Genomic DNA, 144,179 nt, shown 5'->3' with positions numbered 1-144,179 from the left:
AAACGAAAGCTGCGTTCGTTCGATAAAAACTATTTTGATGCAAAAGCCGATTCTAAGAATACTTATGATTAAGTGCAGTTTACGTCTAAACATAGTTTGCGTCTAAGCGCAGTTTACGCAGTTTGCAGTTTGCGTCTAAATGCAGATTGTGTCTATTTGCAGTTTGCGTCTAAGCGCAGTTTGCGTCTAAGATCGGATTGCGTCTAAGCGTAGTGCAGTTTGCATCTAAACGCAGTTTTGCGTCTAAACGCAGTTTTACGTCTAAACACAGTTTTACGTCTAAACGTAGTTTTACGTCTAAACGCAGTTTGCGTCTAAACGTAGTTTTATGTCTAAACGTAGTTTTACGTCTAAAAGTAGTTTATGTCTAAAACACAGTTTTACAGGGATCTGAATTTAGAAATTTCGTTCATAAAAGCGCAGAAGACAGTTTTGCAGAATTAAAACGTAAACGTAAACTGTAATGTATGAAAACACCGATTTACGTCTGAATGCAGATTCAGAAAGATCAGCACTTAGAAACTTGTTCGTAAAGGCGCAGAGAGCAGTAGCAATGTAGGAGGTTTGCAGTAATGATAAAGTGCTCAAAATAAACGCAAACCAGAGATTTAGAGTGGTTCGGTCAGTCTTGACCTACTCCACTTTTGGCTTCCTCCACCGACGAGGTCACCGACGTAAACTAGAAGCCTTCCTTCAATAGGCGAAGGCCAACTACCCTCTTACAGATTCACTCCTTTTGATGGGCTTAGGAGACAACCCTTACAGAAGTTTTCTCTCCTCTCTTTACAACTCAAACTTGAAGAATAGAAAGAGGAGAACTAGCAGTTTTGAGCTCTAAGAAACACAGAAAGATAGCAAGATTTCGAGTGTGTGTTCTGTGCTTTCAGTGCTGAATTGGTGGGGTATTTATAGGCCCCAACCCAGTTCAAATTTGGAGCTCAAAACGATCAAATCCCGGAATTCCGGGATCAGGCGGTTGTACCTCCTGACTGGAGAGGTTGCACCGCCTGGCAGAGCTCGAAGACTGAGCCTAGGCAGTGCCAACTCTTGACTGAGGCAGTTGCACCTCTTTGCCAGAGCTCGAAGACTGAGCTCAGGCGGTGCCACCTCTTTGTCAGGGAGGTTGCACCGCCCAGTCTAGCTCGAAGACTAAGCTCAGGCAGTTGCACCGCCTGACTGGAGAGGTTGCACCGCTTGGCAGAGCTCGAAACTTGAGCTCTGGCGGTGCTACCTCTTGACAGAAGAGGTTGCACCGTCCAGTCTCGCTCGGAGACTGAGCCTGGGCGGTTGCACCTCCTGGCTGGGGCGGTTGCACCTCCCAGCTTCGTTGGGAGAACCTCTCCTGGGCGGTGCCACCTCTGACCCTGGCGGTGCCACCTCTTTCACTATTTCAGCTCACTTGGTTTGGCTCCAAACTTGGCCCAAACCAGTCCGAACTTGGGCCTAATTGGCCCCTACTTGGGTTATAGGATTAACACCTAATCCTAACCCTAATTAACGTGCTAACTATGATTTTAAAGACATTTTCTAAGCTATTACAAAGTCCGCAAGTCAAGACTTCTTCTGGCGAGCTTCCGGCAAACTTCCGGCGGTCTTCCGATGAACTCTCGGAAACCATTCTGCGGACTCCCGACAAGCTCCTAGACTTCACGATTTGATCTTAGCGAGTTCCAACGAGCTTCTTCGGCAAGCTCCGATCTTTCTCGGCGAGCTCCGCGAACTTCCAACGAACCTTCTGGCGAGCTTCCGAAAATCCTTCGGCAAGCTCCCAACTCATTCTCGGCTAGTTCCGGTAGCATTCCCGATGAACCTTCGGACTTCCGTCGAACTCTCGAACTTGCAACAAATCCTTCGCGCTTGACTCCGACACTTTGTTTCGCTTTATGTCTTCATCGTTATCATAGTTAATCCTGCACAATTAAAGCAAAACTTCGATCGAGACAATTAATCCTAAGCAATTAACCAAGTTGTCCGGCATGTCATTGGTCCCTCGACGCTTCGTCTGATTCTTCGGCGCATCGTCCTCTCCTGCGGCCTATTACCCAATCGGCCAGTTGACTCCGCAACTCCGATATCCTTGGCACAATAACCGCTCTTCTTGGCCCGATGCCCGAGTCCACTACCCGAAGCCTTCTGTCGATACGTCGACCGATCTACCGGCCCGACGTCTAATCTTCTGACATGTTCCTCCAGCACAACATGATTTTCCTGCTTTAATTGTCTCATCCTGATCAAAGCATCCTGCGTCACTCAAAACGCAGATTAAATCATAAACATATATCAAGTATTTTCATCATCAAAATACGAGATTCAACAATCTCCCCCTTTTTTATGATGACAACTACTTGATGACGGAGTTAAACTTAACTCCCGGAGTTTAAACAAACTCCCCCTATCAATATGCCATATTGATAGAAACTCTTAGATTCAAAAATCTAAGCAACATGTCATCATAAACGGAGTTAACCTTAACTCCCAGAGTTTAAACAAACTCCCCCTATCAATATGCCATATTGATAGAACCTTGAATTCAAACTGAATTCAAGTCATTGCAATATTCATCATGAATACTTGCAACACGTTATCATGAACATATGCATAAACTTATGCATCACATGTCATGTCATCAACATACTTTCATCAACATACTTCTCCCCCTTTGTCATCAACAAAAAGGAGAAGTATCACAATCAAGTGTTTGTGATATTGGTTCAACTCATTGCATGAAAAACATAATATCAAGTTTTATCATCATGCAATTTTGCTAGAAAATTTAGCAAATGTTACATCATGCTTAGAACATTCAAGCTATCAAGTTTTAGATATGCAAGTTTTACAGCATACAAGATAGCACTTTTATAACATGCAAGCTAGCAATGTTGCAACATTTTAGAACTTGCAAGCTAGCAATTTAGAGATGTTCAAGAAGGCAACTCTTGCTTCTTGAAATATGCAAGTTGCAAGCTAGCAAATTTTTACGATATACAAGTTTTGCTTCTTGAGATAGGCAAGATAGCACTTTTGCAATTTTTGTTTGGCAAGCTTGTGATGTTCAAGATAACAAGCTCTTTCTTCTCTTTTGAGAAGTGTCATTTTTGCTTTCGTTGCAAAGTCCAAGCTAGCAAAATGCCAAACTAGCAAGAGATAATGTTTTACATGAGGCAAGCAAACAATTTGGCAAGTGTTACATTTGCATCTTCTCTTTAGATGTGCAAGAAAATAAACAAGTTTTTGCATTTTCTTGACATTTCAAGCTAGCAATTATCGGTGATGTTCAAGATAGCAATTTCTTCTCTTTTGTAATTTTTGCCTTTTTCTTGAATTGTGCTAGCAATCTATCTCCCCCTTTGTCATTGTCAAAAAGAAGGGAAAAACCCTTTACATCAATTTCTAAATCATGACAAAGGTAAGTAATCATTCTTATTTGTGCATCATTATAGTTTCAATGCATAAATTCATTAACATTACATTTCATTTTTTTTTTATGCACGATACCGAAAAATCAATCATCATCATGAGCATATCAAACATGATATTCAAGCATTCATGATATATCATTTTGGTAACATAATCATAAATATTCAAACGATGGTATCTAAATGTCAGAATTCATTACATCCTATTATGCATGATCATTGACTCCTCATTTGTATTTCATACATTATTTCATTTCATCTCATAAGCAATATCAAGAAGAGTTATTGGATGATGAGATAAATATTTTATGAATACACGGAATATCATAAGTGTTTCATATATTCATATTATCACATGAAGCATATTATCATTTTTAAGATTCACAACATGAATAACGTTATTACTATTTCATCAAAATCAATTTCGAGATTCACACAATATCATGAAATCATTAATCTCGATAAGATGGGAAAAGCATTTTCTTTTTAAGTGATTCTTTTAACACATCATAAAAAAAGACTCATTCATAATTCAAGTGATTTACAAGATATCATAAATGAATTTATCACTTGTATTTCATCAAAATCGAGAACTCTAGAGATAGAAAATTATTGAAGCATTTAACATGATTGAAGCATGATTCATATTTAAAGTGTATCTTATGTCGTAAATACGAATCAAGCATTTGTCAAATCTGAAATCATCCTCAAAATTACATTCAATAAATTCATGTATGACAAGCATAGATTTATTGAAAAATCAATAAGATAGAGGATTACATTTCAAGTGTTCATCAATTGTAGCATTTCATCATATGGTAAGATATCAATGCGTAAAACTGTGAAGCAAGATTTTGTTTGATATCTTGATACAGGGCATGATGTACACATTTCGAATATTTTAGCAAGTGTAGCATTGCATCACATGGTAAGATATCAGCTCGTATGATGCAAATTTTTGTTTGATACAGGGCATATAGCAATGATAGCAATCATATATTTCTTGGTGATGCAAGTATAGCCTTATCATAGCATCAGTGATAGCAATCAGTGATAGCAACCATATCATCATTAGTGATAGCAAACATATCAGCATCAGTGATAGCAACCATATCATCATTAGTAAACATTTCAGCATCAACCATATCAACATTAGTGATAGTAAACATATCAATTCATATATTTCTCCCCCTTTTTTTTTTAAGTGTTTCATCTTAAGTGATCGATTTCATATTAGCATGCCTTTTCATTTATGTCAAATGAAAACATGCATCAACGTTTAGGATCATAAAACCATCAATCACAAAAATCATCATGTATAACTTTAAAATCTCATGCATAAAATCGTCAAATCATAGTATCAAAACTTTAATATTTTCATTGCAACATTAAGCAAGGTTTTATTGAACATCATTTTGAATGATTCTTATAAATGCCTAAAACTTCTTTAGTTTTAATTTATATGATTGACTTTATAATAGCATGCTCAAATCTTTATTCTTATGTCAAAATCATACATCATATTTAACAAACAAAGACAATGAAAAATATCAAGCCTTCCAGACAAAAGCCATGTATCGTCACTGAAAAGCAATATGAAAATCATCAAAATATACATTCTTGCTTCTCAAGCACATAAATAAGATTTAATCTCACTAGGTGTACAATCATTAGATTTCTATCTTGCATTAACATAAGACATGCAATTTTCATTTTCATTTTCAGAATTACAAGCATGATCATTTTTTTGCATTATTAAATTGTTAAAAATGTAATTTTCAAGAAAATTTAAAGAAAAAGAAAAATGCATCATGAAAAACATCATGTAATTTCAAAGTAAATTAAAGGCATTTTGATTACCTCAGCGTCGAAAGGCGTAAAGGCGTAGTTTGCCACCTCGCCTTTGTTGATTTTCTCCTCGTCTTTAGAGGAGCTCGATTCATCCCAATTTTTGTTCTTCTTCTTGCGTTCAAAGCAAGTAGTTCCGTTCTTTTTACTTTTTAATTTTTGTTTCATTTGTAGTTTAAGTTCACCATCACTTGAGCTTATGCTCGAGTGGTCTTCAAATGTTCTATGTCCCAAATCCTTCCTGTTCTTTGGAAGGTGGTTCTCAAGTTCTTTACGTGCATTACACGTCATTTCATATGTGATCAATGAACCAATTAGTTCTTCAAGTGGAAATTGGTTCAAGTTTTTTGATTCTTGAATAGCAGTTACTTTTGAATCCCAAGTTTTAGAAAGTGAGCGCAAAACTTTGTTAACGAGTTCAAAATTCGAAAAGCTTTTACCAAGTGATTTTAAACCATTGACGACATCCGTAAAACGGGTGTACATGTCAACAATGGTTTCGCTTGGTTTCATATGAAAAAGCTCAAAATCATGCAGTAAAATATTAACTTTCGAGTCTTTGACTCTACTAGTTCCCTCGTGCGTGATTTCAAGAGTGTGCCAAATATCGAAAGCCGTTTCGCACAAAGAAACCCGATTGAACTCATTTTTGTCCAAAGCGCAAAATAAGGCATTCATAGCCTTTGCGTTTAAAGAAAAATACTTCTTCTCTAAATCCGACCATTCATTCATCGGTTTAGAGGGAAGTTGAAAACCATTTTCAACGATATTCCATAAATCCAGATTTAGAGAAATCAAGAAAACTCTCATTCGAGTTTTCCAATAAGTGTAGTCCAATCCGTTAAAGGACGGTGGACGAAAGACCGAAAAACCCTCTTGAAGAGCCATTTCTCTCGGGTGTAAATCCGAAATGAGAAATACCCTGCTCTGATACCAATTGTTAGGATCGAGAGCACTAAGAGGGGGGGTGAATTAGTGCAGCGGAAATCTTTCAGCGATTAAAAACGAAAGCTGCGTTCGTTCGATAAAAACTATTTTGATGCAAAAGCCGATTCTAAGAATACTTATGATTAAGTGCAGTTTACGTCTAAACACAGTTTGCATCTAAGTGCAGTTTACGCAGTTTGCAGTTTGCGTCTAAATGCAGATTGTGTCTAAGCGCAGTTTGCGTCTAAGCGCAGTTTGCGTCTAAGATCGGATTGCGTCTAAGCGCAATGCAGTTTGTGTCTAAACGCAGTTTTGCGTCTAAACGTAGTTTTACGTCTAAACGCAGTTTTACATCTAAACACAGTTTTACGTCTAAACGTAGTTTTACGTCTAAACGCAGTTTGCGTCTAAACGCAGTTTTACGTCTAAACGTAGTTTTACGTCTAAAAGTAGTTTACGTCTAAAACACAGTTTTACAGGGATCTGAATTTAGAAATTTCGTTCATAAAAGCGCAGAAGACAGTTTTGCAGAATTAAAACGTAAACGTAAACTGTAATGTATGAAAACACCGATTTACGTCTGAATGCAGATTCAGAAAGATCAGCACTTAGAAACTTGTTCGTAAAGGCGCAGAGAGCAGTAGCAATGTAGGAGGTTTGCAGTAATGATAAAGTGCTCAAAATAACGCAAACCAGAGATTTAGAGTGGTTCGGTCAGTCTTGACCTACTCCACTTTTGGCTTCCTCCACCGACGAGGTCACCGACGTAAACTAGAAGCCTTCCTTCAATAGGCGAAGGCCAACTACCCTCTTACAGATTCACTCCTTTTGACGGGCTTAGGAGACAACCCTTACAGAAGTTTTCTCTCCTCTCTTTACAACTCAAACTTGAAGAATAGAAAGAGGAGAATTAGCAGTTTTGAGCTCTAAGAAACACAGAAAGATAGCAAGATTTCGAGTGTGTGTTCTGTGCTTTCAGTGCTGAATGGGTGGGGTATTTATAGGCCCCAACCCAGTTCAAATTTGGAGCTCAAAACGATCAAATCCCGGAATTCCGGGATCAGGCGGTTGTATCTCCTGACTGGAGAGGTTGCACCGCCTGGCAGAGCTCGAAGACTGAGCCTAGGCGGTGCCACCTCTTGACTGAGGCAGTTGCACCTCTTTGCCAGAGCTCGAAGACTGAGTTCAGGCGGTGCCACCTCTCTGTCAGGGAGGTTGCACCGCCCAGTCTAGCTCGAAGACTGAGCTCAGGCGGTTGCACCGCCTGACTGGAGAGGTTGCACCGCCTGGCAGAGCTCGAAACGTGAGCTCTGGCGGTGCTACCTCTTGACAGAAGAGGTTGCACTGCCCAGTCTCGCTCGGAGACTAAGCCTGGGCGGTTGCACCTCCTGGCTGGGGCGGTTGCACCTCCCAGCTTCGTTGGGAGAACCTCTCCTGGGCGGTGCCACCTCTGACCCTGGCGGTGCCACCTCTTTCACTATTTCAGCTCACTTGGTTTGGCTCCAAACTTGGCCCAAACCAGTCCGAACTTGGGCCTAATTGGCCCCTACTTGGGTTATAGGATTAACACCTAATCCTAACCCTAATTAACGTGCTAACTATGATTTTAAAGACATTTTCTAAGCTATTACAAAGTCCGCAAGTCAAGACTTCTTCTGGCGAGCTTCCGGCAAACTTCTGGCGGTCTTCCGATGAACTCTCGGAAACCATTCTGCGGACTCCCGGCAAGCTCCTAGACTTCACGATTTGATCTTAGCGAGTTCCAACGAGCTTCTTCGGCAAGCTCCGATCTTTCTCGGCGAGCTCCGCGAACTTCCAACGAACCTTCCGGCGAGCTTCCGAAAATCCTTCGGCAAGCTCCCAACTCATTCTCGGCTAGTTCAGGTAGCATTCCCGATGAACCTTCGGACTTCCGTCGAACTCTCGAACTTGCAACAAATCCTTCGCGCTTGACTCCGACACTTTGTTTCGCTTTATGTCTTCATCGTTATCATAGTTAATCCTGCACAATTAAAGCAAAACTTCGATCGAGACAATTAATCCTAAGCAATTAACCAAGTTGTCCGGCATGTCATTGGTCCCTCGACGCTTCGTCTGATTCTTCGGCGCATCGTCCTCTCCTGCGGCCTATTGCCCAATCAGCTAGTTGACTCCGCAACTCCGATATCCTTGGCACAATAACTGCTCTTCTTGGCCCGATGCCCGAGTCCACTGCCCGAAGCCTTCTGTCGATACGTCGACCGATCTACCGGCCCGACGTCCAATCTTCTGACATGTTCCTCCAGCACAACATGATTTTCCTGCTTTAATTGTCTCATCCTGATCAAAGCATCCTGCGTCACTCAAAACGCAGATTAAATCATAAACATATATCAAGTATTTTCATCATCAAAATACGAGATTCAACAAGAACCCATTAGGTGGTTTGCACACCTAGAAGCTCTACCTCTACTACAAATAGATGAACCAATCTATCCACGGTTAGTTAGATTGTGCTAGTCATAGGTGCCCAGCAAGCCAATCACGTGAGTGATGGCACGTGTGACTTGATACAGAATCTTTTTGCTTATTATATTTTGGCGTATATCAATTTATAACTATTGCATAAATGCATATATATATTGTGATGTCCTTGGATTTGTGCAATGGGAATCGGATCATGATGAGATCACGATAATGAGATTGATTCACCTTTAAACACATATCCTAAATAATCCCGGTCATAGGTTACTCGAGAGGGACATCGTGATAACCGGATAGACTGGTGTGCTGTATACCCGTCCATATGATGGATGCAGCTGGTCTCATAGCTGCTCGTGTAGGGACACTAGGGATACAGTACAGGTGCTCATTGGAGAATGAGTTCACTGATTGATCCGCTTACGGAATGCTGGATGGTTGATGATGCCTTATTGTCAGACAGCGATTCCGTAGTCCTAGTGGTGTATCTGCTCCTTAGACTTGAGACACCAAGGATGTCCTGTATGAGTGCTCCACTCTTTGATACCAGACTTATAGGTTTGGCTGTTCCCAGATCTAGTACAGCTGGTCATTGGGAGTGGTAGTCGACCTTACGAGGGCTATTGAGTGTCAATAGAGGATCATCCACTCTCGGCGTCATGAGAGGAATATCCTATGTGTTCTTGCTCAGACAAATCCCTGGCCAGGGTCATTCGGGTTGAGAGAGAAAGAGTTCTCCGGGAGAATCTGATTAGAGCGAGACTCGAGTAGAAACCGTATGGGTCTGACAACACCATGCTCGTTATACGGTCTCTGGGATATTAGATGGATGAGGGACTATAGGTACATGGTAACTGAGGACAGACAGGTCCAATGGATTGGATTCCCCTGTATCGTCTGGGGACTACGGCGTAGTGGCCTAGTACGTCCGTAGTCGATGAGTCGAGTGAATTATTACAGAGATAATATTTCACTGAGTTAGAAGGAGTTCTGACAGGTATGACTCACGGCCAGCTCGATATTGGGCCTAGAGGGTCACACACATATGGTAGGCATTACGATGAGTAGAGGTTCGGATATGAGATATCCGACGGAGCCCTTGTCTTATTGGATGCAGATCCAATACCCACTAGGGAAGGACCCATTAGGGTTTGACACGGGATCTCTATAAATAGGAGGGATTCACAGCCTCATAGGCTAGAGTCTTTGCTTGCCTTTCCTATTCTCCTCTCCCTCTCGACCTCAGAGTAGGCCTGGAGTTTTGAGGAGCGTCGTCGCAACCCTGCTGTGTGGATCACCGCTAGAGAGGAGGACGCTTGACCTCCTTCACCCTCTCCTAAGGATCTGCAAGGAAACAGGGATATACGATCTCCCTAGGTAACACAATCTCTATACGTAGTTTTGTGTTTTGCGGATTTTTTGCGCACCAATCTTCGCACGACGACGAACATCTTTTTGGGAATCGGGGATTTTATTTTCTTGTTCTTCCGCTGCGCATATGATGTCACCCCCCAATGATTTCCCAACAGTGGTATCAGAGCCAGGTTGTTCGTGCGAATGATTGGTTTTGAACTGCGTGTGTTGTGTTTAGGAAGAATATTGACGCAAAAGCGAGAAAGGGCAGCAACAGTTGCTGCCCTCAATCTGCGTGCGTGAAGCGCAGCCGAAGGCGGGCAGCGCAGGGGCTGCGTCTACAGCAGCCGGCCGGCGGCCTGCTTGCAGCAGGCTTGCTGCCGGCGGGGCTGGTAGCCCGCGGGCAGAGGCGTCGTAGGGCAGCGGCGCCTGCCGCCGAAGGGCAGCGGCGTCTGCCGCCGCAGGGCAGCGACGCCTACCGCCGTTGCTCCCGCGGGCGGAACTCCCCCCACAGGGGCGGCCGCCCGGCGGGACAGCACCGCCTGCGGAGGCAGCGACGCCCGAAGGGGGAGCCCACCTGCAGCGGCAGCGCCGCCAGCGGGCGTGCCGCCTGCAGGCGAGGGCAGCGCCCTCGCCCCGCCGCACAGGCCGCCGCCAGCAGGGTGGCGGCGGCGGCAACGGCAGCAGAAAGAGGGCATTAGGGTTTTCTAGGAAAAAGACAGTTTTGCCCCTCGGAATTTGAGAAATTCTAGTTTCTATCTTTTTATCCAAATTACGAAAATACCCTTAGGAATTGAGAAATTCCCTACATGTCCCTGATTTCAGAAAATATTAATTAATTAAAAGATTTATTTGATTATTATTTTTATTATTATCTAGTAGTCCTACATGATGATGATTATTTATACATGTGATGTATGATGTGTGGACGGATGATCATGGACCGTGTGATGTGTGTACTTGTGATTATTATTATTGAGGTCTACGAACCTCCATTATATTTCTCGTTTATTGTCGGGCCTGCGTGCCTATGATTAAGTTGTAATCATATGAGGAGGTGCAGCGGGAGCGTGGATGCGATAGCGGGACCCACGAGACGGACGATCGTGATGCATGGAGATGCATCAAGATGTCGACGGAACTGACGAGGACGAGATGGACGATCACAGGGCATGGAGATGCACCGTTGCACACATAGATCTTGATGTGAGTGATTAGGCCTACTGGCTCGGGCCTAATCATATTAGGTTGTGGTCCATGATCATCTGTTGTGATTGCTTATACACATACTAGATATGTATATATATTTGCATGCGATGTAGATATATATTAAATATATGTGTGACATGTCATATTAAGAGACCAAATCATAGAAACATCTCTCGATAATATTAAGTCGGTAAATGTGAGGTAATTAGATTGACCCACGTGGCCTTCCATCGTTATGAGTAGGAACCGATTCCCGGTGTAGGTTGAGTTGGTCGAGTCCCTCGAGACTCACCTATATCGCGATTCGCTATCTTGCTTACGACATAGAGATGTCACCAGTGACCTGAGGGCATGGTATGCTTGGTCGAGTCCCTCGAGGGTATATCATCAAATCAGACTCATCTTGTAACGAAGGTGTTGACTTAACCGAGCATTATGGTTGGTCGAGTCCCTCGAGGCCATGGTGATTCGGAGGCCGAACAGGACGGGAATCAAAAGGAGTTGTGATCGGCAAGAGTTGCCTACCTTTTAGGCTTAGTGTGATTGGTCAAGTCCCTCGAGGTTACACTAAGATGCTGATTGGATCCTGATCCCCACTAGAAGTCTGCCGGAGACTTCCGTTTCACATGCTGAGGGTGTCGCGTGACTCGTTAGTAAAATAGTGGGAGCATATTAAGATAGAAGTCCATATCTTGATAGTTTATTTCTTGCAAAATCTGCATGTTATACATTTCTGCTACATCTTTATTTTCAGAAAATGTCGCTTTCAAATCCCTTACGTGGCATACTTGATGTCAACCGCCTCACTGGTCCAAATTATACGGATTGGCTCCGTAACTTGAGAATTGTTCTCACAGCGGAGAAAATCATGTACGTCCTTGATACAGTGATGCCTACCCAAAGAAGGGGCAAGCGAGGATGAGATCGCTCGCTACGTGAAGTACATTGATGACTCCACTCTTGCTTAGTGCTATATGTTGGGCTCTATGACTCCAGAGTTACAGAGACAACATGAAAAGATGGATGCCAGATCCATTCTCCTACATGTCCGCAAATTGTTTGAGGAACAGGGAAGGACTCAACGATATGAGATATCCAAGAGCCTTTTCTGTGCTAGGATGACTGAGGGGACACCGGTTCATAACCATGTTCTAAAGATGATTGAGTGGATAGAGAAACTCACAGGTCTTGGAATGGTCCTAGAGGATAACTTGTGTGTGGACATTGTGCTTCAGTCCCTACCAGATTCCTTTTCACAGTTCATAATGAATTTTAATATGAACAAGCTTGAGGTGACTCTCCCAGAGCTCCTCAATATGTTGAGGGAGGCAGAGAGTACTATTAAGAAAGAGAAGCCAGTTCTCTACACTAGTGAGACCAGAAAGAAAAGGAAAGCAGAAAGGTCCCTTAAGAAGGGAAAGGGCAAGGGCAAACAAGGTAAAGCAAAGGTTGCTAAGAAAGACCCAGCAAAGGACAAAGGCCAGTGCTTCCACTGTGGTAAAGATAGGCATTGGAAGAGAAACTACAAAGAGTACCTTGCAGAAAGGGCGAAACAAAAGCTTGATGAAGCTTCAGGTACATTCATGATCAGTCTCCATTTGTCAGACTCTTATGATAACACATGGGTATTGGATACCGGTAGTGTTTATCATATATGCAATTCGTTGCAGGTTCTGGCAAGGCCTAGGAGACTTGAGAGAGGCGAGATGGACCTCAAGATGGGTAATGGAGAAAAAGTTACTGTAGTAGCTGTTGGCGAGGTCGCCTTACATCTGCCTAGTGGAGCTTTTATTGCATTAGATGCATGTTATTTTGTTCCTTCTATTATCAAAAATATTATCTCCATTTCATGTTTAACAGTTAGTGGATATAAATTTGTTTTTGAGAACAATAGTTGTTCGATATTATTAGATGATAAGATCATCACGAAAGGAACATTGCATAATGGTTTATTTATGTTAGACACCACTCCACATATCATGAATGTAAATGTGTCCAAAAGGAAACGAGATGAGTTGAACAGTGCATACCTGTGGCATTGTAGGCTAGGTCACATCCATGAAAGAAGGATTCAAAAGTTGCTAAATGATGGATATCTAGATCCATTCGACTATGTGTCATATGCAACTTGTGAGCCTTGCATTCATGGAAAATTGACCAAATCTCCATTTAGTAGAACTGGAGAGAGAGCCACTGAGTTGTTGGAACTCATACATAGTGATGTATGTGGACCCATGTCAACTCATGCCATTGGAGGTTACTCCTACTTCATTACATTTACTGATGATTTCTCAAGGTATGGATATGTGTACTTAATGAAGTACAAGTCCGAGGCCTTTGAGAAATTCAGAGAGTATAAGAATGAGGTGGAGAACCAGACTGGAAAGAGTATCAAAACTCTTCGATCAGATCGATGAGGTGAGTACTTAAGTACAGAGTTTACTCAGTTCCTCAAGGACCATGGGATATTATCTCAATGGACACCTCCTTACACACCTCAGCTCAATGGTGTCTCTGAAAGGAGAAATCGTACTTTATTAGATATGGTACGGTCCATGATGAGTTTCGCTGACCTACCCATCTCATTCTGGGGATATGCCCTAGAAACCGCAGCTTACCTTCTGAACAGAGTTCCAACTAAATCGGTAGTGTCTACACCATATGAGATATGGAAAGGGAAGAAGCCTGATCTTAAGGTTGTTAAGATTTGGGGCTGCCCTGCCCACGTTAAAAGACACAACCCCGATAAGTTAGAATCACGGACAGAGCGATGCATATTTGTGGGATACCCCAAGGAAACTTATGGGTATTACTTCTATCATCTCGAGGACCAAAAGGTCTTTGTAGCTAAGAGAGCAGTGTTCCTTGAGAAGGAACACATTCTTGGCGGAGACAGTGGGAGAATGATAGAGTTGAGCGAAGTTAGAGAACCAAGCTCAAGCACCACTCTACAGCCCAAGTCTGTTCAGGTACCTAATACACAAGTTTCAACTTTACGTAGGTCTGATAGAGTATCCCATCCTCTTGAGAGATATGTGGGACATATTAGAGGAGAGGATGTAGAGGATATTGATCCTCAGACCTACGAGGAGGCTATTATGAGTATAGACTCCGGGAAGTGGCAAGAAGCCATGAATTCTGAGATGGATTCTATGTACTCCAATAAGGTTTGGAACCTAGTTGATGCGCCCGAAGGTATTGTACCCATCGGTTGCAAGTGGATCTTTAAGAAAAAGATCGGAGTAGATGGAAAGGTAGAGACCTATAAAGCAAGGCTAGTGGCTAAGGGGTGTCGTCAAAGGCAAGGTGTTGACTACGACGAAACCTTCTCACCCGTAGCAATGCTAAAATCCATCAGAATTCTATTGGCTATTGCAGCACACTATAATTATGAGATCTGGCAGATGGATGTGAAAACCGCATTCCTCAATGGGAACCTCGAGGAGGAAGTGTATATGATGCAACCTGAGGGATTCGTGTCCAAGAACTGCCCAGATAAAGTGTGTAGGTTGCTTAGATCCATTTATGGACTAAAGCAAGCTTCCCGAAGTTGGAACATAAGATTTGATGAGTCAATCAGATCTTATGACTTCGTTAAGAACGAAGATGAGCCTTGTGTGTACAGGAAGGTAAGTGGGAGCGCTATCACCTTTTTGGTGTTATATGTGGATGACATCCTCATCATTGGGAATGACGTAGGAATGCTATCCACAGTAAAGACTTGGTTATCTAGACACTTCTCCATAAAGGACTTAGGGGAAGCATCCTATATCTTGGGGATTAGAATCTATAGAGATAGATCCAAGAGGATGCTTGGCTTGTCCCAGTCCAGGTACATAGAAACCATTGTCAAAATGTTTGGCATTGAAAATTCTAAGAAAGGGCGAACATGGATATGATACCTTATGCCTCAGCAATATGGTATATCATGTATGCCATGCTATGTACTAGGCCTGATATAGCGCATGCTCTGAGTGTCACGAGCAGGTATCAAGCGGATCCAGGCTTGGAGCACTGGAAAGCAGTAAAGTGTATCCTTAAGTACTTGAGAAGGACTAAGGATCTTTTACTAGTATATGGAGGTAATAGCCTTAAGGTTGAAGGCTTCACTGACTCAATTTTTCAGTCTGATGTCGATGATAGCAAGTCGAATTCAGGGTATGTGTACACCTTGAATGGAGGAGCAGTGTGCTGGAAGAGTTCCAAGCAAGATATCACTGCTGACTCGACCACAGAGGCGGAGTACATTGCTGCATTAGATGTAGCAAAGGAGGGAGTTTGGGTGAAGAAGTTCATCACAGATTTGGGAGTCGATACAGATAGCGACAAGTCGACTTCCTTATATTGCGACAACTATGGGGTGATTACTCAAATAAGGGAACCCGGGTCTCATCAGAAGTGTTCTGAGGAGGTTCCAGCTTATAAGAAAGATCGTAACCCGAGGAGATATAGTAGTGGAAAGAGTTCCATCCGAAGATAACATTGCAGATCCACTGACAAAGTCGTTGTCTTAGATTGTCTTGAGCGTCACAGGAGTCTGATGGGGATCAGACACATAGGTGATTGGCTTTAGGTCAAGTGGGAGATTGCTAGTCATAGGTGCCCAGCAAGCCAATCACGTGAGTGATGGCACGTGTGACTTGATACAGAATCTTTTTTCTTATTATATTTTGGCGTATATCACTTTATAACTATTGCATAAATGTATATATATATTGTGATGTCCTTGGATTTGTGCAATGGGAATCGGATCGTGATGAGATCACGATAATGAGATCGATTCACCTTTAAACACATATCCTAAATAATCCCGGTCATAGGTTACTCGAGAGGGACATCGTGATAACCGGATAGACTGGTGTGCTGTATACCCATCCATATGATGGATGCAGCTGGTCTCATAGCTGCTCGTGTAGGGACACTAGGGATACAGTACAGGTGCTCATTGGAGAATGAGTTCACTGATTGATCCGCTTACGGAATGCTGGATGGTTGATGATGCCTTATTGTCAGACAGCGATTCCGTAGTCCTAGTGGTGTATCTGGTCCTTAGACTTGAGACACCAAGGATGTCCTGTATGAGTGCTCCACTCTTTGATACCAGACTTATAGGTTTGGCTGTTCCCAGATCTAGTACAGCTGGTCATTGGGAGTGGTAGTCGACCTTACGAGGGCTATTGAGTGTCAATAGAGGATCATCCACTCTCGGCGTCATGAGAGGAATATCCTATGTGTTCTTGCTCAGACAAATCCCTGGCTAGGGTCATTCGGGTTGAGAGAGAAAGAGTTCTTCGGGAGAATCCGATTAGAGCGAGACTCGAGTAGAAACCGTATGGGTCTGACAACACCATGCTCGTTATACGGTCTCTGGGATATTAGATGGATGAGGGACTATAGGTACATGGTAACTGAGGACAGACAGGTCCAATGGATTGGATTCCCCTATATCGTCTGGGGACTACAGCGTAGTGGCCTAGTAGGTCCGTAGTCGATGAGTCGAGTGAATTATTACAGAGATAATATTTCACTGAGTTAGAAGGAGTTCTGACAGGTATGACTCACGGCCAGCTCGATATTGGGCCTAGAGGATCACACACATATGGTAGGCATTGCGATGAGTAGAGGTTCGGATATGAGATATCCGACGGAGCCCTTGTCTTATTGGATGCAGATCCAATACCCACTAGGGAAGGACCCATTAGGGTTTGACACGGGATCTCTATAAATAGGAGGGATTCACAGCCTCATAGGCTAGAGTCTTTGCTTACCTTTCCTATTCTCCTCTCCCTCTCCATCTCAGAGTAGGCATGGAGTTTTGAGGAGCGTCGTCGCAACCCTACTGTGTGGATCACCGCTAGAGAGGAGGACGCTTGACCTCCTTCACCCTCTCCTAAGGATCTGCAAGGAAACAGGGATATACGATCTCCCTAGGTAACACAATCTCTATACGCAGTTTTGTGTTTTGCGGATTTTTTGCGCACCAATCTTCGCACGACGACGAACATCTTTTTGGGAATCGGGGATTTTGTTTTCTTGTTCTTCCGCTGCGCATATGATGTCGCCCCCCAATGATTTCCCAACAGATTGTTCTATGCCAACCTATATGAGGACAACGATAGCCTAAGCACTTACCTTCTATGAACACCCATTAGAATATTTGACAGCACTATTTGTGAGCTAATTGGCATAACTGAAAAAGATAGGGGATGTTATTTTAAAGGTAAATGGGACGTCAACACAATAGGAGCAACCTATACCGAAGCCGTAGAAACAATTTTTGCAAATCCAAACCTTGGCTTCCTACCCAAGAGCTGTGAACACTTACTGCCTTTTAACTCTAAAATTCTTCATCACATTATCACAAGTATCATATTCCCCAAACAATTTCATCTTGACGAAATAAGTCAAATAGAGATAAGTACCATGTATTGGATTATGACCGGTCAGCATAATTATTTTGGGTACTTAATTCGGCAACACATGCAGGATATTATGGCTAAAGATACTATGTTGCCATATGGGAGGTTAATCACTAGATTTCTTCATGCCTATGACATTTGCATCCCACCCGATGAAGAATCTATTCAAAATGATCGATATAACATAATAAATAAAAACCTACTGAAAAGACTGAGGTGCACATTTAGCAATGGCATATGGGTTAGGCAACCTAGAAGGACTGATCCAATTCCTCCACCAATAGAACACCCCGAAACACCAATTCTTATGGGAAATGAATCTCCTCCTCCTAGTCCCTTTGGCGCAGCACCTTTAGCTCCTGTTTCCTCCTCTGAAGATCTCATTATGGCGGAACTATCTCAGATCAAATTCTAGCAAGATCAACTTAAATCACAGCAAGAACAAATTCAAAATCAACAAGTTGAAATTTTGAAGACACTACGACAAATGAATTAAAAAATAGATATCATGTATCAGCACTATGGATTACCTCCTAAGGATTAAATTGATGTATCTTTTTATTCTGTTTTGTTTACTTTTAACAACAAGTTCAAAGTTTGTCATCGCTTGAACGATAACTGATACTTCCTTTTAGATAACTACTGTTTTGATCTGCATAAAATGATTTCTTTTGGATAAACTATTTCTGGCAAATTTGAATGATGAATTTTGTTTACTATTAAATGCGAAACTTTTTTAATGATTCAATGATCATTTTTAGTGAATTCTATGATCATCAATTAGTTGGCTTATCTCTTTTTGTTGATGACAAAGGGGGAGAAGTGATGACTTACACCATATCAATAGCATGACTTATATGAATTACAAAAACTTGTGTGACTTATACGCCTTGCAAAATCCTTGAAAATATCACAAGATTGATTGATCATATTGAAAGCATGCCTTACATCTATATCATGAAATTTATATTGAAAATCTTTATCTTCTGTCATAGTAAAATTCGTCCCTTATCATTTAACTTATGATTTTCATCGAAGTTTCGTACTTACTATTGTTTAATGAGGATTACGATAAGCTCTACGGTTAGAACTTATCGGGTTATGCTTGAATCCAATGTGATGGAATTCAAGTATTTTTATCTTCTCATAATATGGCATATAGATAGGGGGAGTTATGTTTAACTCCGTCATCAATTGATTGTCATCATCAAAAAGGGGGAGATTGTTGAATCTCGGATTTTGATGATATAATCAATTGGTGGGTTAATTGATCTAATCCATATTATTGAGTTAAGTGTGCAGGATTAACTACGATAACCAGAAAACATAAAGCAAGGATACCGGAGTCAAGTTCGATGGACGTTTAAGAGTCCGAAGAATCGTCGGAGATGCTGCCGGAACCAACCGAGAAGAAATCGGGAACCTGTCGGAATTTTTGGAAGTTCGCCGAAGAGATTGTCGGAGGTTCACGGAGATCACCAAGAAGGCTCAGCTACTCGTTAAAGTCATCACAAGTTCGGGAGCTTGATGGGAGTCCGTCGGAAGAAGTTCGTCGGAAAGCTCGCCGGAACAAGACTCGACGTTCGCGATTGAAAACTTGCTTAGGATGTGTTTTGTTATGTAGTTCACTTGTAATTAGGATTAGGATTAAGAGATAATCCTATATCCTGGTTAGGGGCCAACTGGGCCCAAAGTCAGATTTGGTTTAGGCTAAAATTAAGCCAAACCAGTGAACCGGAGAGCCAGGCGGTGGCACCGCCCAGCACCCGAGAGCTAGGCGGTGACACCTCCTGGGCTGGGCGGTTGCACCGTCCAGCACCCGAGCGCTGGGCGGTGGCACCGCTTGACTGGGCGGTGGCACCGCCCAGCACTGTCAATGTCTGACAGTGACAGGCGGTGGCACCGCCAGCATCGGGAACCCAAAGAGAATTCAAATTTTGGAGCCCAAATTTGAATCCTCTTGAGGCCTATAAATACCCCTCAAGTCTCAGCTGAGAATACAACTTTTTGAGTAGCAAGTGATTGAGAGAAAAGTCTTAGAAGAGTCTTTGCTAGTCTTGTTTTCAATTTGCTAGTGTTCACCTCCTTCTTTCTTGCTGAAAATCTATAAGAGAGTGAACCACTTGTAAAAGTTGTAAGAGGGGTATTTACCCTTCCCTTTCAAGAGATTTGCTAGTGGAAGGTGGGAGCCTCATCTAAGAGGGGCCTCGCAAGTGGATGTAGGTCATTTGACCGAACCACTGTAAAATCGGCGTAATCTCTAGTTTGCATTTACTTATTGTCATTTATATTACTGCAAACCATTTACACTTTAATGCTATACTGCTTTGTCTCTGTCTTACTTATCTCTTCAAGTTAAAACGCAATCAAAATGGTTTTAAACGAAAACGATACTTTTATCGTACGAAGTTTCCGAAAAGTGTTTAAATCGTGAAAAGTTTATCGCACTTCACCGCTGCACTAATTCACCCCCCCCCCCCCCCCCCCCTCTTAGTGCCGCTCCGATCCTAACAGTCTACACCATATGAGATATGGAAAGAGAAAAGCTTAATTTTAAGGTTGTTAAGATTTGGGGTTGCCCTACCCACGTTAAAAGACATAATCCTAATAAGTTAGAATCGAGGATGGAGCAGTGCAAGTTTATAAGATACCCCAAGAAAACTTGTGGGTATTATTTCTATCATCCCAATTATCAAAAGGCCTTTGTAGCCAAGAGAGCGGTATTCCTTGAGAAAGAACACATTCTTGGCGGAGATTGCGGGAGCATGATATAGTTGAGCGAGGTTGGAGAACCTTGCTCAAGCACTACTCCACAGCCCGAGTTTGTTCAAGTACCTAGCACATAAGTTCCGACTTTACGTTGGACTGGCAGAGTATCTCATCCTCCCGAGAGATATGTAGGACATATTAGAGGAGAGGATATTGAGGATATTGATCCTCAGACCTATGAGAAGGCTATTATGAGTATAGACTCCCGGAAGTGGTAAGAAGCCATGAATTCTGAGATGGATTTTATGTACTCCAACAAGGTTTAGAACCTAGTTGATGCACCCAAGGGTATTATACTCATTGGTTGCAAGTGGATCTTCAAAAAGAAGATCAGAGTAGATAGAAAGGTAGACACCTATAAAGCAAGGCTAGTGGCTAAGAGGTATCGTCAAAGGCAAGGGGTTGACTATAATGAAACCTTCTCACCCGTAGTCATGCTAAAATTCATTCGAATTCTATTGGCTATTGTAGCACACTTTGATTATGAGATCTGACATATGGATGTAAAAATCGTATTCCTTAATGGCAACCTCGAGGAGGAGGTATAAATGATACAGCCTAAGAGATTCGTGTCCAAGGACTACCCAGATAAGGTGTGTGATTGCTTAGGTCCATTTATGGACTAAAATAAGCTTTCCGAAGTTGGAACATAAGATTTGATGAAGCAATCAGATCTTATGACTTTATTAAGAATGAAGATGAGCCTTATGTGTATAGGAAGGTAAGTGGGAGCGTTATCACCTTCTTGGTGTTATATGTAGATGGCATCCTGATAATTGGGAATAATGTAAGAATGCTATCCACAGTGAAGGCTTGGCTATTTAGACACTTCTTCATGAAGGACTTAGGAGAAGCATCATATATCTTAGGGATTCGGATCTATAGAGATAGATCCAAGAGGATGCTTAGCATGTCCCAATCCAGGTACATAGACACCATTGTTAAAAGGTTTGACATGGAAAATTCTAAGAGAGGTCTCATATCGATAAGACATGGGATATCGCTTTCTGGAAGTATATCCCTAAAGACTCCTAAAGAAAGGGCGAACATGAATAGGATACCCTATGTCTCAGCAATAGGATCTATCATGTATGTCATGCTATGTACCAGGCCTGATATAGTGCATGCTCTGAGTGTCATGAGCAGGTATCAAGCGCATCTAGGCTTGGAGCACTAGAAAGCAATAAAGTATATCCTTAAGTACTTAAGAAGGACTAAGGATCTTTTACTGGTATATGAAGGTAGTGGCATTAGGGTTGAAGGCTACACAGACTCGAGTTTCTAGTTCGATGTCGATGATAGTAATTCAAATTTGGGGTGTGTGTACACCCTGAATAGAGGAGTAGTGTGCTAGAAGAGTTCAAAGAAAGATACTACTACTAACTCGACGACAAAGGCGAAGTACATTACTGCAACAGAGGTAGCAAAGGAGGGAGTTTGGATGAAGAAGTTCAACACAGATCTGGGAGTCATCCTGGGCAGCGAGGAGCTGATTCCCTTATATTGCGACAATAATTGGGTGATTGCTTAAGTAAAGGAACCCAGGTATCATCAGAAGTGTTCTGAGGAGGTTCTAGCTTATTAGAGAGATCATGACCCGAGGAGATGTATTAATGGAAAGAGTTACATCCGAAGATAACATCGCAGATCAACTAACAAAGCTGTTGTCTCAAATTGTCTTTGAGCATCATAGGAGTCTGATGGGGATCAGACACATAAATGATTGGCTATCGATCAAGTAGGAGATTGCTAGTCATAGGTGTCCTGCAAGCCGATTACATTAGTGATGGCACGTGTGACTTGACACATAGTCTTTTTATTTATTATTGTATTTTGATATTTTATCACTTTATATTAACTGTTGCTTGAATATATTATGAAGTTCATGGGTCTGTGCAATAGGAATCGGATCGTGATAAGATCATGATAATGAGATTGATTCGTTTTTAAACACAGATCCTAAATAATCCCGGTCATAGATTACTCGAGGGACACCAAGATAACCAAACAGATTAGTGTGTTGTATACCCGTCCATATGGTGGATGCAGCTAGTCTCATAGCTGCTTGTGTGGGGACACTAGGGATACAGTACAAGTGCTCATTGGGAAATGAGTTCACTGATTAATCCGCTTACGGAATACTGGATGGTTGATGATGCCTTATTATCAGACAACGATTCTGTAGTCCCAATGGTGTATATGATCCTTAGACTTGAGACATCAAGGATGTCCTGTATGAGTGCTCCACTCTTTGACATCGAACTTATAGGTTTGGAGGTTCCAGATATAGCATAATCGGTCATCGGGAGTGGTAGCCAACCTTCCGAGAACTATTCAGTGTCGATAAAGGATCATCTATTCCCGGTGTCATGAGAGGAATATCTCATATATTCTTACTTAGACAAATTCCTGGCTAGGGTCATTAAAATTGAAAGAGAAAGAGTTCCCCAGGTGAATCCGATTAGAGCGAGACTCGAGTAGAAACAATATAAGTCTGATAGCACCATTCCCGACATACGATCTCCCTAGGTAACACAATCTTTCATATATGCAGTTTTAAGTTTCATAGTTTTTGCGCACCAATCTTTGCACGACGACGAACACAACTTTTGAGAAATTGGGGATTTTGTTTTTAATATTCTTTCGATGTGCATGTGATATCGCCCCCTAGATTTCCCAATACTATGGCCCTTTGGTTCCCTCCTATTTATAGATGTCCCCTATCAACTTAACCCAAATAGATCCTATCATATTGGGTATTGGATCTCCTTCCAACTACCCAAGCCTCTTGAATTAATGGATCTCTACCTAATAATCTCTTATTGACTCTTATTGGATCTTATCCACAAGATCCAATAATTCAGGAACTTATTGGATATCCAATAAAATATAAGCTCCAATGGATAACTCATATCTGAATCTCTACTCGTCGCAACACCTATCATATATATGTGACTCTCTAGGCCCAATAATGAGCTAGCCGTGAGTTATACCTATCAAAAGTCCTTCTGGTTTAGTGAATTATTATCTCCATAATAATTCACTTGACTCATTCACTATGGATGTATTAGGCCACTATGTCATAGTCCCTAGATGATATGACCCTCAAATACATGGTAACTTAGGATAGACATGTCCAAATGATTTGATTCCCTTATATCATCTGGAGACTAAGGCATAGTGGCTTAGTATATCCATAGTGGATGAGTCGAATGAATTATTATCTTGAGATAATAATTCACTAAACCAGAAGGAGTTTTGATAAGTATGACTCACAACTAGCTCAATATTGGGCCTAGTGAGTCACACATATATGATAGGTGTTACGACGAGTAGAAGTTTGGATATGAGATATCCGCTGGAGCCCCTATCTTATTGGATATCCAATAAGCCCTTAAATTATTAGATATTATGGATAAGATCTAATAAGAGCCAATAAGAGATTATTTTGTAGAGATCCACTAATTCAAAAGGCTTGGATAGTTATATTGAGATCTAGTACCCAATATTGTAGGATCCATTAGGTATAAGTTTACAATGGACCTCTATAAATAGGAGGGAACCAAAGGGACATAGGCTAGACCTTTTTCAGCTTCCACCTCCAATTCTCCTCTCATGCTCTCCTCCTCAACTAATAGTCCCTATTTGGGGTATGTGGATAGCAAGAAAGTCCAGCCCCTTCTTGATCCCATGGTGCACATGAATACGAGGTTTGTGTAGTGATTTGAAGAGCGTCTTCGCAGCCCCTGCCATGTAGATCATCGCTAGAGAGGAGGACAGTTGACTTTCTTCATTTATTTCCATATATCTATAGGTTTTTAGGGATATATGATATCCCTAGGTAAAATACATCCCTTAACATGTGTGGTTTTTCGATATTGTAGGTTTTTACATACCAATCTTTGCATGATGGTAAGAAACTATTTTATGTGGAAATCTAAAATTTTTATTTTTTGTTCTTCCACTATGTATGTGATGTTGCCCTAGATTTTTTAACACCTCATCCATCTAATATCCTAGAGACCGTATTTTGGGCATGGTGCTATCATGCCCATACGGTTTCTACTTAATCCTCACTATTATTGGATTCTCCCGAAGAACTCTTTCTCTCTCAATCTAAATAACCATGACCATGGATTTATCTAAGCAAGAACACATAGGATATTCCTCTTATGACACCGAGAGTGGATGATCCTCTCTCGATACTCAATAGCCCTCGTAAGTTTGGCTGCTACTCCCGATGACCAACTGTGCTAGATTTGGAACTTCCAAGCCTATAAATTCGGTATCAAATAATAAAGTACTCATATAGAACATCCTTAGTGTCTCAAGTCTAAGGACCAAATAAACCATTGGGACAATGGAATCATTGTTTGATAATGAGTTATCATCAATAATCTAGTATTCCGTGAGTGGATCGATTAGTGAACTCATTCTGCAATGAACACCTGCATTATATTCCGTGTGTCCCCACACAAGCAACTATGAGACCAACCACCTCCATCATATGGATCGGTTATACAGCACACCAGTCTATCCGATTATCCCAATATCCCTCTCGAGTAACCTATGATCGGGATTATTTAGCGTTTGTGTTTAAAAATAAATCGGTCTCATTATTGTGATCTCATTATGATTTGATTCCTATTGCACATATCCATGGACATCATAATATATGCAATAGATAATATAAAGTGAAAAAAATATTAAATAAATAATAAGTAAAAAGAGTGTGTATTATATCACGCATATCATTACTCACGTGATTAGCTTGCAAGACACCTATAACTAGCAAATATTTCCCAATGAATACTATCAAATAGCACCACGAGTTAGACACTATTTGGGAAGGCAATATTCCCTACCATTGAAGGTAGGACACTATCATTAGGTTAAAAGAAAGATGAAAGCCTGCCTCGAGGGCATCACAAGACAAGCAGAAAAACCTTGAGATGGGATTGAAAGGGCATTGATTAGGTCAAACTTGTTAGAATCGTTTCGGCATTAAGATGAGGGGTGAATTAGTGCTTTCGATAAAATCATTTATTTTAAAAAACTTTCGTTTGATGAAAAAATCATATAAAAAATGTGCTTGACTTGGAGTAAGTGAACTAAGTAATTAACTCAGAAAGTAATAGCAAAAAAAAGTAGAATGTAAATGCAAATTGAGTTTATAGTGGTTCGGTTATCGTGACCTACATCCACTCTTGATTCCTCTTCCGTCGAGGCCATCGGTGTTCACTAATGATCTTATTTTAATGGGCGAAGACCAACTACCCTCTTACAACTCTTTTTCCTTTTTTACAGGTTTAGGAGACAACCTTTATAAGTCTTAAACCTCTCTTAAAATGATCATAAAACTTAAGGAAGAGGAGGACACTTAGCACTTTTTCAAGACTTTTACAACTCAAAATCTCAAGACTTTTGTTCACTTTTTGTACTCTTTCATGCAAGGAAAAGTGGGGTATTTATAGACCCCAATGACTTCAAAAATGAAGCCAAAAAAATCTCATTCCTGGTTTTTGGGGTACTGGCGATACCACTATCATTATTGGGCGGTACCATCGTTTGCCAAACTAACAACTAGTGGTACCACTGTTTATCAGTATGACACTGAGCGGTATCACCGCCCAGTCTGACACTAACACTGGGTGGTACCATCGCTTGACACAATCTGGGAGACAATGTTTGGGTGGTATAACTACCCAGACAGCTTGGGAGGCTGAGCCTCAAGTGGTGCCTCCACCAGCCCTAGTGGTGCCATTGCTTAGGCCAACTAAGGGTCACTGAATGGGCCTTCTACTTGGCCCAAAATAACTCTAACTACGGCCAGTTGGCCCCTAATTAAGTTAGTATAGTTACTCCACAAATAACTCAAATTGACACCTAACTATGATAATTAAGGCTAAAACAATTCAATATAAACAATCTCAATTGTTCGACATGTCAATTGTTCATCCGAACTTCCGGTAAACTTCTGACGAACTCCTGGTGAACTTTTGGTGTATCGTCTGAACCTTCGGTGTAATGCCCAATTCATCCATTCTCGTCACATTGTCAGATTTTTTCGGCCCAATGCTTGATCTTTAACTCCGGCCCAACGTCTGATTCTTTAATTATCTTACCTTTTCATGATCGTAGTTAGTTCTGCATCACTTTTCTCAACACATGGATTAAATCGTAAATTAATTGATTTCATTATCAAAATTTGAGATTCAATAAATTTTTTTTTTATAATGATAATTAATTGATGATGGAGTTAATCTTATGTTCTCCTATCTATATATCATATCATATCAAAATAAGGCAAACTTGAATTCAAAAGGAAAAGTAACTTTTGAATTCAAGTAAAACAATTTTGATCATTTGCATCGTATCAAAATTTCATACATTGTGTATTATAGTTTTAAATTATCAAAATGTAAGATGCATAATTTCAAAACATTACAATTTATCATCACTTCATGCATGATACCAAAAATAAGTCAATATCACTTTGGGCATGCATGATATCAAAACATAAAATTATCAAATCATCATTACTTCTCCCCATTTGTCATCAACAAAAAGGAAAAAAGTACAACTAACATATTTTTGAAACATAATGCAAATCATTGCATAATTTCAAGTTTTTGAAGCATCATTGCACGTAACATCACTTTAGAACATGCAAACTAGCAAGTTTTACAGATATGAAAGTTAACAATATTTGCTTCTACTTGAAATGTGCATGCTAGTAATTCTCTTTTGACTTTAGAACATGCAAACTAGCAAGTTTTAGAGATGTGAAAGTTAACAATATTTGCTTCTACTTGAAATGTGCATGCTAGTAATTCTCTTTTGAGTTATGCATGTTTGCAAGTTTTGCTTCTTGAGATGAACAAGTTAGCACTTTGTTTCTCTTGAGTTGTTAGCTAATTTCTTTCTCCCCTTTATCATTAAAGAAAGCAAAGCTCTACTTTTATAAATAGAGCAAGTTGTGCAAAGCTCTACTTTCTCCCCTTTATCATTAAAGAAAGCAAAGCTCTATTTTTATAAATAGGGAAGGATTCAATAGTGCAAATATTTCAACCATCACATGAACGAAAGAAAGATTAAGTCATGAATCCGAGAGTCCATAAATCAAAGCTCTACTTTTATAAATAGAATGAGGAAGAAATCATAGGAAATGATCATCTCATGAAAAATAAAAGATCAAATTGTGACTACCAAAACTCCATGAATCAATTCTCTTCTTTTGTAAATAGTAAGAGGAAGAAATCATAGTAAGCAATCTTAATTCAGAAAGCTTAAGTCAAGAACATTGAGAAATCAAGAGAAGGATCATGATTCGTTTGAAAGAAAATCTTCTCTTTATCAAAGGGAAGAGTATAGGATATGATTTTGATTCAAAAAAAAACTTTAAGACATAAAAACCGAGAATTTAAGATAATGATCCGAAATATATATATAAGAAACATTCATGCATTTGGAAGATTTAACATGCCTATTTCTATTCTAATAAAATCAAATTACTCCTCATTCAATGGTTTTATAAAAATATCAGCTAATTGATGTTTTATATCAATAATTTCTAAAGATATATCATGATTATTAACATGATCTCTAATAAAATGATGCCTAATATCAATATGTTTAGTTCTAAATATTGAATTGTTAGGATCAAGAGCACTAAGAGGGGGGGGTGAATTAGTGCAGCGGAAAAACTTCTACGATTAAAAAAAAACTGCGTTCGTTCGTTAAAAGTGATTTCAGTAAGAAAGCCGATTCGTAAATCACTTTAACTTTTGATTAAGCGAGATGTAGCAAAGATATAAATGCAGCTTGCAGTTATGGTTCAAATCAGATAGTAGGCGCAAACTGAAATATGATACTCGTACGAAAAAACTGATTTACGTCTAAATGCTGATTCGTAAATCACTTGATTAAGTGAGATGCAGTTAAAGCAAGGATATAAAGGCAGTTTGCAGTTATGATAGAAATCAAAAGTAAACGCAAACTGAAATATGATGATCGTACGATAAAACTGATTTACGTCTAAACGCCGATTCGGAAAGTGCAAAGCTTGAAAACCAATCGTATATGTGCAGAAGGCAGTAAGCTTTTAAGGAGGTTTGCAGTAAAGATAAGATGCTCAAAGTAAATGCAAACCGAGATTTAGAGTGGTTCGGTCAATCTTGACCTACTCCACTTTTGGCTTCCTCCACCAACAAGGTCACCGACGTCAACTAGAGGCCTTCCTTCAATAGGTGAAGGCCAACCACCCTTTTACAGTTTCACTCCTTTTGACGGGCTTAGGAGACAACCCTTACAGAATTTCCTTTCCTCTCTTAACAGATTAGGACTTGGAAGAAAAGAGGAAGAAGAACTTTCAACTCATACAACACTTTTGAGCTCTAAAAATCACAAAGTAAAATCAGAATTTCGGTAGTTTCTGGGTGCCCTTTCAGTGCTGAAAAGGTGGGGTATTTATAGGCCCCAACCCAGTTTGAATTTGGAGCTCAAAACTGTCAATTCCAGGAATTCCGGGATCTGGCGGTTGCACCGCCTGATTGAGGCGGTTGCACCGCCTGGCAGAGCTCGAAGACTGAGCCTCTGGGCGGTGCCACCTCCTGTCAAGGGCGGTTGCACCTCCTACCAGAGCTCGAAGACCGAGCTCAAGCGGTGCCACCGCCTGACTGAGGCGGTTGCACCGCTGAGCCAGAGCTCGGAGACTGAGCCCAAGCGATGCCACCTCCTGTCAGGGGCGGTTGCACCGCCCAGTCTCGCTCAAAGACTGAGCCCAGGCGGTGCCATTGCCTGGCTTGGGCGGTTCAACCGCTTGGCAGAAATCAGGGTCTGAATGGGTTGATCCATTCGGCCCAATTTGGGTTTTTCAGGGGCCCAATTGCCCTAAGATTAAATTAATGGGATCACCTCCCATTTCCAACTTAATCATTGTGCTAACTACGATATTTCCTAAGGCATTTACTACAACTTGCTCCGGTGCGTCAATTGCTTCTTCCGGCGAGCTTCCGGCGAACTTCCGTCGATCATCCGATGAACCCTCGGTGATGCTCCTGCGGACTTCCGGCAAACTCCTGGACTTGCTGTTGAATCTCGGATTTTGATGATGAAGTCAATTGTCATTTGTTTTCTAACCTATATGTTGAGATAAGTGTGCAGGATTAACTACGATGAAAGTAAGACATGCAGCAGGAGTTGCGCCGGAGCCATAACAATGATCACGTTGGGAGTTCGATAGCTCGACGGAAGTTCGGACAGTCGTCGGAGGTTCTACGGGAACAAATCCGAGAAGTCCATAAGCTTGCCAAAGAAGCCCGTCGGAACTCGCCAAGTGTATCGTCGCAAGTCCAGGAGTTTGCCGGAAGTCCGCAGGAGCATCACCGAGGGTTCATCGGATGATCGACGGAAGTTCGTCAGAAACTCGCCGGAAGAAGCGATTGACGCACCAGAGCAAGTTGCAGAAATTGTCTTAGGAATTATCATAGTGAGCACAATGATTAAGTTGGAAATGGGAGGTGATCCCATTAACTTAATCTTGGGGCAATTGGGCCCCTAAAAAAACCCAAATTGGGCCGAATGGATCGACCAATTCGGACCCTAATTGCTGTGGGAGGTGCAACCGCCCAAGCCAGGAGGTGGCACCGCCTGGGCTAAGTCTCCCAGTGAGACTGGGCGGTGCAACCGCCCTAGCCAGGAGGTGGCACCGCCTGGGCTCAGTCTCCAAGCGAGACTGGGCGGTGCAACCTCTCCTGACAAGAGGTGGCACCGCTTGAGCTCAGTCTTCGAGCTTTGCCAGGCGGTGCAATCGCCTCAGTCAGGAGGTGCAACCGCCTGAGCTCGGTCTTCGAGCTCTGGCAGAGAGGTGCAACCGCCCCTGACAGAGGTGGCACCGCCCAGAGGCTCAGTCTTCGAGCTCTGCCAGGCGGTGCAACCGCCCCAGTCAGGAGGTGCAACCGCTTGATCCCGGAATTCCGGGAATTGACAGTTTTGAGCTCCAAATTTGAACTGGGTTGGGGCCTATAAATACCCCACCCATTCAGCACTGAAGGGTAGCAACTTACACTCGAAATCTTGATCTTTTTCTGTGATTCTTAGAGCTCAAAATTATTGTAAAGGCCAAAAGTTCTCCTCCCTCTGTTCTTCAAAGTTTTGAGTTGTAAAGAGAGGAGAGAAAATTTCTGTAAGGGTTGTCTCCTAAGCCCGTCAAAAGGAGTGAAACTGTAAAAGGGTGGTTGGCCTTCGCCTATTGAAGGAAGGCCTCTTGTTGACGTCGGTGACCTCGTCGGTGGAGGAAGCCAAAAGTGGAGTAGGTCAAGATTGACCGAACCACTCTAAATCTCGGTTTGCATTTACTTTGAGCATTTTATCTTTACTGCAAACCTCCTAAATAGCTACTGCCTTCTGCACTTTTACGAACGAGTTTCTAAGTTCAGAGCTTTTCGAATCTGCGTTTAGACGTAAATCGGCTTTTTCGTACGATCATTACATTTCAGTTTATGTTTATGTTTTGATTTCAATCATAACTGCAAATTGCCTTCTGTGCATTTATAAAACATATCTCAAAGTTCAGTATCTTCAAAATTGGCATTTAGACGTAAACCGATTTTGTCGTACGAATGTCGCATTTCAGTTTGCGCTTGCATTCTGATTTCCATCATAAACTACAAAATGCCTTCATAGATTTATTTTAACTTCATCTCGCTTAATCTTAAGTTATAGTAATCTTAGAATCGGCTTTAACATCGAAATCGTTTTTATCAAACGAACGCAACTTTCGATTTTAATAGTGAAAGATTTCCGCTGCACTAATTCACCCCCCCCCCCCCCCCCCCCCCCTCTTAGTGCTCTTGATCCTAACAATTGGTATCAGAGCGGGGTTAACTCTCTAACGGATTAAAACCCAAGAGAGATGGCATACGCCGGAAACCAAGAGGGCCATTCTATTACACATCCACCTATGTTCAGTGGGACGGACTACACCTATTGGAAGACCCGAATGAGGATCTTTCTTATTTCTATGGATTTTGAACTTTGGAATCTTGTTGAAAACGGATTTTCGAAGTCTTCTCTTCCAATGATCGATTGGAATGAATTGGAGAAGAAGGCTTTCGCTCTTAATGCAAAGGCTATGAATGCCTTATTTTGTGCACTTGATAAAAATGAGTTTAACCGTGTTTCAACTTGTGAAACCGCATTTGATATTTGGCACACACTCGAAGTGACTCACGAAGGCACAAGTAGAGTGAAAGAGTCAAAAATCAATTTTCTGTTACATTCTTTCAAACTTTTCCGGATGAAACCGAGTGAAACCATTGGTGATATGTTTACCCGTTTCACGGATGTCGTCAATGGTCTAAAAGGACTCGGAAAAAGTTTTTCGGATTTTGAGCTCGTAAATAAGATTCTAAGATCCCTTCCTAAAAGTTGTGATCCTAAAGTCACTGCTATTCAAGAGGCAAAAGATCTGCGCAACTTTCCTCTTGAAGAACTAATCGGGTCATTAATGACCTACGAGATGACTTGTAAAGCTCATGAAGAGCAAGAAGACATCCTTCCAAAGAACAGGAAGGATATGGTACTTAAAACTTCAGAAGGCCACTTGAGAGAAAACTCAAGTGATGAGGACTGTGATGATGACTTGGCACTTCTAACAAGAAATTTTAAAAAATTCTTTAAAAGAAACAAGTTTAAGAATGACGCAAAAAATAAACTTGAACCCAAAAAGGACCAAGTTATTTGCTATAAATGCAAAAAGCCGGGACACTACAAGAATGATTGTCCCCAAGTCAAAAAGAGAATATCAAAGAAGAAGGCGCTCAAAGCAACATGGGATGACTCGAGCGCATCCGAAAAAGAGGAGTCCAACACCAAGCAAGTTGCTCATTACGCCTTAATGGCCATCGGAGATGAGGTAACAAATTTAATAGATCCAGATTTATCATTTGATGAATTATTAAATATCTTCCATGACTGATTTGATGAATGTAAGATTATCAATAGAAAATATAAATTACTAAAAAAGGAGCATGATAGTCTTACTTGTAATTTTGATAAGTTGAAAACTGAATATCATGATAGTTTAAATTCATGCATCAAATACCATGATCTAGAAACTCTCCAAAAAGAAAACTTGCTACTTAAGGACACCTTGAAGAAATTCGAGGTTGGTAGCAAGTCATTGAACATGATCCTTGCAAACAAGGGTCACGTTCCCAAAAGAAGTGGAATTGGATTTGTGAGAAGTTCTCACCAAAATCCAACCACCTTCATAAAAGGCACCATCTTATATGTTCGACACCAAAACAAATGCAACTTTTATTACAAATTTGGACACAAGACGCATTATTGTCCATTCAAGAAAATTAGTCCAAACAAATTGATTTGGGTTCCTAAAGGAACCATGATAAATTCTATGCAACATGATAGACAATGTAGATCTATTTGTGAGGCACCCAAAAGCAAATGGGTACCTAAAAATCATCCCTTCCTGTAAAAACATTAAAAACATAAAAATTTTAGGCTAGAGCAAGAAATAATATTCTGCTCCTTGATTCTCGATATTCATGACCCAAGATCCAAAAAGGAACTCGCAATGCTCTCTAGCCTAAATAACAGATGGAGATTATAAATTTAAAATCACAAATGCGATTTAGATACAACCTTATTTGACTTTTCATAATTAGAAACGTATGATTCCTAAATTCACATATCTGGATTTTCGAACCCATCAATTTCATCCGTTCATAACCTTCGAATCCAACTCTGTATCATAAAGTGACTAAGTCTGTCATGAACTTGCAAGGCTTACCAACTTGAACAAACTATCACAAACATGTATACGACATTGAGAGTATGCACGTTAAAAGATCTATCTTGATCGTGCAAAAGTCCTTGCCTTAAAATGAAAACTCTTACATAATTACGTAAGTAAAGTTGATTGCTCTGAATGAAAATTCTTCTCAAGACAAAAAACTCTCAGATCAGATCACACTGATCAGAACAAGTGCTCACCGCCTGCAGGCGATGGCACCGCCCCAGCTGGAGGTAGCACCTCTAGCTGTCACGTGTTGCAAGCGGTTGCACCGCTCCAGCCAGAGGTGCAACCGCTCGCAACTCTGCCCTTTTTAACCCAAGCTAGGGCCGGCGGTGAAACCAACCCCAACTCACTCCCTTCCCTCCTCTACTCTTCCAAGCCTTCTCCATCCCCATTTCTCCCCTCTTAGCATCCCAAATACCCCTCATTTTGAAGCAAAACATCAACAATCCTTCCCTCTCTTGAAGATCTCACTAAGGTACTCTCTAAGAAGCCCTTAAACTCTGTTTTTTTGATTCATTTACTCTTGCTCATCACTATTCTTCTAAACAGCAGTAGTTATGGGATCTAGAAGATCCTCAAGGGACAAAGGAAAGAGGAGATTAGTAGAAGATTTTGATCTCACCCTTTTCGATTCAAAATACCATGCTGAAAAATTTTCCTCTTTCGAACTTAGGAGTGTCAATAAGGGAAAATACGTAGATTTAAATGAACTAAGAGACTTAGAGACAATCCAGTGGTTTGCAAACTTAGATCTACTTCCAATTTTGCAAATTAACGAACCCATCTATCCAAGACTTGTTAGATTGTTTTACAACAACATACAAATAGATGAAGAAGAAAGAATGTCCACCTATCTTTTAGGACAACACATCTCAATTACGGATAGATTCATTTGCGACATGATAGGCATTCCCATGAAAAGTAGAGGACTTTACTTTAGAGGATCATGGGATGATGCAATTGTTGGAACAATATATATTGAAGCCTTAGGAACAATTTTTGCCAATCCCAACTTAGTATTTGTTCCTAAAAGTTGTAAACATCTACTGCCTCTAAACACCAAGGAACTTCATCATATCCTAACTAGCATCATTCTCCCTAAACAATACCATCATGATGAAGTAAGCCAATTAGAATTAGGAACTATGTATTTGATCATGAAAGGACATGACATCTGTCTTGGTTATCTTATCCAACAAAACATGTTAGAACTATCTAAGAAAGACATGATGCTCCCATATGGTGGTATAATCACTAGAATAATGAAAGCCTACGATATTCTAATACCACCGGAAGAAGAAGTAATAAAAGTAGATAGATTTAGCATAATAAATAAAAATCTACTTTACCGATTAAGATGTTTTTATAGAAACGGTAACTGGGTTAGAATGCCAAGAAGAACTGATCCCCCTCAACCTGAACCAGAATCGGAAACACCAGTATTTAGGAGTACCCAATCTCCTCCGATCTGTCCCTTTGAGGAAACACATCCATTTGAGCAAACTCATACATCATCTGTCGAAGATATTGGGATTCGGATGGACCGATTCGAACAAAGACAAGAACGGCTTGAACAACGACAAGATCAAATCCTATCTAAGCTGCAGCAAATTCATCGTCAATTTGACTCATTGTTTAGGCACTTTAATTTTCCACCTCATGAATAAGCTTGTATGAACACAATCATCTGTTGTTATTGTAAACTCCTTATGTTACTCACCATGATGTGCTTTGCCTTGATCCTTGATATGGTTACATGATATATTTTGAGCATATGTAGAGTTGTAAACATCTATCGTGGTAAATATATGCCTTGTGCCTTGTGGTAAATATAAACTAAATGGTTATCTCGGATTTTACATTGAAACTAAAAGTTTTGAAAACCTTGTGCTTTGATTTCCATGATAAATATAGTTTGAAAAAGTGATATACCAATGCAGTTGATAAGTCATTGCCATTAATACTAAACATCAACTAGCTGACATTTTCTCTAAGTGAAGAACAATTTGATTTCATAAGAAGAGAATTAGGAATGTTGATGTGTCCGAATAGATAAACTAGTCAAAATTATTTTTCGGACTTTATTGAATGATCAAATCACTTGATTGCCATGTGTTGAAATGTTTTGATTTTTGAAAAACTGTAGCATAATCTTGTCTGAATTCATCTCATTTTCGGATTTGCTTAACAGTTGGAATGACAAAAATCAAATACACTCTTATGAAAAATATTTTTTTCCGAAATGGATTTGATAAAATGACTTTCCTCCTTCATGCACAAAAGATTATAACAAAAAAGGAGAAGAAGTATTCAAAGCATTATATGTATCATGCCTTCCTTTATATGCTTGATAACTTGCTTATATTGTCCTCCTGGTATCACAACTACCATGCTTTTTGTTGATGACAAAGGGGGAGAAATATATGAATTGATGCTATAAACACTGATGCTATGATTATGCCATGCTTGCATCATCAAGAGATATATGAACAGATGCCATATATGAACAGAAATGCAACACTTGCTAAAGTATTTGAAATGTGTACATCATGTAATGATATCAAAATCTTACTTCACAGCTTTACATGTTGATATCTTACAATATGATGAATTGCTTCAATTACCATCATTCAAAATTGTTATATAAGAATGAATGTCAAGCCTTGACATCATCTTCAGAGATGTCACTTGAATTCTTAGGTCTTGAATTCAAGAATGACTTATCTCAAGTATGGCATATAGACAGGGGGAGTTAAGGTTAACTCCATTATTAATTGATTGTCATCATCAAAAATGGGGAGATTGTTGAATCTCGGATTTTGATGATGAAGTCAATTGTCATTTGTTGTCTAACCTATATGTTGAGATAAGTGTGCAGGATTAACTACGATGAAAGTAAGACATGCAGCAGGAGTTGCGCCGGAGTCATGACAATGATCACGTTGGGAGTTCGAGAGCTCGACGGAAGTTCGGACAATCGTCGGAGGTTCTGCGGGAACAAATCCGAGAAGTCCATAAGCTTGCCAAAGAAGCTCATCGGAACTCGCCAAGTGTATCGTTGAAAGTCCAGGAGTTTGCCGGAAGTCCGCAGGAGCATCACCGAGGGTTCATCGGATGATCGACGGAAGTTCGCCGGAAACTCGCCGGAAGAAGCGATTGACGCACCGGAGCAAGTTGCAGAAATTGTCTTAGGAATTATCGTAGTTAGCACAATGATTAAGTTGGAAATGGGAGGTGATCCCATTAACTTAATCTTGGGGCAATTTGGCCCCTAAAAAACCCAAATTAGGCCGAATGGATCAACCCATTCGGACCCTGATTGCTGTGGGAGGTGCAACCGCCCAAGCCAGGAGGTGGCACCGCCTAGGCTAAGTCTCCCAGCGAGACTGGGCGGTGCAACTGCCCCAGCCAGGAGGTGGCACCACCTGGGCTCAGTCTCCAAGCGAGACTGGGCGGTGCATCCTCTCCTGATAGGAGGTGGCACCGCCTGAGCTCAGTCTTCGAGCTCTGCTAGGCGGTGCAACCGCCTCAGTCAGGAGGTGCAACCGCCTGAGCTCAGTCTTTGAGCTCTGGCAGAGAGGTGCAACCGCCCCTGACAGAGGTGGCACCGCCTAGAGGCTCAGTCTTCGAGCTCTGCCAGGCATTGCAACTACCCCAATCAGGAGGTGCAACCGCCTGATCCCGGAATTCCAGGAATTGACAGTTTTAAGCTCCAAATTTGAACTGGGTTGGGGCCTATAAATACCCCACCCATTCAGCACTGAAAGGTAGCAACTTACACTCGAAATCTTGATCTTTTTCTGTGATTCTTAGAGCTCAAAATTATTGTAAAGGCCAAAAGTTCTCCTCCCTCTGTTCTTCAAAGTTTTGAGTTGTAAAGAGAGAAGAGAAAATTTCTGTAAGGGTTGTCTCCTAAGCCCGTCAAAAGGAGTGAAACTGTAAAAGGGTGGTTGGCCTTCGCCTATTGAAGGAAGGCCTCTAGTTAACGTCGGTGACCTCGTCGGTGGAGGAAGCCAAAAGTGGAGTAGGTCAAGATTGACTGAACCACTCTAAATCTCGGTTTGCATTTACTTTGAGCATTTTATCTTTACTACAAACCTCCTAAATAGCTATTGCCTTCTGCGCTTTTACGAACGAGTTTCTAAGTTCAGAGTTTTCCGAATCTGCGTTTAGACGTAAACCAGCTTTTTCGTACGATCATTACATTTTAGTTTACGTTTACGTTTTGATTTCAATCATAACTGCAAACTGCCTTCTGCGCATTTATAAAACATATCTCAAAGTTCAGTATCTTCAAAATTGGCATTTAGACGTAAACCGGTTTTGTCGTACGAACGTCGCATTTCAGTTTGCGCTTGCATTCTGATTTCCATCATAAACTACAAACTGCCTTTGTAGATTTACTTTAACGTCATCTCGCTTAATCTTAAGTTAAAGTAATCTTAGAATCGGCTTTAACATCGAAATCGTTTTTATCAAACGAACGCAGCTTTCGATTTTAATAGTGAAAGATTTCCGCTGCACTAATTCACCCCCCCCCCCTAGTGCTCTTGATCCTAACACTTGCGATGATCCACTTGGCGAGTTTCGACGAGCTTCTTTAGCAAGCTCATGGACTTCTCGGATTTGTTTCCGCAGAACCTCCGACGGTTGTCCGAACTTCCATCGAACTCTCGAATTCCCAACGTGATCATTGTCTTGACTCCGACGCAACTCCTGCTGCATATCTTATTTTCATCGTAGTTAATCTTGCACACTTATCTCAACATATAGATTAGATAACAAATGACAATTGACTTCATCATCAAAATCCGAGATTCAACATGAATGTGATTCTTTGTTAAATAGTACTAGTATTATCATACTTTATAGGAATATTTTTCAAGTAAAGTTCATAATCTTCTAAAGTAATTTTAATCCAAATAACTTATGCACAATATGCACTTGCTGCTATATATTCAACTTCAATTATAGATAATGCAACAAAATTTTGTTTCTTAGAAGACCAAGAAATATGTGAATGACCTAAGAATTGACATATTCCAGATGTGCTTTTTCTATCTATTCTACATCCAGCAAAGTCAGCATCGACATAAGCAATTAGTTTATGATTTTTAGTTTTTGCATACAATAATCCTAGATTAAGTATTCTCTTTATGTATCTAAAAATCTTCTTAATAGCTTTTAAGTGAGATTGCTTAGGATTAGATTGAAATCTAGCACATAGTCTAACACTAAACATAATATCAGGTCTAGTTGCTGTGAGGTATAGTAAACTACCTATTATACCCTTATAAGTCTTTTGATCAAAATATTATCCGTTAATGTCCATATCTAATTTTATAAAAATACTTATTGGTATATTAATAGTCATAGCACTATCCATATTAAATCATTTTAATAGATCTAAAGCATACTTAGTTTGACTAACAAAGGTAAACTTAATTTGTAATCCTAAAAAAAAGTTAATTCTCCCATTAAACTCATTTCAAATTCTTGGCTCATGCTTTTGGTAAAAGATTTACATAAAGATTCATTAGAAGAAACAAAAATAATATCATCATTGTAAATTTGAGTAATAAAAAAATTATTTTAAAAATATTTAATAAACAATGTTGTATCGATCTTGCCTTTCAAAAAATCATTCTTCGTTAGAAAAGAACTAAGTCTTTCATACCAAGCCCTTAGGGCTTGTTTCAATCTATAGAGAGCCTTAGATAAATTAAAAATATAATTTAGAAAAATAGTACTCTCAAATCCAAGTGGTTGTTCAACATAAACTTTTTCGGAAATAAAGCCATTAAGAAAAGTACTTTTAACATCCATTTGAAATAACTTAAAATTATTACAACTAGCATAGGTAAGTAGTATCCTTATGACTTCTAATCTTACCACGGGAACGAATGTTTCTTCATAATCGATACCTTCTTCTTGGTTAAAACATTTGGCCACTGATCTAACCTTGTTTCGAACTATGATACCAAGTTTATATTGCTTGTTTCTAAAGACTCATTTAGTGCCAATTATAAGATGATCACTAAGTCTAGGAATAAGCTTTCACACCTTATTTCTCTTAAACTGATTTAACTCCTCATGCATTGCAACAACCCATGATTCATCTTTTAGAGTATCGTTAATACATTTCGATTCAATTTGAGACAAAAAAGTCACATTCGTATAATTTTTTTTAAAAGAAGAACGAGTTTGAATACCTTTTAATGTATCTCTAATGATTAGCTCCTTAGGATGAGCATCTATATACTTTCATTCCTTAGGTAAGGATTCTTTGGAAGAAGATGCATCCAAGTTACTTAGGGAATGAGAGTTTTTATTCAAATTTAAAGCATCAAAATCAAAATCATCATCAAAATTATTTTCTTAATTTTGAAAATCTCATTAAAAACAACATGGATGGATTCCTCAATAACTAAAGTTATTTAAATGAAAACATGAAAATATTTAGAAATAGAGAAATATCCAAGAAAGATACCTTCATCGGATTTTGCATCAAATTTTCCTAAGACATCATTTTCATTTAAAATAAAATATTTACAATCAAAAATTTTAAAATATGAGATATTAGGTCTTTTATTATTTCATAATTCATAGAGAGTTTTGGAAAGTAATGGTCTTATAAGAACCCTATTCGTGACATAGCATGTCGTGTTAACGGCTTCAGCCCAAAAATATTTAGGTAAGCTATGTTCATTTAATATGGTTCTCATCATTTCTTGTAAGCTCTTATTTTTTCTCTCAACTACTCCATTTTGTTGCGAGTTTCTTAGAGTAGAGAAATTATGGTTATACTCATTTAAATCACAAAACTTTGAAAATTATGGTTTTGAAATTCACCTTTATGATCACTTTGAATAGAAGAAATCATAAAACCCTTTTCATTTTGAACTAGTTTACAAAATTTTAAAAATTATTTAAAGCAATCACTTTTATGTGCTAAGAAATATGTCCAAGTACATCTACAATAATTATCAACTATTACAAAAGCGTATTTACTACCTCCTAGACTTGTTATAGCAATTGGTCCGAATAAATCCATATAGATTAATTATAGTGGTCTAGATGTGCTTATTTGATTTTTAGATTTAAAGCTACTTTTTATTTGTTTACCTAGTTGTCATGTATCATAAACTTTTTTATTGACAAATTTGATGCTAGGCATTCCTCTTACAAGTTCTCTAGTTAAAATTTGTGAGATTAGTTTTATGCTAGCATGACCTAGTCTCCTATACTAAAGTCATGCATCATCGTTTAAAACTAAAAAATATGTTTCATTTCAGAAATCATCAATATTAATAATACATATATTATTATTTTTTAAAAAATTTTATAGATATATTTTGTGTGATATTTTTACTATGCAAGCATTAGATTCAAATTTGATAATATATCCTTTATCATATAATTGACTAATGCTTAATAGATTATGTCTTAAACCATCTACTAATAACACATCTTCAATCAAGATATTTGACTTGTTACCTATGATTCCTTTGTCAATAATTTCTCTTGTTGTTGTCTCCGAATGTGACATATCCTTCGTCTTGACTAGTGAGCTTAGAGAAGTATATTAGATCTTCGGTCATGTGTCTTGAGCATCTACTATTAAGGTATCATCTTTTGCTCTAGCTTTTGATTGTAAACATATCTACAAGAAAGGGAGTTTTCTTTTAGGTACCTATTTAACTTTAGATCCCTTATATATAGATCTATCTATCTTGACTATTGATATTTTGTTATTTATGGTTCTTTTAGAAACTCAAACTAATTTGTGTGAGCAATATTTTTTAAATAAACATTTATAAGTAAAATATCCATATTTATAATATATATATATATATATATATATATATATATATATATATATTCACGAGAAACATGTAATGTGAGACTTTTAACAAATAAAGTCAACTTTTGTTGAGTATTACAACTCACAAAACCGATTCCAACTTTTCTATATACATGACCTTTATTAGTAAGGATCATATTTAAAGATTTATTTTTAATTTTAATTTTTTCTAAAGTTTGTTGCAATACTACATTTTCTTTCTTAAGTGAATCTAACTCTTTACGCTTAATGCAAGGAGTTAACATACTATTATCATATTCATTTTTTAATTTTTTAAATTGACTAAAAAGACAAGCATAATCATTTTTAAACAACTTATATTTTCAACTAGCTTACATTCATCATATAAATCATTAAAAGCATTAAGTAAATCATTATATGATAAATGAGATTCGATTGATTTGCTCTTTATCTTCAGATGCACTCGATTCATCCTAAATCGCATTAAATGCTTTCTTATTCTTTTGTAGCTTCTCTTCTTCGGTTAAAGATATTCACTTTTAAAGTACCCCAGCTTCTTGCATTCGTAGCAAATGACTGTATTTTTTTTTAGTTCACTTTTATTTTTGATATCTTGTTTTAGAAGATTTATTTTGTTTCTTCTTATGAATTTTTTAAATTTTCTTATTATGCATGTCAAGTCCTCATCATCACTTGAGCTTTCGCTCGAGTGTTCTTCTTTAGTTCTAAGTGAAATATCCTTCTTGTTCTTTGGAATATTGTTCTCATATTCATTATGTTCATCATATGCCTTGCATGTCATTTCAAAGGTCATTAATGACCCTATGAGTTTCTTAAGTGGAAAACAATTCAAGTCCTTTGCCTTTTGTTTTGCAATTACTTGGATCTTAATTTTTGAAAGATATCTTATAATTTTATTAATAAGTTCAATATTAGAAAAACTTTTACCAAGAGCTTTTAAACCATTGACAATATTCATAAAACGGGTATACATGTCTCTGATGGTTTGGCTTGGTTTCATTTGAAACAATTCAAAACTATATAATAAAAGATTGATTTTAGACTCTTTAACTCTACATGTGCCTTCGTGTGTAACTTCGAGTATGTGCCAAATATCATATGCAGTTTCACATATAGAAACACGATTAAATTTATTTTTGTCTAAAGCCCAAAATAAAGCATTCATAGCTTTCGCATTTAAGGAAAATGGTTTTTTTCTCTAGATCATTCCACTCACTCATTGGCCTAGAGGATTTTTGAAAATCACATTCGACAATGTTCCATAAATCAAAGTCTATAGAAATCAAAATAATCCTCATATGAGTTTTCCGATATATGTAGTTCGTCTCATTAAACATAGGAGGACGAGTGATAGAATGACCCTCTAGATTGTCGATAAAAGTCATCTCTCTTATGTGTTAAACCAAATAAAGAGAAATGAGACTCTGATACCAATTGTTAGGACCGTTTCGGCACTAAGAGAGGGGATGAATTAGTACTTTCAATAAAATCAGCGATTTTAGAAAACTTTCGTTTGATGAAAAAATCATATAGGAAATGTGCTTGAAGTGAACTAAGTTATTAACTTAAAGAGTAATAGCAATGAAACACATAATGTAAATGCAAACTGAGTTTATAGTGGTTCGGTCGTCGTGACCTATGTCCACTCCAAATTTCTCTTCCGTCGAGGCCATCAGCGTTCACTAACGATCTTCTTTCAATGGACAAAAACCAATTACCCTCTTACAACTCTTTCTCCTATTCACAGGTTTAGGAGATAACATTTACAAGTCTCACACCTCTCTTAGAATGATCACAAAACTTAAGGAAGGGGAGGATACTTAGCACTTTTTCAAGACTTTTAGAACTCAAAATCTCAAGACTTTTGTTCACTTTTTGTGCTCTTTTATGCAGGGAAGAGTAGGGTATTTATAGGCCCCGATGACTTTAAAAATGGAGCAAAAAAGTATCTCATCCTTGGTTTTCGGGATACTGGCGGTACCACCGCCATTATTAGGTTGTACCATCATTTGTCGAACTGACAACTAGCGATACCATCGCCTATCAGTCTGACACTGAGCGGTACCACCACCCAGTTTGACACTAACACTAGGCGATACCACCACTCAATTTGGCGGTACCACCGTCTAACATAGTTTAGGAGACTGTGTCTAGGTGGTACTATCGCCAATTTAGATAATACCACTGCCTAGACAGCTTAGGAGGTCGAGCCTCAAGTGGTGCCACCGCTTGTGCTAGCTAAGGGTCACTGAATGGGCCTTCCACTTAGCCTAAAATAGCCCTAACTAAGCCCAATTGGCCCCTAATTGAGTTAGTATGGTTACTCCCTAAACTAATTCAAATTGACACTTAATTACGATAATTAAGGCTAAAGCAATTCAATACAAGCAATCTCAGTTATCCGGTATGTCAATTGTTCCTCCGAACTTCCGATAAACTTCCGACGAACTCTCGGCGAGCTTTCGGTGCATCATTCGAACCTTCAGTGTAATGCTCGATTCATTCGTTCTCGGTGCATTATCCGATTCTTCCAGCCCAATGCCCGATCTTTGACTTCGACCCAACATATGATTCTTTAATTTTTTTATCTTTTCATGATCGTAATTAGTCCTACATCACTTTTCTCAACACATGGATTAGATCGTAAATCATTTGATTTTATCATCAAAATTCGAGATTCAACAAAACTCAACCGAGACAAAATACCTAATTCACAAGCAATCCAATAGAGATGTGCTCATCACTGAATCGTAGTTATGAGAACTCCTCATGGACTCCAAGTCTTGAAGAATCATCGGGTCCATGGGAGAATTTCTAATAAAGAGGACCTGACCTCCTTTACCCTTTGATGGTTCAAAAATGAAGCACAAACCTTAACCCACTGACAGCTAGAGAATCGAGAAGTACTTATACAAGAGAGAAGAGACATCTCGACATAAGACAGAAGAGCAAACTAATGCCAAGACGAAGGACTTGAAGACCGACTCACCTTGCAGAGAACTGAGGTGGGGGGGGGGACTCTCTGAAGGAGACCTTGGGGGCAAGGCTAAGAACTCCTGAGGCTCTAAAGACTTTGGACTCTGGAGTCTCAAATGGAGGAATGAATTTCACCTACGGTGGAAGAAGATTTATAAGGAGGAGATCGATCTCTCTCCTCTTGTGATCAAGACAAGTGTCCCTTCGGGGCCAATTCCTAAAAGGCCTACCGCGACGAGAAGGTCTAAGACCTACCATGATAGAGCAAGAACTCAAAGCCCACCAAGGTGAGAAGATCCAAAGAGGGAACTTGAAATCTACTATGGCAGAAGAAGAATTTGAAGCCCGCAACAATGGGAAGATTCAAAATCTACCACGATAGAGAGGGTAATTCAAATCCGCCATGATAGAGAGAATTTAAAGCCTGTCACAGTGAAAAGATTCAAAATCTACTACAATGGAGAGAGGACTTAAATCCACCACGATAGAAAGACCCAAAATTCGTCATGGCGGAAGCATAAGGCCAGATATGCCCGAGGTGTATAAGTCGGGAAACCCCACCCACGCCTAGGTAAATCCACTATGACAAAGGCATAGAGCTAGATGTACCCAAGACATGTGAGTTGGGAAACCTAACTCATGCCAAGGTACATCCATCACACTAAAGGCATATGACCAAATGTGCCTGAGGCACGTGAGTTAAGAAATCTGACCCACGCCAAGGTATATCCATCATGGCGGAGGTGTGGTGTCAAATATGCTTGAGGCGTGTGAGTCAAGAAGCCCGACCCGTGCCAAGATATATCTTATTACAATGGAGGCATAAGGACAAATCTGACTTGTGCCAAGAGAAATTCGCTATGGCAGAGACACAAGGCGAAATATGCTCAAGACATGTATATTAAGAAATAATACATGTATATCTAGAAATACGACATGCACCAAGAGAAATCTGCTATAACAAACACATAAACCTAATGTGCCCAAGATATGTGAATCAGAAAAATCCAACCCACGTATAATGAAATTCATCATGACTGAGGCATATGCCAAGGTGTGCTCGAGACACCTGAGTTGGAAAAACCCAACCTACAAGATAAGATCTCAAACGCTCCTATGAACTAAACAACGTGCTTCGAACCCTTTGTTGGGTTGGCAGCCCACAAATTCAGCTTATAGTGGGCTTGGGCAGCCCACAGCTCACCCCCTCTTAACCTAACCCTAATTAACATTAGGGAGGGTGTGGTGGCTGCGTTTTGGAGGCAGAAAAAGGCATAAATAGGGCAGCAACGTGGAAGAAGAGAACAACCACGGGATTCCAAAGAAAAGGAGAAAAACAAGGCAGAAAAGGAAGAGAAAGAAAGGAAAGAAGACAAGGACAACGCAGAGAGGCTATTCTCAATCATCTAGCAGTGTTCTCATCTCAGGTTAGATCAAATCTACAGTAGACTCTTGCTGTGATTACTTGGGGAGGTTTTAGATATTGTAGGCAGTGACGTGATCCTTGTATCCCAGTTATTCTCTTGTAATTGTTGCTAGGGTTTAAGGCAAGAGATTGAAATTTGTATATTCATTATTCTCATAGTGGATTATCTCTAGTTTGTCCCGTGGTTTTTACCCTTCACATTAAAGGGGTTTTCCACGTATATCTTGGTGTTCTATTTGATTGTGGTTCCATTTAATTTCGTTGTGTATTATGGTCTTCTAGTATTTGTTCATATACAAAGGTTATTCCTGTTTATATCCCCATCACCCTTCTCATAAAAGACCCAAAGCATGCCTTCAGAGGGGATAATTGATAAGAAATCTACCATTAGCTAACACTTGATCGCCACATGAGTTCTAAGTCATCCTCTACTCATATGTCTATAAGGACGAAGATTCAAAGGAAGCAAACACAAGCTTCCTTATCATTTACTATGATAAGGAAGATAATTACCAACTTCATTTTCATGGTAACGAGAGAATCAATGACAAACTTCATTCTCATCCTTATATAGAAATATATTTTGAACAGAGAGCGGATTCTCTTTTTTGAAACAACAAGAACCCATATTTGGAGACCTCCATTTACTAATTTTGAATCGAATGGATTAAATTGAGAAATCAATCTCGATCTTCGTACAAGTGACATGACGTTTTCACTTTAAAAATATCTTAGACAATCTTATATATATAAATTCAGATTAAAAATAATATTTTTTAATCAAAATTTATCATACAAAAATTGAGGTAAATTAAGGTTGCAGCGATCCCCAAATAATTGATTGTCATATCTTTAATTATATAGTAACCGTATCTTCAAACTCGAGACCTCGGGGCCCCATGGTTATGGCCGCCGCCACCCGAGAAACTTTTCTGGGCGGCCCGACCCATCAACCTGGTGAAGTCATAGTTTCACCAGGACACAACCGTCATTTGTCCAAATGTAGATGTCACGGTTGCGCCACGGTGACGTAACCCCACCCTGAACTCATCAAACTCCGGAGCGGGGAACCAAAACCCATTTCAGATCATTCCTCCGCCATTTTCTCCCTCTTCTTCTCCTCCTCTCTCGTCGAACCCTATCCTTAACCCCTAATCTTCCTCGCCGAAAGTTACCCTCCTTCCTCATTTCTAGTTGAATTCCCCACTAGAATCTGCCATTGGGGACCCCGAATCGTCTTCCCACCGTCTAAAGCAGCGCGCGCCGATGGACCTGAATGGGAGACCTATCACTTCTTGGACAATCGATATGCTTTTCCGGGACTTCCTGGGCAGAAGAGCCGGCTTGATCAAGGCTCTCACCACTGGTCTTTCTTTCCTCTCTGCTTTCTTGGAAGTTTTAGCAGCCCTTGTTGTTCTTGATCCCTTTCCCAGTTCTTGCTGCTTTTATGTTAACGTGTGTTTTGTTCTCGATGGTGGTGTTGCAGATTTTATTAAGTTCTATGAGCAGTGCGATCCAGGTGAGTCAGCCCTCCATCTCTATGTCTGCTTCTCTTTGCTTAGAACGTTTCCTCCTTGTGCATATCCCTCTACTTATCTTCTATTAGTTCTTGGAGTTTTGGCTGTTGATTGACGTTCGTTAGTCACAAACTCGATACTGTTAAGTTGGAATGGGTAACTTTTTAAGTCAACAGTGTAGGCGCTTCGTGGAGGCATCTGAACACCTGAACTTGTTTAATATTAAGAAGAAAATGCTTGGCATTTTGATTTGATTTAAGGATGTTCTAACTTCTTTCTAGTGGATTTGTGTTTCTAACTTTTGCAGTTTTAATTGGATTTGTGTTTCTAAATTTTGCAGTTTTAAATTGTATTGGAATCTGGTGCAACATTGAATTTTCCGGAGGTCTCTGAGAGTTATTTTACTGTAATTTATATGATTACCATGTTTATAAGGGTCAGCTGGTAGTTCTTGTTTGCCAGTATCAAAAACTAAGTGAAGTCCTATGACCTCCAAATAAATCGTCTATTATTTATCATGAACAGTACTGAATATGATTCCTGGTATTATGATTATTTTGCAGAAAAACCCTACATGTGTCTTTATGGGTATCCTAATGAGACTTGGGAAGTAAAGGAAGCTCCTGTTGTTCCCCACGAATTTCCTGAACCATCCTTAGGGGTTAACTTCGCCAAAGATGAGATGAAATTAAAGGACTGGATTGCTCATATTGCAATCCATAGCGATATATGGATTTACTCTTATGCCTTCTATATTGCTGCACGTGCTGGCTTTGATGATAAGACCAGGTAAGGTAAATTTGATTTGATTTATGAGTCACCACCTTGTTGTCCTAGCCTGAAGATTTGTGCATCAATTGATCACTAAGATGTTTTCCTGGATTGGAGAAACACTGGCAGATTCTTTTTATTCTGTTCTAACACATCATTTTATCTATTATGATCATCATTTAGATGCTTTTCTCACCCTTAAACTCAGGGATGCATATGATTTTTTGGTGTTTAATATCTCATGTGGGTTTGATGTGGCTGGTGTCCGTGGTTGCTATGGCTATGGATTGGCTTGTGCTTTGTGTCGATCCATAGCGTTTATGATTACTATGTGGCTGTCTGTGTTAACAAATATTACCATGAATAATTTTTATTTTTATTTTATATAAAGAATTATTTTTATTTTTATTTTATACTAAGAAGTTTATGTCCTGTGCTTAATGTAAAATGAAGTCTGGTTTGCTTTTGTCTAGAGACATTTCCCAAATAATTAATGTCCTTTGTGGTGCACTTTGGACACACAACTTCAACAATTCAGCTTTTGGTTAAATGTATTAGAATTTAAGTCTACATATTGCCCCCATTTATGTCATGATATATGAGTTCTATTGGTATTTTCTATTGTCATATCTTCATGTCATTTTAAGCATTGTTGGTGTTATTTGTGAAGTTTGTTCCTTTTCCAAATAATGGTAAACAAATATTTTACTATTTTGCTAATTATTAAATAATTGTCGACTTCTATGAGATGAAACCAACCATATAGAGTTGCATTTTGACATTTCGATTTTCAACTCTATCGAATGAATATTTTGTTGTGCTGGGAACCTTGGACCTGACTAAGATGAAAGTCATGTTTTGACATGTTGTTAAGTGTGTCGACTTCAGCCATGCTTTTATTATTTATTATCAAATGTCTATTTATTTACAGATAATTTATTATATCTGAAATTCTTTGTATTAATATCTAATGCTTAACTTATTGTTGATATTCTGACTACAAACACACACACACGTGTATATATATATATATATATGTATGTATATATATATATGTATGTATATATAAATATGTATGTATATATAAATATGTATTTGTATAAATATGTGTATATATATATATTTGTATATATATATATATATATATATATATATATATATATATATATATATATATATATATATATATATATATATATATGTGTGTGTGTGTGTGTGTGTGTGGAGTGGAGTGGTAATTCATTAACTAGTGATGATTCTTAATGGATTTCATTAACAAAATTATAAGGCTTAACTATTTAGGATCGATTATATGGATTTTTTATCATCATTGAGATATGTAAAAAGTCTTATATTTAATTAAGTTCAAAGTGCTTAAATCTTTATTTATAATTTCTATTAAAGCCTTTTTATGTCTTCCTCTACCTCTCATCGTACCACTAACATTGATCATTTCACCTTTCTTGATTATCGCATTCAAAGATCTTCTAAGCACATGTTTATATCTTCTTAAATGATTTTCTTTCATCTTATCTTCTATCAAAATGGTACTTAGTTATTCACGAATAAAAGTATTTTTTTTATCTTTCTTAGTAACTCTACATATTCGTTTCAACATTCTCATCTTGATAATATAAACTTTTTGTATATTTTATTTCTTAACTGTCCAACGCTCATATTGATAAAGCATTATTGGTCTCATAATTCTCTTATAAAATTATCCTTTTAATCTCAAAGGTATTCGATGATCACCTAATACTCTTAATGCCCCTCGTTATTTTAATCATCATGGGTTTTTACTTAAAATGATTTTTTGTCCATCCAATTTAACTATATTCTCTTATCTATTTCTAGAATCATTAAAATTATATTTTATATATCTAGTTTTAGTTATACTTAATCTAAAAACTTTAGTTTCTAAGGATTGTTATTATAACTCAAGTTTATAATTAATTTCATTTAGACTCTCATTAAGTAAGATAATATCATCAAAAATAATATACACCAGGGAGGTCTATCATATAAGTGATTAATAAGTTTATTTATTATCAGTGTGAAATAGTAGGGATTTAATGTGCATTCTTGATGTAATCCTATGCTAATAGAAAATTCACTAAACATATTCTCTATAGTTCTATTAGTTGTTACATCATCATACGTATATTTAATAACATTAATATAATTAATGAATATATCTTTTGTTTTTAAAACTCATCATAGTAAATTTTTAGAAATTTTATGATAGGCTTGAGTCAATAAAAATCATATGTAAATCTAGTGACTTTAGTGACAAGACATCATATACCTCATAAATCATAAACTATCTGTACTGCTTTGTAGTGCATACCATTGAATGTGTGTTAATTCATGCATTATGAGTTTGTGGTGCAACTGATGCAGGTCACGGCTTTTCAATATGATAAATAGTAATCCTACTATATATGAGGTTATATTTGGAACTATGAAGATGCCCATAACCCTTAGCAAGAGCAATGAGGGTGAATCGAACTCCAAAAGTGTGAGTACAATTACCATTAGCTAGAACATCCCATGTATCCTTCTTCCTCGTATATCTTGCAATTTTACTCTTTCCTGCTTTACGTTTCTCAGGGTTCAGGACGACAAAATCTGGGGTTGCCCTTGTCTTTGATAGAAAAGGAAGAGAACGATGAGGATGATGTTGAACTATACACAATGGGAGACGACACTAGCAGTATCATCTGTGGTGCATGTGGAAACAGGTTTGCTTTTAGTGAATACTGGATATTATGCAACATGTGTGTGACATGGTATCATGCACGGTGTGTGAGGACTACACCTGAACAGTATGAACAACTCGAGGAGTATAGGTGCCCAAGATGCTGCCGTCAAAAGAGAGCGAGGACCTAAAATTATCTGGTTGTTTCAGATGATAGCTTAAAATGATCTGCTGATGCATTTTGTCTTCCCTTTTTCTTTTATGCTCGTTGTGTCACATTTTATAAGTACATAGTTTCATCAGTCTCTATAGAGTCTACTCGAATTAGTCTTTGTCGTGAGCTATTCATTCTTTCTACTATAGCAGAGTTATCTGAAAATTTTCTCAGCTCCAAGTGCTTTGGGAGGTAGGGAAGGCACCATTATTTCAGCTACACTTTTAGTATCGAGTGGTTTGGAACTATGAAATCATCATGGTCAATTCAACTCCATCTGAATCCGAATTGTTCATCCTTTTTTTGCTGCCTAGTCATGGAATGCTTGGTCCTCTCTTTTCCAAGGATCTTATGTGTTTTTCTTGTCAGGGTTGACAGGCCACAAATATATATATATATATATATATATAGAAACATTTTTAATTATAGATTCTCATACTGAGGTGTGTTTGCAATACTATAATTAAGAGATTTCTAAGGACTCCGTCTTACCAGATGTAATATTAAAACCGAGGGGGGCAAATCTGCAAATTCGATGCACATTAGTGTTGAATTTTCGAGGCCACTGCGACGGACTTCTGTTGCGCTCTTTTAGGTATCTGCCCTTGCCTTCATGATCGCAGTCGATGGCTCGAGGGCTCTTAGATGGGCTTCCTTCACTTCCCTCGATACTTCCACTCGTCTTCCTTTCGTCCCAACTCCCGCGGACCATTAACCCCCGCGCCACAAGCTTAGCCTTCTCCTCCTCCACCACCGCCGCCGCCGCTTCTAACTACATCCATCTCTCCGACGAGCAGCTCATGGCGCAGTGCGACATGGATACCTTCAAGGCCTCCGGCCCCTGCGGCCAGCACCGGAACAAGCATGAGTCCGCCGTTCGCCTCTCCCACCGTCCCACCGGCATCGTCGCCCAGGTCCCGCCCTCCCATTCCAAAGCTCTCACCTTTTGTTTCGATTCCTCTCTCTGAGACACAACGTTGTGGGATGTAAAAGTTTGAATCTTGCAGGCTGTCGAGGAGCCATCGCAGCACAAGAATTGGGCGATGACTCTGACCCGATTGCGGACTTTGTTGGCTACGTTTCGAATCTGTTCCGTTAAACTTGTTTATGCCGAAATTGATGTTGCATCGTTCTACAAATGAATGGATTCGTCTGCCTTTTGGGGTTTAATAGTTTGTGTGTGTATCTGTAATTATGGAGTTGGCTGCTCAAGGAGCATACCAGCCCGTAGTTGGAAACTTCTCATCATTATTAAAAATAGACTGTTTTCATCTTATTAAGACACAATACTATTCTCAAGACTAGCTGTCTCACGAGTTATCCCAGATTCATGTAGCAAAACACTGGTCACCTGTTATTCATTATTCATATACGTAGCATTCTAGGCTGCATTTCATATCTTCATGAGATTCCTTGATTTCATTAGTCACATTAATAATGCAGAAGTTATTGCTTTCTGCGCATTTGATAGAATAGTTTTTCCCCCAAAATTGTTGATGGATATAGATATGTGACTAAGAACATTAGGCCTTCTATTCTTTGATTCACTAACTTCTTTGGCTGTCGGTGCTTTGGTTTTTTGTTTAAACTGCAACTTAAGTTGTTTTTGTCGAAGTTTCTATCAATTATCGCACCCTTGATTTTTTTTTTTGGTACATTGCATGCTGCAATTATTATGCTTCACAGCAGTTTGATTGTTTCCCATTGAAGTGATCTTGTTTCATTTGGACATGTTCCCTTCTTTTTTAAGTACTGCACACATCTGATTTATGAGATACACATACTAGGCAGGACGGTGATAGACCTGGATGGATACACACCTCCTTCAGAGCTTCTTCAGATGCTACCTGCCAAGTCAACAATCAGGGGTAAAGATGTTGGTCCCAACAATCCTAAATTTGCTCTGGTACATGTGAGCCACTTCTTGCAGATGTTATCTGTTACCCATGAGGATATATCTGACATGATTTAATTTGGGATCCTTGTTTTTTTTATAATTCTATTCCTTTGACAGGGAATGCAGGCTTTGTTAGACCTAATATTTGCTGTAGAAGGCTGTGTCAGAAACAGCAAAAATATTGGGGTGCATTGCTTATGGCTCCTTTTTGTATCCATGTATATCTGCCTAAAGAACTTTTAATGCTTTGTGAAACATACCATGGATTATGCTAAGGACCATACTGCAAATGTGAAACCTTAGTACTTCAACTTGATCAAGATTCCTCTTTTCTTCTCTTGTTTCTTGTAGGATTAATGAAATGAATAATTATCTAACTAAAGTATTTTTATTTCTTGGGCCTTCTTTCTTTTCTGAGAGTTCATTAATGAATATCAATGATATGATAGTAAATGCTTGGTGCCATGTGTTTATGTTGATTGTGCAAAAGAATCTGGATATATATAGTTCAGTATGATATTGTTCTGTTTTGTTTTATCTTAATAAAGAGATCTTCATCTCTCTGTTCGTAGGCAAACATTTGCAACTGAAATTTGCTTATTGCACTCAATATTAAGCAATAACCTATTTCCATTTTTAGTTATTTTGGGGGAATGATACATGGATTCCTGAACAAAAACTAGATAAAATAGCTCTTTGATCATATTCTTTCTCCCTTTACACGAGAGATTTGGGGAACTTGATCATTTGTTTACCTATTTCAAATCTCATCGCCATCACCTCAAACAATCATCAGCATGCCAGTGGTGAGTGATGAAACAATCGGATTCTATCACATCATTTCTTCCACCATACTAATTCTTCACTTCCTTTTCTCTGTGACATCCTCCTATTGTGGTACTGAGTGGTCAGAAACCATTTCCTTTGTTAGAATAATTTGAATGCAAATGAGAGATGACCAGTAGGGTAAATTATTTTGAAATCGTTTGCTTGTTTTGCTTCCGCCTAGGTCTGAGTTTGTCCAATGAAATTTCACTCAGAGGAACATTCAGCCATAGCCTGTTTGATCCTTATCATATTTTTTAACTCATGTGGCATTATCATTAGGTTTCTGGGCCAGCTAGCAGGTAGCTCTAGGTGGCACAAATTTGCTTTATCTGAATGATCTAAACATTGATTTGTTCTTTAACATAGCACTAAGAGCATCAAACTTAAACTTGTACACAGCCTCAGTGCCTTCTTAATCATGCAGTACAAGCTAAGCACCGGTGCTTTGTCAAGGTTGATACTATCAGATGATTCTCTTTGAGTGGCAGTAAATGAGCTGAGGACATCCAAGGTAAATTCTTGATACTCCAAATACCATTTTGTGAGTTTAAGTAGACAAGGTTGTTTGGGTAAAACTTTTTTCCATGAAAAGATGTGGCATCTGTGAGATATTAATGAATAAATGTCTTCATAAACATTCTTGTAGGGATGCCTTATTGCAACATGCCTACAATTCATGTGCTTCCACTAACAAGAAAATATTTTTTGAATGCTGGAATTTGATTTTCACAATGATGTTAACCTTTAATATTTCTGCATTACATTGTTGAACATCTCCAGACTATTGACTGAGTTGAAAAATACTTCACAATATAAAATATGATAATATCTAGAGTTGTTTGGTAAGTATTATGTATGTTGAACGATTTCCATTTTTTGCTCCTAATAACAATAATATGTCAATATTTGCCAAGAAACATGTATTTTCTTTCAAGGTTCTATTGAGGACTTTCCATCATGACACTATGCCAGATTACTCTTATGGTTTCTTTAGTTTAAGTATGTAATGAAGGACTCAAAGAGGCTAGCACACATATAAGAGATGGAGCTGGATAACATATGTTACATGAAACAGATTATGGCTGTTATCTATTTGTTGACAGCATTCATTGATTATCCTTCATAATGATATTCATCAATTGCATAGGGGGTTAGTTGTTTTATCTGCAAATTATGAAGTTTCATGAAATGTTATTAGGACTTAGTTATTTTAGAGGGGAAAATATATGAGATTGCATAATGACTAAATTATGTATGTGGATTTTCTATAGAAGCATATCACATATGGATCAAGGTATTTTATCTCATCCATGGCTACTCTTTGGTTCAAACTATCTTCAAAGCCATCTTATTTCCCCAGGGTTCCTAACCTCCTAGGAGAATGTCACCATTTGCATGCTTTACATTTTTAAATTCACCATGCAACATATTATAGTAGTGATTGAAACTTGAAAGATCATAGGATGAGAAGATTAAAGTGGCATATGGAGAAGAATGGTTTTTCTATAGTATACATAAAACAAGTTGCCGAGTCTTCAACAAGAGCAGAATTGTTTAACTGACTAGTATGGAACTCGCAAGGGAGCACCTGATAATGGTTAATTAAGTTAAGTGGATCTAAATTATTAAAGTTATCTTCTGTCTACTGGTTAGGCACAATGTTTGCTTAGTGTGGATACAAGTTGAAACCAAGGAGCATGATATTTGGAGTCCTTGACTGTGGCTTATGTTATATTGCACAGACTTGGACCATAATAAATATAATTTAAATGACATGTATGACTGTGAATCAGCAGAATCCGTCAAGTTGCTCTTGTAAATGTTTTTGTTGCTTATTAAAACTTTAACCCTTGCCAATCCATCCAAAAGCTTAAGAAGATAGACGAGACAAGCCTTTTTCATTTATATCATTAATACCCCCTCACATGTAGGGCAAAATGGTTGATAAAGCCTAGCTTGTTGGTGATGAAGTTAAATTTTGTAGCATTTGTAGATCCAGACAAAGGGACTATTGCTTTATTATCATTTTAAATCTTAAGGTTTTACTAATCCATTCAAAGCATTAAACTTATAATGCTTGCTAGTCCATCTAAAAGCTTAAGGTGTCAGCTGAGATAGGATCAATTAATTGATGTATTCTTAGTGCTGGCTGGCTATACTGCACCATGCAGTCAATTGACATGACATGGGTGTATGACTGTACTGTGCTTATATGTAAAATTAAGGGCATAGGTGAGCACATGGCTGGCAAATTTGTGCAGTCTATGCTGCTAAAATGCTGGCTTCTTGCATGTCACTCGTTGTTTGCAACATCTGATTGACAGTTGAATTTTTCTGGAGTGTATACACGAAGCATTCATCTGAATTTCCTTTTATTAATGAGCCTGGATGATGCATAATAACTTTCCTAACAAGCATGTCTAGGAGAACTTGATGCCAGTGATTTTGAACAGGTAATCTGAATATGCTGGGAATCGTTCAGGCTGTTTGATTCTATCAAGTGTCTTAAGTGAATATTAATGTGCTTTGCAACATAAATGCAAAATTTTATTTGTCATCTTTGAGACTATGTTATATTGTTCTGCCAGTGACATGAAAGTGCTTATTGGATTATAATTACTTGGACCAACTAGTTGGTTGACTCCCCTTAGAATTGTCAATACTGATGTCATTTCTCCTGGACCTGTTGAATGGGGGCCTATGTATGTGCGCCCCATACATCAGACCTGTGATTTACCGCTTCACACCTGAAATGTTTTTGAGTGATTTGGTCCACCTAATCAATGTTTTCATTTATTTTTTGAGGAGTAATTTAGAATACGTAAACACCATTTCCATTTATTATTTAAATAAAAGCTTTAATTCATAAATGGTAGAACTTCAGGGGTTGTAAATTAACCCAAGTGAAGCTTTGGCTTTAGCATTGTGTATGCTGCATTAGATTAGGTCCAATTATTGGATTTTTCTTCTGACGGTGAATTCTATAAACCACCATGTTGGCTCACATATTTCTTCTGTATGTTGAACATTCTACCATGTTTATTTTAACTGCATTAGTTCACTCCAGATTGAGAAATGAGTTCATTCTTAATTGAGAAATCAGTTCAAACTAACTTCATGAAGAAAGTTTGAGGCTGACATGCTGTTTTGCAGTTTCCTGATGAAAGGTTTCTTTATGAAATTGGATCTGCTTATAGAAATACTTGACTGGCTTCCAATGTATGTATGTAGTCGGTTTTCTTTGTGAAGTGTGATTTGCTTATGTATGTATGTATGTATGTATGTAGTCGGTTTTCTTTGTGAAGTGTGATTTGCTTATAAAGATCATTGACTGGCTTCTGTCTTCTGTTTCATTTTAGCCATATATAGTTTGTGACGCAAGTAAAACAGTGAGAGATTGTAACGCTCAAGCATACATAATTAAGATGCTTCCCTGGTGCATTCTGCAGTTTTCTATTCTTGCCCTAGTTGCAACTGATACACATTCCTCTTTTGCAGGGAATGAGGCCCCTCAGGTAATGAAGTCTCTACAGCCTCAAACAACCATCATTTCACCAGGTTCTACATCACCCTCATCTACCTTCTTTCTTGTCTGCTGATCCATGGTCTTTTGGTGGCTGCTCTGCCTCCCCTATCGTGATATCGAACAGAGGGTGGTGCTACAAGACTCCAAATGCCAATTGTCATATTTGTTTGTTGCAGAAGGATTGACATGCCATTTTCTTCTAGGAAGTAATAAACAACAGTATGTTGGATCTCGAAGTTATTCCAGGAGTGAGATGCAGACTCCACATGCGAGGTGGTATTACTTTTGTTACCTTTATTATTAGCTGAACATGTGAACTCAGGAGACGAGGCTATTGTTCTTAACGGGCTCCATGGCTTCGTCTACCTTAATCCTCTCGACCTCAAATCTTAAAGCGCATCGGCATGTACCTGATTTGGTAAACCGGATGGTCGACGATGCAAGATTGATGCGCTACCGCATGCGCGACCGCCCCTCCTCCACTTAACGGTTTACCGTTTCACGACCGTTCCTTATCCTCGTCTCCATCCCTCCCATCTCGTCTCGTTCCCCATCTGACGGCTCTCCGTCCCCCATCAATCCATCAACGTCGCTCAAAAGTGACATTCTTTCCCAGCTATAAATAAATCGATTTCCGTCCCTCGCCATCTATCCCTTTCTCGCCGAGATGTCCGGAATTCTCATACGAGGGAAGCTGAGGGCGGTCGCTGCCTCCGCCGCCCGCCACCACCACCAACGCCTCTGCCGCCAGATCTGCTCCCGGCCTCCCTGCGATCTCCTCGGCGCCGCCTCCCCCTCCCTCCGCCGGCAGGTGCGCCGCAGGTCGGGCGCCGGCGGAGGCACCGATGCGACCCACCTTCGCCGGATCCGGGCCGAGGCTAATTGTCCTCGCTGCTCCAAGCACATGGAGGTCCTCTTCGCCAGTCAGCCTCCTTCGCCGTCGGCTGCCGCAACCGCAGCCGGAGGCGGCGACGTGCGCCGACGCGGCGGCGGGTACCAGGCTCTCAACCTCTGCCCTAGCTGCCGGTCCTCCTTCTACTTCCTGCCGAATCGGCTCGTGCCGCTGCAAGGTAGCTTTGTCGAGATAGGGAGAGTGACGGGGGTGGAGGAGAGCGATCGCGATCGAGATGCTGCTGGCGGAGAGGTGCAGACTGGTGACCTGGTTAAAGCCTCGTTTTGGGATATGCTGCGGTCGATGTACGGTGGGGATCCTCCAGAGAATTGGCCACCAATGCCGGGCCTTCCAGTGCCGCCGTCGCCTCCGGGTGGGAATGAACTAGCGGTCCACAAACCACCAGGACCGCCGTCCCAAGCTCATCTGGAATTAGCACGAGCAAAGAGGCATGGAAGGAGTAGCAGAGGTGCAGGATCTGCTGGTGGTGGTGGAGAAAGTAAGAAGGAGGCATGGGGCGGGTCCAATCTAGGGAAGGATCTGCCGACTCCCAAGGAGATATGTAAGGCACTCGATAAGTTTGTAATTGGGCAGGACCGTGCCAAAAAGGTAGCCCTTTTTCTTGATTTATAGCCTAATCATGAGACTTTACATTTTTTTGTTTTACAAATTATATATTCGATGATTTTTTTTATGGTTATATATTTTAGCTTATTTGATTTTGAAGCCTCTTAAAGTCAAATGCAGGTGCTAGCTGTGGCTGTCTACAACCACTATAAAAGAATCTCTCACTCATCTACAAAGAAAGGGTTAGTCAAAATCTAACCTTAATATTTCACAATGGTGTATGTTCTTTATTTTTCTTCTGTAGGCACTATTCATTGGCATGAAAACTACGTAACACTTTCAGTGGATATCCTGAACTGAATGCATTGTTTCCATGTTTCAGTTCTGGGGTTGATTCAGATAATGTTAAGGCAGAAAAAGATGAATATGATGATGTTGAGCTAGAAAAAAGCAATGTACTGTTGATGGGCCCAACTGGCTCAGGTAAAATAACATCTTTCTGGGTCTTAATAGAGTTTGCATTTGGCAGGGACTATATGAAGTCATCTATCACATCCCAAGTCTGATTTTCATAATGTCTTAATGCAGGGAAAACTTTACTAGCAAAAACATTGGCCCGGTTTGTTAATGTACCATTTGTTATTGCTGATGCAACAACATTAACACAGGTAGGTACATTGCTTTAACTTACTGTTACAGCAGAGTATTTAGCTTTTCCCTCACTTGGTATTCGTTTCTGATTTTTAAATGGGATCTATTTTTTAAGTTCAGTATCTTTGTTCTGTTCTGACAACTTATGAAATTTAATTGACTTGCAAAATGCAACGGTACAAAAAGAAACTGAAATCGAGTTTTCTTACACATTTACTTGCAGTCATTCTTTCTGTACATCATATTGTAAGCAAATTGCAAGTAAATTGATGAAACTATATCCTAAAAATCTTGGATTCAAGTTTCTGCTATGCTGTGTGGTTCACCTATTTCGACTTCTCGGTGGCTTCAGATGAATTAATCCGAATCACACAAGAATAGTGCAATACTGGCTTACCTTTGTGGCCAGTGGCTGTCTTTTTTATCTTTATTTTTTCAACTTTGAAGTTGGGCTATAATTCATATGGACATTAGTTTAATTTCATTTACTAGCTCTAGCAGGCTTTAGTTTTGAGGTTCGTTTTATACTTATAACTTTGTACTTTACTGAATAAAAACATGCATAAATCACCCAGCCCTGTTCACAAGACATGGATATACTCTACTAGAAACTGAAGGTGGTGAAATGTCCTGCAGGCAGGTTATGTTGGAGAAGACGTTGAATCAATATTGTACAAGTTACTAGCGGTATGATTTTGGATTATTTATGCACAAGTATTTTATCAAGTTGCCTGATTTTAACATTTTTGTCATCTGTTCTCTCTAACGGTGTTATATTTATCCATGATGCTTATTGTTTTTCTTTTTGCATTTAACATTCTTGCATGAACAAATTTGTATCACTTAGACAATCATGCAATTGGTAGCTGGTGGTGATAAGAAGAATATGCACAAGTTTTATTAAAAAACCAAATTTAGTATTTTCCTTATCAAGTTTTCAGCAACTCTTTGAATGGTTTGCAGGGTTATTACTGTGCCGCTCTCTAATTTGCACAATGTGAATACTAGTTTCTTTTTTTCATATATTTTGACATTCCTTGTCTGACATTATATGTTTAGGATCATGATTTTACCTGATCGTTTGATGAACATGAGTAGGAAAGACGTCACAATTTGCTAATAAATTCTTTCTTCAATTATACTAGTAGATATTTTGGTAGGGCTTGGAGATGCTAGAAGATCAGGGAAGATTGCCCCTATATATATGGGACACAATGAAAACCTCATGCTAACAAGAGGAGGAAATTAAAATAGAAGAGTTTATATAAATCCTGATTGTGTCAGTCAGTACCAATTAGATGGAAGCATGGTTTGTTAGCCTACTGGTTTTCTGTCTTGCAGTTCCCTCTGAAGCCTTATTTTGTTTGTTTTCCCACTAAAGAGAAACAGTTAATATACATGTCTTTAGTGATATTTGCCTTTCCATGGTACAACTAAAAGCACCAGATTTGTATATCAAGAAAAGTTCCCTCAAAGCACAACATTGCTCTCAGTTCTTTTTTCATTTGCTCATTTCTCTCACCATACATAGATACATATAAGCCTGCCACTGATACTTGTATACTTCTTCCTGAGCTTGCATTTGATAACTAATGCATTGTCCCCTAGAATTGACTGTTCACACTGTCATTATGTAATTTTAAGATTGAAATAATTCTTTAGATGTGGTTTGAGTATTTAACTGCCTTTTTCCTGTCTTATTCTCATTATGATGCTGTGCTCTTCTTTATTACAGCTTATGCTCAAATGTTTATCTTTCCGTTTTTTTTTCTTATGTCTAGGCAGCAGATTTTAATGTGCAAGCAGCTCAACAAGGCATTGTCTACATTGATGAAGTTGATAAAATTGCTAAAAAGGTTTATTGTCATCAAGATTATTAGTTAGTCATAGGTGAATTTTGGTAGGATAGATATTTATCAACAAGATCATATTGCAGGCTGAGAGTCTAAATGTTAGCAGAGATGTATCTGGAGAAGGTGTTCAGCAGGCATTACTGAAAATGCTAGAAGGAACTGTAAGTCACAGTTACTCATTATCTTTTCAGTTCCATCTTTGTATTCTTTCAGTCCAAAGAAGGTGATCTAGACATATTAAAAGAACTATAGATCCCCATCCCCAGATTCCATAGTTGGCAAGGGAAAACCTAAACCTTACAGAGCCCTTCCAGATGCAAATCCAGCTAATATGGCCTCTTACATTATCTTGTGCGGAGCCAGATCTGTACCATTTATTCTTCATAGATTCATACGGAAGTCCAGAGAGAGGGAAAATCCTCATTCATTTATTACAGAAGGACTTTCCCAATCCCAAGGAATCTAGCGCGATGATGACTAGCAGATAGGAACCTATCGAAAGCTCAATGACTAGCAAGTAGGAACCTATCGAAAGCTCTTTAAAGGAAGGGCGTATGCTCTGAGGTATCTTCAAAAGATGAAAAGGCATCCTGTCCTCTAGTCTGCCCAAGAGCCGGCTTTTCCAGAAATAGGAGACTATGACCATTTCACCCACCAGATAAACAGGTGAGTCAATTAGGATCTAGTGCAACGAGAAGCAGAGGAAGACCTAAAAGTACTTTAAAAAAAAATTCCATGGCTCTGACTAGAAATATTATAGAGCTTCATGGTGGGAATAGATCCATGTAGTCAACCCCAAACATTTTGAGAGCAAAATATGAGTGTTCTTGCTTTGTAGACTAATTTTGACAACTAGTGGGTGAGATGACCTTCCTTTCAGGTTGCTAGTATTACTTTATTTTCCCGCCATCAAATGCATTAAGTAGATGGAAGGATTTCTACTTTCATGAGCATAATCTATTCCATTTTTCCATATCATAAATTTTATAATTGCATGAAATTTTCCTATTAGAACATTTTCTTTTTAGTATAGAACTTGGTAGCAGAGATTTAGAACTGTTTTTGTTTATGGCAATTAATATAGCACATGGCAACTGGTTATGCCAGTACACATCAAAGCAGAGAACTATCATTTTCTTATTCAAAATACTAAGTTACAGGATAAATATGATTGACATTTCACTCGTTACTTAAACATGAATTTTCCAGATAAACCTGTTTATAACAAAAAGGAGAATAAAATTTTGGATGTTAACCTTTGAATGGGTGACATCATGTTGTGTATGTTAAGACTTAAGACATCTGATTTTCCATTTTCCAATATGATCTTTTTTCTTTTCCATTTTCCTATATGATTTTTTTTCTTTTCATGAATTCTTTTAAAGCATTGATGTGTGAAGCTGCGAGTTTTGACCAAAATGTATTCCAGAACCAAAACTTTAAAACTCCCATTATTAGTTTGATGGGCTGTACATGGTCTATTCATTTTATCTTTCTATGTGATAAGTTGTTCACGTGTTGAATGAGCCCTTCTCTTCTCAGGATGCTTTGAATTCAATAGAAGTACAATTGCTTTCATGTTATTAGTGATGAAGTTACTTCATACTAAGTGAGAATCTTTTCTTGATTTTTTAATTGAGTGTAATCCACCATTCAGATGGTCAGTGTTCCTGAGAAAGGAGCTCGGAAGCAATCTCGTGGTGAAACCATACAGGTAATTTGATGACATTTTTCTGAAAGAAGCTTGCACTACTTTTTAAGATACTGTCTAATGTTGTGAATTGAAGCCTGCAAATATACTTCTTAGTTGAAGATTCTATTTTTACTGATGAGAAATCCATGATCCATAATGCAATGTTTTCCCTTTTTAAATGCGTGCATTTATTATGAGGACAAAATACAGATTTGTTTGTGTTTCTTCTTTTCATTTTTCAGAGGTGTTAGTGATGCGTGGGTAAGTGAAAAGTTCATCTTTAAGTAAATAAGCTGACAACTAGTTGAACAAATAATTATTTGTTAAGAGTCCATTTTGAGATTAGCTTGTCTCCAAGTAAATAATCTGACAGCTGTTTGAACAAATAACTATTTGTTTAAGAGTCCAATTTCAGATTACTGCTGGAATTTTTTAAAATTTTCAAGTACATTATTATTGAACTGAGATTGGGTGCATGTTCCTGATGCATTATGTGGAGTCCAGATTCAACTCCTTATAGACTGGTTGTTTTCCATGCACAAACATTCTGCTTCTTCCTACGTCCCTCTATTCTCACACTCTTCTATTCTTCTACGCATGCTCTTGTTTCTCAGTAATTTTTGTTATCCACTGCAGTAGAACTTTCTGATCCTTATTTAGTTGGTATTCTATTCTTTTACTGCTCTTTCTTGATTTATATAGACATGTAATTTATGTAACTGCTCTTATCCTTTTCCATTAAATAGTCATGCTCATAGTTCTCACTGATTTTCTTTTGCCAGATAAGAATTATATTTTTCTCCCTACAACATGAGAACTTGCAAGAACAAAGAAATATGCAATCTGATTTAAAAATTTTGAAGCAGCCAAAGAATTGTTTAATTTTGTCAAATACTTTCGAAGAGATTCCTGGCAGCTCTATGAACACTCTACCTCTCTTGGTTGACCAAATTCATCAACTATTGTCTCTGTTTTGCTTCGAAAAACAGGACAAGTAGTTAATTTTCAGATTTGTAAAACAAGAATAAAATATTTTTAAACTAGCTAGAAAGGGAGGGGAATTTAAATGCACCCTTTAGTTGGATTGTTTTAATTTGGGGTTATTCAGATTTTACCTCTTTTGACTGGGTCAATTCAACCCTTCGTGACTTAAGATAAACAGGATAAACCTGTAACCACCATTATACCCATTCTTAACATAAACAAACACAGCCTGAAAGATTAAAGAAAAAAGGGTGTATAAGGGACTCCATCAACTGAGCTTTTATGCACGATAGGTTGATGATTCATTTTTTTTAACATATACTTGGCCTTCTACTGGTTAACATTGCTTTAACCACATGTTTGCAATGACCTGCAGATAAATACTAAAGATATTCTTTTTATATGTGGTGGTGCTTTTGTTGATTTGGAAAAGACTATTTCAGAAAGGTAATGTGATGGATTTCCTGATCTTAAATACTTGCAGCAGTCTTCCCTGAATACTCTTGCTTATCATGGAGTATGAGGATGGCCTGATTTTTCAATATGCAACAGACGACAAGATTCATCAATAGGATTTGGTGCACCTGTACGTGCAAACCTGAGAACTGGTGGGACCACCAATTCTGCTGTAACATCTACCTTGATGGAATCGGTGGGCTCTCAGATAACTTACATCTTGGGAAATCTTTTCATCATTTTCTTAGTAATTGTTAATGCACAAGATGAATTTATATAACTTCTTTCAAAGGTTGAAAGTGGTGATCTTGTAGCATACGGTCTCATCCCAGAATTCATTGGGCGCTTTCCAGTTCTGGTTAGTTTGTCATCTCTAAATGAAGATCAACTTGTTCAGGTAACATAATTCAACTATTTTTCTATCTTATTGTTTTTCTCTTTTATCTGATGTGCTGAACTCATTTTTTAAACATTCATGTTGGTTCAATATCTCATTTACACTGCTCTAGCTGCTGTTTAAGTGACCAATAAAAGATCGTTTGTAGTATACCAAAAATTTATTATGTGATTTGTGTTTGGAGCAGTAGAATCAGCTGACTTGGGTTCTTCTTTCTGGAAATTGATTGAATCGTGTATGTAATCAGTTTTCAGAAACACGTTTTCAATTTTCCCATACTTGTTGACCTCTGAATGTGAAAGCTTTTGGTTGAAGTCCTCTATTTTTGTGTCTCTTGATAATCATTGAGGAAATTAACATATACAGTGCCAACTTCAGGTCCTAACAGAGCCAAAGAATGCCCTTGGAAAACAATACAAGAAAACATTTAGTCTGAACGACGTAAGCTAGCTTTCTTAGTGGCTTATCATACTATATTCTTCCAGACATGGTTGCTTCTTGTATTCTTTCTCATCATATTAACTTCCAGGTAAAGCTGCATTTTACTGACGCTGCTCTTAGGCTGATTGCAAGAAAAGCAATGGTTAAAAATACAGGTGCTCGAGGTTTAAGAGCTATTCTAGAAAGTACTCTTACTGAAGCAATGTATGAGGTAAGATTACAGTTATCTGTTATGTTTGTTACAATAGGATGAAAGCGTTGCCTGCGAAATACACCAAGTGGATCTTCTAGCCGACCAATTACCTCTAATATGCTTCTAAGAGAGAAAAATGTATGTAATATTTAATTATGGAACATAAGTACAATAGGGAAATTGTTGCATTCTGGAATTTTGAATCAAACATGTGCCACCACGGGCTGAAAGAATGTGTAGAGCAGTTCCTATTTTGCAACTGTTTGAAGAACACAGCATCTACATCTGTCAAGACTTGTGGTTGCATTCGTCCGTGTCTTTGAGCCCGATTAACCTAGAGTCAAAAGGGTTCTGAGTGCATCATGACTACATTTATTAAGCTAGCTCAGCTTCAACATAAACCTGGAACCAGTTATTTGATTTACTTTGTTGCTTTTTCTGGATGTTATAGAGTTGTTCGCTAGCTACGTAAGTCCAATTCAGGTACTACCCTGGGTATCACTAAAGAACGGACCATACCCAAGCCTGAAAGGATGTGGAATTTGGACAAATTCAGAGTTCCATAATCAGATTATTAGATTTACTTCTGGATTGAAAATGAGAGTCCAGCATGGCTATATATGATGGCCTGATCTAAACTTTCTCAAATTCATTTTGTTGCTCTGTTATCTTCTCTGTCAATTCTTTTGGAGTGTCAATCTAAATACAGGACCAAGACTAGACCTAGGTCAAGTTTCTAAATCTTCTGTAGACATAATGGTGGGGGATTCTATTCACATGATTCTGGTTTTGCATTCGTTCTCCTGCCCTTAAAAGCAAACCAGAAATCAAGTTGAAAGAAAAAGAGAGAGAGAGATTATCCATATAATCATATTTACGTTATATCTGGTTCCAACATTTAAGCTCGCAGGGCCTCTTTTCCTATTTTTAACTATTTGTTTAATGTGCTTGGTTTCAGATTCCAGATGTGAAGACTGGAAATGATCGAGTAGATGCAATTGTCGTGGATGAAGATGCCATTGGCTCCCTTGACAAATCAGGGTGTGGAGCTAAAATTCTTCGAGGAAATGGTGCGTTGGAGGGCTACCTCGCCAGAAACAAGGTGAATCATACATCACTTTGCAAGTCATTAATGGATAGCTTTAAGCAAGGAAGTTTTAGGCTGGGCCTCACACTAATTAGCTGCAAAACAAAACCACCTTTACCAAGAATTTGTGGTTTATTAAGATGTTCATTTGTCATCAATCTGGTCATAACCTATAGTGGTATGTCTTTCAAAGTGTCAGTGCTCATGATACAGCGAAAAAGTCACTTGCTCTAGCTATGAAGCTTCTTCAGCCAGATGATACCTGTTGGCTGCTAGATGTTAGCGTGAGTCTTATCTAAAAATGTCAGGGTAGGACAGTTGATAAAGCATCCACAGCATCTGGTTACAATGTTAATATTAATACTGACTCGATCACACGTAGATGATATATTATACGGACAGTACACATAGTGGTGGCACCAAATAAACTTGCGAGCCTATTTCATAGGAACACGCTAACATGTGAATTCCATTTGCAGGAAAACAATGGTCAGTCGGAGAATGAAGTGGAAGGAGAATCTGAGCTTTCATCCGTAGTTGTCAGCTTATAGTTTCTTCCTGACCGGCTAATACTAATTGGTTAAAACAAACACACCACTGCAGCTGAAAATATTCTTCTAAAGCAGATTTGCTAAGAAATCGAAATCATAGTTCTTAACCTGCCAAGTCTTTTTTGCTGTCAGCAGGCATAATAGGATAATCACTCATAAAGGCCACGAGATGGAGTCCCAGCTAGCAAACCGATGTGTTAGTATCTCAATTCTTTTTGCTATCTTATCTGTATTGTAATTTATCATTGTTGTAAGCAAGCATGGCTTTTTCCATTGAAAATTGCCTTCTTCTAACCTTACGATGCATGTATTATTTACTACGCCATTTTTATCTGCAAGCAAGCGTTGCATTCTTCCATGAGTTAATATTGCAAGCAATCGTTGCATTCTAACCAAACGATGCATGTAATATTGCTAAGTTGAAGCTCACTGACTATTCGAAAACACCACCACTTCTTCAGGTTTATCCTTGAAAGAAGTATTTTACTTGCCTCCGAAAGTTGGAAGTATGTGAATCTTGCTGAGGTAACAAATGCACCAATATTTGCTTCTATATGCAACAGAGATGTTTCCCCCTCACAGTATCTGAAATATAGATTGCTTCTTTATGCAACAACGATAGATACGTAGTGCCTCGTGACTCATTTAACTCTCGCTTCTATTTTATGGATGCTTTGGAAAAAACATTTAAGATGTGCAGTAAAAGCTCAATCCATATTTCGATGCGTTTGAATCACATCTATCATAAATGTTGCATCGGAAATGATAGCATTATCATTTTAATATTTACGAGATCCTAATATAAATTTTTTTATTTTAAAATATCCTATGAGATTATTTAAAATTATAAGATTATCAAAATTAATTTAATAAAAAATCAACATGAATTGTTTTATATTTATTTATGAGATTAGATTGGATGCATTCATTAATTTGTTTTATTTATTTACTTTTTGATTTAAATTAAATGAATATTTAAAATATTACAAAAATTCATTGAACTTTTGAAAGACAATTTTCATCTTCATCTGTTGCTTACCAAATAAACGTAATCACATTTCCCAAACGCTACCTATGTCATAATAGTATACGATTACCTCTTAGAATAACTATTCTCATAGGAGTTGCACAAGTACAACTTTAACCTGTGTAGGAGTCTCAAACAAAACCATTAAGTGTTTCATATAATTGTTTCATCTTCCCATCCGTAGGAGTCTCAAATCAAACCATGAAGTGTTTCGTTCAGTTGTTTCATCTTCCTCTGTAGGAGTCTCAAACAAAACCATGACAACCAATACTGCTCCTAAGGTAACAATTAAGCACCTAAAAACATGTTTCCCTGCATCAAATTTAATCTTATCATAAGATGCTTCCTTTCCCTGCTAATAAAAGAAACCTGAAACTAATACATCCAGTCTTAAAAGCATTAAAAAGATACATGATCTAAGAATAGATAAAACCCTTAAACCCACAGGCATAGCATATAAAATGAAAATTACTCTCTTTGACAGCTTGGATACACAAGGTGTCAAAGAACACTTTCTGCGAAGACGACGAAAGAAGCCGGACACCTCCAAGATCATGAAACACATTTTGTTCAAACTCAAAATGTCTGTTTAACTGGATTTAATCATCACAGCTGCTATTTTATTCCAAAAGATAAGAAACAAAAGTGGGGATCTTTTCCATTACGAGTTCTGCAGGCAATGCCAAGGACCAGTTGAAACACCTAACCAGATGAAAGTTGCTTTACTTTCCTGTATACAAACATAACAATTTGGAAATAAGAAGAGATAGACAAGTAGAAGACATGGATAAAATCAGAATTAGGCATATAATATTGAAGAGAAGCACACTGATTAGCCAACAAAAGCATATGATAAACTCACAGAGAAAATAAAAAGGCTCTTAGGCTGCTAAACCATTTTTCAATAGAAAAACCAAGAGAGATAAGGTTTTTCTAGTTAAGACAACAGAACATAACAATTATACGTTTAGCCAAAAAGAGATCACCGACCTGAAATTTTGTCCTCCCACCAGTAGAGGAACCTGAGATTTGCCGCCTGCTTATCGATCTTGTAGAGTTGCCCCCAGTGTTCAGCAACTTCTAATCCAAAGATGCCACCACAGAGGGCTCCAAATGCAGTAGCCAAGACAAAACCTACAGTGGTTGACCGTATTAAAGAAATGGATGGTATCCCCTATAATCTAGACATCTACTTGTTATATTAATAGGAAAGAAGTGACTGTTCCCAGGAATATAAGGTCGCCCTGAAAATAAAAAATAAAAAAAGAGTTTGGTTTTACTTTTCTTCTTTTCTTGGCTTTTGAAGAAAATAACTTTGTGAATGCAATCACAGTGTAAAATTGTCCACAAATACTAATGTCCTTAGGTAACACTACTTTAAAAAAAGCACAAGTAACTATTTCCTAGGTTTAGCAACCTTGGTTCAGACATGGGTTTAATCCTCAACTCGTACTTACATTCGACTAACAAAGAATCCCAGTCTTTGCAAATGGTTCTGGAATTTTCTTCCTATATTTTGGATCACTTTTGAATGTACTATCACCATGGAACATGTGAAAAATGAAAATGTATTAATGGGTAATTTTCTCTATTCACCAAAACTTGTTCTTCATAACTCTTCAAAAGCTTCTTCATAGTAGCTCTTTGCATGCTATCAACCTGATTTCAATGCCAATCCACTTATCAGTAGATACTACTATTCACAGTAAAGAGTTCATTCTGTTGGAATATAGCAAGTACTTGGGATAGTAAAATGATGAGTATCATTAGGTCATCTTTAGGGCATATCCAAAAATCCATATAGCATATTTCACACCAAACTTCCAAATTTTTCAGTGAATATGATGTAAAACATAATAGTAACTATAGATGAAATACAAAAATCAGGCATTTATACCATACAAAATAGCAGTGGGACAGACAAATTAGCAATATAAACCATACAAAAAATTGTAAGTTATAGTTCGGCAGGAAAGTTTACTGGCAAACATTTTAGATGCATAAATTGTTGTCACAAGGAATGGCTATGAGAGAGAAGCAATCATATTACCATGTGGACTCTTTGAGTATCCCAAGGAAACACCACCTAAATGAGCCGCACCCAATAGAGCTCCACCAATTGCATACTTCCTCGATTCCCTTATAGCCTTTAACTGAAAAGAGTCGAAAGAAAAAGATCCATACAAACATTCAATCGGCTCATTTGCAACTAAATAAAAAGGGATTCATATTAACATATTTCACATCTGAGTTAAGCAATAACATAGAGAAAAAAGCCGCACAGTGATTAAGCAAAAGAGAGAACTAGGAAAAAAGCACCAAAGAAATACTAATCATCATCTGTGGAGGAAAAAAGAAGACTTCGATCACCATAAAAACATGCAATCTACTCTGGCAATTACTATCAAAGCTGAGATCGTCGATCACCAGCAAAGATTTGCATAAATAACAAAAGAAAAAGAAGAATCAAGACCTAATCGAGAAAAAAAAATCGAATCTTTTCCTGTTTCCATAAGCAAATCATGGCCCGGATCAAAAGGAGACGAGCAAACCCCTAAAGACGAACAGAAAACCAGATCGATCGAGATCCTCCCGGAGAATAAATCGAAGAAAAATGGGGATCGAGATGGCAGTAGCACCTGGGGACCGTAGACGGGGTCGGAAGCGATGAACTCCTCCACGTCGGCGTCGGTCCACTTGGGGAGCGGCTCCTTGCGCCCCAAGGTTTTCTTGTAGTAGTCCAAGAAGGAGAAGTTGCTCCTCCAGTGCTCCTTCACCTCCTCGTAGTGCCTCCACAGAAACCCCATGGGCGAGGAATCCGAGCTGTCCGCCATCGCCGCCGTCCCACGATCGATCGCCTCTCTCGTTTCTGTGGGCCGCTGGTTTTGGAGAACGAGTACAAAAATGAGTCGCCTCGCGAGGACGTCAAGGAACATGTTTGCGTGCTACTTATGATGCTCCACCGGAACATCATAACGAAATGATTTATGTGACGGAACGCTCGCCGATATCGATATGAGAACCATATCGGCCGAGTCGTGCTTATATCGTCGTTTCATTTATGATGCCGATATAATAGGAGAGTGAGAATAATCCAATAGAAAAGGCAATACCCCCCCCTCTATGACTCACGATATAAGCACCTCTCTCTCATTGGAGGTAGACGGGGGATCCGCTGGGTCCCACCTCAAGATGGGTAGGTGAGGGTAGAATGTAATTGAGTTTGAATTTTTGTTTTTATTTTTTAAGAATAAACGAGTATGATCCTATAACTTTGCGATAAATTATTGAAAACCTTTATCAGCTAAGCTAGTCGACGTTTTTATTAAATTAAAAATATATTTTTGAAGAACAAAAGCTATTTATCACCCTTTTCAAGGGTGATTTGATTTTGTGATAATCAATCAATTTTTACTATCACTTATAAAATATGTTTAAAATTTTATAAATTAAAGGTACTAAACTCATATATAATTAAGGTCCATTGTACCGTATCATTCGAAACAATAGTATATATTAATCCGATACGAGACTAATATAGATGGTATATCGACATGCTCGTATGTACCACATGTCATTACACTCATTACGACTTTATAATTTGGTAATTGATGCACTAGTACAGATTGATAAGATGAAAGTATAATTACATTAATTTGTTAGTTAAGTAATAAGTTAACCTCTCTGAAATGCTATAAAATTATAAGAGTATATATAGCTAATTACAATCATAATAGTATTAGTTTTAACAATATCACTATAATTATATTTCAATTGGATAGTGAAATTAAGATAAAATTAGTCTTTTACTCAAGTGGATAAATATAGACTTCTTCCTTTTTTTTTTTTTTTTTTGATAGACTAATAATTTATAAATGTTTAAAATTTCTCCTCTCAAGATCAATGATTTTTTTAATATGTAGCCTATTAATGTTAATTCTTTTATCAGTAGCATTATATATAAAAACTTAAGTCAAGAGACGATTTTTTTTTAAGATCACTCTATTTAAAAAAAAAAAAATTATTATATTATATGATGCTGAGATGTATTACTTATAACAACTGAAACATGTCAACTGAATTCGAATTATATGTCTTTAACATCTTTATAAGAAAGAATCGTAAGACCACAATGCTCGATAATTAGAATCTTCTGTGTCAAATGCCTATTGGAATCGACCAGGAAGAACTAAAACAAAAGAGTGATGAGGGAGAATGGGAAATGCGTAGGAAACAAGGTGGTGTGTGAAGGTGAGAGACGATTCATGGTCGCTATGGAGGACAAAATGGCAGCTCCGTGTTGGCCCTGTGGCTGGGAATGGTGAAATGCCTCAACCGCCCCTCCTCGTGCTTCATGTACCCCTCGCACAGGAAGGCCTTGGAGAACCTGTCCTCCACGGCTCGATCCACATCATGCACGAACACCTCCGTCTTCCCCTCCTTCCTCCACCTCGCCGCCATGCCGGCCGTGTATATCGCCGCCATCCTCCCCGGAGCGCCGGCGTGGTACCCGGTGGGCGCGTCCACCATGATCAGGTCCCACTCCACCTCGTAGAACGCGGGCGGCAGTTGCTTCAGCGCCAACCGGCACCCGGACCGCCTCAAGTCGCCGACGGCCGTGCAGTCCGCCCGCGCGCCCAACTCCAGCAGCTGCTCCGCCTCGCTCACCCTCGTGTCGTACTTGACGTGGTAGGTCTCCGCCACCACCGGGAGCCGCCGACGCCGCCAGGCCTCGATCCACGCCTCGTCTTCCTCGAGGAACACGGTGCGGCCGCCGTGGTTGAGCGCGCTCCACATGAGGCTGTCGTGGCCGAGGCCGAAGACCAGGAAGTTACACGGAGACTTCTCCCGCAGGACTCGAGCTGCGACGGAGATCTCGTCGATGGTTTGCTGGGGAGTGATGTTGAGGGTGGCATAGTGGAGGATGGCGTCCGCCAAGGAGGGCGGAAGCTTGGTGCACGAAGGTGGTGTTGATGGAACGGATAAAGCTTGTTGCTGGAGCCGAAAGGATGAAGGAGACATCACCCAGTAGAGCACGAAGAGGAGGAAGAGAACGGAGACGAGGAGCTTTAGGCTGAAGATCTTCTGCATCTTGGGCCTCATGAATGGTTACGTTAAGCAGTGTTGGGAGAAGAGAAGAGAAAAGATTTAAGGTCGCGAGATGTTGGATTCGGTGACAGTGTATTATCGTCGGTGGTTGTCGGAAGAGAAGGATGCTTTTGCTTTCTGGGGAGTAACGAGCTGGTGATCATTTTATGCTGTGGAAGAGGAAACAAAAGGGCATTATGAGTGGTTGATGACAGGAGAGCAACTACATGCATGCTTAGGCCATTTGGTGGAGAGCACTACTACCTGCTCTTGGGGGGTGTGGTTTCGTTGGATCCAAAGCTTCTTAAAATATTAGGTGACATTTGATCGAGCCACGAGAACAACAAGAGTTGGTCCTCTGATCCATGAATTAGATGGGTTCAATCAATGAATGATGGAAAAGGCCTATTCATTCACATTATATGTCCCATAAGATATGTTCTTTATTTATTTGGATGTTCATGTGGGGTTAGTGGTGGAGCATGTAGCGGGCTGATCTAAGGAACAAAAATATATATCCAATCCAATCGATTCGTCACTCTTTCAGCTCAAATTCTCGGATGATGTGAGTTCTTTTGACTATGAACAAGTACCACTACCAATGCTCATCGATGATAACATGTGTGAAATCCTTTGACTTTGACTTTGGCTACCGACTGTAAAGTATGTAATCCCTTGAGCTGAGATATGGTCTGTGTTTGCTACTCCATGTCGATTGATTGGCCTCTTGCATGGATTCCTCTCATACTTTCAAGCCGTTCAACTCTTCTCTTCGCCATACATACTCACCTGTGTTCAGAATGATGCAGCCTCCACCGAAAGATTCTCTTCCAATTTGCGTGAACATATCGATGGCGCTGGTGAAAGAGGGGAATCAAAGTTGGGCGATCTAAAATGATTTGTAATTGATTCAGATGATGGAATCCCTGGTTTTTATTGCATCAAACCTTGTTCCTGACATGTATACTGCAGAGTCAGTGGAGTTCTTGTTTAAGCTACAAAAACGATGGCAAGGAGGATGGGAAACAAGATAAACTATCGGAACCACATATTTCAGCAAACGATTGGCTGACTTGGGAGTAGTTCTATTATTACAGAAAGACTGTACGGTCTTGTTTCTAAGTGTCTAAATGAGAATCTAGAGCATGTTGACATGAACAAAGTTCCTCGTTAGATGCTGCTATGTCGGGAGTACTCTTCCAGCTTATGCGTACCTGGAACTGCTTAGTGTAACTGGCCACTCATGTCATAAGATTCTTGCCACAGGATACAATGCAATTAACTGATGCCAAGCACCAAGCACAGAAATAGCAACACTTTTGTATGCCAGAATCTTGTTTGGATTGCAGCAGTTAATGACTACTAAGTTCGATTGTATCTTATCATTCTTTACCTGTGATGATTGCACTAATGAATCAATTCATACCAAAAAAGACACAGTATGTATCCTTCAACATGGTCGCCAATATAATACCTTTTTGCAACAACACTAATTAAAAGCTTTTCTATGTTCCACTCAGGCACGTTTCCCTCTCACTAACACTCGGAACATGTAAACCCTGTTTCTTATGTGAGATTATTTCCTCCTCGAATCCTGAGAGTAGAAGCATCTCAGTCCCTCAATATCTGTAGTCATTCTGAGCTGGGATATGCATCTCCAAGGCATCAAAGCAGATGTCTCCAACGAGCTCTTCCTCTCCCCTGTACAAGCCATGTTCTCCTCCCTCTTCCCAAGTTCTTGTGTTGTCTACGAGCACAACCTCCGGCCTCGGTTGTGCCTCCGGTGCGTGAACGGCTAACCGAGCATCAACGTCCATGCCCGACTCGGACGCCACCCTCTGTACCGACGGCGGCGACAAGTTGGCCCAGGCGAAGGTGGCGATGCGGTCGGGAAAGTTGAAGCCGCCGCGGGAACCGTCGGGGCCGCGGAGGAAGAACACGGCGGTGTCGTGGGCGACGGCGGCAGCCTCCGGGGTGGAGAAGGAACCCAGCCACAGGCGCTCCCTGGACCCCGGCACGCGAATCTCCGACACCCATTTGCCCCATCGCCGGCGGCGCACCCCCTTGTACCTTCTCTCCTCGCTCGGCTCCGCTCCGGCTCTGCTCATCTCGCCGACCAACTGGTGAACGGTGTGGTGCTCCAGTCGTGGAACGAACGCGGCTATTTATGCTCGACGACAACTCTCGAAGGTCAACCATACGGAGTAAGGGTTGACTTTCTTGAGCGTGGGGGGGTTTGACCGCAGATTAAAATTGTATATGGACGCGAAGTCAAAACGTTAAGACCAAACGGGTAGAGGAGAGCGAGGGGGAGAGAAACGGAATGGGTCTACGTGGAGGAGCATTTTGGATCGTAGATAGTGGCATCCGAGGTGGCACAGTCCTTGCAGTCAGAATTGACTTATTTTTGACCGGTTTTCGTGGGTCTTCTCATGTTTAACATGGACACGGGAAGAAGAGCTGTAACTTTTGTTGTGCTTGTTAGGCCTCAATCCACTTCCGGGAACCAAATGATGCTGCTACCTTTACCTTGCAACAGAGAGATGGGACTTCGGGTTCCTATGACAGATTTTGACCACAATAATGTAGAGTCTTCGGTCCTCTCGGATTTCCCACGGTTGGCCGCGTATCATAGATTCCTCCGTTTAATGGTTTTTGACTGTGTTAGAAGCTGGTGGACGGCCACGTAAAAGGTTTTGGGGGTTGACCGTTGACAAAGGCCACTCCGACAATAATTTACCGACCAATCATTCCTCACGTGTTATTTTGACCACGTGGGAACCAAATCGAATCTACCAGAAGCACTAATGTACGTACGATAAACGACAATGGCGTAAGAATCTCGCTGACCAGAAGATGATGGATCGATTGGATTCCGGACGCACAGTGCTGCAATTCGAGCTTGGCTTGATCGAAATCAACAGGTTATTGTTCTGAGAAAAACAACAATTAAAACATTTTGTTTCTTTCTTTAAAGAATAGAGTACGGTGAGAAGTCATATTCATCTGAGGAATCAGACACTGTACATCTTTGTGTGGATAAATCGAAGTCAAAAGTACCTGAAACAAACCAAAAATTTGCACCAGTTCTTGAAACCGCAGCTGAAAACATAGGAGACTAAATTAGAAAACCATGTACAAGTTGATGGGAATGACAGCAATTGTATTCCTTACCTCCATGTCCGCTTGTGAAGCATCATCATATGCACCTGCAAAACAAATTGCTCGATCAACAGTAGGAAGCTGCTTTAAATTGCAGAAGTTGCTATAGAAGAGAGAGACGGTGGATGACATTTTTTGGGCAACAAATTTGGGAGATGAATTCAAGCTCCTTAAAATTGAGGTCACACATCCACGCAAGCAGTAAACCAGCGCTTGGTAATTAGAGGCTAGAACTATTTATTACAACTATATACTCGAGAGATTCCCACAGCATTAGTTTTGAATCTGGAACTTCCACATCTTAAATATACAAATTTATGGCTCATGCAGAAGAAATGGAAAAAGAACAAAAGGCAGGAAAATAACACCGTGCCTCCTACAAAATCCCCATCATGTGTGACCTTCAAGCTGAGTCGATAGCATTGCAATATTAAAGGTCATGAATTAAGACCGATGTGGCAATCCCCAAGGCTCGTGTAAAAGAATTCTGGTGCGATCCAAAATGGAGTCGAGCCTTCAATTCAGTTCCTACTAAGATTTTTGAATAGGAAAAAGCTGATGCCACCCACCAGGAGTATGAGAACTGGATTCCCAATAAGATCCAAGTCAAGCAATCTACTTCTGTTATCCCTTCTGTCTTGCTGAGTCAATACAGCCAATTGCTCATGAACTAAATTAGAGAGGTTATCTAACTGATGCATCACTTGACGCTGTCCTCGAGTGATGAGCATGAGCTGCCAATGATTAGAAATATCAACATCATGTTGTCAAATAATCATAGCATACACAACTGAAAATTTTACAGGATCGATAATTGCCTCAGTTCTATCTCCGATTCAATCCAGATTATTGTGGCAGCATTTTCAGTAATGTGATTGTACAATGAGGATAAAATGAGAAATTAGAGCTGGAAACAGAACGAAATGATACTAAAGGCAAAGAAAGTAGGTAATGCCCCCATTCAAGAGGAAGTATAACAAAATCTTGGATATATTTATTGTTGTTATGATAAAGCAGTTCACATTTAACTATGGATAATCAAAATGGGTTCACTGACACTGTGTAGTGGAAAGAGAAGTTTAACTGCAGAAAGACTTGAAACAAACTTGAAGCTGTGTAAAACTTGAAATATTCTTAGAATTATAGAAAATATGCCGAGTTTCATAAAACATGAGCTTTCATAGCATCAAACAATCCTGCCGCTAAAACAGTTTATTTCTAAAAGTAAAGCTTATCAAATCGGGCATACCTCTTCCATCAGGGGAGAATCCTTATTCAGTTGGGTGGAAGAAGATGAACTGGGCAAAATGGTACCGTTGCCCAAGTTAGACACAAAAACCGAAGTTGGGACAGAGCCATTACAAGCTTCATTTTGGAGGGCCAAGTTTTGTTGGCTCACGGAAGTTTTCCGTGAACTAAACTTTGAACTAAGTTCTTTGATTCGCGAACTAAACTCATCAATCCTTTCATTCAGAGTTGATATCTGTTCTGATAGTTGGTTAACCACCTCCTACATAGGATAGATAAGCATACAAGGAACAAAATACATCATTAGTTCGTGTTAATAGTCAGCAAGTGCAGTACAAAGTACAGACAACACTAAAAAAAAACCAAATTATGAACATTTATCATTTGCAATCTCTACTAGATGAGCGTCATGAAAGCAGACAAACTCACCCGATTAACTGCAGGTGATTCAGGTGTTCGTGCATCAAACCTGCTGCTGTTGACTTCAAGTCTGGTGAGCTTAGCAATATTTTTGTCCCTTTGTGTTGAATATGAGTGGGACATTCCACTGAAGAAATACACAAGATATATTTTTAAAGAAGTCGTTACCTTAAATTTGTGATCCACGTTATCTGACAACAAAACCTAGACTTCTCCATGGAAATCAACATGGCTATTGTCACCAAATATAGATAATCATCTACATGAATTTTGATTGCCAGATCCTTACAACAATAGATCACCTATAGATGCATTAGTTAAATGTGACGATGCAATTAGGATTAGCACCGAAAAAAGGTAGAAGAAGACCTGCAACAAAATCTTTTGGACTTTTTGTGCTCGCTTATATATTACTTATTAATTATCAAAAAACAACATTGGTGTTTTCACATTGTTTAGACTTTCTGTGCCATGCAAGTGCCTGGTAGTGTCATTCAATCAGTAAATTGCCTTGTATTATGTCCATTGCAACCAAAGCCATATAGACTTGAGAAAGAATGAAGGCAGATTTAAGAGGGTTGTTCTCATGATAAAAAATAATAGGCAACCACCAAAATGCAGAACTAGTTTCGTGGAATGAGTTATGCATACAACTAAAAAAACTTCCTTTAATCTGGTACCAAATCTTAATCAAAATGTTACTTCACTGATATATAAAGCTATGTGAGTCTTATGAATAGTATCGACTACAAAATTTTGTGTTAACAAGTCTATCTCATGATAATTGGTATCAGAACAATTCTGACCTTCCTCGAGTGAACTAACAAGACAAGATGGGGGATTACATTGCACACATCGAGATGAGTTTTCTCAAGATAGACTAGCACTAGGACTCCACGAATAGATTCAAGACAATCTATTGAGCCTTTATGGGAATGTCAAGCCTATAGATAGGGAAGATTGTAATATCTCAATTAATCCCACATCAAACTTAGATCATAAATTGTGCTGGTGTATAAGGCTAAGAGTAAAACTTGCCACACCCTTTTGTCAAGCAACAGATCAAAAGAATTTACATGAAGATGTTATATTCTTTCTAGCAATTATTAGTAAGTGTATTGGTAATTTAACTACAAGTCTACAACAACAGAGATTATTGTTGGAAAGGAAATTTAACCTCATTAATAAACTGAGTGTTTAACACCGCCAATGTCGGTCCCAAGCCCAAATGAAAAAGATGAAGGGTTGCATTACGTCGCTGACAACCAACGTAAAATTATGTCAGATCTCATGAACATGGATATTAACCGATTTCAATTTAGAGTTAGATCATTATCCGAAAGTGACGCTAAATACCTTCACCACCTATGTGTCCCGAATTACAAACGGTGGGCTAAGAAGTCGCTCGGAAGCGGCCCATCACATCAGCACCTGGATGTAGTGCCAAGTAGGCAAGAGTTTTCTCATTGTTTTGAACCAATGGGAGTAAAAATGTTAGTCTAAGAATCGAGGGTTAGGTTAACAACTTAGAATATAAAAGCACTTTCAAGGAAGGGATTAGAATTAGTAGATACTATGATCAAAAGAAGAATAAATATTATTTCCTACCAAGAGACTAAGTGGATAGAAAAAAAACCTAGAGAGATTGATAGTACTAGGTTTAAAATTTGATATGTTGGAAAAGATAAACACAGAAATGATGTAGGAATTGTTATTAATAAGGATCTTAGGAACAATATTGTAGATGTAAAAGGATTTGGAGAAAGAATTATAGTCCTAAAATTTATGAAAGGACAAGATGTTTTGAATGTTATTAGTGCTTATGCCCCTCAACTCAGATTGGATAATCAAACCAAAAGAGACTTTTGAGAAAACTTAAATGATATCATTTAAGGAGTGTCTATAATCAATTGAAGGAGATTTAAATGATTATAAAGGGAAAACATATGGTGAATATAAAAGGGTGCAGCTTTGCTTATGGGGAGAAAATGAATATAGTGGTATGATTTTCGATTTTGTAACTTCGTATAATCTTATAATTGTAAATACTCACTTTAAGAAGAGAGATAAATATTTAATTACTTATAAGGGTGGTCACAACTGTAGTCAAATAGACTTTTTTCTCACTAGAAAGATGAATAAAGTTATTTGTAAGAATTGTAAAGTTATACCTAGCGAAAGTTTGGCGAATCAACATAGGTTGATGGCATTAGATATTCACTGTAGAAAATAGAAGACAAAGATAATAAAAAAATTACTATGACTAAATGGTGAAATTTTAAAGATGATAATGTAAATTCTTATAAGAATAAGATGGAAAAGAAGATGACTTGAAACTTAGATGAGAATAATATTAATATTATTTGGACTGTGATGGCTAATAAGATTAGGAGTTTAATAAAAGAGATTCTTGGTGAAATAAAAGATAGAGGTGTAACCTTAAAAGAGAGTTGACGGTGGCATGAGAAGTTCAAAAAACAATTTAACTAAAGATCATTTTTTAAAGATTGGAAAAATTATAAAAATGAAAAAAAATAAAATATATAAAAAAAATTCTAAAACAAGGCTAAAAAAGCGGTTAATATGGAAAGATATAAAACTTATAATAATTTAATAATAAATTAGATATTGAAGATGGTGACAATGATATATATTGAATTACCAGAGCTAGGGAAAGAAAGTATAAGAATTTAGGTAATATTATATGCATTAAAGACGAAGATCAAAGAATATTTGTTACTGATAATGAGATTAAGAAAAGATGAAAATTTATTTTATAAATTATTTAATGATATTCCATATAGGACTTAGATTTAACAATAAATAATACCAATATTTTAATAATCATAGATTTAATCGTAAAATTAAAGCTAATGAAGTAAAAGATGTAATAAAAAATATAAAAATACCTAAGAGTGTGGAACCTGATGGTACCCCTATTGAAGTCTGAAAAAGTTTAGGGGACAAGAGTAGCTTGGTTAACTAACTTATTTAATAAAATTATGAGATTTAGAATGATGCCTGATGAATATACAAAGAGTATTTTAGTACCAATTTACAAAAATAAGGATGACATACAAAATTATTCAAATTATAGAGGAATTAAAATCATGAGTCATATTTTAAAACTTTAGGATAAGGCTTAAAACAAATATCTTTGAAAATCAATTTAGCTTTATGCTTGAAAGATCAACTATAAAAACTATTTATTTATTAAGACATTTAATGAAAAAGTATAGGGAGAAAAAAAAAGATATGCATAAGATTTTTCACTTAGAGAAATCTTATAGTAGGGTTTTTAGGGATTTATTATAGTGGGTGTCAGAAAAGAAATATGTATCCACTAATTATACTAATATTATTAAAGATGTATATGATTATGTAGGTAAGATTTTAATTTCGAATAATACCGTCCGTACCGGGCAGTACGTACCACTCCGCCAACAGACCGGTACATGGACCGCTTGCTATTGGGCGGTACCATCGATTGGGGTTGTTGCCCCCCATAACCGTCCTAAATCGAGCGATGATTGAGGGAGAAGAAAGAGTGATGACCGAGGGAGAAGAAAGAAGAGGGAGAACAGTGGTATTAATCGAGGGAAGAAAGAAAAGGCAGAAGAAGAGGAGAATCTCGAAGATCGACACCGCTCTCCCTCGTCGTCTGTCAACGACTTCTCCTCATCCTCGACGTCAAGGGGAGAAGAGAGGCGACATCGCCTCATTTTTCTGCCCGCGTTGTCACGAACGGTCGTCGCGCACCCGCAACAACTCCGTTCAACGAACCGTTCGTCGCTCACACCTGCATGTACAGCTGCTTGACAGCATGTTTTCTCTTGGTTTTGGGTCATTTTGCTTGTAAATATGTAAGTTCGAACAAGCTGCAGCGTTGCAAAGCGACCGCTCACCGAACCGAGCAAAACAGCCCAAAACAGCTCCGTTTTCGCGTGCCGCGGGAGGTGAGCGGAGAGCTGCCTCCGCTCACCAAAATGTCAGCCATCTCAGACCCCAGGAACCCCCCGGGTGGCACAGGGCTGGATGGGGCTTCGGTTATATACCGGGCGTTGAGATCTCTTTCGCAAGTTCGCACGTGACCTTTACGGGAACTTGTCTTTGCGCCCGGGACCAGGTGAGCGGCTGTTTGTGGGCTTGCAGCTGTTCGTTCATCCTTGAAAGCCTTGTTTTTCTCCCTCTCCCTCTTTTCTCTTGTGCACACAGGGTGTTCGTCGAATTGCTTGTAAAGCTTCCCTTTTCGCGAGACTTCGGGACTTGTCCGTTGCTCGTTCTTTCGAACTAACTTCTTTCTCTTTTACAGGTCCTTCGGGACCTGCGATAGGTTACAAAGTGGGCTGATCCTTGCGGAGCAAGATCGCAAGGGCGAAGCGCGACTTAGGCAACGCAAGCTAAGTTCGCGTCTTTGCCACAAGGGTGACCCGCGACTTAGGCGACGCAAGCTAAGTTCGCGTCTTTGGCCGCAAGGGTGCCTCACGCCTTAGGCAATTCCAGCTAAGGCCGTGACATTGTGGTATCAGAGCGGGCAAGCTCTTCGATCGAACAGCGAACGAACTTCGCAACTTCGCCATGGCAAAGCATCGTGACGAATCAAGCAAGACGGGGCAAGCCGGACCCTTGCCCCAAGCAGCCGCAGGTGGGCTGCATGTGCACACTCGCTCTCAAGCTGTTGGAGCCGCTCACGAGGAGCGCGGCAGCGAACAGGATGAGCGAGAAGTTGGCTACTCTCCGCGAGCGGAGGAAGCGCAATCTGGTGCGCTAACTGGGAAAAAGAGTCATAAGGAGAGACTCACGACGGCGGAAACCCGCCTGGATGTTCTGGAAGCGAGCATGGAGGAACTCTACCATGGCCAGCAAAGACTTGTTGGGGTAGAGAGCTCGCAAGAGGAAGCGGAGTCCAGGATCGACAAGGTCGAGGCCCTAGTCGACCGACTGTCTGATGACACCAAAGACTCCGTGCAACACTTACAGGATGTTGTGACGGAACTCACTGCAAAGGTGGCCATGCTCACAAGAACACTAAATGCGGGAGGAGGCAACACCCGCGTTGCACCGCCACAAAATTTGAGGGCACCTGAGCCTCATGGATATGGAGGGGACAGAGATGCCAAGGAGCTCGAGAACTTTCTGTTCGACATGGAGCAATACTTCCGAGCTACGAGGCCCGATTCGAAAGATACCAAAGTTTCTATAGCGACGATGTATCTGAACGGAGATGCGAAACTTTGGTGGCGAACTCGTTGGGAAGAGATCCAACAAGGTCGGTGTCGAGTCGACACATGGGAGGACTTGAAGCGGGAGTTGAGAACTCAGTTCCTTCCGGAGAACACAGAGTTCGTCGCAAGAAGGAAGTTGAGACAACTCCGCCAAAGCACCACCATCCGAGACTATGTGAAACAGTTTTCTGCACTAATGCTGGACATACAGGACATGTCCGAGAAGGACAAGTTATTCAGCTTCCTCGATGGTTTGAAACCATGGGCTCAGCAGGAGCTAAATCGAAGGAATGTTACCGATGTAGTCGGGGCAATTGCTGCTGCAGAAAGGCTCACCGACTTTGTTTCCTCTGAAGACCCAGCGAGAAGGAAACAATCTTCAAGCAATCGCCCTCCAAAACATTCTCGAGGGAAGGAGCTCGGGGGCGAACAAAAGAAGAAGAGCTCCCACAAAGGGCCGAACCCAAAAGGCAAGGCCTCAAAACCTGAAGGATGCTTCTTGTGCGGAGGACCGCACATGGTAAGGGAGTGCCCACAGAAACAGGCACTCAATGCTTTGACGGCTTCCATCCACCCTCCCCGATCGAACAAGGGCAAAGCTGTTGCTCTTAGTTCGAGCAGTTCAGAATCCAGCAGCGACGATGAGGAGTCGCAAGGACCCCGAATGGGAACAATGCGTCTGTTGAACGCTATGCGGGGTCAAGTGGGGGAGAACATAAAGACGAAGGCACAAAAAGCAGGAAGTAGCGAGCTGATGTATGTGGACATCAAGCTAAATGGCCAAACGACCCGTGCAATGGTGGATACGGGCGCTACCCACAACTTCATAGCCGATCGCGAAGCACAACGACTTGGGTTGACCTTGGAGAAGAGCCCAAGCCGAATGAAGGCGGTGAACTCAGAGGCCAGGCGAATCTCCGGGTTGGCGAAGGGTGTTCCTATCAAAATCGGGACTTGGAGCGGAAACACCAACATGATGGCCGTGCCACTGGACGACTTCCAAGTGATCCTTGGAATGGAGTTTGTGCACGCAGCGAAGTTGGTGCCGATGCCGTTCTTGAACTCCCTATGTATGATGGGAGGCGATGACCCCTGCGTGGTTCCCGTCTCTCGGAGAGGAACTAAGGAACCCCAACACATTTCGGCATTACAATTGAAGAAAGGGGTGCGAAAAGGCGAGTTGACATTCGTGGCTGCTATGAAGCTAGAGCCACTCAACGAGGAGGCCATTCAAGAACCTGCTGTGGTGGCAAACGTCCTGAAGGAGTTCAAAGACGTTATGCCACCCGAGTTGCCGAAGACTCTTCCACCACGCAGAGGCGTGGATCACAGTATCGAGCTGGAGCCAGGAGTGAAGCCTCCAGTGAGACCACCCTACCGCATGCCCCCGCCAGAGTTGGCAGAACTCAGGAAGCAGTTAGGTGAACTGCTAAGCGGTGGTCTCATCCGCAGCTCTAAAGCACCTTTCGGAGCTCCAGTTCTCTTCCAGAAGAAACAAGATGGGAGCCTCCGATTATGCGTCGACTACCGAGCCCTCAACAAAGTGACAGTGAAGAACAAGCATCCCATCCCGCTCATTGCGGACTTGTTCGATCAATTGGGCAAGGCAAAGTATTTCTCAAAACTCGACCTTCGATCGGGGTATTAGCAGGTGCGCATTGCTGAAGGCGACGAAGCAAAGACTACCTGTGTGACCAGGTATGAAGCGTTTGAGTTCTTGGTTATGCCTTTCGGCTTAACCAACGCTCCGGCCACATTCTGTACTCTCATGAACCAGCTATTCAAGGAGTATTTGGATAAGTTCGTGGTCGTCTATTTGGACGATATCGTCGTCTACAGCCAAACGCTCGAGGAGCACGTCAAGCACCTGCGGACGATTTTCAAGGTTCTCAGGGAGAACACTTTGTTCGTAAAAAGGGAGAAATGCTACTTTGCTCAAACTGGGATTTTATTCTTGGGGCATCGAATCGGTGATGGCTCCATTCGGATGGATAAGTCGAAGGTGCAAGCAGTTGCGGAATGGCGAACTCCAAAGAAGGTGCCAGAGTTGAGATCCTTCCTTGGTTTCGTCAACTACTATCGACGCTTCATTGCGGGATATTCGAAGCGGGCAACTCCACTGACGGAGTTGCTGAAGAAGGAGCAGCCTTGGAAGTGGTCTGACAAATGTGAGATAGCATTCCAAGATCTAAAGGCTGCTGTTCTAGAAGAACCAGTGCTCAGATTGCCAAACTATGGAGAGCCCTTTGAAGTCCATACAGATGCTTCGGACTTCGCTATTGGAGGAGTACTCATGCAGGAAGGTCATCCGGTGGCCTACGAGAGCCGCAAACTCAACGAGACCGAGAGGCGGTATCCAGTGCATGAGAAGGAGATGACAGCAGTGATCCACTGTCTACGAGTTTGGCGACACTACCTCCTTGGGTCGCGATTTGTGCTGAGAACAGACAACATCGACCTGAGCTATTTCCAAACTCAGAAGAAGCTCTCCCCAAAGCAGGCACGGTGGCAGGACTTCCTGGCTAAATTTGATATGGCAATGGAGTACAAGCCTAGGAAAGCGAATGTTGTGGCCGATGCGCTGAGTCGGAAGGTGGAATGCGTGAATGCTGCACAACTGGAGGGCAGAGGCCAAGCAAGTCAGTTGCACTCCAACTTCCTTTCCCGAATCAAGGATGGACTGTATAGTGATCCCCAGGCAGTTATCCTGATGCAGCTCATCAAAGAAGGCAAGGCACGACGATTTTGGGTCCATGAGGGACTTGTTTACACAAAAGGGAATAGGGCCTATGTTCCCCGAGTGGACAATTTAAGGCGTGAACTCTTAAAAGAGTGTCACGATTCCCTTTGGGCTGGACACCCAGGCATTCACAGAACGTTGGCTCTCGTGGAGAGGGCCTTCTACTGGCCAAAGATGGGGATTGATGTGGAGGAATATGTTCGAACATGCCTTACTTGCCAACAAGACAAGGTGGAGCAACGGAAGCCGGTGGGACTTTTGGAGCCGTTGCCCGTACCAGAAAGGCCGTGGGAGAGCATTTCCTTAGACTTCATATCAAGCTTGCCACCTGTAGGGGGACTTGGATCGATACTCGTGGTGGTCGATCGGTTTTCAAAGTATGCAACTTTCATTGCTGCTCCCCTACACTGTTCAGCTGAAGAGGCGGCCAGACTGATGATGAAGGATGTAGTGAAGTATTGGGGAGTCCCACACAATATCATTAGTGATCGAGACGCTCGGTTCCTGGGACGATTCTGGACCGAGCTATTCAAATTGTTGGGGTCAAAGTTATACTTCTCTACAAGCCTCCACCCCCAGACGGATGGTCAGACTGAAAGAATAAATTCGCTCTTGGAGCAGTATCTCCGGCACTACGTGAGTGCCAATCAACGAGATTGGGTGAAGCTGTTGGACATCGCCCAATTCTCCTACAACTTGCAGCGGAGCTCTGCATCCAACAAGAGCCACTTCGAAATTATCACAGGACAACAACCGTCGACTCCGCACACTATGGCAATTGGGTATACTGGGAGTAGTCCATCAGCCTATCATTTCGCAAAGGAGTGGCATCGAAATGCAGATATTGCGCGGGCTTACTTGGAGAAGGCGGCAAAACGGATGAAGAAGTGGGCAGACTTGGGAAGGCGACCACAAGAGTTCAAAGTTGGCGATTTGGTGTTGGTAAAGCTCCAACCAGCATCACTCCAATTCTTCAGGAACAGAGTCCACAAAGGATTGGTGCGTAAGTATGAAGGGCCCTTCCCAATTATCAGCAGGGTAGGCAATGTCTCTTACAAGTTGCAGCTGCCGGCGTGGTTCAAAATTCACAACGTTCTTCACGCCAGCAACCTAAAAGCCTACCATGCGGATCCGCAAGATGCTTCTCGAAGTGTTCCAACTCAGCTACCTCCCATCACAGCCTCCTACGAGAAGCGAGTGGAAACCATTCTGGCGGATCGCAACATAAAGCTACCCAACGGAGCGGAGCAGACAGAGTACTTGGTGAAGTGGCGAAAGCTTCCCCGAACTGAAGCCAGTTGGGAGCCTGAAGACGCCCTGCGACATGAAGAAGTCATCAAAAACTACCAACAAGAGCCACTTCGAAATTATCACAGGACAACAACCGTCGACTCCGCACACTATGGCAATTGGGTATACTGGGAGTAGTCCATCAGCCTATCATTTCGCAAAGGAGTGGCATCGAAATGCAGATATTGCGCGGGCTTACTTGGAGAAGGCGGCAAAACGGATGAAGAAGTGGGCAGACTTGGGAAGGCGACCACAAGAGTTCAAAGTTGGCGATTTGGTGTTGGTAAAGCTCCAACCAGCATCACTCCAATTCTTCAGGAACAGAGTCCACAAAGGATTGGTGCGTAAGTATGAAGGGCCCTTCCCAATTATCAGCAGGGTAGGCAATGTCTCTTACAAGTTGCAGCTGCCGGCGTGGTTCAAAATTCACAACGTTCTTCACGCCAGCAACCTAAAAGCCTACCATGCGGATCCGCAAGATGCTTCTCGAAGTGTTCCAACTCGGCTACCTCCCATCACAGCCTCCTACGAGAAGCGAGTGGAAACCATTCTGGCGGATCGCAACATAAAGCTACCCAACGGAGCGGAGCAGACAGAGTACTTGGTGAAGTGGCGAAAGCTTCCCCGAACTGAAGCCAGTTGGGAGCCTGAAGACGCCCTGCGACATGAAGAAGTCATCAAAAACTACCAACAAGCGTCGACGAGGGCGTCGACAGTTTAAGTGGGGGAGAATGTCACGAACGGTCGTCGCGCACCCGCAACAACTCCGTTCAACGAACCGTTCGTCGCTCACACCTGCATGTACAACTGCTTGACAGCATGTTTTCTCTTGGTTTTGGATCATTTTGCTTGTAAATATGTAAGTTCGAACAAGCTGCAGCGTTGCAAAGCGACCGCTCACCGAACCGAGCAAAACAGCCCCAAAACAACCTAAAACAGCTCTGTTTTCGCGTGCCGCGGGAGGTGAGCGGAGAGCTGCCTCCGCTCACCAAAATGTCAGCCATCTCAGACCCCAGGAACCCCCCGGGTGGCACAGGGCTGGATGGGGCTTCGGTTATATACCGGGCGTTGAGATCTCTTTCGCAAGTTCGCACGTGACCTTTACGGGAACTTGTCTTTGCGCCCGGGACCAGGTGAGCGGCTGTTTGTGGGCTTGCAGCTGTTCGTTCATCCTTGAAAGCCTTGTTTTTCTCCCTCTCCCTCTTTTCTCTTGTGCACACAGGGTGTTCGTCGAATTGCTTGTAAAGCTTCCCTTTTCGCGAGACTTCGAGACTTGTCCGTTGCTCGTTCTTTCGAACTAACTTCTTTCTCTTTTACAGGTCCTTCGGGACCTGCGAGAGGTTACAAAGTGGGCTGATCCTTGCGGAGCAAGATCGCAAGGGCGAAGCGCGACTTAGGCAACGCAAGCTAAGTTCGCGTCTTTGCCACAAGGGTGACCCGCGACTTAGGCGACGCAAGCTAAGTTCGCGTCTTTGGCCGCAAGGGTGCCTCACGCCTTAGGCAATTCCAGCTAAGGTCGTGACAGCGTGGTGAGAAGAAACCGAAGTTTCTTCTCCCTACGCACCAAAAAGGGTGACGAGGCAATTGCCCTTTATATATATAACGAGGCGATGTTGTCTTGGTTTCTTCTCCCCACGCGCCAAAATAGGCAACGAAGCAATCGGCTTTTTTTTTTACTTATATATATGTATATATGTATATATATATGTATATATGTATATATATATGTATATATGTATATATATATGTATATATGTATATATATATGTATATATGTATATATATATGTATATATGTATATATATATGTATATATGTATATATATATGTATATATGTATATATATATGTATATATGTATATATATATGTATATATGTATATATATATGTATATATGTATATATGTATATATATATATGTATATATGTATATATACACACACACACCCTGAGAGGTATATCGAAATATATCGCTCAGTATACAATACCATAGCGTATCGAACAAATCTCGAAACTCCGGTACGATATGAAATTTCAATCCTTGAATATAGCTACTAGTGTTAGAAATATAAGAAGTATGTCTAGTGAGTTTCCTATTAGCATAAGATTACACCAAGGATTCGCATTACGTCCCCACCTTTTACATTGATAATGGATAGATTTACTAGTCACTTACATGATAGACCTCCTTAGTGTATGTTATTTGGTGATGCTATTATCTTAGTTGATGAGAGACTAGGTGGAATTAATTATAAACTTAAGTTATGGAGGCAAGTCTTAGAAACTATAGGTTTTAGATTAAGTAGGACTAAAACTAAATACATAAAACATAATTTTAATAATTTCAGAAATAGACAAGAGAATATAGTTAAATTGGATGGACAAGAAGTCTCTTTAAGTAAAAGCTTTGAGCATCTTAGATCAATTATTCAACAAGATGGAGAGATCGATGAAGATATTATTCACAGAGTAAAAACAGAATGGTTAAAATGACGATTGTGTAATCATCGAATACCTTTGAGATTAAAAAAAAATATATAAGACAATTATGAGACCAACAATGTTTTATGGATCTGGGTGTTGGGCAGTTAAGAAAAAAAATATATATATATATAATCTTTATATTGTCGAGATGAGAATATTAAGTTAATAGAAAATATAGAAAAGAAATATTTTTATTCATGAACAATTAGGTATCGTTTTGACAGAGGATAAGATGAGAGAAAATCATTTAAGATGGTATGAGCATGTGCTAAGATGACCTCCAGATACGGTAATCAGAAGAGGTTAAATAATTAATATTAGTAGTCCGAGGAGAGGTAAAAGAAGACCTAAAAAGACTTTCAATAGAAATTATAAATAAAAATTGAAGTACTCTAAACTTGACTAAGCATACGACTTTTTACAAATCTCAATAGCGACAAAAGATCAAGTACTCTAAATAGTTAAGGCTTATGGCTTTGTTATTATTGTTGTTGTAATAAGCTAGGTGTTTGACCAAGAGCTTAGCAAAGTGGTGTTTCTTAAGCATTTTAAAGGTAAAACGGTCCAATTCTAATAATTTAAACTTAAGAATTTATATCTAAGTTAACAGGTTAGTAGATAACTCAAGTAACAATAGTTGGAACGTTACATCCTAACTAGGGAGATGATATATGTAATTGGCGTTCAAAGTTAATAGAACTCATAACTATTTTTGATTATGCATGTCTAAATTTAAGCAGTTTTCTGATCAATTTTTTAATATTGACTGCATCTGGCATACTACTTCTCATTATGCAAAACAAACTAGAATTATTTTGGTCATGAATTCATAAATTCATAATACACTACCAGCAAAAACTGAAATGAACCTTTTAAGATGTTTATTTCTCATAGCGACCCTATCGGCAGATGCTCGTGAAAGCGCTTCTCTAGGGCTCGAAACCAGATCATCATCTATACTGAGCTTTGTCCTCAAATCATCAGGCAATGCCTGTACATTGAAAAAACAATATGTGCACAAAAATTATATAGAAAAAGAAATGAATCCAGAATGGATGTTATAAAGAAACAATACCATGACTTCATTCACAAGCTTTTCTAGTTGAATCTGTTCGATGTAGGTACGAGGAATGAAAGAACCTTCCAAGCCCAATTGCTCTGCTATATACCTAACAAACAGCCGCTCTTTTCCTTGCACCTTTCTCATTACAAAATGGTTGTTGCAATAAAAACATGAGTGGATAGGATATGTAAACTGACAGTCTAAATAAAATTAATAACAAGATATAAAAAACATAGGTCAAGCTTTCTCAAAACAATGCTCGTGACAACAGAAAAAGTACACAAGTATACTGAGTTAATAACTGAAAATTATATAGCCATTAAATACTTGCCTGAGGCAATGCAGGCGCTGTAGAATTCCATTGTCATAGTGCGACAGAGAATGACAAGCCGAGTGGCAAACAACTATTATAAGATCTATTGCCAGTTCAGCTGGTCTAAATTTATTGGAATGTAGCAATGTTCCACATTTGATGAGCTTTGAGGTCTAAATCATGTTCCATATTGCATGAAATAAGTCAAGCCCAAACATGGCAATACTGCAAGATATCATTTACTTTATTTCTAGGTGACTGTCTTTAAGGTTTAAATTGGTAAACAGACCAAAGAATAAAAGAAATCCTTCCTTGCTGATCCTGAATATCTCGCTTATGCCTTGGTCTTTTCAAGTGATGCCTCAAAGAGTTTATCAACAAAACGAATATACAGGATACTTTTAAGAAAGAATTGTTTAACAGATATGAGATTGGTTATAAAGACTCGGAGACCTACAGTGTAATATTGTAGCACTGTAGCACGTTCCGTCCGATAGCGGGCAGTCCATGTACCGGTACACCATTGGACCGATACGTACCACCCGTACCGGATGGTACTATTCGAAATTGCATACAATGTACCCAGCTATACTCCATTATGACTAAGTCATAATGGAAGAGTATCGATGTTATTTATGTTCTTCAATCAATAATTTCTATCATTTTTTTGCTAACTATTGATATTTTTTTGTTAAAAAAAGACATAGAAGCATTGAGAAATATTAAGGAGTCAAATAAATAATGCCCACATGGCATTCATGTAACTCATAATGCTCATCCACGCTTGTCACCTCTTTGCTTAGATGATGATGCCACTGCCTCTTTCACCCCTCTGCCAAACCCCCCTGTCTACACAAAGAACAGGGAAGATAAGCTGCATTGGAGGAATCTCCCTCTTCTTTTCTCTTTAGCCCTCACCCTCCTGTATTGTTTAATTATTATAAATTAATTATTCGGTCATGCATTAACTTAACTGTTAGGGAACCCTACCAAAGCCAACTCCGGCACATATTTGACTTCTCTTTTGCAAGTCATGACATCAGCAGAGTGATCCACTTTGGCACCAATAACCACTAAAAATGTTCCAAGTCGGCTCTTACTGCACAGCAGGCACCGTTAATAAACCACAAAAAACCTTCTAAAAGAACTATGCTTATAAAACAAAATAATGTTTTTAATCAATCTTAAACACAAACAAGGATAAATCGTTATAAAAAGTGGATGAGATGATACAATTTTTATAACGATACAAAAGTTGGATGAGGCAGAGGAGAAAAGGAGGTGGTGGAAGAGAAAGGAAGTAAAAGGGAGGAGAGGGAAGGGAAAAAAAGAATAACAAAGTCCATAGTCAAATCTTTATAAAAAATAAAAAAAAGATTCAGTGTAGGAAACAAACTGTAGGCTAACAGTACAACTCAGTATCAACTAATCTCTTGTAAACCTGATAAAGTGCGCTTACTAGATCGTAAATCCAGTTTCAAATTGGACTGCATGAAATCCCCATGTTTCATGAACGGATTGACAATTGGGCCAGTATATACCAGCCCATAGGTCCCATACCAACCAATACAACCAAAGTAAAAAAGAAAAACATGTTAGAAGGATGAAAACAGGCTACTTAATAAGAAAATTTTCTTCTTTAAGTGCTGGAAGTTGCAGTTCATGTTGGTTTAAGTGCTGGAATTTGAGGCATCAGCTTATGGGATTTCTAAATGTCCTAAATAGTTCAATATGATGGACCTATCCGTTTCCTCTGCATGTAATAACATAATAAGTGCAGCATAATAATTTAGTATCATTCTCGTAAAACAACAATTGATTAAGTTCTTCCACAACACGGCACAACAGTTGGCTATTAGGTCAGCAAGAAGTCCAAATCACTTGGTCCATTACCTTTCACCAAGTCCATTTAACATAGCACTGGTGTCAAGATTCTTAAGATTACATTAAAACTTAAATAAACAGAGGTTCATATAATAAGATCACAATAGGCACTACTTGAATAGTATAATTAATGACAGGGCAAATGGTAGGTTTAGGGAAAGGCCAATCACCACAAATATATACATGCATCCCCCAGTGACATCATAGCCAATACATAATATAAACCTATGGACCTCTGGACACACAACAGCATGGTTTTGAGAAGCTCCAAATATATATTGATTATTGAATTCCATCAAAAGTGTTAGAAATAGTTACCTGTACATAGGTACGTTTAAGTTGTTCCAACCAATCAATTTTCACAATCACCCTGTCGTCAGAGAACACATGGCTGCTTCTTTTCAAAATTGCTGCAATGGTATAGCCCAGTGCCATTAACCCACCAAGAAGGCGCACGCTAACTTCAAAAGTAATTCTTGGTGATATGATGAATGGACTGTCGGTTACCCATTCCTGAACATCCACAAGTGCCCAAAAGTCAAACTAACTGATTTGACCAGAATGGATGGATGTGATAGGTCCAGCAATCATAAATTTAGGTAGATGTACTGTATAGATTTTTTAAAATAAAATAATGTTGAAGCTGAAAAGCATTCATCGTCGAGGACAACATCTAGATGGTATCCCATCAGGCATCACCCCATGGAAATGCACCACACAATTTGATTGAAGGGAAAAAAATTCAGATTACAAGAATCTAAGCAAGAAAGCACTAAGTGACACCATATTATGCAATACACACATATAATAGAACAGATGGAAATATTTTTAGTTCTAAATTGTTATGGATTTAGATGATCTCTAAGTACTACGGGCAAAGCTTCAAAATACCAGGAAGATTGTACTGAGTAATGTAACCAAATTATGCCAATGAAAAAATTGACAAAAAGGTGAACCCATTATATATAGCAAGATGAAAGAAATCAAGTGAACCAAAATGTCTCGTGGAAATATTGAAGATGATCCCCTTCATAAATCAAGATGAGAATGGCATGATCCAGAGAAACATAAAACTGAAAACCTGTTGTCTTGAGCATGCGTGCCATGCTAAAGTTGCTAGGAAGCAGGTGTTGTTGCAGAACTTCTAGAACTATCAGCATATTTTTCACAGACTCTTTAAGCAAGGAATGATGTGACTTCTGGTGCAGACAGGAAAACCTTACCAAACCATTTTCCCATGTCAAAAGCAACAAAATGATAAGAGGATCATCACATGATTATGAGACATTAATAAGAATTGCTACCAGAGTGAAATCAACAATGATTAATTGGATACTTATAAGTTCAATCAACTAATAGAAATGTGGCTTAAGTATTTAAAGGTGGAAATGTATGCAGGCTCGAGTTTCACAAACTTGAAGATAGTGTCTAATTGCCTTATGATTAACAAAATTGATTCAAATTAATCAAAGGTCAAACATCGCACAATCAATTCTGAGCCGCAACCCCAGAATGTTACTTCCATTGATAAAGGGCCAAAATTATGGAACTCATATGATTTAAATCTAATGTAAATTAGTGACCACAATATTTTAATGAACTTCATTTAGCAGAAATCTGAAAGGATTTAATTGCAGTTGAAAATTCTAATTCCAAGACCTTTACTGCATCTTAGGATGAGGTTTCAAATAAAAAATGGCGGCCCAGTGCAAAAAGCTCCTGTTAATTCATAATCTACTGTATCAATGTACATAGCAATAGTGTTACCATTGCAAACAAAGAGATTCCTATAACATGAACCTTGATCACCTATATCACAAAGGAGCAACTTAACTGTGACCCCAAGACTCTCACTCCTGGATGAGGCTTCAAATGCTACAAAGTATTTTGGGACTTCACATTTCAAAACTGGAGAACTTCAAAAAGACAATATGCAATCTCTTTCAGCAAAGGTTTGAGTATGCCAATTGTTGTGTAAACAAATAGTAGAAAGACCACATCTCATTTCATGTAACAAGCTGTCAACTGGAACCTACAAACTACAACTGAGCCCTATAAAATAGGAGGCCAAAGCTTCATGACAAAGCTACTACAGATGTACATGACATGTCAACCAAATTGTGGTCATCAAAAGATTATTGAACCCTTGAGTAGAATCAGTAACAAAATTATGGTCAAAAAAATAAGGAAAGCTTACCCTACAGTTCTAGAAGCTTCGAAATTTTTACAACAAATATTTCAATTAGCTTAAGTAATTTGGACCTACTTCCATCAATACAGAATTTCGAGCTATGTGATTCAAACTCAACAGAACTTGAAGATCCTAAAATATCAAAGAGGTTAGATCTAAAAACTAGATATTCAAGGAAAAAATGACACTCAAGAAAAGGACAAACCTCAAACATAAGATTGTACTTTCCATCCCTGTTTCTCATTCTTAAATAAGATTGGCATGCTTCTGGATCTTCCCCTGGCGGCAATAGATATATGTCATAAGTTTGTTCGCTATATTCTTTGTGTTCCTTCGAAAGAACAGCCTTGATTTTGTCCACCGATACAGATCTTGGTGACTAGAATAAAGAAATCACTTAGTGCTACAAGCAAAATAATGAAATACGTAACAGACACAGTTTGCTAATTCCTTCTTATACAAGCCATCAAATTTATAAAAAAATCAAATATACCTTTAGAATATAAGTCGGATTCTGGAAGCCTGTGAACGGGTTGAACTTGTTGGAAATTTTTATATGTGCTGTTTGCAAATCTGGTTCAATGAAGGCCTTGTACATTGGATAGACCTACACGAAATATGAAGTATTCAAGATACCATATATGAATTATTTGGTAAAAAAAAGACAAGAAAGAAACCAGATTTAAAAACAAAAAGAGGACATTCCAATGTATTCAGATGCTGCACAAATGAGAGATTCAAGTACAGGCAATTTGTTTAATATCATGGCTCTTTCAAAAAGCATCAAACAGAAGGATTAACTACGAGCTTAATTTTAAAAAAGAAATACTATAAAACTAAATAACCGTTTCTGAAATTTGATGAATTATTTCTTCAGGTTCTTGTCCAGCACGCTGTATGTCCCTCAAAACCCTTTTTACCAGATCAAAATGTACCCCACCAGTCACAGAAACACGGAGGTCAAGTAGAGGGCGCAACTTCTCACTCAAAGCATAAATACCTTCAAGAATAACAATTCGAGAGCTAGGAACATCAACAGTCCTGCTAGGAAGACAACCAAAAACATCAAAAGGATATATGTCTGACAGGTCTGATGCACAACACAGTTGCATACAACTGTCTGAAAAGTGTCTACCTGTATCCTATGCGACTGCTTGACTTGAAATCATATATTGGTACCTGAATAGATTTCCCCTCTCTTAGTCCACGGATGTTTTCCAGCAAAGTGTCATAATCTGTTAGCCGTGGATCTGCTCAAGAACTGTGTGTTAGAATTTCCCGATCTAACTGTAAATAATTTTACAATTTCTGCAGGTGCATTGTGAATACCAGTTTAAATGATATGGCAATTTAACCTCATCGTATAAGATCAAGTTTGAGGTTATTAAACAATAATAATAATACAACTCATGTGGGAGTTTGAAGGAAGAACCAGAGCTGACAACTCAAGCAAGTTGGTTGTGGTTCATGATTAAAACAGGGTTTCAACTCATGCTCATAAGCCAACTGCTTACTGAACCATATTTTGACAAATGTTACAAATGGTTGTCTCTGCAACTTGCAACCCCCTTAAACTCATCATCCACAAAAAATGAGTGCAAGCAAACCCTTTGTGCCAGAAAAATCTGATGTTTAAGGAACATTTGGTTGAATAGAAGTTCAATAACTTAAGATCAACTCCAATCCTCAAGTTTTAATACATCCTTTTTTGTATTGTTGACTAACTGATTCTAAAATTAAAAAATAAAATAAAATACATATATAATGCTATTTTCTAGGACTATGCAGACCACTGCCTGCTCAAGCGTACCTTCACCCTTGATGCCCATGATCTCTAGACCGCCCAAATCATGGTTGCCTAGGCATCCTCCCAATATCAAGGAAGCTTGAACCTTTGCCTCCACAACTGGACACCCAAGTCACCGGTAAATAGCAGTTCTCTCTAGTAATTTAGGTATGCAAACTCTATCCTAATGTCAACTAGGTGCTGGTTCATACCTAAACCTTTCCATTCAGCTGCCTGATTTTACCATCAAAAAATACCTCATTGGAGGCCACTCTGCTAAACACTTTGTGCTCCCTATCTTGTAAGACCTTTGATGATCTCATCTCCTCCTCCTCTCAAAATTTAAATCAGCCATCTTAGAAGAAAAGGTGCTATGCAACTGCCCACTAAACTGACAATTGAATCTGACAAATTCAATGCATCAACAGATATGAACATATTGTCTGAAGCTTGAACCCCTATAATTTCTCTCCTTAATATCTATCTATGCGGAATAAAATAAATGTCATGATCGAGTAAAGATCCACATAGAAAAGTGCATTATTAAATCCATGAAGCAGCAGATTCAAGCTTCCATAGAAAAGAACCTATCAATCGCAGCATCCAGTCCGTATCAGAATATAATAAACAAGATTTGATAATCAAAACTCTCTGGTCAAAATGAATAAAGTACAGCATAAATCCAAACTGCTAAATATTCATCTAAATTTCTCAAAATAGGAGTATGCACAAGAAAGTAGGTCAAAAAAATGAATTAAAAAAATTATACAACCAAAGTAAAAGGCAAGTGAATGGCTTAAGAAATGCAAATTATGCAACTCTCATGCCTTCTGATCAAGATGGTTCCTATAAAAACTAGCTAAGTGTGAAATTTGCATCAAAATTCTCAAAAAATGCATTACTCAGTATTTATAACATTCAACCAACACCACATTTAGAGCATCAAAAAAGAATATAAAACATAGTAATGTTGAAGCAAGAGAATGCAATGATTTTTACTGGTAATTGAAAATGAGCATGAGGATGACAAAAATTGCAAAACGATCCAAAGATATTAATTTCCTCATAGTACAAGTTACCATCAAAATTTCCATCAACGATACGACTTGAATCATTGTAGTTGTCCATCGATATGACAGCAATGCTTGGCATGAAATTGAGGACCTTCTCTGTAAATACAGTCTTCCCAGCACCAGAAGGACCAGCTACCCCAACCAAAATAATTCCATCATTTTTTTGGGCCAACAACTGGCATGCACGTATTACTATAAAGAAACCTTTTTCAAAAGATAATGGATCTTGAATTGGAACAATTTCATATCGATCAGAGTCCTTTCTCTTCACCAGTTGAACTTGGTCTCTTAAGAGGCCATGCCTTCGTCGGGGTGATTCAATTATAGTGTTATCTTCAGGCATTGATGAAACAAAATGTGGAACTGTGCAATAAAAATAAATTAAGCATGGATATGTGTAAAATGTCAAAAGCAGCAAGAGGGTACATGTAGAAACTTGATTGAGCATTATGAGAGCAAATACAAATCTGCCATACTCATTTAGAAGGTGCATATAGAAAGAAGACTTGAAGAGTCTCAAGAGCAAATGTGAATATAACCACACACGAGTGTTCACATACAACCTGATCAATTCAACACTAACATCGATAGCTAGATGCAAGCAATGAAAGGGAATATCAACCAGAAATATTCACATAGAATCTGATCAATTCAACACTAACATCTAAAGCTAGATGCAAGTAAAGAAAGTGAATATCAAACAAACTTTCTGGAAGCAAAGATTGATAGAAAAAGGACAATAAATGAACTAATAATTAACATCGAGTACCTATTTCCTAATGGACTGATAACATGTACTCGACTTAAACGAAGCAAGGATGTACTGATAATAGAGTTGAGCAAAGCTTTATAATACTATATGGAATGTGGTTATCATTTATAAATTTGGAGTGTTTTCATATTTATTTTTGCCGATCTTTTTTTAGTTGATATTTAGATAGCCACAAGAGTCCTTTTTTTAGTCTAATTCATGTCTACGAATTCTAATATGAGTATGCTATAGGTTAGGCAGGTTAATTTGCAATTAGAATTTGTATTTGAGAGTTCATGGTGTCTCTTTTCTAGGATTCCATGGGTGGTGAAATTTCCAAAATATGAAACATTTCTAGAAATACTTGTGAGCCAGTAAGGTGGTTGGATATTTATCTTTTTCCACTGCAATAAGGTAGTTTAGACCTTAAATTTCCAAGTACCATATTTCTCTAGCTGATAGCTTTCAGGGCACTACTCTCCTCGATGAAGAATAGCTCCCATTAGGAGACCAACATTCCTAACATCAACTAAGAGCCTTATTCTACTCATCTTTCATAAGAACTAGACTTAGAGATCACGAGATACATGTAGAATACTCTTTCTATGAATTTGCTAATGAAGAAAATCAAAGTCAACTTTGTTTGCCCAATTCACATAGTATTTTCTCCCTAGGACAAGTTAATAAAACAAGAAGAAACTCTAAAGTCTTAAAGTAAGCATTATTTCTTAAAACATAGTATGAAACACTACACATAAAATGGCAACGACATCATAACCTAAATATCATAATAGATCCCAATCTGACATAAACACCATTAATAGATAGGTATCTGAGCACATAAAAGCTACGATTCCATAGATCAATCGAAGATTAGCCAAACGATTACTTTCCCCAGTCTAGGTAATGAAAATATCTTGGTTGCAAAACTTATGTATACAGCTCTCTTGAATCATCCACCGCAGGAATTCTAGTTACCCAAAGAATTCACTAATGGCATAAACCCTAGAACTACTTAACACACAGGAGCAAATCACGTCTATCTAACCGAGGACAGGGGCGACAAACTAGAACTAAAAAAAACCAACTACCTAAGCACAAAAAGGCAAAAGGCCAAGTGATCTTTTCGCACGTCAACAATTTACTGACCCAACAAGAAAAATGTTAATCATCTAATATAACAGACGATCGGGTGCAACAAACAATCCTCTCTCTCTATCGTCCAAACGATCGACACAAGATAAAACGATTAATCAACCCGAATAACTGATCCTATTGATGTGAGCATGAAATAACCACCCGAAGAAAGAAATGAGAGATAATCCTCCGGGGGAGAGGCGGGCACCGGATTTAAGGAAACGATGGCGGTGGAGGAGGAGGAGATTAAGGCGGCGGCGGCGGAGGAGGAGAATGATCGGCAGTGCGCTCGAGAGCGCGGACCGAAGCAATCCGAAGCTTCTCAATCCGCTGACGTCACGAACCACCGAATGTTAATAATTCTTTTGCTACCCGTTTCGGGACAGCGGCTAAGGCGGGGAGTTGAGGGGATTGGGCGATCGTCCTTTGAGTATTTAAATACGTATTTTCTACGTATTCGTCAGCTTTTCCATCGGAGTTCTTTCAGGTATAGGGACGAATACAAGTCCAATTATATATATATATATATATATATATATATATATATATATATATATATATATATATATATTCAAAGTTGCTTTTATTTCATTTCATGAATGAAAAATATATGTATATTTTTAGTGTAGTGAATGTGCAATTGTGAAATGCTATAAGTGTTTAGTAAATAATAATTAAAATTATATTTTATTTTTTAAAAAAAAATATTATAATTTGTGATAAATTTACTCTTCTAATATTTTAATCTATAGAATATGTAAATTATATATTGATTTCTTACTAAATCATTACGATTTCAGATAATATCATAGAATACTTTAAATTTAAAAAAAATATTAAATGTTAATCCTATCCTAAGATAGCATCGGAAATTGAGTATTTGCAATGCAATCAGACCAAATATGATTAAAAAAATTTATTAAAAATTAATTCATATTTAAAATATGTATTGGATTCTCAATGCACATATGAAATATGTTATCAAATGCACCCAATATCTTATTACAAATTTTTTATCAGCAGCAAGACATCTTTAGAAGATTTATGAATATTTTACCTTATATCCTCAGTCAGCTTCAACATCCAAACATTTGGAAACAAGAAATCCAAACATTTGTACTATTCATTATGCAAAATGAGAAAAGACATTAATGAAAGTAAGCATAATGTAAACTGATGTGAACCATTTCTTATCATTCGATCCTCCCATCTGATTGCAATTGTTTCATATTTATTTGGCGGTCAAGCAAGATCATTTTCATTGAGCTACAATTGCTTCATCGTTTTTCTATTGGTAATTTGACGGACAAATACTAACTTTTCGATTGCTTACTTCTAATCATTTTGGTTTGGATTAGATGGTACATGATTCATAGTTTACTTTCCTGTGGTTGTTCGTCGGTGAAGTCTTGGGGATGGGTTATAGCTTCGAACCATCCCCAAGACTTCGATTACAAACGATCACAAGAAAGTAAATTACGATGTAAATGTGATCTAATCCAAACTAGCTCCAAGATTTGACTATCTAATCCAAACCAGCTTTAAGATTTGACTGACTACCAAATTATTCGAAGAAATCAAAGAAGCAAGTGCGATACAGTTCATGCCATCTTCAACATTTTGTCCACCAAAAGCGAGAAACAAGTGTGATCCAATTCAAACGACGTCAAAGATTTGGCAGCCAATTGACCAGAATCAAGAAAACGAAAAAGAAAAAAAAATTGCAATTCTAGCCACTTCATCTCCAAGATATGATCGTCGAATGACCAAAAGCCAAAAGCCAAAAAAACAAAGAGGATGTTTTTGCGATCCAATGAAAACGATCTTCAAATTTTGACTACCAAAGAACCAGAAAACCAAAAGAAGGATGAAGCAATTGTGATCAGATGGAAGTAGAGATTTCTTGATCTCTAGCGTGACCACCTGACACATAAAATGTGCTAAATTGACGTGCAATAAGTGCTTAACCATTCCTACTAATGCTGAATCAATGATATGCTATCTGTTCTTGGGACCAAATCTGAATGTCCTTTATGGGATACAATCAACCTGGTACATCTCCTGTTATTCCTACTCTACTGCAAACAAGTTCAAAGGTATGAAACTTTGATCCCTGACTTGTGGTTGGTTACATCTAGCATGCAAGACCAATAAAATTATCTTTGCTATATCAATCTCCACATGATCTTACATATCACAAATCGGACACTGCATTCTACAATGACTCTCTGAATAGATATGAAAGGATTTATTTACCTCAAAGGCAAAAGAAATGCAATTTTTATGCTCTTGTCGTTGTGTATAATGATACTATTATTTTAGCAGATTGGTTTTGTAGAATGAAGTAGAACTACAATACACTAACAATTTTTTCATGCAATTACTTAAATTCACTGAATAATAATAGAGTTTGACAGTGCGTGTTTTAAGTAAATTATGGGACTCTTAAATTTTGGCAGAATACTCTGTAGAGAATCTCTCCATACCTGTAGAGGGTTAGTATAAATGCAGTAAAATGGGTTTAATTACAAGGGGAAATTTGATTGGACTATTTACTGCCAGCATCAAGATATCTTCACTCAGAAAACAAAATTAAAGAAGGGGTCAGGATATAACATTCTACAAAATTAAATAAATAAAACTTGGCATCGATATCTATGCATGCCATCGATCTATTTATTAAAGAAAATCTAAAATCAACAAACAAGACAGCAGGAGGTCAGTACTTATAAAATTAAATGATGATAACTATGGTGTCATTTCAACTTACCATGTACTGCAAAGCAAATAATTCGAGGTTTGAAAGTATTTCAAAACACACTGTTGGTTTCTTCCAAACAAGCACATTTCACCAACAACAACAGATTGTAGCTTGGAATAAGTAGTCTCACCATTGCAGTTGTAAAGTCATCCATTTGTAAAGTTCATCTGCAATATTTTTCACAATGGCTAACCGGTTAGATGGTAAGACATGAACTATAACAAGCATATTCAATTTAGATGCCTTTACCAAAAGGCACAAAGATAACAGAATTCCAATCAAAGAGAGATCAGAACTGCATGTTTCAATTTTGTAAGGTCCTAGAGCGCTATTATTCTTTTTAATTGGAATCACAAAACTAATCAACGTGAGGTTCTTTACGAGCACATGCATACATCTAATTCCTTGACACATGGTAACTCACATGTTACTCTTTGCTAGGATGGTGTAATCATTCTTAATTGTGCCGTGTCATGATAAATTATATGGTTATGATAACAACCATCTTGATATTCCAGCAAATATAACCATTACATGATAATCAATATGTCTGTTGATTTTGTTTGTCACAAGCTACGGTTACTATACTTATAAATCGAGGCAAATGATTCGTTTCTGGCTCATCGTGTCCACCATGAATAACCTTCACCACAATGTGCAAGCCATAAGCTATTTATGGCACTGCTGGAACATAAATGTGAGAAACAGAAAGTACTACATACATTATTCCCAACGTTAACTATTTTGATGCATAAACAACTATAGGAACCTCAAAATCATTGCAGCATCAAAAACTAGTACAGAATTATTCAATCTACCAAGAAAGAAAAGGAAAGCAGAGCAAAGCATCCTGGTTTATATCACCAATGTTTCTTATCTTCTCAATAATTCAAGAAAACCCATTTCTCTAAGGCAAGATATGCACTAAGGTCTACCTATCTGCACTAGTAAACAGATATGACCCGAAAAGGCATACCAGTATAAGCATCGAACTTGATTATGCTAGTTGGTAGCCCAATCATCTTTCCAGAAAAATGAAATGAATAAAATTCCATGTAAGCTTTATTCCACATTGTTCTTCAATAAACTATAGCTGAAAAACATTGTTTTTGACAACCAGTTAAACCATGACTGGAATGAAAGTTTATTATGTGCAATGCCACAACTGACAGCATTACAGAATCCAAGAGAGTGATAATGAGAAGCATTTTAACAAGCTAAAAGCTTACACGAAGGTGGAAGTCACTTGTGATTTACCAAGCAAACAAGTAGCGCAAGAAGTTGATACCTGTGGTTCCTAAGAAATAGCAAGCATGGCAGTGCAGTGAATAAGAATGATATGAGATATGATTTCTGGTTTAACCAAGATGAGGTTGTACCTAATTAGGGGACAAAATCGCAAGAGAAAGTTCTCCCAAAAAAAGAAGAAACAATGCTCAAAATGTCAAATGGTGAGAAGCGATCCGCATCATCTGACTTTAAAGAAGTAACCATGATAGAATATACATCTATCGACTATTCTTGATGTGTCTTTGTATGTAATTTAGTGGAGGAATCCAAGCCTCCAATGGAACTTCTCAGTTCACGAGTTGGTCTTTTAATCTTTGTCGAGCACTTCTATCTGCACCAATTAGCTTCCTCCCACATCAATTTGAAACAGTTCCTAAAGCAGATAAAACCAACAAATTTTAAAAATGCAAAGATTCACGGTCAGGTGAAATTGTCAGTATTAGAGAACAACACTTGTTATTATGAATAGAGTACTTAAACTTTATCAAAGGAATGCAGATGTCCATTGTTTCATAATGGTATTTGACATAGACATAACACCAGCTGAAAGTGCCAACCAGATCTATTTGTTTTTAATTCCAAGAAACGAATCCAAGTTTTTGTATTCTCTAGCTTTTACTTGTTTTTCTTATGTTATTATAAAGCCAATAAGAACCATAACCTACATTCGACGATAAAACTTTTTCAATCCAATTGACGTTTTCTGCAAAGAAATTGTATCTTCGAATGTGCAGCAATAATTGAACCAAGTTATTTCTTTGAGACACTATTTAGTCCAGTTGATTTTACTTCCACATAGAACTCTATTTGCCTCCAGCACCAACACCATCCCCCCATCCACCCACAAGACCCTATAAAGAAACAGAAATGAATTGGCTGGACAAGGAAGCTACTCCTCCTCCAGCTGGACCTAGGCTGAAAATGAACCTTCCTTTCGAGGTTGCCTTACCATGCAGATGGGTTTTGGCAATGACAGACTTAAGCCATTTAACCGAAGTAAAGAAAAATCAGAAGGCAATATATTTTATGTAAATTAACCACACATCTTTATCTCCTATATGATTTCATAGGCATGCATTAACTAGATCAAATCATCCTTTGTCCAGGAGATAATTATTTGATGACAATATCAAACTGAGATAAACAAAAATCAGAAGGCAATGCTTTAAATCAATCACAAGTATATTTCAACTAAAATAGTTTTGTTCAAAAGATGACTACCTAATTCCTGATCAATCGAAATCATATCTACGTTTACAAAGAGACAAGGAAGACTAAAGATGGAGGATTAATTCACAAGCCAAAGATTTGAATTCCATCAACATAACAGAAAACCAAGGTCCGCATCTTGTTATCAGTTTCGTTAGGATTCATCGCCAAGCTCAATTTTTCATTCCTATACATGTACGAAGAGCCCAACCTGGAAAACCCTGATTGATGATACCGTTCAACGGAGATATTTAACATCATCCGAAAGAATATAAATGATGCGATCCTCAACGTTCGAAAAATTCGAGTTAAACAGGGACAAAACCACACATACGATCAAAGAGGACGGAATCCATCAGTGGTCATGGCCATGGGAGCAGCAACGGCTTGGCCCAGCCGAGTCGCCAGCGGGCTTATCGCCGTGGTCCTCCTCGTCGCTGTCGTCCTCGTCGAAGGGCTTCTGCTTGTGGAAGATGCAGCACTTCTTGGAACTCTTGCGGTTGAGGAACTCGTTGTCGACCGTCCCTTCCTTCCAGGAGACCTTCTTCTTGGGCCGCTTGAGTCGGAGAACTAGGGTTTCGGGCGGCTGCGATCGCTGAGAAGAGGTGGTAGCCGAAGAAGAAGGGGACAGCTCTTCCATCGTTAGGGTTAGGGTTCCGGTCGTTGACGGAGCGGAGGTCCTCGCCATCGCTCGCCGTCTCGTGTTGGTAAGAGATTGATTATTGTTCAAAGCCCATTCTTATTCTACCTAATAATTTACTGTTCATAATCCCTTTAAAAAATAATAATTTATTATTCACAATTTCTCTAGTTTCATTTTTTCCACGTTTTTTTTTTATTTCCTTCTCCGCTTTCACACCGTGCGATTATTTTCTACTATTCACAATTCCTCTAATATAGAGGATAATGTCTTTTTATTAATTTTTTATTATTAATATAACTAAAATATGATTTTTTATTAATATAACAAATATAGAGGATAATTTCTTTGAGTTATTATAGAATATATATATATATATAATATTAAAAATATTAAATTAGTATAATAAATATAAATTCCTCACATCCTTTTTTGATCTTCAGTTTGTCTCATCTTATTATTATTTTTATTATTTTATGTCATATCTACTATTAAGAGAAGGAGATAGAAAAAGAAAGGAAAAAGAGATTATAAGTAAAAAAAATAAAAAGATTTTATTAGAATTAAATTATAAATTTAGAATATATATGTGTCTATTTATAAAAAAAATAGTTTAAAAATATTTTTAAAAAATTATCGTTAGATTATAAATAATAAAAAATTAAAAAATTAATGACATACTTTTAGCATAACGATAGTGTTGAGAAACTCATTCTTGATTGTCCTTTCCTTCCAATACTACTTTCTTCTCAAATTGTTTGAGTCGAAGAATTAAAGTTTCAAACAATTATAATGATCGAGAAGCAATTCGGAGTCGAAAAAAAAAGTGACAACTCTTTGATTATTAGGGTTAGGGTTCTAGTTGTTGATGGAATGAAGATTCTTGCCATCACATGTCGTCTCATTTTGGTAAGAGATTATTGTTCAAAGCTCATTCTTATTTTTCCTAATCCTTTTAATCCCTTTAAAAAAATTAATAAAATAATAAATCATTATTCACAATTTCTCTAGTTTTATTTTTTTATTTCCTTCTCCGCTTGCATACTTGCTATCATTCTGTACTGTTAACAATCCCTCTATTTTTTTTATTTTTCTCACACCCTACTATCTTTTGACTCTCTCTACTGCAGTATATTTTATTAGATAACTTACAAAGATCCAAAATATGATAACTTCTGAATTAATATAATTAACATAGAGAATGATATTTTGAGTTATTAACCTTATAAGTATTAAATCATTATAACAAATATTAAAATTTGTTTCTCACATTTTTACTGTTTATTTGTATCATCTTCTTCATCATTTTACGAGAAAATGATAAAAAAAAATTAAAATAAAATAATATTTTAATTAGTAAAAAAATATATAAATTATGATAAGTTTGATAAATGATATTTTAATTAGTTAAAATAAAATATTATAAATTCTAAAATAAATTAAATGATAAACATCAAATTATATAAATTTAAAATATTAAAATAATTGATTTATGATGATAGTTCTATTAGTAAAAATAAAAAAATATTTTTTTTAAAAAAAATAAATATTAAGTAGTAGATTATATACTACTGTAATAATAACAAAACCGTAAGTCTCAACTATTTGGTATTGATTATGTATATCTTTTGTCGTCATTGAGATATATAAAAAGTCATATATCTAGTTACGTTCAAAATACTTAAGTCTTTATTTATAATTTTTATTAAAATTATTTTAGGTTCTTTTAATCTTTTCTAGTATCATTTAATATTAATTATTTTACATATTCTTACCATCACATTCGAGGTTTCGTAAGCACGTTCAAATATTATCTTAAATGGATTTTGATTATCTTATTTTATTATTTATCGATGCAACATCTAATTATTATGAAAAAAATATTTTTTATCTTTCACATTATGCATCTATCTAAGCAATATAAATTTTATGTATATGTTATTTATTAACTATCAAATACTAGTATCTATAAAAGCATTGTTAGTTCCATAATAATAATAATAATAATAATAATAATAATAATAATTATATATATATATATATATGTTTTAATCTCGAAAGTAATCATACAAAACTACTTATGTCTGTTATCATTTTAATCATTTTATTTTTACTCTATAAATAATATCTTCATCGATTCATCTATCGTATTAAATAATTAATTTAATAAACCTAAAAAATATTTTTATCCATTCAATCCAACTATATTCTATTGTCTATTCCTAAATCACTAAGATTATATAATATATATATATATATATATATCAATTTTAGTCATATTTAATATAAAATATTTAGTTTTTATTAATTAAAATTATATTATAGTAAATAACATGCACTAGGGAGATTTATCATGTGATTGACAAGTTCATCTATTATCAACGTGAACAAGTATAACCTTTTATATGGATCCTTGATATAATACTATGCTAATAGAAAATTTACTAAGCATACTTTATATATAGTTTAACATCAATAACTACTTTTATCACATACATATATATATATATATATATATATATATATATATATATCCTTAATAATATCAATATAATTAGTAGATATATCTTTCTTTTTAAATACCTACTATCATAAATATGTAGGAATCTTATCATATATTTTTTCTAAGTCAATAAAAATTATATATAATTTTTTAAATATTAATTTAATCTAATAAAATAAAAATAAAAATTATGATTGATCATCCAAACATAAAAATAAAATTAATTTTCAAAGATATTTATTTCAAACCTTATCCTATTTTGATAATTTATTCCCAAAATTTTGATTCATGATTTTATTTTATTTTATATAATTTATATAATTTTGTGTACCACCCTTATTTTGATAAATTAATATTAGAAAACTGATATTCAAATTCAAGACCTCAACTTACTAAATGGGTTCTCTAACCAACCGAGCTATTACCAATTTTCCACCTTTAAATATATAATAATTTCTAATGCGTTTAAGAATCACACTTAAAATGTTTTTGTTTTCCCTTCCGCAAAAGCTCTTCTAGCATTTCGAGAGATGCTAGCGAAGTTGGCAAAGCTGTAACTTGAGAACCACAATAAGCATATTATTTTTGGAAAACCCCCCCACCCCAAAGAGACACTAAGCATGTTCAGACTAATTTATATACACACGCCAACCTTCTTCCCTCTCTTAGTAAATAATTAAAATTAATATACAGAACGATACTATCACTTTAAAGGTTGAAGAAGAATATTTAGGATTATAATCTGTCACTGTAATTTGACTAAGCAAACTATGTGATTCGATTTGTTGCTAATGTGCATCTTTTTAGACTTATATATATAGAATGACGATGGCGGCTTTCAACGTCCCGTCGATATGTCCGAGTGGTTAAGGAGACAGACTCGAAATCTGTTGGGCTTTGCCTGCGCAGGTTCGAATCCTGCTGTCGACGAAACCCTTTTGCGTCCTCCTGTTTCAATCTAATATGTTTATTTTCTCGGTTCGATCCGGTTCGGTAAAAGCCGAACCTTCAATATAGTTTTGGTCCGGTTTTCTAATGAAGCTTTTGAATGAAAAGTAATCCAATTTGGTCATTTACTCGGTCCGATCCGGTTCAGAAAAAGCCGAACCTTAGATCTATGTGTTTTCCGCCTTTTGGTTTTGGTCCGGTTTGCAAATGAAGGTTTTAAATGATAGGATGTAACCTTTTCATTGAATTATATGCTACACTTAGAATTAAAGGGTTAAACATTAACAGAGTATACAGTCGGGTACGGCAACAAAGAAACCCATAGACCGGTTTAGATCCAATTTGTCTTCGTTGATTCGGTTCGGTTCGGTTCAGTTTGAAAGATTTACCCATAAACCTTGTAAAATTCTTATATTAATATCTAATGTCTCTCAAAATAACTCAGATTAATCAACATCAATTATGATTAGTATTAAGTTAATATTAGAATTAGCAATAAATGAATGCCACGTAACGTTTTTAATTTAAATAGGGCTATATACGTAGATCAATGACTTTGAGGGACTACTATGCAATTTTGCCATATATATCATACTTGTGGATACAATTATATAGTCCCGACCTTTCGAACTCGACTCGTTCCCCAACTCAAGTCAGTGTGCCGCCGAACGGAGTCGTATTTCTGGAGACGGACTCTGCTGTGGTCCGGCAAATATTGATGGCAGAGTCCCTCTCGCAAGTGGAGAGGGTTAAGCAAGCGATGGAGGAAACAAGAGAGGCGGCGGCGGAGTTGCGGTTTCAGGATCACGGCAGCCGTCTCCCCTTCGCCCGCGGCGGCCCCATCTTTTACCCTGGCCTCGTCGGGCCCATCACCTCGGTCCGCGATTTCAAAGCCTCCATCCTCGAAGAACTTCAGGTAATCCTCCACTCCGGTGACCGTCACCGGGCTTTACTGATGTTTTGCTTCTATTCGCAGAGTTTGCAGGCCGAATTGGTCTCAACGGAAGATTTCGAGCAAGAGCTCTCGTAAGTTCTCCTTTTCTTGGTCTTTGATGGACTCTCTTTTTGGATTGATAAATCACATGTCTCACATTAGGGTCGATGAGCTTAAGGTACTTACGGAGGAAGAACTGGTGGAGATAGCCCTAAAAGTGGAGGTGAGCTTTCCTTTTCTTGTTGATTGTTAAGATGATAATTTTGGCGTAATAGCAGATGACGGTTTTAAGCATTGTTGCAGGATGTTCCAGGCGTTCATGATTCATCAAGGCTTCTAGAGTGTTCAGGTGAAGGGTAAGCTAAAAACAAACACATATTTTTTCTTGAAAAAAAAAAAACGACACAGGAGTATATAATTGTATGTGTGCCGTACTTTTTGGCATTGTTTTACTACCCTTATTTTATCTGAGGGTTCTTTTCGGCATTATATTATCTCGACTTGCTTTGTCTAAGAAACAGCCTTTTTGTTTGGCGTTTGCACAATTCATGACAATGTTTCTTATATTTCACAAATTTCTTATATCCACTATTCCAGTCTGTAGGAATTTTAGTGAGAAATTGTAATATGCAGCATTAATTTCTGCTTTAACCTTTTATGCCCATTAATTTTCATCATACACTATTTACTTGATGATAAATTATGACTATCATGCTAGTATGTGTTGAGGTTTCCGACTCTTATTTCTCATTACATTAGATGTGTCATAGAGATATGAGAATTTACGGGTTACCTGTAGGATATATTTTGACATCTTATAAGATTAAGGAACTTAAATGCTTTCTCTTGTGTTTAATTTGGTGAATTATATCATAACATCAGAATAATTCATGGAGCTATGGTTAAATTATAACTGCACTGCAGAATTGTAGGTGATGCCAGCATTGGGAAAGAAACAGTTTGCTCGACAAGCTCAACAATGGAAAGGAGCAACTTGGAGTCATCTGAAAATTCGAAGGTTTCCCATGCATTGACATGTGAAACTGATGCTTCAAACAAGAAAGTGAAGAAGGGAGGGAAAAGAGGAAGGCGCTTTGATAGAGACTGTCGAGCTGCTGAATTGGAAGTATGCTGCCTAATTCTTTACCTAGTTTTGTATGATATGAGTATTGCAGTTTATCCCCCTCTTTGATCCCCTCATTCTCTTTCGTAGATCTAAAGGTAGCACTCTGACTTTGAAAATTTTCTGTACATCTATTATGCGATATATTCACTGCATAATTCAAAGTTCAAACATTTTCTTTCTTCTATTTTGTGCTAAAATCTCTTATCATACAAGATAACTGGATTATTCTTATTGGTAATAGGCTTTTGTCTTTTGGAGATAAGAGTCATAGGTGTTACTACTTGCTTATATTATAGACAATGCATTGCTAGAATATGTACCCGTGTAAGTGGTGGGTCGGACAATTGATATTTTGTTTATGTGCCTATCCTTAATAAAATTTCTTGCTTATAGATATATATCTTTATTTTTTATATGATATTTTTATATATGTTATTATGTAATATGTATTTATACATTTATATTATGATTTTGACTGATTTTTAAGAATGACTTTGAAACTTAGAAAATTACTACAAAAAATCTTAAGGTTTTTACTTGATCCATGATCCATTACAATCCTAAGCCCTCTGTAACTTACTATATAATCTTAGTTTTGATTACTTTGGGATTATGTTAGACATTCTATAAATATTGACCAGGTTTGTTACTGTCATGATCTTCCACATTCTTTCTTTATTGCACTTGTGTCAAAAACTCAAACTATGTATAGTCTTGCTGCTATTTTTTAACAGAGCTGGGAGTTCAGACTTTATGGATAACCTTGGTGTCATTATCATTGGCATGAGTAGGAGGAGCATTGATCCACTTTCTTTGGAGCATCTGGAGTCAACAAGCATTTTAGTCTATGTAAATGATGATGGTAATAATCAACACTTTTACTTAGTAGAGCTAGCCAATTTGCTGATGGTGGACTTTTGAGGGTGTAGAATGTGCTCACAGTTGCATAAAAATGAATTGGTAAACACTAATTTAGATGGTATCATTCAAAGACCTTCTAAATAACATAATGGCAAAAGGGTTCGGAGTTTTCAGAAGCATTTGTCACCATGGATAAATGGAGAAGCATCAATTAGGGAGTGAGAAAGGCAGTTGTGTACCAAATTACTGTTCAGTAGACATGTTATATTCTTCATGTTAGAGGTGGATATTGGCATACCTCCACAAATGTGTAATGATGAGGCTGTTCTAATTTTTTGTGCCATTTTTGTGAAAGATTATCTTGTAATGGAAGACAGCTATTGCTTTTAATTCTTTGATGAGGATTGCTTATCTCTGATATATTTTTTTAAAGTCTTGCATCAAGTATAAATTAATGTTCGTGCATGTGTTCAATGATCAGGGTGATTATTTTGCAAAAGTGGAAGAACTTGCAAAGATTAAAAAAAGGCAGGATGAGGACAAACTAGCAGCGAGACTACATTCATTTAGGTACGCTTATGAGTTACTATAATTTAAGTGCCCACTTCTAATTAATTTATACTAGCAAAAAATAAGTGTATGTAATGTTCAAGTATAAACTGTATTAAATAATGCAGATATTATTTTATCTGATAGACAGTGAAAAGTTGAGATAATTCATCACCTAAGTTATATTTTGTGTTCTAATTTTACTTAGTACTGTTAATCGTGATTTTATGTTTATGCAGTGGCAACTCCAAGCTTGTTGAAGGGGCAACCTCAACCTCAGAAAAAATTGAGAGGACGAAATCCCTGAGGTTTATAACTACTCCTGTGAAGGTTAGGATCCAGAGCTATGTCTTGGAGTTCATGTTCATTTTGCACTAGATATGCAGTTAATGTGAGACCCTTGTTTAACATATTTATGTTACATCCCTGATATTGTGACATCCCTGCTGTGTTGATATGGTTCTCTAGGGAGTGAAGTCTTTTTGTTGAAAATAATTGTGTAACTGTTGATTTTTTTAATATTAAACTGCTTATTGGCATATCATTTTATTTTTATAATATCCATGATTGAAAGGTACAGGGTTACATATATTTGACATTGTCATCTTGCTTCACTCTTAATTTTATTGGCAACTTCATGCTTAATTAGTTTTTTATTAATTTATTTTTCATTTTTGCATTAGAAAGTCTTGACTTTCACTTTTGCAACTTTGTGCTTTATTTCTAAATTTTTTATAGATAAGATGTGGTCAGTAAATTGAATGTTTTCTTGAGTATGTAATACAATTTGTTGCATGAATCTATTTTAGAGCATTATGAGTCATGTTTTGAATATTCACAGTATGTTTGTCACCGTGACAACGTGTTGTTCTCTACTTTTTGCTCAGTGGTGAATTTCCTTTTGTTTGCACAGGTGAAGTCTCTATCACAAGAGCATGTGCCAATATATTTTCCTGAGCTTATTCTTTGTGTAGAGATTTATGCCAAGAAAAGCACCTTAAGAAAGGTAAAACTTGCTACTTATACACTGGAAAATCTATTGCAGAAAAGATAATGCTGTTCTAGTCATTTATTATAGTTGTAGCTATTCTCATGTTTATTATTTTATGGTTTTCAAAATGCTCTTTGGTTTTCTAGTGAATCTGAATGTATTTTAGTGCATGAAGGAGATGCTGTTATATAGTTCATTTGGTAAAGTTGTCTCACTTAATTCATTGAGAGGAAACTGTGATCCTATAATAGTTCTCTTCATCTTCTTCAACGATTTTTCCTGTGATAAACAGCCTTACCTGAAAGGCAAGTTGATCATCGCATCTTTTTAACCCGAAATGACTGAGGTGAGGAAAGGTTCTTTTTGAGAGTACTCCGAGAATAGATCCAGTGAAGACAGGGTAGGCCCTGTAGTTCAGAGGACTAGAACATGTGGCTACGAACCATGGTGTGGGGGGTTCTCAATTATCCTCACTCACAACCTTCCCTTTTGGGAAGGCAAACTGATCATTGATGCCATGGTAGACATCACTCCTATAACTGTCTAGCCTTTTGGGTGAATTTTGATTCATCAATGATGGTATTAACATTTGAATCCGGGCCTCGTCATATCTATTTTACATCTTTGCAAACCCAAACTCTGTGGGATCTTTAAGAATGGTGACAACTGCATGATCAAAAAAGGGGTGGCCCAGTGCTCAAGGCTTGCACTAGCACGGGATTGTAGACAGCCTACAATTAGGGAGGTGATTTCTGTGACTCGAACTCTGGGCAACTGCTACATGACACATCTATAAACTCTCGGAATCTACATTACAGTGGACCAAGATCCAATATTTTGCATTATATAAAAAGGATGAAGTTGTGTACGTGTATTTTAGTGGCTTACTACCGGTAGCTTAGGTTTAAGCATTTTTAGCTGTATTGATATTCACTACTTGTAAACTGATGTCCACTCCAAAAGTTAGTAGTACTAATTGTTTGCTTGTGTTGTTATAATGGTATTTAGCACCTGTGTAGGCTCCCTCATGTTTATTAACAAGAAAATTAATTCAAGATATTGCAAAACTTCCATGCGACTTGACCTTGGAATTTAGTGTATTTTTTGCACTTTGTTTGATCATAATTTAGTGTATTTTTTTGCACTTTGTTTAACCTATTTAAGCGGAGCTCTTTGTTATCTGTTTGTGCTGCTTATATGGTTAATTTTCTATTTATCACTCATTTGGTGCTTCTGTATCTCCACTAATGTACACTGCATATCACTGCAGACCCAAGAATTTTTAGTACTGGGTAGCCAAGTCCTAACGGAGCTGAAGGATCGCATCTACTGCTTGACAGATAAGCTAATGGAGATGGCAGGGGAACATGATCCTTCTGGATATTTCCTCATTGAAGTATCGCTTTTTTCTGTTCCTCACTTGTATGATTTATATGCATATTATTTGAGGATGATTTTGCATTTATGACTGTTCTTCATGTAGGATACTTTTTGCAATGATCTGCGGAACCCTTCTTTTATCGACTACAGTAAACCTGTGTTTGACTGGCTTAAGGACAACAGTGATGAGGCCATTGAGAAATGGGAATACATCATGTCTGGTGAGTTGAAGAAGAAGCAAAAGGAGCTTTTAGGTGATGCAAATGTCTCGAGCTTACCAAAGTTTAAAGCTTTGGACATGCATAAGACTCGATTTTCTGACCTGCGGTTCAGATTGGGTTCTGGATATCTTTACTGTCATCAGGTGCACAATTTTTAATTTGTTTGGACAACTCGCAATTATTGTTTCCTTGAGAACACAGCATCATGTTTGAAGCATGTCATTTGGTTCCAACTGTTATGATTCTTGTAAAAAAATTATAAGAGTTGTATATTAGCAAGCATTATATCTTGAAAATAAAACATAAATCTACAATAGTTAGTAGATTATTACTTTGTAGTCTACTTTGCTTTAAATTGTATATATATTGAGTTATTCTGTTTCTGGTCTCCTGAATGATATTACTATTCTTAAAAGCTTAAAATCAATTCTGATATCATGCCAAAAAAAAGATAGAAACATCCTTTCTTTTATATTTTTATCTTTCTTTAAATTTTTATTAACAAATTAAAATGATTTTTTTTTCATGTACTAGAACTTCCACGGGTGGGTGATGTTCTTTCATGTGTGTGTTCTTAACTGTTAATCTGATTTCAGGGAAACTGCAAGCATACCATAGTGATAAGAGACATGAGATTGATCCATCCCGAGGATGTTCAAAATTGGGCAGATTATCCACTCCTTACATATCAACTGCGGCGACATTACAGGAAATGTTCAGTCTGTGACATATACATCGCAACAAAGATGACGGTCGATGATAAGTGGGCTCCGGTGAACCCTTGTTATTTCTGCATCAAATGTTATTTCCTTCTTCACTACAAGGAGGACAACTCGTTGTTATATCCTCACACTGTATTCGATTATTTTCACGAATAGTGTGCATTTTCATGATAGTTACTTGTGTTCATATTTATGCATTTTGTCTCGTAAATGTTGTTGGGGAGGAAGCTCAGCTTCTTTGGGATGTGGACTAGCCTCCTTGCTTTGGACAAATCATGTTCTTGGGTTATTGCCATATGCTTGGTCGGTTAATGTTGTTTCTTTACTTTACCACTGCATATACATGGCTGTCTATTTGGTCATCACATCTTGCCTGGGTGATGTTTTTTTTTCGAAAAAAATAAAAACAAACTATATTGCAGAAGTATTACAAGTGAAATAGGAGGTCAAGAAGGATTTGGGAGCCCTACAGTCATATATTTGTTCTGTATACAAGATTTTGACATTATTACTAATTGCTTAGTGTGCTAATTGAGAATGAGATGCATATTTGTTCTATATACAAGATTTTGACATTAATACTGATTGCTTAGCTTGTGAATTGAGAATGAGATGCATATTTGTTGTGTGTACAAGAGTTTGATATTATTACTGATTGCTTAGTGTGCTAATTGAGAATGAGATGCATATTTGTTCTATATACAAGATTTTTGACATTAATACTGATTGCTTAGTGTGCTAATTGAGAATGAGATGCATATTTGTTCTATATACAAGATTTTGACATTAATACTGATTGCTTAGCGTGCAAATTGAGAATGAGATGCATATTTGTTCTGTGTACAAGAGTTTGACATTATTACTGATTGTTTAGTGTGCGAATTGAGAATGAGATGCATATTTGTTCTATATACAAGATTTTGACATTAGTACTGATTGCTTATCGTGAGAATGAGATGCATATTTGTAGAGAATACATGATTTTGACATTATTTCTGAGTAGCGTGTGAATTGAGAATGAGATGCCTATTTGTTCTGTATATAAGATTTAGACGTTATTGCTGATTGCTTAGCGTGAGAATTGAGAATGAGATGATATGAACTTAGACGTAAAAAATATGTCCAACAGAACCTTGTAACTAAAACTTGTGAGGAGACTCATTTTATGGCGTCCAAATTGTAATGGCCCACTTGTTAGGGAGAGGCACTCCAAATCTAGACAAACAAATTATCTTGATAGAGATCTTTTTGTTTTGGTTTAATAATAGCATGACAACTGTTTCTTTCAATGAAAGCTACTCATTCATTCATTAAAGAGGATGATTGCAAAGCTGAGGAAAAAAAAAAGAAAAAAAAAAAGAAAAGAAAATTACCAAATCATGGGCGGCTTTAGCAGTTCGATAAAACAGTCGATAAGGGCACCATCATTATTTGGAGCAGCATTGGATCAAGTTAGCTACTCTGTTTAGAAGTTGCAAGAAGACAAGGATAAGAACATCAAACTCACAACTGCAAAATCTCTTTTCACTTTTCAACAATCATGATAATGGAAAGAGAAATATTGACAAGTTTCCTTGTTTTTCATGTGTTTCTTCTCTTGGCCACAAAAGTCGTACCAAAAAAACCGAGCTTCAAGTATAAAAGATGGAAGGAAAAGATTTTACAGAGGCATATGATGTCACAGTCACAAAATAATTACATTCTTTCTCTCATAGCAAAGGGCTGTACGAACTTTCTTGATGGAGAAAGATTTGTGTCCCCCGGCATCCAACCATTCGGTCAAGCAGCTCGCAGGAAAATCTGAACAAATTTACTGTCCACATCATCGGCATTACTGTCATGAGAACAGAAAGAGTGCAGACAAAATTCATTCCTGCTTAAGAACAGAAAATGGCAAGAGAACTAGAACGGATAAACAAAGGGTTAAACAATTGTAGTTAGTCAACCTCCAGGCAATCACAATGGTACTTCATCGTCATCAAATATTATCTAAACCCCATTGGTTTTCCCCCCTCTTATCCTCGCTTGCCTCCGTGTATAAAAATTAACAACCAATGCCCAAGATGATTTAGAATTTCTATGCATAATTTAGGAAGTACATATAATCAGATAATCGAGAGGAATGCGAAACCAAGTTGATTTTGACAATGACTCACCGGAAGCGCATGTATTCTGGAATTCATGAAGAACTGAGTGCACCATCACGGAGAACTACTCAAGTCGTTTTTGGGTGCCACTTTATGCTACATCCAACACTAGAATGGAAGACAAAGTGATGATTTTACGTCGTAATGAAGCAAAAATAATATATAACAGCAAAATGCAAGTTCTAAACAGCTAGCGGGATATTGGAAGTTCTACCTCGGTTTTTGTGCAGACGTTAGGAGCTGGCCACTGAGAACACAGTCTATTGCGCGACTTAGGTCCCTGTAATAATTTTTACCATATCTCATTTTCAAATATAAACTTTCAAGAAAGGAAATGTTCTCATGAATCTTACCTTCCTGTTATGGGCACATTATTACTAGGTCGTGAGTCATCAAACTGCCCACGATAGAACAGCTCAAATGGCCTTCTTCCATCCTATCGCAAAAAATAGTGTTCATTTAAGGGTAAGTTACTTATATCTCAATTCGCCTACGTCCATCCTAAAATCCTACTCGTGCTACAAAGTATGACAGGAAGTATCCTTTTTCTTATTTACTCAATTCAGAGTGGATTGTAGTCCTATCTAGAAGTTAAAAAGAATATAATTCGAAAAGTCAAAGAAAACTAAAACAGATCAACCTATTCCAGTTTTATTCTTGCAACATTTGATTGGTATGACAACCAAGAGACTGCAGAAATCATGGCCCTTTGATGTGTCTGCATGATGATCAGTGAAGAGATAGAACTCTACTCTTGTTGTCATGTGATCAGCACCCATGCCCTAGCAAAAAGTCCTGCCGTGCTCACTAAACCAGAATGCATAACTCACCTTCTTGAAGAGGAAAAACTCTGGTGTACATACAGCTCCAAAAGCCCGTGCAACATCCTGTGACTGAAGAAGGGCACTTGATAAGAGTCAAGGCTGCTAGTAAACGCTGAGAAAAGAATTTCAATTAAAAACTCACAATAAGCAATTTAAATGTAGCCAACAATTTAATGTTTGTTCCTGCTAAAATCCTTTGCAGTTAGAGACCTTAATCAGATTAAGGTCTCATGTAATATGCACACTCTGAGAAAATAAAAATCATGTGATGGTCAGAAGCAGTGAATACGGAAATTAAGTTCCTCATTTTAGTCTATAAGATCAGCAACATATTTATTTCCAATTAAGACAATAAATATGCTTCAAGTGTCACATCAATCACAAAGAGATCAAGATCATGGTTTGCTACTGATAGGGTCTATGATCGGACGAGTATGATACCAGTCCTGTATAATATAGTGTGTCAGTATTTTCCATGAATCGGATCCTACTTCAGGTTGACAAGAATTTGTTTTTGTTCTTTGGCTCAGACGCATTGTGATGCCTTCCAGCCTGAACTTTGATAAGTCTCAATAACTCACTCATTTCCTTAGGCATCTTCATTCTCGACTAATTTCCTATTTGTACAATCATTGGTAGCCATCCTACTATGATTGCCCATTAGTATGCATTCTTGTTTCTTCACGAAAGTTTTGGACAACAACAAGAGTACTAAAACAAGGAGTGAGGAAGTATTCAATCCAAACAAGTCTAAATGTACCTCATCGAACAGATAGGGAAAAGGGTACTTGAACAATTTAGCTTCTTCTGCCATAAATTCTGGTCCATCCTGTAATATCATAAGTTATTATTAAATTTGCAAAAGCACAAAAGTAAGGGTTGGCATCTTTATGTAATTCAGATAACTTGTAATGCAGTAAAAATATTTGACATTAAATAATTTAGAAAAATTAAATATATTTGCATCAGAAGCATCACAGAAAATACATCTGTCTTCAATAACAAAAAATATTTTCTTCAAGTTCGAGTCACATTCATTTTTCACCTACTACAGAGACCACAAAATTAAATTTAAGTCCAAAACACAAGCCCAATCTTAATATAAAATTTTATCAGTTGGTTAGGGTTGAGGGCAAAAAGGGTAATTCACTTAGGAAGCAGCCCCTAGGGCTAGGGTTTGGAGCCCTATATAAGCAAGTAGCCTCCATCTCTTTGAGAATAAGATCTATCTACAATTGCAGCCATTTGGCCGACTTCTAGGAGGGTGAAACCCCTACAGCATTCTAAGGAGTGATCTCCCTCAAAGATCAATCTACATAGAATTCCTTTGGGATTCTATCATCTGATATCAGAGCAGAGATCTTGTTGCTTTTGTTGTCATCCCTGCCGCCCACCACCAGCCAAGCAATTCCCACAATTGCTCTTGACATCGTCATCTCCACCGTCATCTTTTGCTATAGATCAAATCAATCTACTACCGTTACCTCCAATTGCATCAGAGATCTGGTATTCTCCTATCATCAATACCTTTTGCTGCTGTAATTTTTCATTCAAAATACCAAGAAGAAGTCTTCTTATCTATCCAGTGGAGTGAATTCCTTTCGTCATAAAAGTTATCATCTTTGCGAACAAAGGATTGCTGCAGAAAATTTCAGCCACATATTGTTGCATTTAATCGATCTATTTGTAATCCTTTTTGAACGAAATTTCTTATACGCTTCATAGATAATCTTGGCTTCCATCTAAGATTAATCTATTAAGGAATTCATCTCTAAAAACGTTTTTGTGTTGCTGCAAATTTTCGTCGCAAACCGTTGGAATTTTTCGACGAGAATTCTGCTATCGTAACTTGCATCAATTTCCTCGCTGTTATACTGTCGAAATTTTCTTGATTAAATTTGTCATTATTGTTGTTATCTAAACCGAGATTTTGCTGTCAAATTCTCTCCTCAAATCTCTCGGTTTTTGCTGAAAATTTCGTCGAGAAACCACTGTTTCTTCGACAACAATTCTGCTTTTACAAGACAACACCTATCTACAGCAACTTCCACCAATTTCTATCAAACCTTTGCTGTCATCTACCACAGATCTAAAACTTCTTTTCCCTAACCTTCATCCACTACCATCACAGCCCTAAAACTCCACCAAACCATACCCTCAAACCCAACCCAAAACAGCCACAAAACAAGCCTAAACTGCAGTCTACATCCACCAACCCTTTCGACCACCACTTCTCTCAATCGATACATGTCTTTAACCCGACAACAAAAGAGAGATCTTAACATTACAGATTTGGAGACATATACTATGGCATCAGAGGAGGCAATCAATGCTAAATTTGAAGCCTTCGAGACGCGAATGGATGATAAGATTCAAACTCTCTTTACCGAACTCAGTTTGGGCCGACCACCAAGCCCGAAGAAATCACGTCAATGAGAGAGCTCTGACCAATCACACCAAGCCCGAAGAGATGACTTTCAAGAGAGGGGAGGCTCCATGACCGTTCCCTACTATCCACGCATGAGGGTGGACTTCCCAAGATGGGAAGAAGGAGACCCGATTGGTTGGATCTCGCGTGCGGAGCGATATTTTCGGTACCACAAAACCGCGGACGCATCTATGGTGGAAATTGCGGCTATACATCTTGAATGGGATGTCATACAGTTTTTTGACTGGTTTGAACACACTCATGAAGTCCTCTTATAGCGACAATTCAAAGAAGGATCGCTGATCCGCTTCGGACCAACCGATTACGAGAACATTGATGGACAACTAGCAAAGATCCGACAAACCTCCACCATTCAGGAGTACCAAATCAGGTTTGAAAGGTTATCTAATCAAACTCGTGATTAGTTTGAAAAACAACTATTTGGGACCTTTATTGAGGGCTTGAAGCCGGAGATCCGGGGAGAAATTAAAGCGCAACAACCGTACACGCTTATGGTAGCCATCTCTTTCGCACGACTTCAAGAGGAGCGATTGAACTATGAAACCCGGAGGACTAGGGTCACTCCCCGACCAACAATACCGAAGCCCTCAACCCCCCTACTGTTGGCCGAGCCCCTGCACCAAAAAGGTTGACAAGAGAAGAGCTTCGAGAGCGATCTACGAAGGGGTTATGTTGGCATTGCGATGAGCTGTGGAGCCGCGAGCATCGCTGTAAAAAAGGGAGACTTCTTGTGATTGAACCGGTAGAAGAAGATGTCATTGAACATCTAGAAGAGAGCCTTGAACATGAAGAAGAAGATACGGAAGAAGAGCCACAACCGACTGACTTTATGGTACACGCGCTAACCGGCTACTCAAACCTGCAAACGATGAAAGTTAGAGGCCTTCTCAAACAACAACCGATCACTGTTCTCATTGACATAGGCAGCACTAATAACTTCCTAAACAGTAAGGTTACTGCTCGGACGATGCTCCACATCAAAGGTTGTAGCAAGTTCGACGTAAAGGTCGCCAACGACAGAATCCTAAAGTGCGACCAAAGATGCTCGCAGGTGAAACTATTACTGCAAGACCAAGAAATTATCACTGACTTCTTCCTCCTACCAATTGATGACTATGAGACCGTGCTTGGCATAGAATGGCTGACGACACTAGGTGATGTCTTTTGGAACTTTTCCAAATTAATTATGAAATTCTACTGTAAAGGCAAACAGATCATCCTACACGGGAAGCGTGGAAGCAACGTAACTACCATTTCGACCCAACGAATGGAGAAAGTTTTACACAAGGTAAATGGTGGCTTTTTGATGCATCTCCAACAGCAACCAGAGGGGAAGAAAATAGAAATTGAAGATCAAAATCTCACCCAATTGCTTGCTGAATTTACTGACATTTTTGCTGAGCCGCGTGGTCTTCCTCCTACTCGGCAACATGACCATCGGATTCCAATTCTTCTGGGCAAGCCACCAGCAAACACTCGGTCGTACCGTTATCCTCACCTCCAAAAGGATGGAATTGAAAAGATCGTAAAGGAGATGCTTGAAACAGGGGTGGTTCGGCCAAGTTGCAGCCCCTATTCCTAACCGATGCTACTTGTATTCAAGAAGGACGAAACTTGACGGATGTGCATCGACTACCGAGCTTTAAATGACATCACCGTCAAGGACAAGAACCCAATACCAATGGTGGATGAACTTCTTGATGAGTTAAAAGGAGCTCGAGTCTTCATGAAGTTGGACCTCCGATCCGGTTACCACTAAATTCAGGTATGTGAAGACGATATTCCAAAAACTACATTCCGCACACATAACGACCATTATGAATTCTTGGTAATACCTTTTGGACTCACTAATGCTCCTTGAACCTTCCAAAGTCTCATGAACGATATTTTTTGGAGCTTCTTCACAAATTTGTGCTGGTATTTTTCGATGATATTATCATTTATAGCCCTTCTCTTGAGACTCACTTTCAGCATTTACGGGTTGTTTTGACGATCCTTCGGGAGAATACTTTTTTTGTTAAGCAGCCAAAGTGCAGCTTTCTCCAGAAAAAAAGTAGAGTGCCTTGGGCATATAATATCAGAAAAAGGAGTGACGGTAGACCCAACAAAAATTGAAGCAATGCAAGGCTGGCCGAAACTTACAAACGTGAAATTACTGTGCGGGTTCCTTGGATTAACGGGCTACTACCGAAAATTTGTGAAGGACTATGGGAAGATTAGTGGACCCCTCACTTCTCTACTGAAAAAAGACGTCTTCCAATAGTCGGACAAAGCCTCCGCTGCCTTCGACAAACTTAAGGCAACCATGACGACGACGCCGGTGCTAGCGCTACCAGATTTCAACCGACCCTTCATCATTGAGATCAGCAACATCATAAAAAAATTGGAGGAGGATCAAGCGCAATAGCCCGCTATACTTGGGATTTGAGGGATCTACGATACAAAGGTTGCATTGTGCCTATACCCGACTCTCATTACATCAAAATCATCCTGCACGAAATGCACTCCACACCTTCAGCAGGGCACTTCGGATTTCTAAGAACCTACAAAAGAGTGAAGCAAAATTTTTATTAGAGAGGGATGAAAAAAAATATTTCTGAATATGTGGCACAATGTGATGTATGTCAATAGAAAAAGGGTGAAACAGTGGCGAGTCCAGGAAAGTTACAACCACTACCCATACCGGACTCGATGTGGACTGACATCTCTATGGACTTCATCGAAGGGCTGCTACATTCCAAAAGTAAAAGCACAATCCTCGTGGTGGTTGATCGACTTACGAAATATGCTCATTTTTGTGTTGTGCGAAATCCCTACACTGTTGCTAGTATTGCTCAGATTTTCATAAAAAATGTTATTAAACTGCATGGGATGTCAAGGTCCATTGTAAGTGATCGTGACAGGATCTTCACCAGTAAATTTTGAACCGAGTTATTTCAGTTACAGGGCACCAAACTCAAGATGAGCACAGCATATCATCCACAAACTGACGGCCAAACAGAGGTGGTAAACAGGTGTTTATAGACGTACCTTCGATGTTTCGTCAGTGACCGACCAAAGGAGTGGGCAAAATGGCTTCCTTAGGTCGAATGGTGATATAATACTACATATCATTCATCTACAAAATGTGCCTCATATGAAGCACTGTATGGTCGGCTGACCCCTGTGATTCTAAAGTATGTAAATTGGCTCGACCAAAGTAGATCAGGTCGACCAAGATTTAATTGATAGGGACAAACTCCTACAGCTGCTAAAGAATAATCTCTCTTCCGCTCAAGCCAGAATGAAGCAGCAAGCCGACACACGACGAAGCGAAAGAGAATTTTCAGTAGGAGATTGGGTTTATCTTCGCCTACAACCATACAAGCAACTCTCTATTAACACACGAGCTTCCATGAAGCTATCCCCACGTTTTTATAGGCCCTATCAGATCACAGAGCATATTGGATTCGTGGCGTATAGACTTAAATTGCATGAGGATGCCAAAAATCACCTTGTCTTCCACGCGTCATGCCTGAAACCCAAGTTGGGAGAACACGAGTCACCCCAGATCCAACTGCCCAACACCACTGATAATGGAGATATTCAAGCCCAACCACAAGTCATCATCGACCGCATAATCGTGATGCGTCGTGGACGTCCCTTTACTGAAGTACTAGTGCATTGGAATAATTTACTACTCGAAGACGCCACATAAGAATCATATGAGGAGTTGAAGACCCGGTTCCCTGAGGTCATGGAACCTCAGCCTTAAGGACAAGGTTGATTTGGAGATGACGGACTTGATAGGACCCTAGCAGGGTTGGGTCCTACTCAACCAAGAAGCAGTTAATAAAACCCTGTGAGATTGTAATAAACCCCACCTAGCTGCCTCTATCCTATAAAGAAGAGTGGCTAGGGTTTATATTTGGGCCTTTGGGCTTCTTAGCCGCCGTCGCCTTTCATTGAGCTGGTTGGTTAAGGTTTAGGGGAAAAGGGGTAACTCACTTAGGAAACAACCCCTAGGGCTAGGGTTTGGAGCCCTATATAAGCATTTAGCCTCCATCTCTTTGAGAATAAGATCTATCTATAATTGTAGTCATTTGGTCGACTTCTAAGAGGGTGGAATCCCTATAGCGTTCTAAGGAGTGATCTCTCTCAAAGATCAATCTATATAGAATTCCTCTGAGGTTCTATCATGGCTGCATGGATCTTTTCTGTAATTGAGCTCTGTTTAGGAAAATATCAGCAGCCAAACAACAGTCAGATCTATTTGAAAGGAATTAGATGCCAAGGAATTCATTCAGTTAGTGGAAGCTGACAATTCAGGAAAATAAACTCATGAAATCGGCAGTAGCTCTTGTTTAAATAACGTTGTGTATCCATACTTACGTCACTTGATATTGGCTAAATGTTCAGACATGTCAAAGTAGTTGATAGAACTTCAATATAAGTATAACCTGTGGATGGGTGATGGTGGAATTTGAAGAGATGGCAACAACACCCAGCCCCTTCTGCAGCACACAGAGAGAAAATGTAGCCAAAACTTGTGCTAACTGAGTCATGATTGTCTGTTCTTAAAGTTATTTACCTCCATATAGAAACTTGTAAGTTTGGTAATATCCCTCTTCAAATGCTTAACAAATGGGCAGTGATTGCAAATGAACATCACCTGCAACATATTACATGCACCTTTCAAAATACAGAACAAGATTCAGGAATCAGTTCCTAGAAATAACTCATCGGAAAGAATGTACAAAATACCACATTAAAAGTTAGCATATTTCAGTAAAAGTACTAGAGATCCGAAATAAAATTAAAAAAAAGCCATATGAACTATGATAAAACTTGATGCTGAGACAACTAAGATGACTAAGTGGGACATGGTGGAGTAAGATGGTGGTGGTGTAGTGAATGTAACAATACCATACGAGCAATGTTGACTAGCCAAAACCGAAGCAACTTAGGTAGGCTTCAAAGCGTCCTTCCCCTCTGACCCCACTCGCATTTGAACAAACAGGTGCACTGCAACTATTACTCAAGACATGGGTACCGACTCATCCCAAATATCACATTGATGAAGTTTTGTTACTCTCAACCAAGAAATTGCATGCTAAATGCTTGATGAGCAACAAAACCAGTTTAATCTCATCGATGAAGTCTCGTTAATCTCAGCCAAGAAATGGCGTGCTACAAGTTCGATGAGCGACAAAACCAGTTTGCCTTCCGAGAACGCCAAGTTCAAGCCAAGATCATCACAACGGAGAGCAGAATGACCAATTCAGCATTTGCTTTGCTTCGAGAGAGGCATCAATAGGAACGGAGACTCACCAGAAGCGCAGGGCAAGACTCGAAATCATCCAAAGTCCACACTTTCCCCGTCAAGGGCTCCGGCAGCTGCAAGAAGACCCGACACAACAACTATGTCCAGACCGACAACCAAGAAACCAAAAGAAAAGGGTAAGGGGATGGAGGGAGAGGACCTCGAAATGGGGAGCTCTGAAGCCGAGAGAGACAGAACCGGACTCGGTTCTCGCGGCTCGGACTCGGAACGTGGGCAGGTCCGGCCGAGTGGGTTTGACGGCGGGGTGGAGGAACAGGCGCCGATATGGAGAAGAAAGGGTTCGCCGGGAGGAGGCGATCATCGGAGGCGGCAGTAAAAGAGCGGCGGAGGCGGACCGCAGAAGAGATGGCGAGGGGAGGAGGCCGGCTCGGGTTGCGGAAGCCATGGAGTTGTCGGTAGCCGGTGACAGTGAGCCGCGGCCGACCGCTCGATTTATTCGGCCTTTCGCGATATGGCACACGAGCCGATTTAATTGGTTCGATCAAATCAAAATCCGCAGACCCGAACCGGACCGGTTCATTACCACTCTTGATTTCAAGCATAGTAATTGGAACCAAATCAGAAAATAGATTGATCGAGAGAGTCTTTTTTTTCTCCCCTTAATTCTAATTTAAAATTGATGTAAAGACTCTACCGAACAAATAATAAGAAAGATTTTGGTGCTACAAAACCCGATCAATAATATATATATATATATATATATATATATATATACCAAAATAAAAATCTTATATATTCTTTTTTATCTTTCTTCTTTTCTCTCTCTGGTGGATATGGTGACTTCAATGATGTGAGAAGTCATACAATCCAAATGTCTATCTTGAGGGCAATCCAAATGCCGGTTGGGTCGTTGACATTGATGGGGTCATACAAGTTGACCAGTCTGTGTCCATCACCCTTCCTCGTGTCCCCTCCCAAGCTTCGTCCTGGAGAGTTCGAAGTCATCGAAGTTAGGGGAGAGAGAGGCTCGTATCAGATGAACGTTTGGCATTAATCGTATACAGAGTATGTATCTCATGTGCCATATGTTGTGTCTTCTGCATGCCTTAAATCTATCCCCTTGCCTAACTTGGTTTGACCAATGAGGACGGAGAGAGAAGCCATGGAAAGAAACAACTTTGACTTGAAGCAATTGGTCAACACAATCTAATAGAAACATCGTGTAAAATTTGGCCTTTGACATGTTTCGTAAATCTACACAACAAACGAGTCAGACTCGGTGGCTTGGATGCATCTCAGGATGCCGAGTCATAAGGTACAAAGTGAGTCAGACTCATTTCCTCGAGTACATTGTTTTGTATATATGTCGCTACCGAATGAAGTTTAGATGTTTTATGTTCGCATCAATGCCTGTAGGAATAGAATATGATGGCACTATTTCCACACAAATGATTGGATAAGGATGGAGAGCTTCTTCTTCTTCTTCTTCTTCTTCTTCTCATCAGTATGATCCAAAATGAGGCCACGCACTCTTTGCTGCATCTGCAGAGTGATCATAACCTGAAGACAACTAATGAAATTTAATGGAGGAAAATGTTTAAGATTAATCTTCTGGGTCATATCCTGCTAAGATTGCTGTCACTGTCAATTTGGCAGATGACTTGGGTTGATGAATATAATTAAAAGTCAAAGAAAATTTGTCTTGTTACAGCAAAAAAAGTCACGAAAGAATACCTAATCAATGTAGACTCACTCACTACATTCCCATGAAACAAACCCAGTCTTGTCTGGTTTCTTCTCTTGCATCCCTCATCTGGCAGTGCCAACCAACCAAATGATAACAATGGAGAAGGCAGAGTCATATTTAGTGATCAACTACCAGATATCAATTTGACCGGGAGAGAAGCATAGTCAACACTCAACGGTTGTCTTCATTACCGCTGAGGAATTCCTGCTCAGGATCACCAGTCCTAATCATGTTCAATTCTGCTTCTCGTAGGCTTCTTCGACCATGTTCAGGAAGAAAATTGAACTAGATATGCATTAAAAAGGATGAAGTCAAGTTCGATCATGTAGCTTCATAGTGTAGTACTCAGATCAGCTCTTCATCGGTAATTGTGGATAGAATTTGATCGAAGCATCAATTAATTAGGTACCACACAGAAATTTCTCTAAAGAGTTCCAGTAATAGTGGATCGATTCATCCCTTAGAAAACAGGAATATTGGTGTGAATTCATTTGGTACTGAGGTATCTGACAAATTTGAGGTCTTTGAAGGCTGCATCCATACTACGCAGTAAAATGCTTCCGAGAACTGCAACAAATGGGAAACCCTTACACGTTGGTCTCAAGTTCGAGATGCATGCTGTCATCTCAGTTGACTTTGAAGTAAAAGAAGAAGTTCTTGTGGCCTCCTTGGATGAGAAGTAAAAGAACAGATTTATGCGACCAGCTTTTCTTTGGATTATGTTGTCCACTGTATCGGATTATGCCAAATGAAGTCAGCTTCCATGTCTTATGGCCAAGCTGACACATTGTTAGGCTTCCTGGGACCTTTGCGCACACATATTTATCTCTCAGAATCCATCGGGGTAGAAGAATATCAATAAAAGGGGACCAAATTCCACCAGAAAGAGAGAAGAGTGATCAAACTCACCCCATTCTGGCAGTCAGATTCTGCTTCTCTTCCTCTTCTTCTCTACTTTGGTAGAGGTCTCCTTCCTCTTGTTATCTTCAGCACTGGCTTCTACCTACAACTTCAGCTATTGAGCTTCTCTCTCTCTCTCTCTGGGTTTCCTTCCCCTTTTAGAATCATATTTCTTTGCTTCTGATTGTTGGTATGTGATTCTCATTGTCATTTGCTGAATCATAATTTTTGGAACATTTCTTTGGTGGATTTAGTTCTACCTGTCTTGTTGTTGCCATTTGTATGTAGTTTGCTTCATGCATTCATGTTATCCATGGTTGTGTATATACTCACATGAGAATGATTTCTCTGCCTGGTAAATGCCAGATGAACCAATCCTGCACTGCACAATGAAAGGCCTCATCGTTGCATGTCATGGTTCCACCGAGACCCGGTATCGATCGGCCGGAGCAGAGTAAGCTCTGCTCTCCTGTAAACTCCCTCACTTCCTCTTTTTGTGGCGATTTGCATGATCTCTCATCCTTCCATTACCTGTCTCTTTTGTCCAGCGATGACACAGGCAAAAGAAAGCCTCCAAAGTACAAAGTTCTCAGGGAAGACAAGTACAAGCTCCTATTTTCGGAGAGGAGCTCAAGCTGCAAGTTCGAGTCCTTGAAACTTGCCCTGTTCATCATTACGTGTTGCACGGTCTTAACGCTTGCTTTCTGTCCGATGATCCACAAAGAGCGAGTCTTGTCGCGATCTGGTTCGAGGTAACACTCTCTTTGGTCTACTTGAATTGGTTGCCGAGGTTTTCGATGTTGAACTCCTCTTTCATGGATTTTTTGTTGTTGCTGCTGCGCAGGTCTCTGTTCGTGGACGTCGCGCGGATGTGGCAAACGATGCTCGCTGATCCTCGATACGTATCAAATTTGGATGTTGTCTGGGACCAAATACCGAGCTTTCTCAAAGATGTAAATGCCGACGGAGGAAGTCCCAGGATCGGATTGCTCAATTTCAACTCCACCGAAGCTAGATTATGGAGGCAGACACTGCCACAAGCGGAGGTTTCCTCAGTTCATCTGGACTATGCTGAAACAAGCATCACCTGGAAGGTTCTCTATCCCGAGTGGATCGACGAGCAAGAAGAAAACGAAGTGCCCGCTTGCCCATCCCTCCCTGAGCCCGAGATCGAGGAAGGATCAAGATTTGATCTTGTCGCCGTCAAGCTACCTTGCGATAGGTCCGGCAGCTGGTCCAGGGATGTCGCCAGGTTACATCTGCAGCTCGCAGCGGCCAAGATCGCTGCAGCTTCTGCAGCAGGACACTCGCAGGTTCATGTGCTCATCGTTACCGACTGCATGCCGATCCCGAACCTGTTTACCTGCAAAAACCTTGTCCAGCACGAAGGAAATCTTTGGCTGTACAAGCCCGATTCAGCGACATTGGAGGAGAAGCTTCGGCTTCCGATCGGGTCATGCGAGCTCGCGATCCCCTTTGAAGCGAAAGGTCAGTGTCTTGTGCCTCTTCTTCTGCTGCAACTCTCGGAAAGATTCATGAGCTGCGTTCCTGCGCGCAGTGCGGATGTACACGGAGTTCGGACGACGAGAAGCTTACGTTACGATCCTGCACTCGGCGAAACAGTACGTGTGTGGCGCCATTGCAGCGGCCAGAAGCATTCGTCTAGCGGGATCAGCGAGGGACCTTGTGATACTCGTCGACGAAGCCGTAAGCGAACAAGATCGAAACGGCCTCGAGGCGGCCGGGTGGAAGGTGAGAGTGATCGAGAGGATCCGAAACCCCAAGGCGAAGCGCGACGCCTACAACGAGTGGAACTACAGCAAGTTCCGGCTGTGGCAGCTCACGGACTACGACAAGGTTATATTCATCGACGCCGACCTGCTCGTGCTCAGGAACATCGATTTCCTCTTCGCCATGCCGGAGATCAGCGCGATAGGGAACAACGGGAGCCTGTTCAACTCGGGCGTGATGGTCATCGAGCCCTCGAACTGCACGTTCCAGTTGCTGATGGATCACATCGACGACATCACCTCCTACAACGGCGGCGACCAGGGGTACCTGAACGAGATCTTCACGTGGTGGCACCGCACCCCGAGGCACACCAACTTCCTGAAGCACTTCTGGGTCGGGGATTCGGAGGAGAGGAAGAAGAAGAAGGACGGCACGTTCGGAGCTGATCCCCCGGTGCTGTACGTGATTCACTACCTGGGGCTGAAGCCGTGGCTGTGCTTCCGGGACTACGACTGCAACTGGAACTCGCAGAAGTTTTGGGGCTTCGCCAGCGACGCGGCGCACGCGACATGGTGGAGAGTGCACGACACGTTGCCGGAAGACCTGCAGAACCTGTGTCTGCTGTCGACCAAGAGGAAGGCTTTCTTGGAGTATAACAGGAGGAAGGCCGAGAAGGCCAACTACCCCGACGGACATTGGAGGCGGAACATTACCGACCCAAGATCGGAGATATGCTCTGAGGCGTTCTGCAACTGGGAGAGCATGCTGTTGCACTGGGGCGAGAAGATGCCGTCCAACAACAGCCATGCAAGTGTGGGTGGCACTGCAGCTGCGCCTAGCTCATGAAATACTACCTTCACTTCGTTCTCTCTCGTGTGACTGTTGCTGATATTTGATACACAGGAAGATGATTCAATAAATTTCATGGGTGTAAGTTGTGACAGTCATGTTCTTGTCTCCAATTCTCATAAGTCTATTATATAAATGATTTAAAGAAAAGGTGGATTACTTTAATTGTTTCATATGTTAACCTCAAGATATTCCACCAAGGTGGAAGAAATTAACGCAGAGTATTGGTAGTAAAGGGAAGGCTCCAACACTATTATATCTTTCTATATCCTTCAGCAAGCTGCCGTTAAAAGAATATCCCAAGCCATAAATTCCAAGGAGATATGATTCTGATAGGTCAACCTGCATTAAATGAATTCTCATTGTTTCTTCCGAGTACGTAATTGGCATGTCATCATTCCTTCTGGTTTTCTCCTTGCGGGTTGTGGTGTCTTCTTCTTCCATCCACTGACTGCACCTTTGCTGCAAGTGATCATTATGTGTTGGAAGCTGGTGGATGTGGACATCCAACAGAGGAAGTGCATGGACCACGCACCAGTAGATAAGATGATGGTGAAGGAATGGGCCCCTTCAGAAGGGCATCTTTTCTATGATGGTGTGCATGAGTCAGTCTCTGTTACTGCCACTTAGATTAGCACATGCAAGCAACAATGGTGGAGCTCCGTAGCATCTCAGAACATACCATGGAAACCTACAGTCCTCTGGATTTTATTGTGCATATCATAGTGTATTATAATAATATTCCAGCTCAAATCGCATCACAAGACAGCAGATGTTGTTCTATAGATCAAAGGGAATCCATTGATCCCCCTGAATAAAGTTCTCCACGGAGTAGGCTCCTAAATGCTCCGCCGGGATCTGGCTGCTCCATGGCACTCTTGCGGTCACATTAGCTCCGGGACCAGAGCTTCCGAACTCTCCGTAGAACAGCGTCTGCAGCGCGAAGTCAACGCTACCGTTCCATGTCTCCCAGCCCTCCGGCCTCACGATCTCCGCCAAGTTGCAGTCGATGAACACCGTCCTCGAGTACTCCTTCCATGGCCTCCCGAGGTACACGCGGTGGACGTCGGGCTTCGAGCGGTAGAGCGCGAGGTACTCGTCGCTCCCGTTGATGGCGCAGTGGTCGAACACGAAGCCGGTCGACTGGGCGGGGTCGGTGCGGCCGTGCGCGGTGACGGTGTTGGACTCGCCGTGCTCGGGGTTGAGCTGGCGGGGGAGGACGAAGATGAGGCAGTCGTGGAAGACGGTGGCGGAGTTGCCGAAGATGAAGTCGACGGTGCCGGCGATGCGGCAGGATTTGTAGAACTGGCGGAGGGAGTGGGCGTAGAGGGTGTCCTGGTGGCCGAGGAACTCCACCGACTCGAGCACGGAGAGGTCGCTGTCGGAGCGGAAGGCCACGGCCTGGTGCTTGTCCGGCCCGGCGGTGTTGGCGAAGGTCAGGTTCCGGGCCATGAAGCCATCTCCACTCACGCCTGTGGACAAGCAAACAGATGAGAATCGGTTACACTAAGCGATAGGAGTCGAACACTTTATGCTGTCCTCTGCAAGCAGATGAGGTCAAGCATCTCGTGACTGTGATTGAGGATACCGTGACCCGTGACGAAGGACAGAGACAAGCTCTGATCGAAACTGCAAGGAATTTGCACCCATGAGAATGCAGTCATCCATAGTCTCTGCCCAGAGACTTCAGATGCACGCGTGGGACAGGTTTTGCTGTCATCAAGGTCTCCTCGCAGGGAAGAAGTAGGTGATGACTGCTGCATCAAGTCATGGCAAGTCATAGCAGTAGGAAGACGTCGTTTTCGTTATTAGGGCTTATGATCTAGTATGCGCAAAGCATCCGGTGGAGCTCTAAATTAGATCTACGTCCCGCCATTCAGTGCATGATTCATGCACTGACATGAGTTATCGTCATACTGTAATCTCTTACCAGGATTGGACTGCGGATTCGTAGCGAGTTCTTATTGATTGCACAAAGGAAACTATAAGTGGTACTCACCGACGGTGGCCGAGTTGTAGGTGGAGACGCCGACGGTGTCGGCGTTGAGGGAGCCCGTAATGACCGTTTTGCCCATGCCGTCCCCGATAAACACCAGGTTCGTCTTCACGAACGGCACCCGGACCGTCTCCTCGTACACCCCTTCCTTTATGTAGATCACGTACCGGCCGGTGCTGTGCTCCGGCGCAGCGTCGACCGCCGCCTGAACCGATCCAAACTGGCATCCGCCCTCCTTGCAGACCGTTGCGTCCGGCGGTGTCCCCGGCCGTGGGAACTCCTTCCGGGCGGCCTCTCCGCTTGGTGACGCCACGGTGGCGTCCGGCCAGTACCCGTCCCTCTCGGTCTGCGGCGGGGCCCAGAGCGAGATGTTGGCGCCGTAGCGCTGCAGGGCGGCCACCATGGCGGTGGCGCCGCCGGTGACGTTCGCGAGGTTGGCGAGGAAGGCCATGGCGTCCACCACCTGTTGGGTATCGTTGACGTACTTGAGGGCGGACCAACAATCGTACTGGTAGAGCTCCGCGGCGCCGGCAAAGGCGCGGGCGTCGGCGAGGGCGCCAGCGGGGACCGCCAAGGAGGCGGCTGCGAGGCGGTGGTTGGAGAGGGAGAGGAAGTCGAGGCAGTTGCGCGCAGCGTTGGTGCGGTTGAAGTTGGAGGCGGAGGCGTTGAGGATGGCCTGGGCGTTGGCCCGGGCGGTCTGGAGGCCGTTTGATGCAGCGGAGATGGCGCCGAGGACGAGGTCGAGGGCGGAGGGGTTGGCGGGGAGGGAGGGGGAGAGGTGGGAGAGGGTCGACTGGCAGAGGTCCGGGGAGCGGGTGGCGCAGCAAGCCTGGCGGATCGCGGGTGAGGCGGTGGGTGCGGCATCCGCCTTGGGGCTGGGGATGGGGGAGTGCCTGTGGTGTTGACGGCCGTGGACGGCGTCGGAGGAGGTGGAGAGGAGGAGGAGGAGGAGGAGGAGCAGCGGGACGAGAGAGGAAGCCATGGTCCGACGGAGCGGCGGATGGACTACCGAATCAATGGGATATCCCTAGTGAAATCTTTCCACACGCAGGGGAAGATTTAAGGTTGTATCACGTGGGCGTGCTCACGGGAGAAATAGGGAAGGTGGACGACGTGGCCATACCACCGCAGAGAGCGGATCAAATTGTTAGAAACTGGAAAATGGAAACAGAGAAAGAAAAGAAGGGCGAATTCGTTATAAAATACTCATATTTTGAGTACTTTTCTAATAATACCCGTCTTTTCAGTTTTTCTAAATAATACGTCTAATTCCAAAAATACTTATTTTTTCTGAATTTTTACTTATTATAGTATTTTGATCTATTATAATATTTTTGACCTATTATAATATTTTAATCGTCATAACAAAAATATTATAAAATGAATCAAAACACGTTACAAATCATTTGATATATAATAGTAAGTATTTATACTAATTTAGAAACAACATCATTCAAATAGAAAAAAAAAATTATTATAATATTTTGACCATCACAATAAAAAAAATAAAATCTACTCAAAAATATTATAAATGATCAAAACGAACTCGTAATGTCAACCAAACTATTTACAAGTCTAAAAGTATGATATCTTTTTACGTGTAATATCAACCAAAGTTAAATTTATGGTGTTAAAAAAAGTTAAAAATTTGATAGAAAATTTTTTAGAGCTATTTTAGGTATTTTTAAATTATGACTATATTTAGAAAAATTAAAATTAAAAATATTAATTGAGAAATACTCAAAATATGAGTATTTTCTATAAAAATCATCAAAAAAAGAGAGAGTTTCAACTTAATGGGTGATAAGGGGAAAAGTTACCCATAATTGTAGCTCATCATGTGACAGTTACCTATGTCCTATAAGAGAATATTTTGCTCATATTACAAAATAATCCATTGAGCCTAACCTTCTAAAACCTACTAATTTACTATTACTTAAATTGTTACTATTTACACATGACTCCACTTTTCATCTTGATCCTAATTTAAACGTTGGAGGGACCAGGTTAGGCACCCTTCTCGATACTTGTCTTCTTGTAGGTCAGCCCACCAACGGACACCTGAGTCACCTTCTCAACCATTTTCGGATTTCTACATGCGGCCCAAGATCGAGTTGATTTGATTAAGACGTCACCAACAATCACTATATCATTTTGGTTCTAAAAGGAGGGTGACTGTTGTAAGAACACCATACTACTGACCGGCTCAATGAGGTGCTTTGTTGTTAACCCATATCATCTTCACATAAAGAGACCAATAGTTGATGTTTTCAACACTCGATACCTTTATTGCTACCCAAATGCCCATACAATATTAGTGATTATTTAATGATCTTGGCTTCTCCTCTCTAATGGCAACACCCACCCATATGCTGGTGTTGACCAAGGTCTTCATGAACCTCACCTAGCAAGTTTAGAGATTGACAAGTATAATGCAACCAGTCATCCCCATGCTTTTGTTGTTGGCTTAATCGGTGCCTACTACCCCCTCCCTGCCCACATCTCCCCCCTCCCCCCCCCTCCCCCCAATAACCCGTAGCACCTTAGACTCCGATAGAGACACCTTAGTTGGTTGGGACTCATGTGGTCACTTGAGTTGCTTTAACCATTAAATTTAGTGGATCATGTCATCGTAGTCGACAGCGCCCGAGTCCGAAGCATAGTCAATAGACTTAGAGCATACTCTATGAGTGCAACTTCGATAGATGGACTAGCACTTAGAGGACATGTGCCGTGAGTTCCACATAGCAAAGGTAAGGAACCTGGTCGGCTTCACCTCGATCAAATTCCCCTTTATATGATAAATGCAAAAGGAGCTCGCTCCCCCTTCATCTGATAAAGGCTTAAGCTCTAACGGACTTCATCTCAAAGCTTACATTGCCATGCTCGATCAACGAAGTTGCCCACCCTCCCTATTGTTCATCAATTGGTCGACGAATGCTAAAGGGGGAGGAGATGAACTTATCCTTAACAGCCATAATGCATAATTCTATAAGCAAGCTCTATACTTTGGGTTTAAGATATCAAACAATGAGGTAGAATATGAGGCCCCTTTATTTAGCCTTAGGTTGGCAAGGGAGCTTAGCATTTGATAACTAGTGGCTAACCAAGTTTGAGGAGTTTTTAAGGCTTGGGACATGATGATAGCAAAATACCTCACCGAGGTATGGAGGCTTGCCCTTCATTTTTCTAAGTTTAAATTCTTCAAGTACCTTGGAAGGAAATGCTCAAGCTGACACATTGTCAAGGCTAGCCTTGAATAGCAAAAGACATATACATGCAAGTTGACACGTTGCCCATGAGGAGTATTGACATCTTGTAGGTCTCTCGGGCCTAAGACATGCCGTGTTGAATGGATGATATCATATGATATAAGAGAGATGACATACTCTTGATTAATCAAGCTTCGATGAGGTGAGTTAAGTACCACCAGGCTTGGCATTGCATAGTAAATGATTAGTTATATCTCTTCAATCAATTGCTTCTTAAATGCTTATCCCCTCGAGAGGCTAAATGTGTTCTAGTCGAGGTGTATAGGAGAATGTGTGGCGAGCACATTAGAGGTCAAATGCTTGTATTCAAAGTCCTACGACATAAATACTATTAGCCAATATTAAAAAAGATAAGATGACTTATACCCAAAAGTGCGATAGGTGCTAGTAGTATGCAGATCTCACACCAACTGATGGTATACCTCAACCTGATTGATTACGGATGACCCTTTTTCGGTGAAGAATGGACCTCCTCGGCCCTTTTCCATCAACCTTAAGTCAACGCCAATTCATAATAATTAGGGTAGACTACTTCACAAAGTAGATTGAGGTCGAACCACTCGTCTCCACCATCAAAAGACAAAAATTATTACTTGGTTTAAAATCTCAAAAGTCAATATCACCAATAATGAGACATAATTCAATAACCATAAGTTTAAGAAATTCTACATCCTATGAGACTTAAGAAGTGGGTAAAGGGCACTTAGGCCGAGGAGTTATCCAGCATCCTATGGACCTCATGAAAGATCGAAAGACTAGGTCGGGTGATTTGAGGGTCACATAATAGATTCTCCTTGACCTCTAGTCTTGGATGTCTTGCTTTAAATCAGGCTAGAGCAAGGAGGTATCCATATTCGAAGGAGGATTTACCCGAGTGAACTAGCCCTTTACAACCGATGAAAAATATGTATCTTTGAATAACCTCAGCCTCTCACTTCAACTATAGGGTTGCCTTGGCCATAAGCTAGTTAGCTATCTTCATGACCTGGAAGTTGCTAGTTTTAAGTGCCCTGCAAACTAATCATATGAGTGATGACATGTGTGACATGCTATACAGTCTTTTTAGTTATTATTATTATTATTATAATATTTTCTCACTTTATATTGGATGATAAATATATTATAATGTCCTTGAATCTGTGCAATAAGAATTGGATCATGATTAGATCATAATCATGATTATAATTCGCTTATAAATGCATATCCTAAATATTTTCGATTATAGGTTACTTGAAAAGGATATCAAGACAACCAAACAGACCGAAGTATATACTTGTCCATCATATAGATACCATGGATATAGTGCATGTGCTCATTTGAGAATGAGTTTACTAAATGATCCACTTACGAAATGCTGGTTGGTTAATAATACTTTATCATCAGACAGTAATTTTGTAGTCTTAATTGTGTGTCTGGTCCTTGTACTTGAGATATCAAGGATGTCTTGTATAAGTACTTCACTTTTTGATACCGAATTTATAGGTATGGAGGTTCTAGATCTGACACAATCGGTCATCGAGAGTGGTAGCCAACTTTACGAGGACAATTGAGTGTTAATAGAGGATCATCCACTATCATGAGGGGAATATCCCATATATTCTCATTCAAGCAAATCCCAAGCTAAGGTCGATCGGATTATGATAAAGCCGATAAGTATAAGATTCAGATTGAGAGAGAATTTGATTAGAGTGAGACTTAAATAGATTTTGCATGGGCCTAATAGTGTTATGCCTGATATATGATCTCTGATATATTAGATGGATGAGAAACTATAGAAACATGATAACTTAGATCAAATAGGTCCAATGGATTAGATCTTCTTGTATCGTTTGGGGACTATGGCATAGTGGCCTAATACACCTGTAGTTTATGAGTCAAGTGAATTATTATGGGGATAATAATTCACTGAGTCAAAAGGAGTTTTGATAAGTGCAACTCGTGATAAGCTTGGTATTGAGTTTAGAGGGTCACACACATATGGTGGATGACACGTTGGATAGAGGATTGAACATATGATGTCCAATCAGCCTATGTTTTACTAGATCCTTTGGGTGAGACCTAATAGGGCTTAGAGTGATTATTGGATGGGGATTCAATTTCTATTAAACTATGAATAATTGGATGAAGATCCAGTATCCAATATACCAAGATAATTGGATGAAGATCCAATATCCAATAGGGCAAGATCTATTAGGGTTAAGTTTGTTGGGAAATCTTAGGAGTGACATCACATGTGCAGCGGAAGAACAAAAAAAAAATCCCCAATTCCCAAAGATATATTCGTCGTCGTGTGAATATTGGTGTGCAAAATCCGTGAAACTTAAAACTGTGTATATAATAGATTGTGTTACCTAGGGAAATCATATATCCTTATATCCAAGCAGATCTCTAGGAGAGGGTGAAGGAGGTCAAGTGCCCTCCTCTCTAGTGGTGATCCACACAATAGGGCTGCGACGACACTCCTCAAAACTCTAGACCTGCTCTGAGGTGGAGAATGGGAGGAGAATAGGAGAGGCAAGCAAATGCTCTAGTTTATGAACTACTGAATCCCTCCTATTTATAGAGGTCCCTTGTCAACTTAACCCTAATAGATCCACCCCTATTAGGTTTTGGATCTCCATCCAAATACCCAAGCCTCTCAGATTAGTAGATCTTTATCCAATAATCTCTCATGAGCTCCTATTTGATCTCATCCATAGGATCCAATAATTTAGGGGTTTATTGGATATCTAATAATATAGGGGCTTCGATGGATATCTCATATTCGAACCTCTACTCATCGCAATGCTTACTATATGTGTGTGACTCTCTAGGCCCAATATCGAGCTGACCATGAGTCATACCTGTCAGAACTCCTTCTGGCTCAGTGAATTATTATCTTCATAATAATTCACTCGACTTATCGACTCCGGACGTACTAGGCCACTACGTCGTAGTCCCCAAATAATACAGGAGAATCCAATCCATTAGACTTGTTTGTCCTCAGTTACCATGTACCTATAGTCCCTTATCCATCTAATATCCTAGAGACCATATACCGAGCATGGTGATGTCAGACCCATACGGTTTTTACTCGAGTCTTGCTCTAATCGGATTCTCCTAGAAAACTCTTACTCTCTCAATCCGAATGACCTTGGTCAGGGATTTGTTTGAGCAAAAACACATGGGACATTCCTCTCATGACATCGAGAGTGAATGATTCTCTATCGACACTTAATAGCCCTCGAAAGGTTTGCTAGTCATAGGTGCCCAGCAAGCCAATCACGTGAGTGATGGCACGTGTGACTTGATACAGAATCTTTTTGCTTATTATATTTTGGCGTATATCACTTTATAACTATTGCATAAATGCATATATATTGTGATGTCCTTGGATTTGTGCAATGGGAATCGGATCGTGATGAGATCACGATAATGAGATCGATTCACCTTTAAACACATATCCTAAATAATCCCGGTCATAGGTTACTCGAGAGGGACATCGTGATAACCGGATAGACTGGTGTGCTGTATACCCATCCATATGATGGATGCAGCTGGTCTCATAGCTGCTCGTGTAGGGACACTAGGGATACAGTACAGGTGCTCATTGGAGAATGAGTTCACTGATTGATCCGCTTACGGAATGCTGGATGGTTGATGATGCCTTATTGTCAGACAACAATTCCGTAGTCCTAGTGGTGTATCTGGTTCTTAGACTTGAGACACCAAGGATGTCCTGTATGAGTGCTCCACTCTTTGATACCAGACTTATAGGTTTGGCTGTTCCCAGATCTAGTACAGCTGGTCATTGGGAGTGGTAGTCGACCTTACGAGGGCTATTGAGTGTCGATAGAGGATCATCCACTCTCGGTATCATGAGAGGAATATCCCATGTGTTCTTGCTCAGACAAATCCCTGGCCAGGGTCATTCGGGTTGAGAGAGAAAGAGTTCTCCGGGAGAATCCGATTAGAGCGAGACTCGAGTAGAAACCGTATGGGTCTGACAGCACCATGCTCGATATACGGTCTCTGGGATATTAGATGGATGAGGGACTATAGGTACATGGTAACTGAGGACTGACAGGTCCAATGGATTGGATTCCCTTGTATCGTCTGGGGACTACGGCGTAGTGGCCTAGTACTTCCGTAGTCGATGAGTCGAGTGAATTATTACAGAGATAATAATTCACTTAGTTAGAAGGAGTTCTGACAGGTATGACTCACGGCCAGCTCGATATTGGGCCTAGAGGGTCACACACATATGGTAGGCATTGCGATGAGTAGAGGTTCGGATATGAGATATCCGACGGAGCCCTTGTCTTATTGGATGCAGATCCAATACCCACTAGGGAAAGGACCCATTAGGGTTTTGACACGGGATCTCTATAAATAGGAGGGATTCACAGCCTCATAGGCTAGAGTCTTTGCTTGCCCTTCCTATTCTCCTCTCCCTCTCCACCTCAGAGTAGGCCTGGAGTTTTGAGGAGCGTCGTCGCAACCCTGCTGTGTGGATCACCGCTAGAGAGGAGGACGCTTGACCTCCTTCACCCTCTCCTAAGGATCTGCAAGGAAACAGGGATATACGATCTCCCTAGGTAACACAATCTCTATACGCAGTTTTTGTGTTTTTGCGGATTTTGCGCACCAATCTTCGCACGACGATGAACATCTTTTTGGGAATCAGGGATTTTTGTTTTCTTGTTCTTCCGCTGCGCATATGATGTCGCCCCCCTATGATTTCCCAACAGTGGTATCAGAGCCAGGTTGTTCGTGCGAATGATTGGTTTTTGAACTGCGTGTGTTGTGTTTAGGAAGAATATTGACGTCAAAATCGTTGACGCAAAAGCGAGGAAGGGCAGCAACAGTTGCTGCCCTCGATCTGCATGCCTGCAGCCACCTGCAGCGGCAGCCGCAGCCAGGCAGCACAGCGCCGGCGCATGCGCCGGCGCTATGCCTGCAGCAGCCGGCCGGCGGCCTGCTTGCAGCAGGCTTGCTGCCGGCGGGGCTGGCAACCCACGGGCAGAGGCGCCGCAGGGCAGCGGCGCCTACCGCCGAAAGGAAGCGGCGCCTGCCGCCGCAGGGCAGCGACGCGCGACGCCTGCCGCCGCTGCTCCCGCGGGCGAAACCCCCCCCACAGGGGCGGCCGCCCGGCGGGACAGCACCGCCTGCGGAGGCAGCGGCGCCCGAAGAGGGCGCCCACCCGCAGCGGCATCGCCGCCAGCGGGCGTGCCGCCTGCAGGCGAGGGCAGTGCCCTCGCCCCGCCGCACAGGCCGCCGCCGGCAGGGTGGCGGCGGCGGCAGCAGCGAAAAGGGGAAAGGGTATTAGGGTTTTCTGCGCAAAAGACAGTTTTGCCCCTCGGAATTTGAGAAATTCCAGTTTCTGTCTTTTGTCCAAATTACGAAAATACCCTTAGGAATTGAGAAATTCCCTATATATCCCTGATTTCAGAAAATATTAATTAATTAAAAAGTTTAGTTGATTATTATTTTTATTATTATCTAGTAGTCCTACATGATGATGATTATTTATACATGTGATGTATGATGAGTGGACGGATGATCATGGACCGTGTGATGTGTGTACTTGTGATTATTATTATTGAGGTCTGCGAACCTCCATTATATTTCTCGTTTATTGTCGGGCCTGCGTGCCTATGATTAAGTTGTAATCACATGAGGAGGCGCAGCGGGAGCGTGGAAGCCATAGCGGGACCCACGAGACGGACGATCGTGATGCATGGAGATGCATCAAGATGTCGACGGAACCGACGAGGACGAGATGGACGATCACAAGGCATGGAGATGCACCGTTGCACACATAGATCTTGATGTGAGTGATTAGGCCTACTGGCTCGGGCCTAATCATATTAGGTTGTGGTCCATGATCATCTGGTGTGATTGCTTATACACATACTAGATATGTATATATATTTGCATGCGATGTAGATATATATTAAATATGTATATGTGTGACATGTCATATTAGGAGACCAAATCATAGAAACATCTCTCGATAATATTAAGTCGGTAAACGTGAGGCAATTAGATTGACCCACGTGGCCTTCCATCGTTATGAGTAGGAACCGAATCCCGGTGTAGGTTGAGTTGGTCGAGTCCCTCGAGACTCACCTATATCGCGATTCGCTATCTTGCTTACGACATAGAGATGTCACCGGTGACCTGAGGGCATGATATGCTTGGTCGAGTCCCTCGAGGGTATATCATCAAATCAGACTCATCTTGTAACGAAGGTGTTGACTTAACCGAGCATCATGGTTGGTCGAGTCCCTCGAGGCCATGGTGATTCGGAGGCCGAACAGGACGGGAATCACAAGGAGTTGTGATCGGCAAGAGTTGTCTACCTTTTAGGCTTAGTGTGATTGGTCGAGTCCCTCGAGGTTACACTAAGACGCTGATTGGATCCTGATCCCCACTAGAAGTCTGCCGGAGACTTCCGTTTCACGTGCTGAGGGTGTCGCGTGACTCGTTAGTAAAATAGTGGGAGCATATTAAGATAGAAGTCCATATCTTGATAGTTTATTTCTTGCAAAATCTGCATGTTATTCATTTTTGCTACATCTTTATTTTCAGAAAATGTCGCTTTCAAATCCCTTACGTGGCATACTTGATGTCAACCGCCTCACTGGTCCAAATTATACGGATTGGCTCCGTAACTTGAGAATTGTTCTCACAGTGGAGAAAATCGTGTACGTCCTTGATACAGTGATGCCTACGCCCGAAGAAGGGGCAAGCGAGGATGAGATCGCTCGCTACGTGAAGTACATTGATGACTCCACTCTTGCTCAGTGCTATATGTTGGGCTCTATGACTCCAGAGTTACAGAGACAACATGAAAAGATGGATGCCAGATCCATTCTCCTACATGTCCGTAAATTGTTTGAGGAACAGGGAAGGACTCAACGATATGAGATATCCAGGAGCCTTTTCCGCGCTAGGATGACTGAGGGGACACCGGTTCAGAACCATGTCCTAAAGATGATTGAGTGGTAGAGAAACTCACAGGTCTAGGAATGGTCCTAGAGGATAACTTGTGTGTGGACATTGTGCTTCAGTCCCTACCAGATTCCTTTTCACAGTTCATAATGAACTTTAATATGAACAAGCTTGAGGTGACTCTCCCAGAGCTCCTCAATATGTTGAGGGAGGCAGAGAGTACTATTAAGAAAGAGAAGCCAGTTCTCTACACTGGTGAGACCAGAAAGAAAAGGAAAGCAGAAAGGTCCCTTTAGAAGGGAAAGGGCAAGGGCAAACAAGGTAAAGCAAAGGTTGCTAAGAAAGACCCAACAAAGGACAAA

At 39.5% G+C, this 144,179-nt stretch overlaps 10 protein-coding genes, 1 non-coding gene and 1 pseudogene across 22 annotated transcripts; 6 read left to right on the top strand and 6 right to left on the bottom strand.

Moving 5' to 3' along the window:
- The first annotated feature begins 46,578 nt into the window (after positions 1–46,578).
- On the top strand, positions 46,579–51,025 carry LOC103999969 (PHD finger protein ALFIN-LIKE 6-like). Its single transcript, XM_018819711.2, has 5 exons — positions 46,579–46,838; positions 46,959–46,991; positions 47,553–47,778; positions 50,161–50,278; positions 50,371–51,025. The coding sequence occupies exons 1-5, from the start codon at positions 46,739–46,741 to the stop codon at positions 50,647–50,649; spliced, it is 756 nt and encodes a 251-aa protein (XP_018675256.2). The 5' UTR covers positions 46,579–46,738; the 3' UTR covers positions 50,650–51,025.
- Positions 51,026–51,229: 204 nt separating this feature from the next.
- Positions 51,230–57,410, top strand: LOC135650627 (uncharacterized; annotated as a pseudogene).
- Positions 52,407–67,046, top strand: LOC135586403 (CLP protease regulatory subunit CLPX1, mitochondrial-like). Of its 2 annotated transcripts, XM_065172016.1 has the most exons (18): positions 52,407–52,540; positions 53,822–53,908; positions 56,896–56,912; positions 57,048–58,424; positions 58,563–58,624; positions 58,765–58,865; positions 58,971–59,050; positions 59,670–59,720; positions 60,815–60,889; positions 60,970–61,047; positions 62,544–62,600; positions 63,940–64,010; positions 64,116–64,215; positions 64,312–64,416; positions 64,795–64,857; positions 64,946–65,068; positions 66,009–66,152; positions 66,617–67,046. In XM_065172016.1, the coding sequence occupies exons 4-18, from the start codon at positions 57,591–57,593 to the stop codon at positions 66,686–66,688; spliced, it is 2,016 nt and encodes a 671-aa protein (XP_065028088.1). In that variant the 5' UTR covers positions 52,407–52,540; positions 53,822–53,908; positions 56,896–56,912; positions 57,048–57,590; the 3' UTR covers positions 66,689–67,046. The 2 variants fall into 2 exon arrangements, with proteins under 2 accessions (XP_065028088.1, XP_065028087.1); XM_065172015.1 differs by lacking the exon at positions 52,407–52,540 and having other exon boundaries at positions 52,749–53,908; positions 56,896–58,424.
- A 1,092-nt stretch (positions 67,047–68,138) lies between these two features.
- On the bottom strand, positions 68,139–70,644 carry LOC135650829 (succinate dehydrogenase subunit 6, mitochondrial-like). The gene is made up of 4 exons (XM_065170448.1): positions 70,355–70,644; positions 69,766–69,868; positions 68,706–68,849; positions 68,139–68,445 (listed from the first exon to the last, which is right to left on the bottom strand). Exons 1-4 carry the CDS (start codon positions 70,547–70,549, stop codon positions 68,438–68,440), a joined length of 450 nt encoding a protein of 149 aa, XP_065026520.1. The 5' UTR covers positions 70,550–70,644; the 3' UTR covers positions 68,139–68,437.
- Positions 70,645–71,762: 1,118 nt separating this feature from the next.
- LOC135650724 (glucuronoxylan 4-O-methyltransferase 1-like) lies at positions 71,763–72,912 on the bottom strand. Its single transcript, XM_065170279.1, has one exon. It carries the CDS (start codon positions 72,816–72,818, stop codon positions 71,988–71,990), a length of 831 nt encoding a protein of 276 aa, XP_065026351.1. The 5' UTR covers positions 72,819–72,912; the 3' UTR covers positions 71,763–71,987.
- Positions 72,913–74,247: 1,335 nt separating this feature from the next.
- On the bottom strand, positions 74,248–74,943 carry LOC103999973 (ethylene-responsive transcription factor ERF020-like). The gene has a single exon (XM_009421887.3). The coding sequence runs from the start codon at positions 74,909–74,911 to the stop codon at positions 74,423–74,425; it is 489 nt and encodes a 162-aa protein (XP_009420162.2). The 5' UTR covers positions 74,912–74,943; the 3' UTR covers positions 74,248–74,422.
- A 1,217-nt stretch (positions 74,944–76,160) lies between these two features.
- Positions 76,161–102,496, bottom strand: LOC135581729 (inorganic pyrophosphatase TTM1). Of its 7 annotated transcripts, none has more exons than XM_065170929.1 (12): positions 102,339–102,496; positions 97,687–98,043; positions 95,957–96,071; positions 95,667–95,862; positions 95,315–95,428; positions 95,027–95,200; positions 92,949–93,143; positions 90,446–90,568; positions 90,240–90,361; positions 77,643–77,760; positions 77,215–77,475; positions 76,161–76,699 (listed from the first exon to the last, which is right to left on the bottom strand). In XM_065170929.1, exons 2-12 carry the CDS (start codon positions 98,021–98,023, stop codon positions 76,487–76,489), a joined length of 1,968 nt encoding a protein of 655 aa, XP_065027001.1. In that variant the 5' UTR covers positions 98,024–98,043; positions 102,339–102,496; the 3' UTR covers positions 76,161–76,486. The 7 variants fall into 7 exon arrangements, 6 of the variants coding, with proteins under 6 accessions (XP_065027001.1, XP_065027000.1, XP_065026999.1 ...); XM_065170928.1 differs by lacking the exon at positions 102,339–102,496 and adding an exon at positions 99,731–99,983; XM_065170927.1 differs by lacking the exon at positions 102,339–102,496 and adding an exon at positions 99,777–99,983.
- Positions 102,497–108,819: 6,323 nt separating this feature from the next.
- TRNAS-CGA (transfer RNA serine (anticodon CGA)) lies at positions 108,820–108,901 on the top strand. Its single transcript has one exon. It is a non-coding gene; the product is annotated as a tRNA-Ser (tRNA).
- Positions 108,902–109,553: 652 nt separating this feature from the next.
- LOC135651051 (snRNA-activating protein complex subunit-like) lies at positions 109,554–115,876 on the top strand. Its single transcript, XM_065170839.1, has 11 exons — positions 109,554–109,835; positions 109,896–109,945; positions 110,016–110,076; positions 110,157–110,209; positions 110,778–110,979; positions 112,322–112,410; positions 112,629–112,719; positions 113,303–113,395; positions 114,651–114,776; positions 114,864–115,124; positions 115,578–115,876. Exons 1-11 carry the CDS (start codon positions 109,638–109,640, stop codon positions 115,857–115,859), a joined length of 1,506 nt encoding a protein of 501 aa, XP_065026911.1. The 5' UTR covers positions 109,554–109,637; the 3' UTR covers positions 115,860–115,876.
- A 1,318-nt stretch (positions 115,877–117,194) lies between these two features.
- LOC135581741 (uncharacterized) lies at positions 117,195–126,868 on the bottom strand. 5 transcript variants are annotated; one of them, XM_065169730.1, is made up of 10 exons: positions 126,586–126,868; positions 126,434–126,499; positions 125,694–125,774; positions 125,563–125,616; positions 119,435–119,503; positions 118,681–118,743; positions 118,204–118,286; positions 118,065–118,130; positions 117,860–117,958; positions 117,195–117,516 (listed from the first exon to the last, which is right to left on the bottom strand). In XM_065169730.1, exons 1-9 carry the CDS (start codon positions 126,829–126,831, stop codon positions 117,919–117,921), a joined length of 768 nt encoding a protein of 255 aa, XP_065025802.1. In that variant the 5' UTR covers positions 126,832–126,868; the 3' UTR covers positions 117,195–117,516; positions 117,860–117,918. The 5 variants fall into 5 exon arrangements, with proteins under 5 accessions (XP_065025802.1, XP_065025801.1, XP_065025800.1 ...); XM_065169729.1 differs by having other exon boundaries at positions 117,195–117,503; XM_065169728.1 differs by having other exon boundaries at positions 117,195–117,537; positions 126,586–126,867.
- A 2,117-nt stretch (positions 126,869–128,985) lies between these two features.
- LOC135651252 (putative UDP-glucuronate:xylan alpha-glucuronosyltransferase 3) lies at positions 128,986–131,778 on the top strand. Its single transcript, XM_065171208.1, has 5 exons — positions 128,986–129,223; positions 129,400–129,487; positions 129,582–129,785; positions 129,878–130,521; positions 130,592–131,778. Exons 2-5 carry the CDS (start codon positions 129,423–129,425, stop codon positions 131,608–131,610), a joined length of 1,932 nt encoding a protein of 643 aa, XP_065027280.1. The 5' UTR covers positions 128,986–129,223; positions 129,400–129,422; the 3' UTR covers positions 131,611–131,778.
- Positions 131,779–132,299: 521 nt separating this feature from the next.
- Positions 132,300–134,743, bottom strand: LOC135650848 (probable pectinesterase/pectinesterase inhibitor 51). The gene is made up of 2 exons (XM_065170480.1): positions 133,613–134,743; positions 132,300–133,085 (listed from the first exon to the last, which is right to left on the bottom strand). Exons 1-2 carry the CDS (start codon positions 134,589–134,591, stop codon positions 132,394–132,396), a joined length of 1,671 nt encoding a protein of 556 aa, XP_065026552.1. The 5' UTR covers positions 134,592–134,743; the 3' UTR covers positions 132,300–132,393.
- Between the last annotated feature and the right edge of the window lie 9,436 nt (positions 134,744–144,179).

This window comes from Musa acuminata, chromosome BXJ3-10 (genome assembly GCF_036884655.1).
Source record: "Musa acuminata AAA Group cultivar baxijiao chromosome BXJ3-10, Cavendish_Baxijiao_AAA, whole genome shotgun sequence".
NCBI classification, from domain to species: Eukaryota; Viridiplantae; Streptophyta; class Magnoliopsida; order Zingiberales; family Musaceae; genus Musa; species Musa acuminata.
This window is presented reverse-complemented; position numbering and strand designations above follow the sequence as displayed.

Coding starts and splice junctions, on each gene's coding strand:
- LOC135651252 (XM_065171208.1), top strand. CDS start 129,423: ATGAAAGGCCTCATCGTTGCATGTCATGGTTCCACCGAGACCCGGTAT. Junction 129,488..129,581: donor TATCGATCGGCCGGAGCAGA/GTAAGCTCTGCT, acceptor TCTTTTGTCCAG/CGATGACACAGGCAAAAGAA. Junction 130,522..130,591: donor GATCCCCTTTGAAGCGAAAG/GTCAGTGTCTTG, acceptor TCCTGCGCGCAG/TGCGGATGTACACGGAGTTC.
- LOC135586403 (XM_065172016.1), top strand. CDS start 57,591: ATGTCCGGAATTCTCATACGAGGGAAGCTGAGGGCGGTCGCTGCCTCC. Junction 58,425..58,562: donor GGCAGGACCGTGCCAAAAAG/GTAGCCCTTTTT, acceptor AGTCAAATGCAG/GTGCTAGCTGTGGCTGTCTA. Junction 60,890..60,969: donor TTGATAAAATTGCTAAAAAG/GTTTATTGTCAT, acceptor ATCATATTGCAG/GCTGAGAGTCTAAATGTTAG.
- LOC135581741 (XM_065169730.1), bottom strand. CDS start 126,831: ATGGCTTCCGCAACCCGAGCCGGCCTCCTCCCCTCGCCATCTCTTCTG. Junction 125,775..126,433: donor AGTCTTGCCCTGCGCTTCTG/GTGAGTCTCCGT, acceptor AATATGTTGCAG/GTGATGTTCATTTGCAATCA. Junction 119,504..125,562: donor CCACCATCACCCATCCACAG/GTTATACTTATA, acceptor ATGATATTACAG/GATGGACCAGAATTTATGGC.
- LOC135581729 (XM_065170929.1), bottom strand. CDS start 98,023: ATGCCTGAAGATAACACTATAATTGAATCACCCCGACGAAGGCATGGC. Junction 90,569..92,948: donor TTAAACGTACCTATGTACAG/GTAACTATTTCT, acceptor GTAATGAGAAAG/GTGCAAGGAAAAGAGCGGCT. Junction 76,700..77,214: donor ATTCTCCCCTGATGGAAGAG/GTATGCCCGATT, acceptor AATCATTGGCAG/CTCATGCTCATCACTCGAGG.
- LOC135650848 (XM_065170480.1), bottom strand. CDS start 134,591: ATGGCTTCCTCTCTCGTCCCGCTGCTCCTCCTCCTCCTCCTCCTCCTC. Junction 133,086..133,612: donor CTACAACTCGGCCACCGTCG/GTGAGTACCACT, acceptor GCTTGTCCACAG/GCGTGAGTGGAGATGGCTTC.
- LOC103999969 (XM_018819711.2), top strand. CDS start 46,739: ATGGACCTGAATGGGAGACCTATCACTTCTTGGACAATCGATATGCTT. Junction 46,992..47,552: donor CTATGAGCAGTGCGATCCAG/GTGAGTCAGCCC, acceptor ATTATTTTGCAG/AAAAACCCTACATGTGTCTT. Junction 50,279..50,370: donor GTGAATCGAACTCCAAAAGT/GTGAGTACAATT, acceptor TACGTTTCTCAG/GGTTCAGGACGACAAAATCT.
- LOC135651051 (XM_065170839.1), top strand. CDS start 109,638: ATGGCAGAGTCCCTCTCGCAAGTGGAGAGGGTTAAGCAAGCGATGGAG. Junction 112,411..112,628: donor GCGAGACTACATTCATTTAG/GTACGCTTATGA, acceptor ATGTTTATGCAG/TGGCAACTCCAAGCTTGTTG. Junction 114,777..114,863: donor CTGGATATTTCCTCATTGAA/GTATCGCTTTTT, acceptor TTCTTCATGTAG/GATACTTTTTGCAATGATCT.
- LOC103999973 (XM_009421887.3), bottom strand. CDS start 74,911: ATGAGCAGAGCCGGAGCGGAGCCGAGCGAGGAGAGAAGGTACAAGGGG.
- LOC135650829 (XM_065170448.1), bottom strand. CDS start 70,549: ATGGCGGACAGCTCGGATTCCTCGCCCATGGGGTTTCTGTGGAGGCAC. Junction 69,869..70,354: donor ACCCCGTCTACGGTCCCCAG/GTGCTACTGCCA, acceptor GACTCTTTTCAG/TTAAAGGCTATAAGGGAATC. Junction 68,850..69,765: donor ATACTCAAAGAGTCCACATG/GTAATATGATTG, acceptor CAACCACTGTAG/GTTTTGTCTTGGCTACTGCA.
- LOC135650724 (XM_065170279.1), bottom strand. CDS start 72,818: ATGAGGCCCAAGATGCAGAAGATCTTCAGCCTAAAGCTCCTCGTCTCC.